The sequence below is a fragment of the Amblyomma mixtum genome, chromosome 6 (assembly GCF_055824585.1).
Source record: "Amblyomma mixtum isolate Tamu chromosome 6, ASM5582458v1, whole genome shotgun sequence".
Classification (NCBI taxonomy): domain Eukaryota; kingdom Metazoa; phylum Arthropoda; class Arachnida; order Ixodida; family Ixodidae; genus Amblyomma; species Amblyomma mixtum.
This window is the reverse complement of record NC_143017.1, coordinates 134,377,690-134,521,299: the sequence shown is the minus strand read 5'-3', so window position 1 is coordinate 134,521,299 and position 143,610 is coordinate 134,377,690. Positions and strand designations below refer to the sequence as shown.

General features: G+C 47.1%; 4 protein-coding genes and 1 long non-coding RNA gene across 9 annotated transcripts in view; 2 read left to right on the top strand and 3 right to left on the bottom strand.

Annotated features, from left to right (window-relative positions):
* Positions 1-13,201: 13,201 nt before the first annotated feature.
* Positions 13,202-42,406, bottom strand: LOC149340457 (glutathione S-transferase 1-like). Its single transcript, XM_089549235.1, has 6 exons — positions 42,306-42,406; positions 36,362-36,501; positions 28,515-28,607; positions 26,540-26,658; positions 21,333-21,437; positions 13,202-15,274 (listed from the first exon to the last, which is right to left on the bottom strand). Exons 2-6 carry the CDS (start codon positions 36,492-36,494, stop codon positions 15,113-15,115), a joined length of 612 nt encoding a protein of 203 aa, XP_089405361.1. The 5' UTR covers positions 36,495-36,501; positions 42,306-42,406; the 3' UTR covers positions 13,202-15,112.
* A 14,699-nt stretch (positions 42,407-57,105) lies between these two features.
* On the top strand, positions 57,106-81,716 carry LOC149340456 (uncharacterized). Of its 3 annotated transcripts, none has more exons than XM_089549233.1 (7): positions 57,106-59,004; positions 59,099-59,242; positions 60,412-60,585; positions 63,494-63,646; positions 66,369-66,563; positions 72,901-73,055; positions 77,014-80,820. In XM_089549233.1, the coding sequence occupies exons 1-7, from the start codon at positions 57,558-57,560 to the stop codon at positions 77,137-77,139; spliced, it is 2,394 nt and encodes a 797-aa protein (XP_089405359.1). In that variant the 5' UTR covers positions 57,106-57,557; the 3' UTR covers positions 77,140-80,820. The 3 variants fall into 3 exon arrangements, with proteins under 3 accessions (XP_089405359.1, XP_089405360.1, XP_089405358.1); XM_089549232.1 differs by lacking the exon at positions 77,014-80,820 and adding an exon at positions 80,827-81,716 and having other exon boundaries at positions 57,121-59,004; XM_089549234.1 differs by lacking the exons at positions 60,412-60,585; positions 77,014-80,820 and adding an exon at positions 80,827-81,716 and having other exon boundaries at positions 57,109-59,004.
* Positions 81,717-85,754: 4,038 nt separating this feature from the next.
* qvr (glycosylphosphatidylinositol-anchored protein quiver) lies at positions 85,755-118,034 on the bottom strand. The gene is made up of 4 exons (XM_089549236.1): positions 117,825-118,034; positions 110,567-110,617; positions 109,522-109,662; positions 85,755-99,931 (listed from the first exon to the last, which is right to left on the bottom strand). The coding sequence occupies exons 1-4, from the start codon at positions 117,877-117,879 to the stop codon at positions 99,624-99,626; spliced, it is 555 nt and encodes a 184-aa protein (XP_089405362.1). The 5' UTR covers positions 117,880-118,034; the 3' UTR covers positions 85,755-99,623.
* Positions 118,035-135,895: 17,861 nt separating this feature from the next.
* On the bottom strand, positions 135,896-137,098 carry LOC149340454 (uncharacterized). Its single transcript, XR_016283866.1, has 2 exons — positions 136,660-137,098; positions 135,896-136,041 (listed from the first exon to the last, which is right to left on the bottom strand). It is a non-coding gene; the product is annotated as an uncharacterized LOC149340454 (long non-coding RNA).
* Positions 137,099-141,530: 4,432 nt separating this feature from the next.
* Positions 141,531-143,610, top strand: part of LOC149340453 (uncharacterized) — a 19,604-nt gene continuing 17,524 nt past the window's right edge. For 2 of the 3 annotated variants that reach the window (XM_089549230.1, XM_089549229.1), the window contains exons 1-5: positions 141,531-141,912; positions 141,992-142,053; positions 142,144-142,246; positions 142,351-142,505; positions 143,480-143,610. The exon at positions 143,480-143,610 is cut by the window's right edge and continues 240 nt beyond it. In XM_089549230.1, the coding sequence (XP_089405356.1) occupies positions 142,003-142,053; positions 142,144-142,246; positions 142,351-142,505; positions 143,480-143,610 (440 nt within the window). In that variant the 5' untranslated portion in view covers positions 141,531-141,912; positions 141,992-142,002. The remainder of the gene's footprint in view (positions 141,913-141,991; positions 142,054-142,143; positions 142,247-142,350; positions 142,506-143,479) is intronic. The other variant, XM_089549228.1, reaches the window with a different exon arrangement.

The window sequence follows — 143,610 nt, the reverse complement described above, 5'->3', positions numbered from 1 at the left end:
TGTCCGAGTGCGCAGATAGTTGAGTCGACTCGCCGAAATAAGCTAGGTAGTTGGTCACTTGGTTAAGGGAAACCCCCAAGGTGCAGCAGATTTGTAACAAGGGAGTAATTACTCATTGACATACACCCAAGCGCAGCCGTACGGCTACAAAAGAAAGCTATACAGCTTCCACAGAAACTTCGTAGTTAAAGAAAAATTCGTCCTGGTACGGGATTCTAACCTGGGACCACCACTTCACCGGAGTAGTTGCTCTACTGATGTCATAGTTGGGTCCTGAGCAGTTATGTTAGTAAATTGGTAAATTGGTTTTTGACGAAAAGAAATGAAGCAGTATCTGCCTCACATATATCGGTGGACACCTGAACCGCGCCGTATAAGAGAAGTGATGAAGGTGGGAGTGAAAGAAGAAACAGAGAAAAAGTTATCTTCCGTTTGCTTGTTTTCGCAGAATGATGTATTTTGACATCGCGTTAGAATACCATGAGTGCGGTTTGTTTAACAAGTATAGAAGCCCAAGAGACTTTATCTGTTTTATTTATGTGGTTTGTATACTTATCCAAATATATTATAACTGTTTTTTTTTTGTGAGTCTTTCCCAGTCGCCATTGATACTGACTGCTAGAGGCCGACAGCTCTTGAAGAGTGCTCAAAACGCGTTCAGCAAGCGGCTGTGTATCCCATCGTTGCCGCGTGCCGTTGGCAGCTACACAACGACGCGTGTGCGTCCTTTCGGCTCTGTAGAGATCGTTCGAATTCCGATTGCTCCGTGGTCACGACGCGCAACTGGCACACATCTACTGTCCCCATGCGCTCGGTTATAAGTGTGTGTATTTCTTTTCCCGAGCGAAACTCGTTCGAACGAAAACCACAGCGTATGCGGAGGCTTTCACTCGGAGACGCGATGCTCCAGAAACCGGCCATTGTGCGGTGGTCGGTCGGGAGGGGGATTGACGCATCACGCGGGAGCCCAAAGAAACAAATATAGCAGTCACGATCCGAATGACCCACAGCGGGTCAGCGAGACGTCACGCATTCCGCGTTTACACAAGGCCTGGACGCGCAACTATGCGGCGGCGGGGCGGATGCTTGGAGTGTTCTCAGTCCACGGCCGCAGCGTGCATGCGTCGGTACTACACGGGCGTTTCAACGACGCCGTTGCGCCCAATGGTGGCATACTCTTCGGCCATCAACGCAGATGCTATCTCAGCGACTCGCGCCGAGACTGCACACATGTAATGTAGCGCACATATAATGGTCGCTTTCACCAGAATCGGGCAGCCTTGCGGGAGCCGTACCTCCACTGGGCTAATCAGAAGGCGCGCGTGAAAACCGTGAAAGGGACTTGTCACTAACCAATGCTAGTCATTCACGCATCATGTAGTGGTACAATAGTCACTGCGCCAATCACTGACCATGCTTATGTGCGAGACAGCCGTGCGAATTCTGCGACGCCGGCTGTGCCTTGCGCAACGCTGCATGTCATAGACACACAATGGCTGGAAGCAGTCAAAGAGGCACTGTGCTGGGGAGAGGATGCAGCGGAAAAGGACGCTCGCAATGATTTGAAAAGGGAAACGAAGCTATGTGCTTAGTTTTGGGGTAGTCGTCAAGGGGTTTATTTTGTTTTTCTTTTTGCCGTACGGCTTAATTGCCACAGGCCACAGAAAGATGACACGACAAGGGATGTTTGAAGTCTTGCAAGTAAAACATTAGTTCGAGTGTGGGGTCTTCGGGAGGCAAGGCTATCTCGGAACAATGGCTCTCACTTCCGCTTGTGGTTGACCGACGAAGCCTATACTCGTGGTCTATGTCTTTGTTTGCTTCAAGCGGGACTGCATGATATAGTCGTCAGCTCTCTTCCCTAAGTGAAGATCTGCTCTTAGACAGCTTCGACTCATGTAACGTCAAACAACACAGCGCCGTGATGGCTGTTTTCGCGAATGTTTGAGGAACCAAGGCCTCTGAAGCCTCCAATAGAGTCCTGGACGAAGGATTCAACCCGTTGTGACCTACACCATTGTAACTCTATGCCGACAATAGAACCTTTATCCTGCACCTCCTCCTCCTTGAGCAATGTTGAATACGTGTAGAAACTTTAAACATTCTCGCAGGCAGCGAAAAATCATCGGCGTACCTCTAGCGAACCACAGTGGGGTACGAAAGCGGATTATGCTGAATCTTTCCACAGGTCTCATTAATGACCCGTATACAGTTGCAGAAAGAACATTAAGGCTCCGTAAGAGTTACCGCATAGCTGCTGAGGCATGTAGAACAACTTACAAGATAAGACATAACGAATAAAGGGACATGCGGCTACAGCGTTGTGCTGTATACCTAAATCCCTCACACAAATTTGGGTACTCTCGGGTTTGTGGTTTCATACTTCGGTGACATTTAATGCCACTGTTTCCACAGTATGACAGTGCTGAACAATGGATGTTATGGCGGTTTATGCAGTTGCATGTGTTTGGCAGCACAAGGGCACCATGGCACGAGATGGGTTCTCGGTAGTCTCAGGCGTTTCATGTGTAAGCGTTTCATGAAACCTGTCGGTTATAAGTGGACAACAAAGACTTGAGTGGAAGAATGTAGGCTGCTCTTAGCCAGCCGTTAGGGAAGAAGAACCGGTTGAGCAGGCTGACGCACGACCGTAATGCACACGTCTGGAGATTGGCGGTGTACGCAGTTTTCAGTGCTGCTCAAGACTGTGTGTGCTTGCAATGCGATTATGGCTTCTAAAATTAGCGGACTTTGATGTTGCGTAACAAACTCTCCTTTTTCCTTTCTTCAAAGGTGTTTTGGAAGGAAGCTGAAATGTTGGTGAATGATAAAAAAAGTTATAATGTGAGTGCTTGACTAGATTCTATCTGAGACTTGCATAGCTGGATCACAAGAAAACAAAAGCGAGCTTCGGACTGTGTCCAATAACGCTGCCTCGATTTAGGATGAACTGCACATAGGCTCACTGACTGCAACCGCAGCGGACATCTGCGATCTATTCAATGTAATATCTTAGAGGTGTACCGTTATCATCAGAAAATCCTCCACAGGTGTCTTCGGCTGAGGAAGAGTGAAACCCTATTCGGGGCCACACTTGGAGTAAAAAGTAGTATACCTACGTTGAGGTACATCGAGCAAATATTTGTGGTACATCGCTGGCCATTTCTGTGATGATAGTTATCGAAATTGGGGTGGAAAAGAAGAGGGTTGTGATAGAGAATTTTTATACATCATCTTTGCATCACGTATACACAGCAGAACCCCGAAATGATGAAGGAGTATTTTCCTTTGCACTCGAAGAAACTGCGCAGCTTTTCTTATAACAGCAGCACGAAAGCTGGAACTATGGGCTGAACGTGACGAGCCAAAAATGTGATTCCAAAAGCGTTAATAACGCTAGCTGTCTCACATTTCGAAGCCCCTCTGCGTGGTCTACAGCCGCAGCTAGCTGAGGCAAAAATTTTATTTATTTACAATACCTATAGCATCCTAATAGGCGTTATTGTAGGGGAGGGGGGGGGGGGGGGGGCGATGTAGGAAGAAAAAAAAAACGATAGTAGAACGATGATAATAGAACGGTTTTATATCGCCAAGCATGGCTAACACCGTAAAAGGCTCGAAATGCATTCCTTTTTAGTTACGGCACGGACACAGGACGCGACTTGGACATGTATGGATCTTCTCCACTCACGAAGTGAAGACCTCCAGCCTTCTCCACGTCGTGCATAGCGCTGCTATGTGCTGGCTTTTGTTGCTGCTGTTCGAAGAAAGTAGTACGCAAGATAATGATATAAGTGAAGATAGAGATGGATGCATATATATAGAGAAAAGAAATTCACTGGACGAGTGCAAAGGTGAACCGCGTTCTAAGACCCGCAAGGGTCCAGAAACGACAATGACCTTTTGACATGCTCACTGACCTTACCATACCTGCCTTACCAGACGAGTTTTCGTCGAAACCTTGAGTACGTGCCCACTTATACAAAAGAAGGGGTTCTGCACACTGGCATCAAAGCTTCGCTGGGGTTGCTTCGGTGCGAAGAAAACAGCGGGTATCATTACTGACTGCTTCCTGCCTGTCTCTCTCATCTCTCTGGTTCTCACGCCGAGACGACCACACACGCACACGCAGGCGGCATCACTTTCTCCCTCAGCTGTGTGTACACCGACGGCGCGCGTGCATAACTGGAGCGAACGAAGGCCGCCCTGTGGCGATCCGCGGGATGGGAAGAGCGCATCGCGGGCGGCAGAAGAACGGGTCATTTAGCGACCCGTTCGGCCGTGCTCCGGGGACGCGCAGCGATGTGTGTACGCGCGGCTGTTACGAAAGCAAACGGTCCGGCGGTGGGCCGATCTATTGTCTCGGCGAACAAGCGGTCATTCGTCGCTTTCTCCCGGGGCCTTCGCCGTCGCGTCTCTTTTTTGCGCGCTGCTCCGGGCGTCCGCGCTCGAGCGTGAAGTCCTTCGCGTCGCGCCAGTGGTCAGGTATGCGTCGCAGCCCGAGACGCACGAGCATACCTCGTTGCGTCTGCTCTTTTTCTTGTTGTTGTTCCCACGCACGGCCGCAACCACAGTCGAAGAAACGGCAGGGAAGACGGTAATAGAACGGTGATGACCTAACAAGGATGTTTTACCTCCAGAGGGCGTTCTTCATACATATATCTATTGACTGAGAGTCGTAACAGATTGCTAGGCGTTAATGGCGGCACGCTACGTTTCAACTAGAATGCAGTTCCGAGGCTCCCGTAGCATCGTTATAACTTCCCCCTTCGCGCCCACCTGAAGTGTATCTGAAACTGTGCTTTGTTAATGACTGTGCAAGTGGCAAAAGTCTCCGTTGCACAACCATGCACTCTGTAGGATGTTGGGAGAATGGAAGCGGCCGGAGCTTGTCTACCGCTTGGCACTCAATTATAATAACACCAGGCAGTCACACTGAAGTGCGGGGCTCCCAAACTGCAATCGAGTAGAAGTGAACGCGTTATATGTTCACGAGCACTACGTTCCTTTCTTTAAAAAGAGTGCAGTGCGTCGCTCGCATTCTGGGTAATTTAAAGAAAAAAACGTATATAAAGCTGTTTGGATGGGCGGTCGTCGTATAAGGGCAGTTAACACGCCTGAGAAACAAAATGCACAGAAATGATCCTTTAAAATGAAAGAAGCGCTACAAATGCCTCTGCGAAAAAAGTGGTCCACAAACGCAGCATTTCGAGTTGTCATGAAAAATTTAACCCTTCTCTTATGTGCAGTGTTCGGCGAACAGTACGTGTTGTGACACCCTGCTGTTCATTTATCGTAACTTCTTAAAAGAAAGCAGTTTTAGTGACTAAATCTTTCACTACAAGACTGTACAGTGTACAGGGGCGTAGCCGAGGTGGAAGGGACGGGTGTTTCGGTGTCAAACCTCCCGAAATTTTATGAGCGCTGCGCGTACCCCCCATCTTCTTTAGGCCTTTTTTTTGCCCATGCGGTTTACACACCGCACCGATATGTTAAAATGTAGGAATAAAAATAAGAAGAGTGTCGGTTTGTTGACAAAAATTATTCCTGTTCTAAAAACCAGATGGCTCCACTAAGCTATCTTTATTTTTTATTTTACCAGCGGCGTATAACACTATCTGAAAAATATTTATGATTACACCACTGACAGTGCCTACCTATTGAAAGGTCAATGTTTCACACCCTGAGGCCCCTTCTGCTTCGTTCACCAAACAGGTCGCAGACCCGTGGCGTCCCAGCGAGGTCACATCGAATTAATCGAGCCTAGAGGTCGCTTCATTCCTAACCGCCTCGCACGCATCATGCATCCACGGCCGAAGTTCGTAAAGGAGCCATAGCAGTACACAATGCAAAGAGCGCACGGAGCCAGGAAAGCCCAGACGCAGCCCGTTAATGGGGCCAATTAGGGCCTTGACCCGCCCGCACTCACCGCTCCTACCGGACGACAAAGCGTCCCGAAATACCCTCTGCGCCGGCTCACCATGAGAGTTCCTGCACGTACACGTATGCGGGCACCCACAGGCTCGCTACAATAACAACACCGCGCAGCGCCGACAGTACACGCGAGTCCCTACCATCCATTCGCCCTGCATTTGCGTGGAGAGGAGCCAGAAAGACGAAAACAATGAGATGGCAGAGAAAGAACCCGGCGGTCGTTTTAAAACGACCGCCGGGTTGAGCAGATGAGAGAGCCGGCGACAATGGGACATGCTGCATCGCGGTATAATGGACGATCGCTCTGTATACGTACGGCTTACTGGCTCGCGCTCTCACGGAGATGAAGGGGGAACGACGTGTGCTTGCTGGAGCGCTTTCGCGGTCCTCACTACCGCTATCTCTTCTTCTCGTGTGGCGAGGAAATGCGTCCTGTAGAAAAATAAACCGAACCTAAGTGGCCCCTCCCATCTTAGGGGCAATTTGCATGCGAAACGGGGAAGAACTGTGCCATCGAGCACGGCGGAGTGCACGCTCATGTGGGACAAGCGATGGTGGTCGGCTGGCCGTGGAATCAGCTGACCGTGTACAGCTTTTGTTTTCTAACCTTTGTACACTCCCCTCCTCCCAACGCACATCTCCTCATCACCCGACATGGCTCGGATTACCCGGGACGTGCTTTCATATACAGGGAAAGAGTGCGACAAAATGACAAAACGTTGCCCCCAGCTGCTGTCCGCAGCATTGTGGTCTGAAAAGCAGGTACGTGTGTAAGAAAGCAGTATGTGTGGCGTGTACGCTTTCTTTTGTTTTGGACACGCCGGCGTAGTACCGAGCGGGCTGGTGTCGTTGACACCGCCAGTAATGCGCCCACAGTGATTACTTGCTTACTTTCTTTTATGGGCCGTTTCTATAAACGCACGTCGTAGCTGGAGGCTTTAGGGATGAGTTTCGACTATGTGGGCTTCTGTAATGTGAACCGAAACTTCACTGGGCTGCACCGACTTTTCTCTCCCTCTGTTTCCATTTTGGCTCCATAGAAATGGTGCCACGCGTCGATCTTTTTGCTAACGGCTGAGCTGCCAAAGAAAGTCCACCAAAGAGAGTCCGATCGTTGCTTTTCGCCTGCCGCAATGACTAGACGGAGTGGTGGGGTAAATAAGTTTAGCAATTTCTTCCCAGTGCGTACAAACCAGTCAGTTCATTCGTGTGAGGTCTACAGTCTCGGATACTGTGTTGCCCACACACACAGCATTTCGCGGTAGCGACACTTTCAAGAGCTCGCGCAACTTCAGAGCAGTAGAACAGTGTAGCAGGAAGTTGACCGCTGTAATTTAAGTCGGTACTTACAGCCATTCGTAGTCGAAACTCTGGTGTGGAGTACGCAAAGTTTCACTCGACAGCCTTAACGTAATGCGTCCACGCAGAACAACAATGTGCCCACGAGACTGCGTGTCTTTTCAGACTGACCATGCAACGCCGTGCGCTGGGTTGGGTGACGAGAAAATTTGAGCACCCTTAGTGCGAAATTATTCCATGATGCAGTGGGGAAGCTTCCACAGTAACGTCTCAGCTGATGAGGTCACTGCGAAGTAAACTGTTGAAGCTCGCAAGTTGTTCGGATAAAGACCTTGGCCTGTTTAGGGGTTCCAGTGTGCCGCTGCGCGACCTCTTCGAAGTTTGTAACAGTTACGGTCTGACAAATGACGACAACGAGCAGCCATTGCTGACATTCCCTTTTATATTTACGTCAGCAATATGAAAGGGCACAAGAGCACTAAAATTGCGCCGATCCAAAGCAATAATCAAGTCAATTCATGGCTGTTTTCCAGTTAGGGGCTACGCAGACCATTGGTTCTTTTCTAGGACATAATGCGCCACAAATATGAATTCTTCCCTTTTTTTCTTGATCCTCGTTGGACTATTCACATGCACTTGCAGCAAATAAGGACACGGAGGAAGCCAGTGCATGTGCTGGAAAAGTTTCAGGCTGGAAGCGTTGTAAGCACGGTGCGCTGAAGCATTTGTATGCCTAAGTGGCTTCTATGATCTTCCTAGAGAATGTCTTCGTTGGTTCGTTGGCATTTGAGGCCAAAATTTCGATGCAAGTACTCGCTATTCAACTTCGTATTCTTACGCACAGTCGAGTGGCATCCCCTGGTGATGTCTTTTGCCATGGTTGAAACAAACTCGGACTCAAAATGCGGCACTTATTTTTATGCTCTCTCGATGGAGGAAGGTTCACGAACCTCTGCAGTAGGTCCTTAGTGCATGGCTCCTTGCATCTGCAATGGCTCCTCTCGTTACCCTCTTAATATTTGAGTAAGGGGTCACAAGCAGACGAGGCAACGACGGTGAGGTTATCCACAGCCATAAAGCAGAACAATTGCACATTCGTTGGCTAGGCATGGAGAATACGCGTAACTGCGTGTGTGTTTAACGTGCAACCTTTGGCTCCGAAGGAGAGTCGTGAGTCTCCGCGAGCAGGAAAGTCGCTTCCTCAACATGGGTCACGTGAGGCTGGTTTCTGTTCAACAGTGCGGTCGTCCGGACAGGCGCATGTAGCAGCACCGTCTGCCTCGCTTCGTTGCTCTCGTTTTAGAACTAGGCACACAAAGCGTACAAAGCTCGGCTAGCAAAGTTTCCAAGCTGACGCACATACTCTTCAGCAAAGGAGGCTACAGCGAATTCCTCGCCATTTTTGGGTTAAATCATTTCTAACTGGTATGTGTGGACGGAAACGGAAAACAGATTTCGGGCGCTTATAATCTAAACGTTCACAAATTGGGAATCCGCTTGCTAATGTGCGGCGCGTCATACCTTAGGTCTATGGAAAATTGGTTGAGAATGGGAGCTAAAAGCATTTCATGCTTAATACTGCGTATAGGTGTTTGCGTTTAGACTCGTCCTGATTGGCCCCGATAATAGAGCAGAGAAGGCTGCATATTGAGAGTTTGCACGAGTACGTCCGTTTTCTTTCGCCTTTCACCGGGAATGTCATCTGTACCGTTCTTCTCTCGCCGAGGACAGGGGAGGGGTGGCTTATTAAACGGTCTCTTCCAGGCTTCTACACTAAGGTCTGCGCTGAGCGTCGCCCCTCCGCCGTTGTGTCATCTCGGTCAAGCCCGATTGCAGATTGCCCTCCGCTGTGCTTCATGGAAGCCTCTAAAGTGTCCGAGCAGCGGCTGCTTGTCTTTGGCGAGCACACATGTGCTTACAACAAACATTACGAACACCAATCCGTCGGTTTGGAGGGCCTGGGGCCACTAATAAGACCGTCGAGCCCGACATTATGCACCAATTATTTTTACACAGCGCTGGCTGTCATCAGATCTTCCCTCAATTTACAGCCGTTGGCGTCGGCGCCCATGAGCCCACAGCTGGGGACCCTGCGGTGACAATTCGCCTTCCACATACGAGCGCAGCAACCAACCACTTAAAAGGCGTACACTCTACTGGAGACATCTGGAGGCGTATTACAACTGTAATGTCTCCAACGCTGGATAATTCGCGTTACAAATTTGTAACCATCCTTTAATCTTTTTAAACTTTTATTCCCTGCCAAAAAAAAAAATAGATGTTAAAGGCAATAAGCGTCGTGGTTCTTCGAAATAAAACTTCTCGCTCAGGGGTACTGCTTCCCCTTCCAGCTCCTCTTGGATATATCTGCTTACAGATTGTACATGCGATGCATGCGCTAATTTTCGGCTAATTTCCGGTTTTATATCACATTCGATCGCGGTTGCTGGCGTAATTTTCGTACTGAGAAGCTTGCTAGGCTAGTCTGTTCGCTGTACAGTTTGTTCAGTTAAATTTGTCTGGTCTTCGTGTCATTCTTAATGGCGATAATAAAATATTTAATCGGGTTAAATGAGTTGTTCGGTTCTAACTGAAAGATCGCCTTTCGCCTGTTCCCAAAGTAATAAGAAAAAACCAGATCAATGTTGGTAAAAGTGAACTAGCGTTGAAGTGCTGGAAGGGCTGCAGACGTTTCACGGTCAACGTGACACGTGCTATCTACTCACGGTGGACATGGTGAACGGATACTTACGCTTGAGTTACGACGACGGTGTCGGCGTCTAGAGGGATTCAGGGTCATCTTTTTTAGAGCGTTTGGTTTTATACAGCGTGGTGACAAGAGTCAACAGGTACAACAACTGAGTCAACAAATACAGTCATTGCATTGCCTTTCTAGTCAGCTGGTATTTATTCAGAAGGTGGGGTATACATGCTTACTCGTGGTTCAATGCTTTTTATAGACCTTCTTAGCTTGACTGCACAGAACTTTTTTTTTTCATGAACCCGCATCCCGTACACTTTTTTTCTACGACTGCGCATAATCCAGCTTCAGTACACAGGCGCGCACGTCCCGCCATTTCCATTGTTGGGACATCCGCGATTCTGTGCGACTGTGCCCGACAAGTTCGTGCTGGGCATGAGAGTGAATCCATGGCCTCAGTTTCATGCACTACCTGAGAGATGCGTCAACCATCCCGCACTGCGTCCTCCTTTCCTGGATATCCCCGGACGTAGGTCGTTGAGTTCGCTGGTGTTGGCGCTGCCACCAGTTGTTGGCGAAGATGGGTCGGTTCGGAGTCGTTGCCAGCTCGCTGCTGCTGCTGCTCGCTTGACGGAACCGTGGTCAAGCTTCGACACCCGTTCCCACCACCACCAGGACAGGAGTGCCGCCAAGTCAAAGAGTTAAGGTGATGGGAGGAAGATTACAAGAGGGTTTATTTACATCTTTTTACAAGCATAAGAGACTGAAGTGAGGCTGAAGTGAGGCTCTCTAAGGGAGGCTGTCCTGCCACACTCGTTGTCGACTTTTATACTGTTCGCCTTCCCTAAATTCCCTAGGTTGAGGACGCCCACGCCGGGGTGGGAGGGGCCCAGATCACAAACAACACAAACTTTTGCGCACAAACACACCACTGCACTTAGGGCCACGCCCCCGTCACATGTTGAGTCTGAGGGAAAGAAGGTTGTCGTCGAGGTAGCGTTGACTGCGGTAGGTGATGGCCCCCGGCCAGCCGAAGGTTTCTGCGGGTCACCGACATCTGTTAAACATCAAATGCCACCCGCCGCTCGAGGCCGGACGCGATGTCACGAAAAGGCCGAAAGTGGTTCCTCGTGCTTGAGTCGGAGATGATGCCCGCCAGCTTGTCGCGGTGATTGGCACGCCAAAGAGCAACAGGAGACGAGGCCCTTTGTTCCCTGGCACGGTCACGGCAAATGGGGAAGATAACGTTCGTCTCCCCGAGGCGACGGCGGCGGCGTTCTACACGTGCAGACCTTTCGGAAAGGGGGTCTGTTTTTGTCCTGCGCTCCAACCGGGCAAACTCCGTAATTGAAGTCAGCTGGCACCTGGGTCCTCTGCGTGCGTGCGGTCCATGGCGGCAGGCCCGAAAGTAATCACACTCAAGTTGCTTGCAGCCATACACAGTAGAAGCAGGCGTGCTGGCGACCACCCGGAGAGACATGTTGACGTCGATCTTAATACTGGCCATACTTCCGATCGGAGCCGAGTCACGGTGCTCTTCGCTGTCGAATATCTGGCCTCTGCTCCGGATAAGCTGATGTGCGTATTTATTCACACTGCTGAGTCACTTGTAGACGCGGGTTCGATCCCGGCCGCGGCGGCTAGAATTTCTTTGGAGGAGAAATTCTAGAGGCCCGTGTACTGTGCGATGTCAGTGCAGGTTAAAGAACCCCAGGTGGTCGAAATTTCCGGAGCCCTTCACTGCGGCGTCTCTCATAGCCTGAGTCGCTTTGGGACGTTGAACCCCATAAACCAACCAACCTGCTGAGTCACTTGTGAAAGTATACGATAACGGCAGAGCAAATCTTCGCCGAGTGGTCTGTATGTATGTGTACTGTCAACAGTGAAAAGTAAATGAACCGCGGAAGAGGATTTATAATTTTATTTGTTAGAGCCAGGCATAGCAGCAACCGTTTTCTTGATCGGTGGGCGCTAAGAACGGTAGACCTCGGATGGCGTGCTCGTCATTTTCCGACCACAGTGTTAAGCTTTACTGCAATAAAAGGCTTTGCACTACAATAAAAACCGTTTTCGCGGCCGATCTAGTATTCCGGCAGACCGTGCATACAATAGGGCGCAACGCAGTGCCCGTATGCCCGAAGATGTTCTTGTGTGTACGGGTGCTTTATCATAGACGCGTTGGCCGGGCTGATACTGATGACTTTATTTTTGCTGACGTTCGGCTTCCTAGATCTCGCATCTGCTCGAGGCGCTAGGTAATGGGCAGAGTCGAGTTGTGGTAAGCGTAGAGCCTTGGTGAATACTATTGAGGCCACAGGGTTTAGTTTTGAGTTATGCAGTCGAGTACTTACAGTACCTATCAAATTCAAAATGCCTGAAAGGGGGGGGGGGGGGGGGGGGGGGGGGCTGAGGCAAAAGCCTTCCTCTTCTCCGGAGATGAACTAGCTGAATTTTACTGGGTTGATATAGGTATTTTACTGCAGTTTCCTTAGGATGACACCTTAGGGGTCTCAAATGTTGGAGTAATTCGTCAGGTCTTGTTGGTCGCGCTGGCGAAGCCAGGAAGATTTTCCTTTTTTCTGATGGACAGCAGCTGCCCAACTTCACGGTTCAAAGGCAAACACTGTGTTCAGAAGAGTTTTGACCAAGGCAACTCGTGAGGAAAATGCGGGCCTCTATAGCGCCCTGCTTGGCTTGTTCACGCGTTTGGTCGATGTCCCATTTGACTCTGGCGCCTATGATCTGTGTGTGTTGTGCAAAGAGCGCTACAGCGCCATCTGGGTCAGCTGTACGGCGTAGTGAAAATACCATCGAAGAGTTTCAAGAAAGCTGGAATGCAAAGGTTGAACTTGGATAAACAGGAAGGGCTGAGATTCGTGTAGCAACGATGGAGCAACTTATTTTACCTTAGGAACACATGGCAACGCATATTAAATCCCAAAGAATTCATACCAGGCCAACATAAAGTCTAGTCTACTAAAGTTTTCACGTCTGTACTGCATACATCTTGCTTGTTGACTAAGCCTTGTCACACCACTCTTTCATGCGGCTTACATAGGCTTATCTTAAACTGCCTCAAAAAAGACGGCGAAAATCTTGAAGTTTTCGCTACCACTGATTAAAGCACATGTGATACGAATCAATGATGCCCCTTGGCTCCGGCTGTGCGCTTCGGCCAATAATCACTCCTCTGAATGGTGCGTTATGTAATATGCCTGTCCGGGCTGGCATGTACAAAACACTGAGAGAAGGCGTGCATGACGAGGATCAGGGCAGGATTTATTTTATTTAAAGGGAGAAATTTTACATAGGAAAACGACCATGCTGACCACATTTTGTCAATGAATAAAAACCAAGACATACATGGTTCAAGTGGAGCCGCCCCCACCTGCCCCTCCAAGAAGAACTCATAAATCCGCCCCTGACGAGCATAAATAATAACGTAAACAAAATCTGACACTTTGTTAGAAAAGCGAGCCTGCCAGTGGTGTGTAGTCGGCGTCGACGCCGCGTTCGCTATTTGCGTGGGCAAGTTCCGACACCTCGCTACAGTTAAGAACAGAAAAGACCTTCCGCCGCGATTCTGGACACAGAAACTCGTCCGAGAAATGACGTTCTACGACTATGAAGGCCGCCGGAGACAGTCACTAGGACCGCTGCGATATGGAAACTTTTTTTATGGAATAGTATAGAACGGGTGCTGCACAGACCCGAAGTGACAGATTTCAGGGTGACCGATGATCACATAGAGATACATCAGTTGTCAGCGTGGCTTGGAAAGTACGCATAGCTTATCGTGTTCTCGAACCTGTGGGACCACGAAACGGTGAAGAAGCGTCGGAAAGCAAATTGCGGTAACCCTTCTCTCATACAAGTGATGACTTCGCTGCGGCCACTGCTTTGAAATACCGGAGGGATAATGTACTGCTCAGTGTTAAACCGACGTTCACTGGCAAGCAGCAATTCACGTATTTGAAGAAAATGGGTTACGAGAAATCCTTCTGCGCCTAAGCGATGCATTGGGTCACGCTGCTTCAAAGACAACCCCACCGACGTGGGCGGTTCCCAGTGCTCCTGGGTCATCGGTATTAGTAGGATATTGCGAGTTAAACTGCGAAGGTCCGTCGTGAATGGCAAAGGTTTCTCAGTGCTCAGTGCATAACTTGCGCTCATAAGCCAACCTATATATTTACCTCTTGGTACACGCAGTCGCTGGCGTCGCTGTTCTTTGAACAATGTAAGAAAGCCCCGTGCGAGTACTTTGGAAAGCTCTGATATGTGGAATACAAACACCTGTTGTAGGCGACAAGTGCCTCAAAAATACCACTGGCACACGCATGCTCATTTGGTCCCTCCACGGCCCGCAGCATGTTTCAAGCGCTTCTTCGTGCCTATCTTGTATAACTTCCATCTGCCTTTGTCTGTCTTCAGTGTATACCACTGGTTCAGCAGTAGTCGCTAAAAACACACGTCTACGTCGCACTATCCAGGGATTTCTCTAATGTCAAAAGCATCTACAACCGGAAGGAAAGCGCAAGACTTGTTCTGCTTTGTTGACTAAATTGGCTAAGTTATGCAGTATGATGCTGCAAAAATTGATTGCTTTTCTAGTCCCAAAGTTCTGTAAGTTTTCGGAGTATGCAAAAGGCAATGCATTGCATTCAGTGGATCGCCGTCCTACAAGCATGAGCTCTAAACCCTAGTACAAAAGTGCCCCGTAAGAACTTCACTGCATCGAATGCGATCGAACACCGTCGTATGACAAGGACTTCCGGACTTGAGAGTTGCATCCCATAAGCTCCGCATACGACAGCTGCAGTGGCCAGCGTGCACGAAACCGCTTATTTGGTCAGTTTTGTTTTTTAGACGAACATGAACCCCCGTATTCATTAAACGTTCAACCGTCATGTTTCATGAACAACACCACAGTCAAGGTACTGATGGACATAGCATGCTCACACTGTCACTTCATCACCTCGCAACACTATTCGCAGGACCATCAATGATGTTTAGACAACTATACAACCAGCACAGCGCGATTGTACAGGCTGGTACTGGTTGCTTGAAAGTTTTCTTTTTGATCATTACAAAGTGACAAATTACACCTGTCCGCCTGCCTCTTCTTCCGAGTCTGTTTCTGTATACGCCATCACGTAGTGCAGCTGCCCACCACTGTCTCTAGGCCACCGCCTGCTGCTGGTCGAGGAAGGCCCGCACCACGGGCAGGGCGCTGACACGCTCGTAGTGCGCCTTCAGCTGCGCGTGGCTGTCCAGGGCCCCGTGGAAGCGCTGAAGCAGCTGCACGCACGAGAACGTCACCGCCAGGTCTGCCCACGTCAGCTGCGCAGGGTAGATGGCACGGCCGGTATTAGTTCAATTCAGTTAAAACCGTTTATTTTTCAGAGCGGTTACAAATACAACTCTAAATGGTCCCGTGGACGAAAAGTTGCTCTCAGCAAATTGAAGACGGCCCAGGGGCCATAGTACTGGACAACAGTCAATGCAGCGCAGGTTGTCAACATAGGAAATCAATAAAAACTATGCACTCTTCAAAATTGAAAGAATATGTACCAAAATATTCGCATCAAAAACTCACATCCATCTGAGAAAACCATAAAAAAAAGAAAGTTTTTTAATACGGAAGTACACAATGACAGGACAACTGAACTCATTTAACAATTAATAATTTTACCAAGGCAGGACACACTAATACGAGTTTTCAGTACATTAGAGAAACGAAGCACACAAACAAGCTTCTAGTAGTACGAACGGCTGAACTGAAGCCGAATCTAAATACATAGTGCTTGCGACATGCGTGTCATTCATTAACCTGCACGTCTTGTATTCGTAGTAATTGAATTGATGGACATACTTTAAACTAAATACAAAGCTGGCGGTGTCCATTACAGTTCGCAGTAAATTGTGTCTAGCAGCGAATTCCAAGTATTCTTTTACGAGCTATGTCAGAAACAACTTTTTTTTTTGTCTCGCACTCGCAGTGGCGTCTGAATGTTGCGCAGCCCAGGCGGAAGGAGGCTAGGAAGGGCACGTCTTTAGAATGAGTTATGATACCTTTATTACATCCAGCATTGACTGCTAACCCTCACGATGGCGCGTGCTCTTAGAGAGCAAGGGGAATGTGTAGAGAGGGGAAATGTGAAGGTTGATCTGAACTTGATAGAGTAGTCTATATGGTTCTCCAACATGCAAAGCTAAGCTGAAGAAAAATCATGCTTGGGACAAGTTGCAAAACAGAGCAGATGTACCAGCATACATTGAGTTCCTATGCAGACGCGAGAAGGTGCGAAAGCCAAGCAGGAAGAAGTTAAATGAGTATGGGAGGATACGTAGAGTTTACCGCTCCAAGGCTGCGCGTTCACTATGAGAGCCGCCGTAGCGGAAGGCCGCGTATTAATTTCAACCAGTGGAGCTTGCACGAGCGTGTTTGCGTTTTTGAGTTTGTCCCCATCTAAATGCGGCGTCCCCGGAGTCAACAGCCGAACGCCACAGCCACTGAGGTACAGAGGAAAAAGGACGTGCAATATTTTTACCGCCGGCTATACCACTCTAAACATAGGAGAACAGCATGCCTTTCGCATTGCTTTTTGATGCTGCTATACTACACTAGCTGTCATGGTAGGCTATACAGTAACGAAACTCCCGCTCTATCTGATATGATTCCTAAACGCGCACAGCTCTGGTTGGCGGCGATTTTTATTACTGGGGGCGTGGGTAGGTGAGGAGCTGCCGCGATAAGAAGCATGAGGAGGTTGTTCTCCGCCCAGTGCCTGCGGTTTGCAGAAGTAGGCCGGGTCAAAAGAGCGCCGACGCGCCGATGGCTGCTAAATATGGAGGGGGCGGGGTACGACCGTGTCCCACGCCACTCACGCGTCCTTCAGGCGTGAAGGAAGGCCGAGGAAGGGCGCGCTCTAACGCGCGCGCCGTAGTACTCGCACAACACAGACCCGGACGTGTGGGGAGAGGGGGGTCAAGAGCGCGCGCGCTTTTTCGGACAAACGCTGTCAGACAGCCCGCATGCAGAAGCCGCGGGCGCGCTGCTTGTCACGGTTCGCGCGCTTTCTCTCCACTTGCTGCACCGCCGCTTCTCTTACTCTTTCACGCAGCCCGCAGGCTGTGTGTGCAAATTCATCCTCATCGCGAATCAGCTATACCGGTCCGTACGTATGCGCGGGCAGCGCCAACTCAGAATCGCCGTGATCAAGACTGACGGGTAATCCAAGTGGGCAGTCTTGACGCCTATACTCTGAATAGCGATCGCGTCATTCTGGTTTTGACTGCTTGTGTGGGGAACGGTGTTAACAGCCGCCATACCTGACAAGGTGTATAAGCAGCTGTCACGACAGGAATGTATAAGGGTGCTGGGCGCCGAATACGGATAGGATCGCAACCCGTTTCCATGTTTGTACAGCTGCCGAGAAGTCAGAGGTGAGAACGTGCATCGTGCCAGCATACTCGGCTCTGTTCGACTGCGGCGATTCTTTTAGGGTTGCCGTCAACAAAGACGGTGCATATGCGGACGTACAAAGAGGCCAGTGTGAACGCCGGCATGAGAACGGCCAACAAAATCCACAGAAACACAGCGGCCAGTCGTTCTTTTTTGTAGCTTGGCCTATGCTTTTTCTCTACTTTTCAACTGTTGTGCGTTTGTGTAGCTCTAGATCACTTCATTTGTTTCGTTACAGTTATATTTTCTGTGGCCTTTAAGTTAGTACAATGAATAAACAAACGAATACTCCAGCAGTGCACTCTGGACTTGCCTCTCTTTGCCTTGACCAATATTTAACAAATGCCTATTGGCGCACCGTACCAGTGCGGAGACGCGCTACAATGCACTGCTATACACGTCTAGAAAAGAAGGCAATGCATTGTGTTGTAATGTAAACGCCCCGCATTCGCGCGTTAAAGTGTTGTTCCGGCGCGAACGGAAAGAAGCCGAGACCCGACACGGAGGCTCAGTGACTTCGGTGTTCGACTGCTGATCCTAAGGCCGCGGGATGGAATCACGGCCGCGGCGGCCGCATTTCGACGGCGGCAAAATGCAAAGACGCCCTGCGCTTACGACGTCAGCCCACCTTAAAAAACCCCGGGTACGTATACGAATTAATGCAAAACCCTCCACTATACGGCGTCTCTCGTTACCCACATGTCGTTCAGGTAAGTTAAATCCCGCATTCCACAAAACATAAAGCTGAGCACAATCCGCTGCAGTGCCTGCGTTCAGATAATGCCCGTGAATGTATGCGTCAGCAGTATTGTAGATAATACACGCACTCGAAATTTCATTCAGGCATTTCGTGACTATACGGTGTAGTCACAAGGCCAAAGCTTGCTCCATTTACTGCAGTCCCCGTCCACAGAGTACTTGAATGTTACTTCACAAAGGGAATGCGTATTTCAGTTAATGTAGCCCGCACTCATTTGAAGAAGTGCGAGAGCGGGTTTCCAACAGTTTACTTCAAGGGTCGATTTTTGCTGTTTCGTGTCGTTCGCCATGAGAGTAAAAATTGTTCTTGTGTGAATTTCGACGAAGTGCGACGATTTTGCAGCTTTGGTGTCAATAATAGATTACCGAATGCGCGTCAGCGAAATTCTATGTATCCTAAGCCGAAGTGACGGGCGATAGCGGTGAGCTGTACACCGGCTAGTTGTGGCTGTGGGTTCAGCCTGCAACGGTAGTTTCAAACGCGTTGCATTATTCAACTTTGTGTGTATCACAGGCTTGTTCTGTCAATTCTTCGCACAACCACTGCACAGATTTTCTTTTTTTCGTGACGAATGGAGCGCAGACGAAGCTCGTCAGGCACGTCAGACAAGTGCTCTGTTATTCGTCGGCGTCCGTTCCTGTCTGCGAGTACGGCATGGGCGTAGGGTGCATTTATGCAAATAAGTGGCATAAAGGATGCATTTCTGCCTCGACCAGCATGACATCCTTCCCCCTCTATCTTCTCCCGGGTTACGTCACCGGCAGCAGCCACCAGTGACAGGAGCAAACGAAACGAAACCGAAATGAAACGTTAGGAGGCGGCTTCCGAATACCTGCGAATGCAAATCGTTTAAAACAGCATTTTCTTTGCCGTTCTGCGTAACCTCCTAACTGGGCTGTCGGGAAGAGCCTGACAGTGTATATAACAGGGGCACAAACTGAGAGTGAAGTGCAAACACGTGGCCGTCGACCATATTCTCTGCTGAGACGATTTCTTTCTGCTGTGCGTTCACTGCTCGCAGGGAGATGAACCTTCGCTTAGGCTCAATTAAGAAATGCTAGATGTCATTTCTTCTGCATTTCTTACTGTTAAAGCCCTATAGCCGCTCGCTTTTTCAGTGCGGTGGCATTTGTTCACAATTTTAAAGGTCGTGCTCGCGAGAAGGATGCTAAGAACGCCAACCACGTGCTGAAAAAAAAAAAAAACGGTGTCTGATTGCTTCTATATCTGCGCACAAAGCAATATATATCTTCTACAATTATAAAAAAAAAAGGTAAACAAAGCAACCACGCGCATTTCATGCTAATGGGGACGAAACGCTGCGTAGGAAGCAGTTCTAGATGTTCTCAGCATGATATTGATGTTTCAGGAGAAAGGGCAGGACGCTCAAGGAGTTGTCTCAGTCTGAATTAGTGGCGGGAAAAAAGCCGGACTTCGTTCCGCAACATCGAAGCCTTAAGATGTGTCTTTCTCCGCCTGTCTCATTGGCTGTCCTCCTAGCGTAACGTGTTACGTAACTTCCTCAGAGTGTTGCGTCGCATCGCACTCTCTACATTTGGTCAGAGCGAGAGCGAAAACGACAGTCGCACGTGCGTGCGACTGCCACGTCTCTCGCTCTCTGCCTCTCTCTCTCTCTCTCTCTCTCTCAGTATCTCTCCTCTTTCAGTCCTTCTATCCCCCTCCCCATGTGCAGGTTAGCTTATCGCACACTATGCGTTGCTAACCCTCTGCAATTTATTTATTCTCTCTCTCCGTGATCACATAAGCAAGGCCGTCCTGTTTGCTTAGTCGGTTCCTCAGAGCAGTTATAAGAACTGTGGTATATGTAGCATCTAGAGTGGCAGACGCTGCAGTGGATAACTATACGGTTTTCTGCAGGGATCGGAAGTCTCCGCTCAGCCTTATAAGCAGCGCCTTGGAAATAAGCTCATTTTAACATATGGCTCGAGAACTAAACCATCTCTTGCCCCTTTCTTTTCTCCTTTCAGGCGGTGTTGTTCGTGATAAATAACCTTAAAATATTTAAGTTGCGATGGAACAATGTCATGCTGGCTGCCCGCATTCTCAAGTCGCGCCTTTTCGCTGTCGACAGAGGGTTCACCAGTAATGCTGTTAAAAGCACCGATTGAAATGTCTTGAGACCGATACTGCATAGGTCTTAAGTCTCTTTTTCGACCTACCGCACAAGATCACGCGCACGCACGCACACACACGCAAACACACGCACGCACGCGCACGCACACGCGCAAGACAGACCGCTGTCATTCAGACAGAATTCTTGCACATGTTACACTCCTTCCACCGTAGCTAGAGGTGGACTAAAACAACTTGGTATAAGCAAAATAAAACTCAGATTGTGAAGGGTGTATATTTATTTAATCGTACTTGTACGAATACACAAAACTGGAAAGCTAACGACTTCTCGCCTCCTCCGTGGGGAGCAATTAAGTTGTGATGGCTGTGCCCCTCCCCCTTCCTTTTCTTTCTTTTAACGAACTTCCTTACGCCATGAGACAGGCAGTACAAAGCCCGTTAGGATAACAGCGTTGCTTCTGTACATGAAAGCCCATTAAACCACTAAGAAATCGTGGCCGCCGTGGTGGCTCAGTGGTTATGGTGCTCGGCTGCTGTCCCGAAGGACGCGGGTTCGATCCCGGCCGCGGCGGTTTCATTTCGATGAGAGCGAAATGCTAGAGGCCCGTGTTCTGTGCGATGTCAGTGCCCATTATAATGAACCCCAGGTGGTCGAAATTATCCGCAACCTACCACTATGGCGTCCCTCATAGCCTCTGCCAGTTTGGGACGTTAAACCCCATAGGCCAAACCAAACCAGTGGCCATCAGGTGAAGACAGAAGCTTTCGATTTCCAGTTGAGCTCACTACCACAGTGTTAATACCTTATCACCTTATCGCCTTGTGAAACGCCTTATCGCTGTAAAGCACCCTATCTTTGTAAAAACACTGTTGTGAATGAGCCTGCCAGCGCGCTGTTTCATTGTTTCCGAATAACGTGACAACGGGCCCACTTCCCTTATGTAATACCCCCGATACAAGGGGGCCTTTAAGGTAAATAAACTGAACTGAACTTCAGCAACAAATAAAAAGGCGACGCGTGGTGGAGTGGAGGCGCCTGCGGTCACTCTGTCCTTACTGTTGGGATGCAGCCTTCGTACCTGGTTGCCGACGAAGTACTCCGTGCCGTTCTTCTTCAAGAGGTTCTCGAAGTACCGCAAGTATCTCGGGACCTTCTCCCGCAGGTCCTTCGCTTCAGCTAGTTTCTGAAAGAGAACGTGAACGAGCTTAAGTTAGTGGTTTTTCTTCACACTTTTAATCATTGAACAGGAACCTTTAGGTTTGGGAAAGCTCTCCGAGGGCAAATAAGTGCTGCGCAAAACCGTTACCTGCAGTTATTTATGATGTGCCCTGTTCATCCTGTCTAACCTGTCGCGGAAAAGCCTGAAGTACGGTTCGTGGCTTTTTGGACGTTCCGCTTGTTCTAAACAAAGTCCAAATATTTACCGAAATCCTTGATGTAGTGTGTGGCACCGCTATTGAAGGATTGTAATTCTTTACTTCTCATAGGGTACCGCAATAGCTTTCGCATTTTCGTTGAATTCCATAGCTGAAGTATGTCTTCACCAATGCAATTTCGCATTATCTTCAGGGCATGATCAGGCGCTTTCGTAGACTTTCGGACTCCAAAATGCACTGTGATTTACTTATTTATTTAGTTAGTTAGTTAGTTATAGTTAGTTAGTTAGTTAGTTTGTTTGTTTGTTATAGCTAGTTTTAGTTAGTTAGTTAGTTAGTTAGTTAGTTAGTTAGTTAGTTAGTTAGTTAGTTAGTTAGTTAGTTAGTTAGTTAGTTAGTTAGTTAGTTAGTTAGTTAGTTAGTTAGTTAGTTAGTTAGTTAGTTAGTTAGTTAGTTAGTTAGTTAGTTAGTTAGTTAGTTAGTTAGTTATCACTGCACCCACATCGCCAGGCATGTAATTACAGAGAGGAAATGGGGGAGGGGGGGCAACGAAAAATAAATTTCAGCATAAACAGTACAACACAATCACACTTAGGTAACAATAAATATCGAACAATTCAGCAGAATTTCAAGTAGCAGCTTAAATAATCAAATCCGTGTGGTATACAAACCATCCCCCCCCCCCCCCCCCCCCGGAAAAAGAAACAAACTACAAGCATACAACAAAAATGAGTTGAAAGATGGGTTAGATGTTCTGTATACTACCTCCCGGGGCAGCCCCTTCTGCTCGTTTATGGTCCTTGGAAAGAATGATATGCGTCGACGCTAACCGACGGACCGCCGGAACATTATAAGGATACTTAATTCCCTACACCAGAGGCGATTTTGTGGTTTTCATTTTTTTTTTTTTATCGGATAGGTCGCGACCACCATGGGACAAAGGGGTCCTTTTGGTCTCCTGTAAATGTCCTTTTCTGGCGTTACTCATGGCGAGCATACTATCCGAGCAAATTTTTAAAGTTCGCACATCACCTGACTCTGCTGCCTTCCCGCCTCTTACCTTGCCTTTTTTCTCCTTTCGTATGCACTTTTTTATACATTTCGTATACAATTCGTATACAGGCGCAATTAGCGCCGCAATGACTGCGCCGTAACGACTGGTACAACTGTGAGCTATTACTGGCTCCTCTAATCGGTTCAAGGACACTGGACGCGCATCGTTCAAGAGGCTCCTCATAAAAACACTTCCTGGCGAGTGGCCTTGCAGCGATCTTGCATGCTTCGATTTTTAATTAAGAAGGCGCGGCAGCTGCAGCGAGCTTCCTCCTATGCTGGTGTGCCTAACGGTTCATTTATTTACTGCGAACTAGCCTCTGATCGCTGTCGGCGGAGTGGGGGTGGCAGGCAATGCCATTAATTACTCCGAACCTCTGCTGTTGACATACGATCGTGGGGCGGCGCCGTTTGTTGCAGTTAGTAAGCGTACGTCCAAAGGCTGCCACGGTTCATTTAGTCCTGCTTGAATTTCAAAGTGGTAAGGACAAAGCAGGGCACACGCTAGTAATGAGAGTGAAAGGGCTGCACTTCGCTAAAGGCTCGGCTTGTGTGCACCCTGTCTTCAGCCCGTTACTCCTGCTTGAAAAGCGCTCCAGTATCAGAAGGATGAAGAAAAAAATCGCACGGACGCCTAATTACCTTAAGTGTGCGCAATGCGATAGTGTGAAAACCTGTCGATGCCTTTACCGGAAGTGCCGCCACTTCCGCTCTGGTGACGTCACTTCTATCCTGCCAATGGGAATTACCGACTCTGGTGACGTCACTTCTCTCCAGCAAATGGGCGAGTTTTATGACCGGCACATTTTTTTCCCCTGATTAGGCTTTTAATAATTAATAAGAGCTGGCGAATTACTGATGCGCATTAACGAAATAAAGAACGCAGGTGCGACAGCTCGTGTTTGCCGGTCACACCATGCACATATAGCACAAGCTACAACAAAAGTCTAAACATCAACACATAGTTGAGCATGCTACCGAAATAACTGTGCTATGTCTGAGGGGATCGCGAAATTGTTCGATATGTCCATTATTCATCATCATCATCATCATCATCATCATCATCATCAGCTTGACTACGCCCACTGCAGGGCATGTTTCACTGCCACGAAGAGGGGATACAAGAGCGAAAGGCAGAAGAAGATGGATGGCAAGAAATACGAAGGGTAGGGAAAAGAGAATAATGAAGAAAGGAAGACAGGGAGGTTAGAGTGAAAAGTAAAATTATGGCCATGCAGTTCGGAAGCGAGGCGTTTAAAGCGTTCAAGCTGACACGGTTTAAAGTTGTTTCTCAAAGAGTCCAATGTCATGAAAGTGGAAAAGCAATAGCTTTTGAAGCTTGTTGCTGTTTCAAACCGCATCCAAAATGTTTCAGGCCAGGCGAAGATCTCAATGCGGCCCTGCTAACAAGTTTTCTCGTATATTTATAAACGCAATGAATTTTAATAAGATCGACTGCATTGTTTACATCAAGCCGCAATTTTCACATTAGGGCTCGGTGGCTTGCCCTGTCCGACGCAGATAACTCTGCACATGCTGCTTTCAAAACGGAGCCTATGGTAATTCACAACTGGTGAAGCAGTATCTGCGGAAGTATTAAATTCATCCTCGGGCCATTCGATCATAGGAAACCAAATTCATCTCCGAGGTTATTATTACTTTCGTCGTAGTATTTACTTGTCATTTCATAAACAACATTCCCTTCAAATTCCAGCTGTGAAGACTTTTTCGGGTGGGTTCATCTACGTTATATTAACTTAAAATGCCGCAGTGTCCTGGTGCCACTGAAAGCTTACTCATTTATAAGCTACTCTGGTCAAAGGAATGTTTTAGTGCCAAATATGTACGGGCTACATGTAGGCAAAGGGTTGCTGATTGGAATTCCCGCTCATAACTGCAAGATTTCGTAGAGCTGTTTTGAAGCTCGGAAATACCCCTAGCATGAGCAGCGCCTCCTTTGATCCCGTGCAGCTCTGCCGACATAGAGGACGACATCCGCTCAGTGCGGCCGAGGAGCATTGGCATGGAAGGGAACACATAAAGGACATAAGGTGCATAATAATGACTGCATGAGCAAGTCTACTCAAAGGAGCAGTGATCGGTGAAAAAAAATAAAATAAACGGTAACTGCTAAATAGCTTCAACCGGTAGGGCAAGGACCACTTATAGCCTTGTCACATGACCAACCTTAACTGCAATTCCCCAACGTAACTGCACTTACCTTAAACCGAACTGTTGCTAGACGTTTTCAGACACAGCAAAGATGGCGATCACGCGGTCGTGACGTAAACATACTTGTTCAACAAGTTTAAAACCTTATAAATATTAAAAACAACCATTTTCGGCCGGGAAATAAACAACACTTGCTTAAAAATATTTATTTTGTTTGAAGTATACTATGCTTTTCTTTAGCTTTAGCGAAAATTAGGGTCAGCATTTCAACAATAGTCGTTGCTAGCGTCATAGCCCTGTTTGCAGCTGCAATTAGCCGGAGTAGCAGACATGCAGTTAAAATCATGTTGTTTTTCTAACTGATTCAAAATATCTGCAGTCTGATATGTTGTCCATATTTAACGTGCTGCGTGCGTTACGTGCTGGCTAACGTGATGCAAAAAATACTTGTAAATAGTGTAACGTAGAAAAATATAAAAGTAAACTTAAACCGCCTCAGATTTCTTCTAACAAATCAGTACAATAGACAGTACAACACTGGTAAGGGTGATATAGTGAAAAAGACAGCACAAAGACTCAGAGTGATACTGAAAAAAAGAAAACGAATAAGGGACTTGCTAAACGTACGATTTTAAAAGGTCAGCAGCCACTGTAACGCATTAAGGCTTGTGGGAATCGGAAATTTTGAAGTGAACTGTGAAATTTTGATCTTATATTATGTTAAAGGCATTTCGACGGAACGCCACCCTGTAACTGAAGGAGACCGACGCCGCGACCTTTATATAACACCTGCGGTACTCTACCAAGCTTAGCTACGGCGTTACTTAACCTCCACTTTCTTTCCTAGGCATCTATTGGCACGAACATGCAGACTGCAGCGAATATCATTTAAATAATGCGCTTGTCAAGCACACGAAAGAAGACGCATGACATGCAATGGTTATGCATTCGTGTTTGTCGGTGGCAAGTCGTTCTTTTTTGCCTATAATTTCAATTTATCTAGTTACAGTATGCAATTATCATTTCGTAGCTCGCTCTTCTCTTCGTTTTCTCAAACGGAATGGTTTCTAAAGGCTACAGTTCGGTATAGTTTCGTATTTTCATCCCATAATTTGCTATCATTCTCAGCAGCTACGTATGGGCCCTGGCATGCAACCACAGACTTAGCGCCTTAGCATACAAAGCATACTACGTATCTCTACACCATTGTTCGACAAGAGTGCATTCCTATTTGCTGCAGTCATTACAGCCCGACAGTGCACAAGTTACTCGAGGTTGCATACATTCTCATTAGAATTGCAGAAGAAGAAAGTTGAACGACAGAAGAAACTGACCGTGTCCTTACTACGCGCATGTGCACGTGTTGTGATAATTTATGTGCATGAAACGAGGTTCCACATAATAATCTTCAGAGTAGAGTCGAAACGGTGTTCGAGATACGCGTGTGTAGAACACTGTTCTACATATAACTTGCTCATTTTAACTAGAACGTTGTTCCACATAGTCTATTTTTTTTCTTTCATTTAAAGCACTACTTACATAAATGAACCATTTTTAAAAGGTCCCGCCAAGATTTTGTTACTAAGCGCAAATTCGATCGTGTTGCGTATTGCTGTTCCCCAACTCGCCGTTATAAACGCCTCCATCTCCTTCCCCTTTTCGCCCCCACATCCGTTCCACTTACGTCTTCCTCGGGCGCTAGTCTCTGTGGCTTGGCGTGACGCACGCTGGCGAAGAGGGACGCGATGCCCGTCACAATGGTCGCACACTTCGTGGCCTCCCGGGCGTCCTTGCCCTCCAGACCTGCAAAAAAGGGAGCATCTGTGACGTTTTTCGGTGCCAGAAGCGTGGGGTGACGTTGTGCTTGCCGTATACCCGGCTGTTAGACGCATAACCTCGGCGCTGAACTAAGTTCAGCGACTCTCAAGCACCCAAACTAGACGCAGTTTTTAAAGCCGGACCCTTGTATCGTTTTCCTCTCAGCTTTGAAGTCTGACGTCGAAGCTTTAAGTATTGGTTACTCGTGCTGTACCGAATCCGGATGCGGCGTACAGTGTCGAAAACCCATCGAAACAGAAATCTGACGATAAACAACAAATTAGTAATTACCGACCGATCTCCCTAATTTCCACTTGCTGCAACCTTCTTGAGCACATTATTCACAAGCACATTTTTCACTTCTTAACTTGTCATAATCTACTGTCACACTATCAGCACGGTTTTCGATCTGGTTTGCCCACTGTCAGTCAGCTCATTGAATTTACTCACCACATCGCTTCCGCTTTAAATAACCGTGATCAAATCGATGCAATATTTATAGATTATTCCAAAGCATTTGACATGGTCTGCCATAATAAGCTTCTTCGTAAACTACGCACCATATTGAACGGCAATAATTTACTGAACTGGATAACCGACTACTTATACTTAAGATCCCAGTTCGTCACTTTCAACCATGCACAGTCATCTTCAGTCACTGTAACTTCAGGTGTGCCCCAAGGATCGGTGCTTGGGCCTCTACTCTTCATAATTTTTATTAATGATGTAGCTAATGTTACTAACGACACCGCAGTGAAGTTACGCCTATATGCCGATGACTGCGTGCTTTACCGCAACGTTGCTAACGCCGATGATAAACAGGAACTAAACAAAGTGTTTTCATTGTTCTGTGAATGGAGTAACGCATGGCAAATGAAAATTAATTTCCCTAAAACAGTTGCAATGACCTTTGGTAACAAAAAGAATCCGCTGCATTTCTCTTACAGTAATAACGGTAACTGCTTGACCCATGTCAGCGAATTCGGATACCTGGGCGTTATATTTTCGCACAAGTTGAAATGGAGTGCTCACATAAACAACATATCTGGGAAAGCACTTCGCAAACTTGGCTATCTCAAACGAACCTTAAAAAATGTCACGAAGGAATGTAAATTAACTGCTTAAAAATCACTAGTTCGACCCATCCTAGAGTACGCCTCAATTGTCTGGTCCCCTCATTACGCGCGCGAAATTGACCGTTTAGAATCAGTTCAAAAAAAGCAATACGATTCATCTTCGGCCGGTACGATCGCAAAGTTTTCACCCTCTTCCCATATGCACAGTTTATCTTTACAAACGTTAGAACCTAGGCGCACACGTGAACGCATCATTTTGCTGCACAAGATCGTTCACACGTCATCTGGCATTCAGGCACCCTTTACATTTGTGTCCTCAAGCGCACGTGCAACCCGACAGAACCACCCATTAAACATTGTTCCTTTCAAACCACAAATAGATTGTTTTAAATTTTCTTTTTTCCCTCTAACTGTTGAAATTTGGAATGGATTGGACGGCTCACTTCGCTTATTGCCAAGTGAAGAGTTTGTTGTTCAGTTGCCTGACAATTTGACCTGTTGATCTGCTTTTAATACTTCTGTGTTATCTATTTCTACGCTACCCATGTTATTTGCTTTTACTAATGTATGTACCCACTCCTGCTATGTCTCTCCTCCAAGACAGCAGTATTTCTAAATAAAATAAATTGAAAAACACGGCTTCGTGCTCTTTTCGTGTCACTGTCTCTGCCACTGTTACCGCAGGATTAACGTAGCTTCGACGGCGTGCAGTGCAGCGTACAGGCGTCGCGCTGCAGTCGGAAAGCTCACACGCTCAGCACTCACCGTACTGTCTGGCGATGTAGACGCAGATGGCGTAGTCCGAGCCCAGCACCTCTCCGTCCGCGTACAGCACGGGCAGCGAACCGAAAGGAGCAGCTGTGAAGCGGATGAGAATAGCGCCGTTTATTTTCGAGGACCAGGAAAACACAGCAAAAGCGCGGGGTGAGAAAAGAGAAAGGAAGAGACACTATGACCCAATAGCTTCGATATGGAGTGCCGTATACGACACGAGGTGGCGCGTTAGTCGATGATCTTTCACGCACAACAAGCGACTGCTCACCGGGACACATTCCGACTCTTTCTCTGCTCCCTCTCTCCACACTTACCAAGCTCACCCCCCCCCCCCCCACCCCTCCAGCGCTTCCTGTGCTCGTTTTTCATACATACCATACCGTACCGCACCATATCATATCATACCATACCGTAACGTACCATACCGTACCACGCCATACCATACCGCATCATAACGTACATACTATACCATACCATATACAATATAACGTACCATACCATATATACCACCATATATACCATACTATATCGTACCGTACCACAACATACCAAGATACGTTGCTGCATGGCTGAGGATAACCACACCCTGAAAATCTGGACAAGCGCATTTTTCAACGGGAACTTGAGAAGTTAGTAGTTTTCTACGAATTATTGTCAAAAACACACCCCGTTGGTTTTCTGCGGCAGTGGTAACTACTTGGTGCGAGCGCAGAACAAACTCTAAAAGGAAAATTTTTTCTACGCATGGGAACAATGAGACCATTCCGATCAGTATGTTCATAGCAGTATCTTACATTATTCCACAGCTGCCTCACGACAAAAGCGTTATGTCCAAGAAAGCTCGCCTTGTGCATGCCGGATGCGCTTTGAGACAAAGCACGAAAGCAGTGGTTCTGCATTATATATATATATATATATATATATATATATATATATATATATATATATATATATATATATATAAGCAGTCAAGTACTTTATGATTTCGCAACCTATATATATATATATATATAGGTTGCGAAATCATAAAGTACTTGACTGCTTACAAGAGTATATAGCGAAGTATACGCTTCGTTAAAGGAAACATATTTATTCGACTCGACGTTTCGATCGGAAGACCGATCTTCTTCAGGAGTGATTTTACATTGTTAATGCATCCCCTTTTATAGGGGTGGGCACAGAACAGGTAAGTGGGAAACACAAAGCACATAGCAGAAAAATACTCATAAAAAATTATTAGAGGCAGTGCGACCCACACACACAAAAAAGAGAGAGAGTGCGAGGAACAGGTACTCAGGAAATACAACGTCCAGATGCGGCCTGTGCATCTGCAACACTTTATCACACACTGTCGCAATCACACTTTCACATATTTATCTTATAATTCTATATATATATATATATATATATATATATATATATATATATATATATATATATATATATATATATATATATATATATATATATATATATATATATATATATATATATAGAATTATAAGGCTCTGTCACGTCAGTAAAAAGCGTCCGCGCGATTGCGTTGTTCTCTGAAGATAAATATGTGAAAGTGTGATTGCGACAGTGTGTGATAAAGTGTTGCCGTGGGAAAAAATTGGTTGATGAGGTGTTATTAGTTAATTAATTAAACGCGAAAAATACACTTAGACGTCAAAATGGCCACAGACGTCGATATAGCACATGTAAGTAAGGACAGCCACGGACGTCGATACAGTAGGCGGACGTTTTGCTGTCGCATTGCTCCAATGCTGGTCGCCGCAGGGATCTCAAAGTTCTTTTTTTTTACTTTCATCGTATTAGTTTAGTCACTGCAGGGCAAGCTGTCAGAAACTTATAGGAAGTTCTTAGCAGCAAGGCGGCGTGCGGAGCCCCTGCTGCTGCGATATCGGGGCGAGCGAAGCTCCACCGGGGCAGCGAGGCATTTGTGGAACGCTGAAAGCAGCGCAGCGTGAAACGCGCTCGCGGAGCGAGTTTGGAGCAAATCAATTTCCTGCTCTGCGCGCCGTCCACGGTGCGCTGCTGCTGAGAACAGCCCCTGCAGCGGCCCGCAAGTTTACAGGTAGGTAGAAAGGGAGGCAAAGAGAGAGAGAGCTGCCCGGAACGCCTCATTTCAGTCGCGGTTCAATACGAGCAACGTCATTTGGCACGGAGGAAATTCGTGTTATGCCGACGCCAGTGTTGTGGCCCAGTTCGCACGTAATAAGCGTTATAGATTACGTGTCATACGACAGCGCAGTAACGTTGCTGCTGTTGTTCTCCTCTGTTCAAATGCTCTTGCTGCAATCTTTGTTGTCGTTGCAGTTCAACACTAGATTCAATTAAACAGCCGCCGTGGTGGCTCAGTGATTATGGCGCTCGGCTGCTGACCCGAAAGACGCGGGTTCGATCCTGGCCGCGGTGGTCAAATTTCGATGGAGACGAAATTTAGAGACCCATTTACTGTGCGATGTCAGTGCATGTGAAAGAACCCCAGGCGGTCAAAATTTCCGGAGCTTTTCACTACGGCGTCCCTCATAGCCTGCGTCGCTTTGGGACGTTAAACCCGCATAAACCAAACCAGATTAGATGAAGCAAAATTGATTATGGCGTCCGTGCTCGCTGCAAGAGCTACGGCTAGGGATATTATACCAATTTCAACATAGGAAATAAAAGCCTGCGACAGTTTCACTGCTCCCTATTTCTGAAAGTGCAGAATGTATGCAAGTCAACCGCCATTTCTGGAATGGCGACGAAGAGCCACTCGATTTAATGATTCTCACGCGATGAAGCCCGCGCTGCAAACTGTGTTTTGTGAGAAAAGATATGGTGGGAATAGCACTTCATGCTGGTTGCTTAGAGTAAACAGGCTTTAAAACCTTTCGACCCCCTCGGAGCAAAGTTTTCATTTTTGAAACAATGGAAAGATTCGATTCTCGTTCCGACCCCGCCCCCCTAACCTACCCCGCAACGAAAGCTGGAATAATTCCAGAAAGGAAGCTCAGCAACTATTATCGATACGCGCTCCTAGGCGTATTGTACGCTTCCATAACGTGATGAAAGACGGAGGCAAGCCAGCAATTCTGTATGCCTTATTTTTATTGATTAATACCTCATATGCCCCTGTCGGGTTCCATGAGAGGTTAAAAACGAATACTTTCTACCAGCCAGAAAAGACCCTTACGCAAGAGTAATTCTTGATTAAATTCATCATCTATATGACTTACTTAGGACATTGATTTTTTTTAATTTTTATACATGTACATTGATTACCTGTCCTGGCTTGGCGCATGCGGGGCTTTTATTCGGTGGTCTGTTTTCAACAAAATTACTTTTGTTAGTCCAGCCCGCGTCCTGTGCTGTCCTCTCTTATGTGTGTCTTTTTTTTTTTTTTTGGCTGCTAGAAACTCTTTTGAACAGGCATTACTAGCAGGCCCACCATTCAGCCTTGCTACGTAAGGGGTAGGTGTAGTTCCGTGAAGTCTCGTCATAGCAAGCTGTCAACGCAGCTCTGATGAGAAATCTTGCAAGAAAAATATCTGGGCCTAACCATGCAGGACGAAGTACACATGGAAGCATGAACGGCCGTCCCATTGTGCTTCTTCTACCCTTCGTCTTGTCTGCTTAAGCCTAGTTTTCTTCGTGTACCGTGCTCTACTTAACCTACGAATACACGCTCGTCAGAGATCTCCTTGTCTCTCAACAAATAGTTGCCATTTCGCACCATCTCTGTTTCCTCGTTGGTTGTGGAGCGCTGCGCCCGTCGTGCGCCTGTCGTGTACTGTTGGTTCACAGCCCAACATTGATAGTGATAAAAGGAAGAGAATATCGTGCTCAAGAGACTTGGCTACCATGTAATGCAAATTCAGTCCATTATTCAGCTAATAAGGTTGACGTCCATCGTTTATTTCCGACGGCTGGCTGCATGCGCGGAAGATAACGCGCCTTCCTGCCTCAGCAGAACATCAAGACGATGAACTGGTTTCGGTAGCGCCGAGGTATATCGGCCACACGAAGTAACGATAAGCCACTTTTTCTGGAAGCGCAATCAGAGCAATAAAAGACGTCATTCTAGTCCAGATTCCTCCTACTCAGCTACTTACCGCATTTTTATTCGCCGACTACAGACTCGGCAATCAGCCTCGTTGCCTGCCACAAGAGCATATGAAAAGCCCGCGTACAGCACACGCGTTGTATTTGTATTATCATTGTTTTTACTTGTTTGTAAAGTTAAATGTACTAACGCAGCGCGCACTAACACAGCGACCAAAGAGAAAGGGTTAGCTTCAGTGCAGACGGTGAAATAAAACACCAGCTGTTGCGTACTCATCCCACAATATTTCACTTTGCAGCACCCGAATAGGTTCATAGCGCTTTCTTATTTAGAGTATGCATGTATCCAGTGCGCAGCTTGGCTTATTTCATTTCACATAAGGTTAATGTTATGCGTACATAGTTTCATTTTAGTCCATTTTAGCCCTTTGCAAGTCACTTGTTGGTCGTCATCGCATGGACACTACTTTGCAGGGCATCTGAAACGGTTGTGATGGACGCCGCATTCGCCCACTGTGGAGTTTGCTGGCATTCCGAAAGATGACAGTGAGTGAGTTTTTGTTCATCAACCCGAGGTTCCGTCAGACTTAATAAATTAATTTGCTGTTATCTACTCTCGATTACATTTTATTGGTACAAGGGCAGATTAGTCAAAGATGGTCGTGACTGACATACCTGGTCTGCTAGAGGTAGGGGTCAAAGCCAAGCACCAGGCCAGGGGCATTCTTAATTGCACCCATCGTGGTACCGATGGTTGCCGAGCGGCCTGGTACGCGGGAGGTCCCGGAAGCATGCCGAGCGGATTACCAAGCCTCTAGGCCACCGCTGTGAGAGAAGGTAGGTGGGCTCGGCTCTCGATTCGGACGCTCCAGATGCAAAATCAGCAAAACTAGGCATTTTCAATATTTTTGCACACGACAGTTCCTTTTACTTCCGAGGTAGTCAGCCCAGCGCAACTGAAGTCATATCATGTATTCACATATTATACGGGTGCACGATATGACCACAGCTGCGCTGTGGTGATGACAATAAATATAAGCCAGATAGAGGCATCAGTGAATCAAATGATCGATCGATCGCTTTTTGAATAAATGAATGAATGAGTCAGTCAGTCAGTTCGTCAGTCAGTCGTCAGTCAGTCGTCAGTCAGTCGTCAGTCAGTTCGTCAGTCAGTCAGTCAGTCAGTCAGTCAGTTCGTCAGTCAGTCAGTCAGTCAGTCGGTTCGTCAGTCAGTCAGTTCGTCAGTCAGTCAGTTCGTCAGTCAGTCAGTTCGTCAGTCAGTCAGATCGTCAGTCAGTCGTCAGTTCGTCAGTCAGTCGTCAGTCGTTAGTCAGTAGTCAGTCAGTCGTCAGTCAGTCGTCAGTCAGTCGTCAGTCAGTCGTCAGTCAGTCAGTCAGTCGTCAGTCAGTCGTCAGTCAGTCGTCAGTCAGTCAGTTCGTCAGTCAGTCAGTTCGTCAGTCAGTCAGTCAGTCAGTCAGTCAATAAAATAGAATTACTGATCGTGATCTTGCGTGCAGAAACAAAGAAACTTGTCCACATCTTCCGGCAGCAGAAAGTGAATCCTTGCCAGCTGCACTGAACGTACGGCAGCTCGCATTGCGCTGATGTGGCTGGAAAGCAAATTACCTTCCCCGCAACTGGCGCTACGTTAAAACGGAGGGAGCCCTGCTTACACGGTCTCTGCAACTGTGCGGGCCAGAATTGCGGACTTGCAACGCACCAAAAGCACTGCGGGTCTGCAGTTTTCGTCTTTCCGTTTGCTGGGGTCTGCAAACGAAAGTAATTAACTGCGCTCGGTATGCAGAATTTCGGGATCACGAGCTTGGATTATCCGGCTCCAGTGACTTTCACCTCACATGACCGTAATGAAAGTGTTAGGTGATTAACCGGATCGATAAGTTTAGATCGATTCTTGTCCCATACTTACGCGTAGCATAAAATATGGTCAGAGCACAGGGGCAGATTTACGAGGGTGCCAACACCCTTCACTCCGGATGCAAAATTTTATTTAGGAAAACTAAACTTGCCCACACTGTTGTGCTACAAGAAATGCCGAAGAAGTGTGCTTTATGTCACGGTCTGTATGAATAAACACATGGATTTAATAACCTCAAAGGCCTCGAAAAAACTACGATATCTCCTAGGGCACGAAGTTAAATAAATTATTAACCCGGCCATTACCAGAATATGCATTTCCCGCATGAAATCCTTTACATGCAATGTAGTGTTAACAAAATCGAAACAATCCAAAAGAAAGCGATTCGTTTTATATGCTGCCGATACGATAAGAGTGTTTCGCTTTCCGCGGCGCTTTCGTCTCTAGATTTATAACCGCTCTCAACTCGTCGACGCACTTAATAATTAGAGTTAATTTGTTCTATAATTAACGCATTTTGCTAGTTTCTGCAGATAATTACCTAATTATTTCTAAACCATCTGCAGCAAGAAGTAACCATTAGCTAAACAACGCCCCTTCCTTAGTCCGCACAAACACTTTTTAAATTCTTAATCTGGCTCTGCTCGTTCGCTCCCTGTGGATTGAGTTTTTAGCCACTATTGAAAATTGTGGGCTCTTTTATCATTTTGCTTGTATTGTTGCCCATTATTTTGCATTGTACTATTCATTTTTGTTTCTATCATTGCTGTATACTTCGTCTCTGCAACTGATACTTTTCACGCCCACTCCTGCGATAACCCTATAAAGGAAGGACTGAATTATGTGCAAAAAATAAATAAGTGGGAAGGGCTTCCCCAAAAGCGGCGCTCTAAGAAGAGCGTGTACTGCCCAAGCAGTGGGAACGTCGCAAAAAACTGATGAACTTCCACTCTTTTGTCACTATAGTGGTTTAAAATATTGCATAATGTGAAAGGCTAGTATATATATTAGACAAAATATGCCTACTGCATATTATGACAATTTCTGAATGTCACAGAATGATAATATACGCTAAAAATTAGTCGCATGCAAAAACTCAATATAAAAATACAAAGCTATTCCATCAACTGCCACTGCATAAATGCAACCACATAAACTTTAGACTCTTTTGCCTTTGCAGTTAGCCTTCGCGGCGTGTAATCTTCCAGCAGGCCTAGCTCTTGAACCTTCGGCGGCTAGAAATTTGACCTTGCTTTGAAAAATATTTTAGTAAAGGCCATTGCTGCAATAATGACAGAAAGTGATATGCATATGCGAGTACAAAAGGGAAATAATCTCCACATTTCTTTTAAGGTCTTTATCGAAAGTGACACGAAGGGATTTGAAGTAGTAAAAAAGGACCACCGCCCTTTCGGGGAGAAATTTTCTATGAATAATAGCTTACCCCCCCCCCCCCCCCCCACTTTTTTTTTGCGAATAAAGTTCAGTAAACGCCAGTGCATATAGGGCGACCCCATCCAACCGCCTCCTCTAAGGCTTTCAATTCACAACTCTCAGAACAACCAGTATTTACTGAAACCTGTGGTGCACGAATGCCAGCAGGCCATAACCCACTTCCTGGTCACGGTGAACTCCGCTTTTCAGCCCTCTACTGCAAACTTCGCAGTAGTTCGCAAACTTCGCATTAATGCAGTTGTGCAGTCCTAACGGGGGTATACAGACAACGAAAGTGATTTCCTTCAGCGCGTTCTTCGCGCTCTGTGGCCCGCCTCCACCGCCTCCCGGGCGGAGACGCCAGAGCGTGCCGGTTGTGAGCGGGCCAGCAGCTCATTTACAGAAACGCTTGCGTGAGCGGGTAGAGCGGATTACACAAAGCGCGCGGCATGCAGAGGCAGTCGTTCGATTCGTTTACCGGCTTCTGCCTCGGCCGCCTTGGACTTCTCGTAGGTGACGTACTCGAAGTCGACTCCCGCGTAGGTGAACAGCAGCGCCGCCAAGCGGCCGGACGAAGGAACCTTGTAGTCGACCAGCCTGTACTGCGGCATGGCTGGCCTGCGACGTAAGTGTACGCACGCGAACAGGGCTTATATACTTTGCATAAACCAGTTAGTTCTGGCACATTTATGTACGACACAGAGGTGAGCCACCCTTACAGGTGTTACCAGCTCCTTTTGCCTAAAAAAAGTAGCAACTGCGTCTTCAGATCACAGCTTTTGAATACCACCTGCTACATCCCGCTCTGTTGTTTTTAACACATGCAGACGCCGCTTGTATTGTAGCAGCAAAGCATCCATTTCATGACCATATGAGATCCACAAAGCTTGAACAAAAGCAGTGGAACTTCATAAGGCATTTTATATTCGTGGATACCACGATATCCTTACTCTATTCGGAATGTAGCAGTGATGTACAGCAACAGGAGCATGCCCATTAAGGGAGTGGGGCGTGGCTGATGTCTGTCACACAGCGATGGACCTTTCATTTGAAACGCAAGGTCGCATATTCCAAGGAAAAACTGGCTCTTTCTTTAACGATGCTCAAGGCCCCAGGTTATTCCAGACTAACCAAGAAATACAGCGTACTTTTCAAGGTGTCTTGCACTGTTAAAACGTTAATACCGTCTGGGCACCAATTACACAAAGTGCTTATGGCGCGAGAAAAGCCTTTAGCGAAATGTGTTCCCTCGAGGTAGACGTATATTGTGTAGAATACCTTATTTTGCGCTGTCTGAAGTAAAATTTTCATCGCCAAAGACGATAAGACAGGCTGTGTGCTTTATATCGAAGGTTTCTTTGAAAGTAGTGTAAGGTGGATAACCGCCACATAACAATAACGCTCGCCGCTAGATCTCATATCATGCGCGCGTTTAGAGAATTTTTTTTAGAAATCCGAGAACTTCGAGAGCTACGAGACCTTTGCGCTTAGTTCAAGCTGTGTTGACAGCCTGCAGTGTGCTTAACCTAAGATGTTCTGCAATTTTGAAAAATAGGTTTTTTGAGTTAGAAGAGCGCTTTTTTCGTGTATCAGTGGTGTAGCGCTTCAAAAAACAGCTATGACGTGCTAGCTGTAACTGGTAGGCTGGTTGACTAATACTGAATAATTAACTTTCTCACTATTACTGTTAGTTTCCTTCTTTATTCAAAGGCGCGTAGCCTGCCATAAGTAACAGCCATATCAGTTTTTTTTCTAATTTCGAAAACGCCGTTACTTTCGGCTCTGGGGCCCAACAAATTATGGCTATTTGGACGAGTTACGTGCACTGGAGGGGTTTCTTTGTCTGCAAGCTTCTCGAAAGTGCATGTATTTTGGCGCTACGTAGGCAAAATTTGTTGGGCCACAGCGCCGAGGTAACTGTGTTTTCGAAATTAGAAAACATTGATATGGCCATTACTTATGGTGGGCTACACGTCTCTGAATGAATCAGAGAACTAACAGTAATAGTGAGAAAATTAACTACTCAGTTTTAGTTACCCAGCCTACTAGTTGGCACGTCTTAGCTGTATATGCTGCACCACTGAAAATGCTTTGCCGAAAAAAAGCGCTCTTCTCACTCAAAAAATATATTCTTAACAATTGCAGGCCATTTTAAATGAAACATCTTGTATAGTGTCGATGTTTTATAACATGCCGGACATTCACAGCACCAAGAAAATAGCAGCATGCCCTGTGTTTACAGTGTGGTAAGTGCAGTGGTAAATTTCGGTAGCATATTTTTTTTGGTGTCAGATAAGCGCATCAGCTTGTGAACTGTGGTTTAGCTAGTATTAATAGCACTGCACTTTCTCTCAGAGACCTTTAATGAACCTAGTTTCCTACTGATTTCATTTTCTTTCTCCTATCTGTGTATACTTGCGAGCTAAAATAAGCCGCCTTCTCATACCTCACATCACCTTTCCCCGTTTCGAGAAGCATTTCAGCCCTTTTCCCTTTGATTGCTCCTCTCATAAAAGGTAAAAAAAAGAACATATATGAAGGAGAGAGGGAGCCCGGACCATCAACGCTTTGCCAGGCTTAACGCCAATTCAAGAGCCCAGAAGTGGCAAAGCTGCTATTGATTTTCCTTGCTCATTCTACAAATTAGGAACTAAATTAGTCCCTAAACTAGAAGAAAACCACTGACAGTTCGGTTATCTAGACCGCTGTTGAAGTTTAAAACAAATGGACGGCTCATCCAAGTATCATTTTCGGCACTGTAACGGCCCACAATTTTTTGTTAGCCCCGAACTATGCAAAGGAGCTACTTCCAGAGCAGCTGGCTAACGATGTTTTCGTCAAGTGTCCACTCGGAAACCAAACGAAGAAGTTATCAAACAAAGTAACGGCACGCCGTTCATTAACCAATGGTGCAGCACTGATCAAAGACCCTACTGTTTGCGCATATTTCTGCTACTAATCATCGTCCAGCTCAAGTGGGAATCTGATGGAAACAGTCTGCCCAGTATCCTTACAAGGATGAACGCAAGTTGGGGGTGGCTGTTATAACGATATTTAATTATGCTATAACATTAATTCATCATAATTGCAATAATAATATTAGGCTGCGCTATCTCTTCGCAACATAAATCTTGCCGAGCACTGCGACAGTACAAGTATGCTCACAGAATGCGGTTCATTTAAACCACCTTGAGACGAACTGAAACATTAAAGGAAAAACACTGCATTGTGCGGTGGTACGGGGATCGGTTGTAAGAGGGAAAAAATATTTTGTGCCATTAAGCCTGTCAAACATATTCCATTCTCGGGGGAATTTTTAAACACTGGTATGGCGTGGAGGGTTAATTGGAGAGACATGGGAGAGGAATTTGCCCTGCAATGGGCAGGCTGATGATGATGGCGTGGAGAAAAATGAAATACCGAGTGCTATTCGCAGGTGATCGACACCACGATCAGGACAGCGACATGCAACAGGTGTGGAGCGGCATATGATTCCGATATACGAGGTCTGTTAGAAAAGTATCCGACCTTTGACCGTTGAAAAAAAATTTGCATAACTGGAGCGTTGCAAACCTAGTCATCTTTAAAGTAGTCTACTTGGGACTCCACACACTTCTCCCAGCGGTGCTGCCATTGTGGGAAGTATTCCGAAAAGGCCCTTTTCGGAATGGAGTTTAGCTCAGCTGTCGTTGCAGCCATAATGTTCTTCCTTGTCTGAAATCGCGCTCCTTACAATGGCCTTTTGATTTTGGGAACCAGCCAGAAATCGCAGGGGCCATATCAGGACAGTAAGGAGTCTGTTGAACTACAGGAGTCTGGTTTTTCACCAAAAAATCTGATTCGAGTGCGAGGAATGTGCAGGAGCATTGGCGCGATGGGTGCGCCAATTTCCTGTTGACCTCAGCTCCGGGTTCTTGCGCCGCACAGCATCACGTAGGCAACGGAGGACATCCCTGTAGTACTCTTTGGTCATTGTTTGACCCTGTAGAGTGCGTACTCGTGGTCTGTCACACAGAGGGTGTCAAAGAAAGCAGTCAGCATCACTTTCACATTGCTGCGCAATTGGCGGGCCTTCTTAAGTCTTGGTGACGTGGAATGCTTCCACTCTGACGACTGGGATCTGGTTTCCGGGTCGTACCTGTACACCCAAGACTCGTCACTAGTGATTATGATGTTCATGAAGTCGGGGTCACTGTTTGCGGAATCCAGCATGTCCTGTGAGACTTCAACACGAAGCTGCTTTTGCTCCACCGTGAGCAGCTTCGGCACGAATTTCGCCGCAACTCTCTCCATGGCCAAATCTTCGGTGATAATGGAATATGCGGAGAAATTGCTCATGTCCACCTCTTCCTCAATTTCTCGGATAGTCACGCGACAGTCCCGCATCACCATAGCGTTCAGTTCGGCAATGACCTGGTCATTTTGGCATGTTGATGGCCGATTGGAGCGTGGCTCGTTCTCCACCGATGTGCGGCCATCTTTAAAACAATTGTAACACTGCTTAAACTGTGTGCTGCTCATAGCATCTTCACCGAAAGCCGTCTGAATATTTCGAATGGTTTCCACTCGGCTGTCGCCAAGTTTATGGCAAAATTTGTTGCAGTAGCGCTGCTCCTTTCACTCCGCCATTTTCCTTGCAATAAAAAACCGACGAGAGCACTGCACACTGCCTCACTCAAACGCTGCTTCCCAACGACTGACGCTATCGGCAGGCGGTAAAAAATTCATGCACGCGCATGAAGGTTCAAGGTCGCCTGATGCAAGCGCGCTTGTCTCATATCCATCAGGTGTTCGCAAAAAAAAATAAAGTCGGATACTTTTCTAACAGACCTCGTATACGTGAAGAGGTAATTTATTACAGCAAATTACACCGTTAAATGTCCGAAACGTGCTCAGACGCTGCATTTTTCGCAGTAAATTTGCTGGTGCACGCTATTCAGATTTTAATTTACATGAGTAGATAATTGAAAAAAAATGCACACTGGATTAGGATGCGGGGTAGGGGGCCATAGTTTTTCGTTGGCGAAAGCCAAACACTGATGCTGCACATATGCAGCCCATAACAAAGTTTGAACCTGCTGATTATTGCTTACCTCTTGACATCCGTTCAGATGCTGCTACCGCAGATAACAAGTGGATCATATGCTACTGGGAAGCAGCCTTTATGTTGGCCTATATTTAGAGTGCACGAACGTATTCGGTATCTTGCGCCATTTTAAGATACCTCAAGGTCTGAATCTCCGTCTCTAAACGAAAAATAAAAATTAACTTACTTCTCAGCCGAGTTAGCGGGATTGTTCAATCGGTTACAGCGAGCAGGGCCAAACTTGCAGGGCTGTGAATTTCTGCGCTTCAGCGTCGATGGGCTGTATGTCCTTGCTGGAGGTCATTCCTTACAAACAAGAAGTCACATGTGTGCCATTGCATTTCGTAGTTGCGCCGCGCCTTACCGGGTGGTTGCTTGTTTCTTCGCCCGCTGACAATAAATAAGTCGACGCCCGAACTTCTCGACGTATCTCATCGGGAATACCTAGCACACTGAAGATTGAATATTGCAAAAATCTGGCATTTTGCAAGAGCTGAAACTGTCCCCAAGCATATGCTGTCTGCCCGTAGCCCCTCAACAATTTTCTCGAGGAATTTGTGCCGACACATCATCCGCGATCATATTCGCAGCTTACAAAGAACGACCCTCGACCATCGCACATTACATAACTCCCCGAAACCCATCTGGGCCACCATTAAAATTTACAGCGTTGTTACTATCCCCTAACCGATTGTACTCCTCTTATTATAACACAGTACATCCACTTCTGGTACCTTCATGTGTCCTAAATTCAATGCATCTCACTGCTGTGAATCTAAATGGTTATCTAACACACGTGTAGCTCCGGAGTGGTGGTACGCGATTAGTGCATACTAGTCTGGAAACGAAGCTCTGACACGTTCAAAAACTAGACATTACTGTGTCAAAGAATTTGTTTTACGATTCGCGGATTTTTAAGGGCGAAACACACTAACGAGCCATTTCTCCAGGACGAGACGAATCGCTTCTTACTCCTTTTGATGAGAACTTCTCGATTTATCCGTTTCAGCCGGTCAACATGCATAAGCCGCTAAGAACGCCACGCTAACCCCTGAATCAAGGCCAGCACGAAGGCCCGCTTACATCGACAACGGCGACTGGCCTTCTCCTAATGCACTCCTCATGCTGGGTACTCGAAACAGCAAAACTGCCGCACGTGCCCTCGAGAGAAGTGAACAAAACTCTCGCACGCATGCACTGGTTCAGAGTTATCGACTATGCAACGCTGTGCTATCCCCAAGAGCTGCAGCACAGCGCGAGTATACAGGTATGCCAACGACGACCAGCGTGCTTCTATAGAAACCCACTTCGCCACGCGCCGAAATCGCGTTCTTACCTGGATGTTGAGAAAGCCAGGGGATGCCGCAAGCCGTCGATGAGGCGAAGCCCGACTGCCGGCGCGAGGGAGGATGCGGAGCGGTCGAAGAAGCGGCTTGCCTCGCCTCGGCGCGGATGCGAGGCGAGGGCGAGAGTGAGTGAGAGAGAGAGAGTGTGTGTGTGTGCGCGCGAGGGAACCGCCAGGTGCTGCGCGATAGCCGTGGCTCTCCAGGTTTCTTGCTTCCTGGCTTTCGTGAAAAGTCTCCAAGCGCAAGTGCATGCGATGGGCCTCGTACAACGCGCGGATTTGGATTAGTTAAGCAAGCCAAGTCTAGCTGTTATTACCGATACATTGTTGCTACGCGGCTCCAGAAGGTGCGAGCAATTCTAATCAGGCGGGTTTAATTTTTTCCATGAGAAAAGCCAGCTAAAGAAAATTGCCTAACTACAATAGTTAAGTGGCATTGTAAGCATTTTTCTTGTCTTCTTCCACTGGGATCCAGTAACAACATTACATCGTTGCCCGTCGTGTTCACATCTACGATGCATCACTCGGCACGTGCTGAGAGATTCGGGGTATGCAAACTGGAAAGTAGTTTAGAAAGAAGGCGTTGCATGTAAGGTACTGTTCGTTTAATTGTACCACAGGCCACGGTTCGCACCGTGCATTGCTCGAGTGTCTCCGTACCCTGCACCACAAGCAGCGACCCCGTAACTCATGCTGGAGCACAGAGCGTAGCCAGGAACGCGGTTTTCGCATGCGCTTGAGCTCTCCCTCTCAATCGATATCGCGGCACGGCGCTCGGAATTGCCACCTCCGCGGAGTCCACGGGAGCGGAGGACTCGCCTACGCGAGGAGAGAGCTAGACACCCCGCCGTGAGAAAAGCTGGACGCCCCCCTCTGCTTTTTTTATCCACCCGCCTTATTCCATTGTCTGGAGCAAAAATCGATTAAGAAAACGGCGCACAGACACAATCTTCTGTAGGCAGCAGTTGCCTCCTCTTATAATGTCGTCGGCTCCCCGGCTGTGCTGACCAAAATAACGTCACTTGTAGCGCTCGTTTTTTTTTTTTTTTTCGTCGTATGTGAAGACTCTATCGCACGCCTGACCTTTAAGCACCACATACGTCACTCTTCTTCCGTCCAGATCTCCCACTACTTTTTTTCTCTGTTTCCGTAGCGCCACTTTGTCTCAGTGCGTAGTAACCTTTCAAAAACAGCTCCCTTTACACCCCCTTTCCATACTTTTTTCTCAAGCAAAAAGTTTAGGAAGCAGAGGAAGGCGAAGGAAGAAAAAAAGAGAAGTTATCTTTTTTTAACCGTAGCCTCAATTCCAGAAATTAAACGGTGCACGAAGCAATTTGCGCACTCAGGCCCATAGGGTACATATATTAACTGCAAGAAAACGCTGAGAGGAATTTTTTTTTCCCCACTAATGACGTGCTGCACAAACTTTTGAACGAGGATCCATAATAAGCGGTTTCTCAACTGTGCTGAAGAAAAAGTATTTCTCTGCATATTATTTTTATTCTTCAATGAAACGCCCTCTCTCTGTCTCTCCTCCACCGTTAAATACTTCGAGCAGTCACTTGCTCACTTCAGAGAGTAGTCAGAACGAAGGAGCTGAATACAGTCCGTTTTGCTGTTTGAATGAGAATAGAGGGAGAAAACGTATCTCAGTAAAAAAAAAAATGGCAGTGGTTTAGCTCTGGTTAAACCTGGAGGATTGCGAAAGCAACGAGGAGAGAGAGAGAGGGGCGATGGAGAGCACGCGGCAGACTGCGCATGCGCAACTGGCGAGCGCGGCGGCGGCGCGCCAGCTGTGCGCCGTGTGACGTCACTGTTCCTCGCGCATGCGCAGTATGCCCTTGCCTCAGCTCCGCGAAATTGCTCGGCGACTCGCGTAGTGTTGCTTTCGCAACAAAAAGAAAGAACTGTCCAATTCACTCCCTCTGCATATATCTCCTCTTGCTGCCGGACGCACAAAGTTCAGGCGAGCCGCCAGCGATGATGAAGAAGGTAAGTGGTGAGGATCATAGTGGATGATTCACTGTCTACTGGGTCTCAAGATGCGCATTTTTCCTATCCGAACTCCGTTTAATTTAGGCAAGTGGAATTAAGAACTTCTGAATTACATCCCTGGACAATAGTCCATGGTAGAGAGAGGGTGTGGTAGATGGTCCTTGGCGATCACAAAATGAACAAGGGAGGGGAAAACCTAAGGTTGCTTGAGCCAACGTTTCGACAAGGGGACTTGTCTTCGTCTGGGCAAAGCGTTCATCATTGGCAGGGATTAAATAGGCCCTTCGCTCCGAGGAGGAAGGCCCCGGGTGGGGGAAGGAAAGTGGTGTGAGAGGGGATGCGTGTCAGGAAGGGGCTCGCTCGCTCCCCCTCCCGAGCCGACTGAAAGAATGTCAAGCCGTGAACAAAACATGGTTGGGGGGCGCTGAAAGGATGAATTAAACCGCGAAGAAAAGTTCGGGGAACACGAAGCTATGAAGAAAAGAGACCTCGAGAGCCCCGCGGTCCTCCGATTGTTGTCAACCGGACCCCGCTCGCTTCCGACGCGCGCGCTAGCGCCCGTGCGCAGGCGCCGATATCTGACATGCACAGATATCTGCGCCCCGCTCGCGCCTGCTCGCGCGTAGCGCCTCGCGCATGCGCAGACAGGCTCCAGCGTACGCCCGTGCGCGTAGGCGCTCCGCCCGTACGCCTCGGAGGTGTCCATCGAGGTGGGGCTTAATCCAACACGAAATCGCGCCGCCACGTGGTTCTACGCTTGTAGCAAAAAACGCCTCGCGCTGCGCGTCCACTGACGTCATGGCCGGCGTCCACCAATCGGCGTGCAGGCACGTGTCATTTTGGTTTTTCGGTTTGCCAACAGATGGCTCTGCTCTCCGCGCATCTCGGCGGTACCTTTTTGGGGAACTTTGCTCTTTCCTCGGAGGAGCTGGCTTTACTGGTGAGCACGCTCAAAGAGCCACGTGCCACGCATCGTGTTCGTTCGCGCGTAGTGTTCGGCCAACATGCACCAGACAATGAAGATAGTTTTTATTTTAGTGTCCTGTAAATTAAAGGGCATATTATATGTGCGGTAACAAGGTAACAGATAATTCACCTCGTTGGCTGTTGTGTGGTCTGGCAACCCGAAAAAACGCGGCGCGACAGCGCCGCTCCATTTTTCTCGTGCGGGTGCTCGCGCGTCGGCGGCAACGCGGCCGTTCGCCGCGCGTCGCGTTTTTCGCTCGCGAAAAACGCTCCATGCGGTTTCACATTCACTGCAACTCGAAATGGTCGTGACGTCACAGGGCGCGAATTTCAAAATGGGGCCAATTGTACTTGGCTAGTAACCATGCGGCCAATTAAAGAGATCGTATAGTAATGCTCCAAGTAAGTTGGACTGAGTTTAGTTAATTGCTTAATTTACCAATTCGCCTAATTAACCTTTTTAATCAGACCATATAAAGGAATAAAACCGAGTAGGAAATTGGTCCAGTTGGGGAATCGAACCAGGGTTTCCGGAGTGCGAGAGGAGCACGTTATAACCACTCCGCCATGCCAGCTCGATGGTTTGGAATGAACAAAGGCGCGTCTAGTGAATACGGTGTCTTCGTTCACTGCCATCTTCCTCCCTTCCCGTTACGGCGAGGTTCAGGTGTCCATCGAGATATGCGACACAGATACATTTCGACGAGCAAGGTAAATTGGTTTTTGAGGAAAGGAAATGGCGCAGTATCTGTGTCACATATCTCGGCGGACACCTAAACCGCGCCGTAAGTGAAGGGAGGAAGGTGGGAGTGAAAGAAGAAAGAGAGAGAGGTGCCGTAGTGGAGGTCTCCGGAATAATTTCGACCACCTGGAGATCTTTAACGTGCACTGACATCGCACAGTACACAGGCGCCTCTTGCGTTTCGCCTCCATCGAAACGCGGCCGCCGCGGTTGGGTTCGAACCCGGGTACTCCGGCTTAGACGAGCGCCTTACCACTGAGCCACCGCGGCGGGTGCCGACGAGCAAGGTGTAGAGCTGAACGGGCGATGGCGTTCTGTGGACTCCCTGGCAGCATTGCAAGACGCTGTCGCGTTCCACTCTTAGAGGCGAAGCTTAACATCTTAACCACACATCAGTGACACAAGCAGCAACACCGCGCTTAAGGCTTTCGCCTCAGCGCACTTTAGGTCAACAAAGTGCCCCTCTGATTTTTTTTTTAATGCTTAGCACCGTTTCAACAGTTAAGGACTGCTGGAACCACGGGTAGAACTCACGCGCTACCACTTGCTCTGCGCGTGCCGCCCAATTAGCACACATTCCAGCAAGTAATACAGCGAAGCGCAAAAGGCCAGAACCAGTGCCAGAGCCTCATGTTCGCAAAATACGAAACGTAAACGCGACGCCTGTGGGCAGTCGAGAACGTACAGTCAGGCACAGGTTACAAACTTCAAGGTGGCTGATAAACGCGTGTTGCGTTGCACGACACTGCTGGCCTGTGGGCCCGCGAACTCCGGGAAACTGTTTGTGCCGCGAGCGTCCCGGTCTCCCCTCGGCGCCGCAGGGTGCCGGCCTCGTCGTGGACGCGGGGCTCATTTTCAGCCGAAGACGCACTCCTCTCGAACTTGACATGTTTATGAGGGTCGCGAAGCGCGGCTGTCCCCTCTCCTCTCGCATCGGAACTCGGGGTGGTCTGCATTCGGCCCCCAGGGACGCTTCTTCCAAGAACCGCGGCTTGGTCACGTGACCACGGCGTTCGAGAACTCGACCGTCAGCGGACAAAGGGAGTCTTCCTCCAGCAGCGGAAGAGAGCAGCTGCTCGGGGAGCCAGTCTGTATTTTCCAAGGGCCTGGGGTCCTCTTTTCTTTTGGGTCAAATTCTTTAATAAAGACCCAATTCCTAGCCTTCACCGTGTCAACAGCCCGTACCTCGCAACAAACTGGTGGCAGCGGTGGGATAAGGACAAGGCTGGTGGACAACTGCTGACGAGAGAGCGCCTTCGAGGATCCGGGATCTACGGAGCTCCGCTACGTGGCTCAGGGAGTCACCTTCGTCGCAGTGCAGCGTGAAGGCCAGGCGTGAAGACAACCGCTGAAAGGCAACCTCAACGATCCGGGATCGTCGGACTTGGCAGTTCCTGACTTCGGAAGTCACGGGTGGCCATCAAGGGCTCCTGGTTGGGTGAGTGCTGAAGCGACTACGTATTGCCAGATGATTTAGAACAGGGTTCTATCTGAGGAATCGACTGCATTTATTCACCACTGGGTGTGTGATTAGTTTGCAAATTTTGTAGTCGGCTCTCGCCAACCATGGACATAAAGAAACTGAGCAAAGACGAATTGCTGCTGTTGGCAGCTGAACTTGGTTTAGAGGTAAACCAAGGTATGAGGAAACCAGAGATTCGCCATGCAATTGAAGAGGTGGAGTTTGAAGATGACGAGATAACGGATGCTTGGGAAAAGATACGCCGAGTGGAGAAAGAGAAGGCTGACGAGCGAGAAAGGCAGAAAGAGCAAGAAAAGAAACAGGCGGAGTTGGAAGCGGAGAGAGAGAACAAAAAGATTGAGCTCGAAATCGAGAAGGCAAGGCTCGAGCGGGCAAGGTTAGAACGGGGTGAAAGTGCCGTCACACCTCAGGGAGGTAATGTTAAGATGACGAACTTGCTTCAGCCGTTCAAAGTAGGCGATGACATTGCTCTCTACCTCGTCAATTTCGAGAGGATGTGCGAGAGGCAGTCCATTAGCCGCGACATATGGCCAGAAAAGTTGATGGCGTTGCTCCCAGGAGAACCTTCACAGGTTGTGGCTCGCTTGAGTTCTAGTGAAGCGGGTAACTATGATCTGGTGAAATCAAGCCTGCTCGCGAAGTACATGATCTCAACAGAAGAGTTCAGGAGGAGATTTCGGACATCCAGAAAAAAGCAGAATGAAAGTTTTCTGGAATTTGTCTGCACTTTAAACGATAACCTGACGCAGTGGGTAAAAGGCTCAAAGGCAGGGGACGATTTCAAAAAGCTGAAGGATTTGGTTTGTCTGGAGCAGTTCTATGACACCTTGCCAGAAAACATCCGCTTGTGGGTCAGGGACCGGCAAGATGGACTGTCCGTGAAAAAAGCAGCGCAGCTTGCGGACGAGTACGTGGCAAGCCGCAGCTTTAGGCAGCCTAAGGTGGGTCAGGACTTCAGGAACGGATACCAGGGCCAGAAAGTTTATTCCCGAGAGCAGCAGAGAGCTTGCGGAGAAGCGGAGAACAAAGAACGCGGTTCTCAGCGCCCTGATACCTCACGTAAGGTTAAGGAGTTTGCGAGTAAAGAGAGTGGTGCTAATTATTCAGAGCTAGAAAAAAGGATGCCTTTGACTTGCTTTATTTGTAAACAGCCAGGCCATTTTGCTCGAAACTGCCCGAAAGAAAGGCCAGTGTTGGCCTCGTTGAGTAACCACCCAAGAAACTATGACCTTTTGCAACCATACACTAGAGATTACATCGTAAATGGGCAGAAATGCAGAGTACTGAGGGATTCGGCAGCCACCATGGATGTTGTGCATCCTAAATATGTCACCAAGGAAGACTATGTGTCGGAGTGCGCATGGATTCGTCAGGCAGTCAGTGAAGACTCTGTGTGTCTGCCGATGGCTAAGGTTGAAATTGAAGGTCCATTTGGCACACTAAGCACGGTAGCAGCTGTATCGAAGGGTCTACCCGAAGGCTACCCTTACCTCTTTTCGAACAGTTCGGAACAACTTCTGAATGAAAGGGGTCGTGCTTTCGCTGACGCCGAAGCCCAAGTAATGGCTCTAACTCGGGCTAAAGCGCGACAACTTTCGCAGAAGCTTATCTACCAAGATCAGGAGACAGCAACTGATGCCAGTGAACTAATTAATGCCGAAGTTGGGGAGAAGGAGGAAAGGTGCCATGTTGAAATGGCTGCACCTAAGGAAAACGAGGCTGGCGTATCGCACAAGGCGCGGAGCAGCCAGCGCTCTAGAAAAATAGAAAGCGAGCTAAAGACTTCGTTTGTCGCTCCTACTTCACACAGCCTTGATAAGCTGCTTAAGGTCAACAAAGAGAGGCTGAGGTCGGAACAGAAAAGCGACCCGACTCTTCAGGTATTCAGAAACGACATGACAGAAGGCGTGTCATCACAGAACATTTCCTTCCGGGAGGAAAGCGGAGTTCTGTACCGTCACTACGAAGATAAGCGAGGAAAGAAATTTGACCAGCTATTAGTACCTGCTCGATATCGCAGGGAATTGCTACACCTCTGTCACGACAATTCATGGGCGGGACACCTTGGCGTAAACAAAACGAAAGCAAGGTTGCTTCAGGAATTTTACTGGCCAGGTTGTTTCAGGGATGTTCAGGATTTTGTCCGAACCTGTGAGATTTGTCAGAAAGTGGGAAAATCCACGGACAAGTGGAAGGCTCCAATGGTAAACGTACCTATAATTTCCGAGCCTTTCCACCGAGTTGTTGTTGACATTGTGGGGCCGTTACCAAAAACTAAATCAGGGCACAAGTATCTGTTGACGTTGTTGTGTCCCGCGACTAAATTCCCAGAGGCCATACCACTAAAGGAAGAAACTTCTGTTGAGGTGGTTGATGGTCTGTTAGCTGTATTTTCGCGTGTAGGATTCCCTGCGGAAATGCAAACTGACCAGGGAACGACTTTCACTAGTGCACTGACCACTACCTTTCTGGAAAAATGTGGGATACGAATCCTACACAGCTCTGTTTATCATCCACAGAGTAATAGCGTGGAAAGGTGGCATGCAGTGCTCAAGAAAGTATTGAGAGCTATGTGCTCAGAGAGGAAATTGGACTGGGACTGCTGTATTCCGGGCGCGCTTTTCGCCTTGCGCACAGTGCCACATGAAGGGACTGGATTTGCTCCAGCAGAGCTGGTATACGGGAGGAATCTGCGCGGTCCGGTAAGACTAGTTCGTGAGCTCTGGGAGGACGAACGTGTGGACAGAAGCGTAGTTGAGTATGTGTTCGAACTACTGCAGAGATTAAGTGAGACGAAAGAGATTGTTAGGTCAAACTTGGAGAGAGCACAGAAGGTGGCGAAACGCTACTATGACAGGAATGCCAGGAAGAGATCGTTCAAAGCTGGCGACAAAGTAATGATACTGCGCCCTAACAGGCTGCATAAGTTGGAGGTGCAATGGGAGGGACCCGTTGAAGTACTGGAACGCATCTCTGAAGTTAACTACTTGGTCAAACTGCCTGGTAGGAGACGCGAAGAACGGGTCTATCATGTTAACCTAATGAAGCCATTCCTACAAAGGAAGGAGATAGTCAGCATCGCCATAAACGTGGCGCAAGACATTCCGGTAGAAATTCCTTCTCTTCAAGAGGAAGCAGCTTCCCGAATTGAGGAGATCCTCGCGTACACCGTCGACAAATCTGAGTTTAGTCGTGAGCAGGTGGAGGATATTAAGGGCCTGATTACCGAATTTTCGGACTGCTTCCAGAAAAGACCCGGAAAAACCCACTTAATAACCCATGACATTGAGCTGACATCAGAGGTCCCTTTCAAGTCTAAGCCATACCGAGCGTCTCCCAGACAAATGGAAATCATGAAGAAAGAGATAAACAGAATGCTGGAACTCGGAGTCGTTAAGGAGGGAAGCAGCGATTATTGCTCCCCGTGTTTGCTTGTCGAGGTTCCCGGAAAGGATCCACGACCATGTGTGGATTACCGGAGATTGAATGCTGTAACAAAAGACCAAATCTACCCGTTGCCCAATATTGAGGAAAGAGTGGAACTGGTAAGCGGGGCTACGTTTATTTCTACTTTTGATTTGGTGAGAGGTTACTGGCAGGTGCCATTAACTGAACGGGCCAGTCGCTATGCGGCGTTCATCACACCTTTCGGAGTTTTTCTGCCGATTACTATGAGTTTTGGCCTGAAAAACGCACCATTCTGTTTTTCTAGATTAATGGACCGGGTGCTTGAAGGTCTCAGTGACTTCGCATTGCCCTATCTGGATGATGTGGCTGTATTCTCGAAGGACTGGATGTCTCACGTAGAACACCTTAGAACAGTTTTCGAGAGGTTTAGGGCCGCAGGATTGACGCTAAAGGCGAAAAAGTGCCAGATAGGTAGAGCCAAAGTGACATACCTGGGGCACGAAATCGGGCGGGGAAAGCGTGAGCCCCTGAAAACTAAAGTGGCGGCTATCAGAGATTTCCCCATGCCGACAACCAAGAAGGACGTGCGGTCTTTTCTCGGTATGACTGGTTACTACCAGCACTACATTCCGAATTACTCGGAGGTGGCAAGTCCGCTCACAGACAGCCTACGGAAGCAGGAGGCTGATGTGGTCAGCTGGACACGCGCCAAGCAGGAGGCCTTCCAAAATTTGAAGGAAGCTTTGTCATCGCGACCTGTGCTGGTTTCACCAGATTTTTCACGAGAATTCGTTCTCCAGTGCGATGCTAGCAACCGTGGCCTAGGTGTCGTGCTTTCTCAGATAAACGAAAAGAAAGAAGAACATCCCGTGCTGTACCTCAGTCGTAAATTGACGCCGCGAGAGGAATCATACAGCACCTCTGAGAAAGAGTGCCTGTGCATAGTATGGGCCATTCAAAAGCTGTCTTGCTACATCCAAGGTACAAAATTCTCGGTCGAGACCGACCATTGCCCTTTGTCATGGCTGAAACAAATGTCGAGCAAGAATGGCAGACTCCTGAGATGGAGCCTCATCTTGCAAGAGTTCAACTTCGACGTAAAATACAAAAAGGGAAGTGAGAACCGAATTGCGGACGGTCTGAGTAGAGGGTTCTAAGCTACGGGAATATGAGACGGCGTTAAAGCATCGTCTTAGACCTCTGCGTTGCTTTTGTTGTTGTGTGCTTTGCCATGTGTTGTCGAGAGCCGAATACTTGTTCAGCAGGAACAGGCAGGGAGAGTTTTCTGGAAAACGGCGTCTGGCAGTCGTTAGTCGCTTGGGCACCGTCAGCCAGGGGTTTCCGTGAACGTATGTGAGTGTGAGTGTGTGTGTGTGTGCAAAATGAGCGCATACATTTGCCCTGTTGCCGTCCGGAGCGCCTTCTCTCGACCCTGCATCTGGGGACGCAGCCTCGGCGAAGGACTTCATCGGGGGGAGGAGTTTGTTGCGTTGCACGACACTGCTGGCCTGTGGGCCCGCGAACTCCGGGAAACTGTTTGTGCCGCGAGCGTCCCGGTCTCCCCTCGGCGCCGCAGGGTGCCGGCCTCGTCGTGGACGCGGGGCTCATTTTCAGCCGAAGACGCACTCCTCTCGAACTTGACATGTTTATGAGGGTCGCGAAGCGCGGCTGTCCCCTCTCCTCTCGCATCGGAACTCGGGGTGGTCTGCATTCGGCCCCCAGGGACGCTTCTTCCAAGAACCGCGGCTTGGTCACGTGACCACGGCGTTCGAGAACTCGACCGTCAGCGGACAAAGGGAGTCTTCCTCCAGCAGCGGAAGAGAGCAGCTGCTCGGGGAGCCAGTCTGTATTTTCCAAGGGCCTGGGGCCCTCTTTTCTTTTGGGTCAAATTCTTTAATAAAGACCCAATTCCTAGCCTTCACCGTGTCAACAGCCCGTACCTCGCAACACGCGGTGATGTCTGGCAACAAAATCAGTGAAATAAATGCAGTAAGAAAAATGCATGGACATAATACTCCGAGAGGTAAATTAAAATCTAAGTGAACGACATGTTGCAGCGCTCCTGAAGGTAGCGACGATGAGCGGCGAGTTATTTCGGTTATTTGTCGGTCCCTGGCATGCTCCCTGGTGTTTACATCTGCTAACTTACTGCCGCCGGTTCACTGCAGTGCACCACTGCGGGCAGAGATAAATGTTAAAGTGGAGTTTCTATATCAGCGAGCACTGCTGTTTTCATCTGCGCAGCTATGAGGGAAGGAAAGTTTTCTTCATGTGCGTGCGGGAGTAGCGAGATGACCATGCTGTTGACGTATGGCGACGTTTGCTCGCATCATGGAGGAAGGAAAAAAAAATTTCCTTCCTCCAAGGCTCGCATCATGGATGGATGGATGGATGGATGGATGGATGGATGGATGGATGGATGGATGGATGGATGGATGGACGGACGGACGGACGGACGGACGGACGGACGGACGGACGGACGGACGGACGCACGCACGCACGCACGCACGCACGCACGCACGCACGCACGCACGCACGCACGCACGGACGGACGGACGGACGGACGGACGGACGGACGGACGGACGGACGGACGGACGGATGGATGGATGGATGGATGGATGGATGGATGGATGGATGGATGGATGGATGGATGGATGGATGGATGGATGGATGGGAGCGCCCTCTTTGAAACGGGGTGGTGGCAATTGCCACCATGCTCAGCTTTTCTGTCTTTATTATTTTTTTTGTTTACTGTGTTGGCATTTCTCATTAAGAATCGCCATCATCTTTACCTAGAGTTTCCTACAATTCTAACTTTATGCCTGCAATGCACTGCAATGCACGAAGCTCCTGGCGTCGGCGCGAACGAAAGTTCGCACTGTCACAGAAGTTTGTCAACACACGTGCACACTCACCGCAAAATAACCGCTCGCTATCCTACCAGATGAATTCGCGTCCACCTGGGAATAAAATAGCCATGATAATGCGTTATGCTTGAACTGGTGCTTTAATGCGAGCATTAAAACGACAACAGCACACGGTCACGGTTCGGCTTTCCAACCCACTTTTGAGTGCCGATTATTGCGATCATCAGCGCCAGACTTCAAGCGAAGCTGAGGACGCGGTAGGAGTAAGCTGGCGCTCATTGAAAGCACCTACACTTGGTCAAAGATGAGCTGTGAAAACAACGCAGCAGCTGAAGCTTGCCTGTTGAAAATCCATTCGCAAGAAGAAAGCGCGCATAGAAAACGATCCATCAGCTCGACGAGCGATATAGAGCTGGGGAGCCATAAGTGGCTGAAAAGCAACTCATTTGACCTGAAAAACTTTGACCAAGGCCACGTGCTTTCTATGCCTTCAATACATATGAACTGCACGTGGCGATCAGTCTGTTTCGCAATAGAAAGCTGAAAAAAAGATCGCGGGAGAAAAACGCAACAAGAAATTGGCGCATATGAAATCATGCCCTTGTTTACAGAACAGTGAAGAAATTTCATTAAAAAATGCCATGCATACTATATTTATATGGGAATGCAGAGTGTTATGGCAGTGGCTTAGAAACCCAAATTATTTTTCCTCTGCACAGAAGAAAAACTCTTCTGGTTACTTTTCCCACACTTTCACTCCCTTTAGAAATTCCTCGCGCGTTTCCGTGCTCCTGTCCCATGATGTTCATGTATTTCCTTCCATTTTATTTGATGCTTTTTTACTTCAGTTATTCGCATCCAGTGTTAGCCTGCATTCGCTGCTTTTCTGGAACTTTGGCGCTTTTTTGGCTACTTTTGACACTTCGGCGACACGTTGGCTACTTTTTGGCTACTTTTGCGATTTTTGTGGCGCTTTTTTGAGTTTAGGAGTCCCAGGGTTGCCAGGTTTGACTACTTTGCGCCAAATTGGCTACTTTTAGGACCGCTTGGCATGGAGGAAGAAAAACCTCCATGCCGCTTGGCGACACAAATTTCAACTTGGCTACTTTTTGGCTACTTTTGAAATCGAAGTTAGGACTGTAATTGACCTCTTTTTCTTCCAATGGTCCATGCATCTTTGCTTGTCAGAATGCCATACGTGAACACCATTATTCTGCGGTGCCAGTCTCTTTGTTGAAATTTTGTCTGTAATCATGTCCCAGACTTAAAATACTTCTCGCTCCTGAGTTCTCCCAGGCGAGATTCCACCTCCGCTATGCAATGCTGTTATGTAGGTTTCCTTAGAACCAGCAAGATGAAATGTCCCATCTCCATTCACTCAATGCGCTTCAGCTAAATAAGGATGTGAATTGCTACTTAGCTGATATACCTTGTTTCCTCAGTTGGATACTGGTTCAAAGCGCTTGATCGGCCACACATGCTAGCCCCACATCCAATTGGATGGCGCTGAGAATTACAGTCTTGGTTAAAATTTTTCAGGGCAAATACGGTTTCCTTTTAGCCGATTACTGGGGAACGGGGAAGAGCAAAAGGCTTTGAAACGCGATGACTAAGTCTCTTTGTATCATCCAGCGATATCCCGAGAGCCATGAGTTTCCCAGTATACGGCTGAAAAGGAATCCACGTGACCTGAAAAAATTTGACCAAGGCTATGCTTTCTATGCCTTTAGAACATATGAAGGGCATGTGGCGATCAGTCTATTTTTGCAATATAAAGCTGAAAAAAGATCACAGGAGAGAAACGAAACAAGAAATAGGCACATCAAATCAAACCCTTGTTTATGGAGCAGTGAAGAAATTTCATGCAAAAATCAATGCCAGGCATGCCATATATATATATGGCATGCCTCGATAATCTCAGAATGATTTAACCTGCGTGTGCATGCAAATCTCGAAACCACATGCACTGCGCCCAACTTTATCAAAGTGCTCTCACCATGTCATACTTGTTTGGCGCCACATTTAATCAGAAGTTTTTCTTTTTCTCTTTTCTCTTCCTGTGTGTGCGTTAACATTTTCTGTGTTACATTTTCTTTAAACATTTCTAGAGCTAATTTTTTTCTGCTCTTCCCTTCTTTTGTTTTGTTCCCCCCAAATTCATCTTTGCCTTCCCATTACGCGCTCGGGCAAGCTCAGTATTTTACCCGACGGACGCTGTTTTTTCACGGGAAGCTCACTGCGGGACACGGTTTTGGACCGCCTAGTATATTTATGGGAAAAGGGGCGCCAGATTGTCTGGTAGAAAGGCCCGACAGCAGAGCAAAGCGACGAAATGAAGCAAAAATACACAGAGGGCACAGTCGCAAGTTGCCGTTGCAGCGGTTAACAAGTGTGTGTTGGCCGTCTCTCGAACGCGTCCCTTGCAAGCGTCTCAGGATACCTGATACGGGCCGCCCGCTCGGACCCGGCGGCGTCTTGAGGGGGTGTGCGCGTATTTGGAGAGGGGCGCGGGGGGGGGGGGGGGGGGGGGGGTAGCGGCTTCCGTGTGCGCCGAGAGCCGGGTCTAACGCTCTTTTGCCCCTTCTATCGCTGTGCTGCTCAGGCTCGTTCTTTGCTACTACTTTACCATTTCCACCTCCCCGTTTGTTTTTTCTGGTTGTTGTTCAGCCGCGGCCCGTTTGAGACTTGTCGTGCTGCCTATTATACGGTCCCCTGCCCTCATTCTCAAGTTTGTTTAGAGGGCGGAGATTATACCTCCTCGCTTGTTCTGTGTCCTTATATTGACGAAACGGATTCATTGTAAGCCTGCCCTGACGAAGGGAATACCATTCCCGAAACTGTTGGCAAAATAAACGTTAAAAGAACAGTCGCGTTTGTCGTAATACTGTACCTAAACTAGTAAACTGGGCCATTGGAACCCCTACTGAATATATATATATATATATATATATATATATATATATATATATATATATATATATATATATATATATATATATGCATACATACATACATACATACATACATACATACATACATACATACATACATACATACATACATACATTTGGGAATTAAAATTGCCATGGCTGTGGCTTAGGAACACCAATTATTTCTCCTCTGAAAAGAAGAAAAACTTTTCTGAATACTTTTCCAACACACTCTTTCCCTTCAGAAATTCCTCGCGCGTTGCCGTGCTTCTGTCCCTTGGTGTTCATGTATTTCCTTTCATTTGATTTGCTATGCTTTTGTAATTTAGAGTTATTCGCATTCACAATTACCCTGCGTCCTACAAGAATTATATATTTCTTGCGCCCTTTATGCTTCTGGTGACGCTTTTCTGCAACCTTGGCGCTATTTTTGGCTACTTTTGACACTTCGGCAGCTGGTTGGCTACTTTTTTGGCTACTTTTCAGCTTTTTGTGGCTCCTTTTAAAATTTAGGACCTGGCAACCCTGTTTAGGACCCTTCCAGACGCCGTATTACGGCTTCGCCGCCTTCCTCTTTTTTTCAGCGTGGTTCGTCGTCCCCATCGTCGTCCTTTGGAGGTTTGCGCTAACCAGGCGAGTCGTAACAAACGCTGTGACTTTCTTTTGGTGACTTTGTCCAGCGCTCTAAAAGCCATTGCACGTTGTGCAATTTCACAGCCGGCCCTCGCGTCTTTCAGTAGGCGCCATGTTCGAACGCTGTGTGAGTGCTCGGTTCCTTGGCATTCGGTCATTGTTGTAGCGGCTTCCGAATATCTATTGTTCTCACCCTAAACAACTTGAAACATATTGCGATGGATGAGTGGGAGGAAACTGCTTGTCACTTTGATAACCTGCTGGGGATGCTTGCCATCATGAAGGAGGACGCTGTCCACAAGCTCGGAAAGGAAGTAAAGAAGTTGCACGAAGAACTTTTGAATGAAATAGAGCGTGTTTACGACATCAAAGTCTCTGGATTCAGTGGACTGAAGGAGCTTATATTGGGAAAAGGTCATGTGATAGACCCTCAAAGATTCTTTCGATCAGCCATGGTGCGTTCCCTGCTCACTCTTTGGTACCAGCCAAGCAGTGCGTTCACGAGTGCGTGCTTTGGCTCTGTTGTTGCCTGTGAGGCATCAGCAGACAAGCTGACGTTTGTTGAAGACTATCATATGAAGGTGTACGAGGAGGGAAGCCGCATTGTGATATACTATATGTGCGAATCGGAGCATGACCCATTGCTCATTAAGTTAATCAAAGTTTCAGTTAGAGACGAAGGAGGCAAAAACGTGAATGTGTCAAATCATGATCTCATGAATGGTGTGTACATGATTACATTTGCTGCCAATGTGCCTGGTATCTATGAAATCTGTGTGGCTCTTTCAAACCATCATATAACTGGGAGTCCATTCAACGTACTTGTTCAGGGTGGAGAGCCAACTGTGCCAAAAGCATCACTGATGATGAATGAGCTTGGATCGGGTGATCCCCATGTGCGGTATGGGAGGTTAGCAGTCAATGGCATAAATCCTACCAGCACTAGTATTGTTGCTAGCTTTGACAAACCTACGCAAGCCCTGGTGAAGGGATGTTCTGTACCAAGTGGCTGTTCCGAAAAGCACCGTGCACACATCTCCATGCTGGAAACTGACAGCCATGGGAAAAAGGCAAATTGCAACAGCACGTTCCTTCGTAGCATGCAGCAGCTCATCGCTCAGCCAAAACAGCTGTCAGAGCCTCCCAGTTTTGCTGAAAGTGTGACAAAGGCAGCACCTTGCAATGCACTTGCAGAGCATGACAGTGGTGCTGCTTGTCCGCAGTCATCTGCACCCAAACATGGTAATATGCAGATCGACAGTTGTGCTGGCCATGCACTGACAACTGCTGCCAAGCACGGCAGCTTAAATGTCAAAACTGGTGCAGGTGCAGCTCAGCTGCAGAAATCTACACAAAGACATGACACTTGGAGCGTTAAGGTCGACAGTTATGCTGCCGCTCTACGGGTGCCTGCATCCAAGCATAATGACTCAAGTGTTAAAGTCGACAACTGTGCGGCTCAGCCGAAGACATCATCAGTCAAACATAGCACCATGGACATTAAAGGAGGCACTGGAAAGGAATTGGTGCATTCTGATTCTGTGCGGCTGGACGGCTTAAAGTCTGTAGAGCTGGCTTCAATGCGTGCTGTCACGAGTGTTGAAGGCATGCCTGCTGGTTCAGCAAAACAAGGTTGCAGGCCTGCAGACATTCCCGCAGCAGCTGGTGAGTTAGAAAAGTCTCCTTGAAATTGGCTAAGTGGGATAGGCTCACCAGCTTGTACTGAATGTGAAACTTGTTCTATTAAAAATTTCTGTAGATGGTGCAAGAAGTACTGATGTTCCTCCAAGGCCAGCCTGTGTTGTGAAACCGGTTGGTTCCATATTGTCCAGGAGCCGGTCTTCCTCTTGCACAGCCCCATCTGTGATTGCATCCCATACAAGTGCAAGAGCTGACCGCCCAGGTGAGCAGTGTCACCAAGGACAACTCCTTGTGTTTTTTGAGCGAAAGGCATTATATCATTGCATGAGCCATGTAGCGCAGCATTCTACCATGGAATCTACAGCGTCATCTGTAAGGCCTTACTTACATTACATAATTTACCTTGATTGAATTCAATGGCTACCATCTGCTATGTTTCGCAGCAGTGGACAGAATAAAATCTCCTCCATGTTTAGTTGAGATGTGGGAGAGGACAGGTGCGAGGGGGAAGAAAGAAAGAAAGAGGGTTGGTAAGGGTGGGATTAACCGAAATGGCTAAACCAAAGCTACTAAAGCTTTCGCTGACTAATGTGCTAAGCCAGTAAGCTTAGCTCTACAAGATTTTTCATACGTCTTTCATGCTGCCGCTTGAACAGGTCTTCAATGTCTTACTGTGTCAACAATGTCATCTTGCTGTATCTGTGAAATACTCTGCATTATGTTGTTTTCTGTTAGTGAGCATTGAAGTGTCATTAGAGGCAACCCCACTGGGTCTAAGTTCTTAGTAAAATCCTGTAGGCTGGTCTATTGGTAACCTTGTCAATTGTTTGTTTGGAATGAAAAGCATGCTTGCTGAAAAATTGCGAGTTGAAGTGTTGAAGTGACAGTGACATGAGGTGTAACAGGTTTGCTTCGATTATATTTCGACATTTAGTTGTCTTTGTTGCATTAATGCAAAAGTTACCTTGATATTCAGTGTGTATTCTTTTGTTTTCTTTTCTGTGCAACAAACGTTTTGCCTTATAGTACCTCAGCGTTATTGTGGAAACAGCTGGCTTGTTTCCTTCCTTGTTTCCTTGTTTCCAGCTTCCTTGTTTTCGGGTCAATTTTTAGTGTTTTAAGCAGCAGACATGTTTTCACTACTTGCACGACTGTTGTATTGCAGCTCTACGTGTAGAATCTGTACCGTTGTACCTTTAATGCAGAAGAGACAGGCAGTGGTTATTTATGCATTGTGCCTGTGGTTTCCGATCCGTTTCCTCCCACATCAGTGACACTCTGCATTCATGCATCCTTTTTCTTTTTCTTACACCAGGTAAAAGTAGTTGTGGTGTGAAAAATGTGGGGTTGGGCAACCTCATGATGCTTGCATTTGTAATGGCTCTGTTCATTTACGCATCATTTCCCCACTGGCTATGCTTGTTATCTCAGGTTCGATCTCTGGCAGAGTTGTTCTCGAGTTGGACTCCTACAAGAAGTGCAAGTTTTCCTATCCCATTGGGATCACCGCCACTTCGCAAGGCAACATCATTGTTTGTGACACAGGGCACGATAGAGTTGTTACCTTCGATCCCGAAGGAAGGCCGCTGCATGAAGCCAACTTTTGTGAGTGAAGCTGCTTTCTTCGTTTTGTGCTAGGTGAAATATAGGCGTGAGGTAAGACACAGTAAAAGGTCACTGCAATCAAACTTTAGCCTTTTCTTTTTTTCTTTTTTAATATAATAAGGTAGAACCTGCTCAGGATAGTCATTTTGTCTGGGGCAGTTTGGCATGGCTGTCATTGAAGGTACAGGGTTGTCCATTCCTAGCTTGAACATGCAAGATGTATGGCTGTGCTCTTTGTATGGCCAGTGTGCGTCCGACTCAGCTACGCATTGAAGCTAAGGGACCTAGAGCTAGTGCTTCTCATTGTCTGCCACTTTGCTTTGTTGCACACATGCAACAGCAACAGTAGTGCTCGGAAGAGCGCAACCATGCTGCTTTCGTGTTCAAGCTAGAAGCAGGTGACCCTATGCATCTTGTAGAATATGCAGTGTTATGTTGCAATGTCAATGAATCTGTCTTCAAATGCGCTGAATTTCGGCATCGGCATCTAAATTGGTGGGTTAGCGTTTCTGTGGGTCATTCGTACGATTTGCTGTTGCAGTAATGTTGTAAGCTGTTCTTGTCTAGATAGCAACTATTTTTACGTTGAAAGTTGACTGTTTTTCTTTTCTGGAAAAAAATCTCCAGGGGACACTTAAGGTCCACCTTAACGGTATGATGCGATATCTTTAATGCGTTTATGCCATATATGCGGGATTGGTCATTCTAAACTGGTATTCTTATGTCCCTGGGAGTCCTCATACCACTCCTGGCGCAGTGGTGCAGTGGTTAAGCGATGCGCCACTGCCCTGCGATGGCAGGTGCTGCCACCGGCGGGGCTTATGTGACCGAGGTTGGTATTCCCGAGCAACCTCTCGTTATCAGTCATTAATTGAACTGCCGCCTGCCACGGTGGGCAGTTTGCTTACAATCTGATGGTCAGATTGCAATCGCACGACAAGGTCACGTGACCTAGGTGGCACCACTTGCTACCTATGTTGTGTGACCACTTGCCACCTAGGTTGCTTCTCTGGGGATTCTTCATGGACTTTTCGCTCACGGGCAATGACACAGTCTTTTCTGCAACACAAGTTCTTCAACACTATTGCATTAAAGATATCTACAGGGAGTTCTGTTCTTCTCCTCACTGTAGTACACTTGAGCGCTGTGTGGCTTCAAATTGGCGTAGGTGAGAAGCTTACAGTTGTCAGCACATGTAGAGTGGAGTTTAGTTATGCAAAGTTTACCAATAAACCCGGGCAGTCCTGCTTGTTGAGGTGGACAGTCATGCATACTGCATGACGCGATTTGAGCTTCATCGTGTAAACATGTGGCGGTGCTAAACCATAGAATTTAATCAGGCCAAAGCGTACTGTCAGCCAGTTGCAAGCTGATGATTCTTCATGTGGTGTGTGTTCTGTATCGTAGTTGCCACTGTTGTGCCTTTGGACTGCTTCTTCTATCAACACTGCAGCCCTTCTTTAGATGTTATTGCTGCCTGCACATGAGTGGATTGGTAGATTTGAAGTAAGACCCACTCAAGGTCAAGCATGCAGTGCAGCTTTGATGTCCTTTCAAGATAGTCTCCCCACATGAAAGTGATGGTGGCTGGCAAAGACACCAGAATGCTTACGAAAAGTGCACCTTACAGGTAAAATGCATGAAACACCTATGTGCTGTATGTCGCTGGTGCACTTTGAAGAACCCTAGGTTATTCAAATTAATCCAGAGCTTTCCACTATGGCTTCTCTCTCTCTCTCTCTCTCTTTCACTCCCTCCTTCATGCCTTCCGTCACTGCGGGGTTGAGGTATTCACCAAAAAGTAAGCAGTTATTGGGGCGTTCATTTCCTCATAGCTGATTATTATTATTATTATTATTATTATTATTATTATTATTATTATTATTATTATTATTATTATTAGATGAAAGCTGGCTGTGCTGTGCAGTGAGCTAAACGTGTTGGCAAAACGGGCATTGAGTTTGGTGGCGAACATGTTAGAAACGTTTAGAGCATGCACATAACATCACATGGTATTTTCAGAGAAATATTTGTCTTTAATATAGACAGCATATTGAAGCACCCATGTTTGAAAACTGTGATCAGAACTGTGTATGGTAGCGTTTGTCGGCAGGAAGCCTCCCATAGTTTCTGTTATTTTCTCACTAGGACCGTTTTATGATCATCAGCTTTCAACGAATCCTTAGTTGGGCATAAATAGAAAAAAAAATTTTGTTGAGCTTAATGGGCACATTGACACCACAGCAAATTGTCAGATGTCACTGCTTTTTCTGCTGAGTAAATTGCTACTCTCTTTTTGATTTCCTAGTAAACATGCATGCATAGATATTTGACACCTGGGCAAGGAGCAGCAGTAAAGTTGCTTAAAGTACTGTAGAGGGAAAGTTGGTTAATTGGTAATTTTGGAGTAACTGAAATACTGTAATGAGCAAAAAGATGGACAAGAACAAACAGCATAAACGTCTGTTTGTGTTCTCATTCTTCAGCATTTCGCAGTAATTGTAATGCCCAATTGTCTGAGATTGTATTATGCTACCTTCTTCACTTATCAAGGGACGGTTGCTACGCACAGAATTAAACTGGATTGTGTAGATATGCGATCAGGCTTCAGGGCAATAGTCAAATTTCAGTGCAGCAAACACTGTCACAGCAGTCTATATTTAATTCTCTATCAGCTAGCCATGTAATGTTATGTAATTAATTTCCCCCACAGTGTACACGGTGACTCAGTGGTTATGGTGCTTGGCTGCTAACACGAAAGGTGCGGGTTCGATCGCGCTGGTGGCAATCGAATTTCGATGAACGCGAAATTCTAGAGGTCTGTTTACTGTGCGAGTGTTTGCCTGAACTGCAGAAGACTGGGCTCCTGTTTGGCTCAGACCACTGCTATTACTCATTGTTTTTTCAGGCGGCTCAAAGGAGGCGTTCTGTCGTCCTTCAGCGGTCGTAGCCATGGAGGATGGGAAGTATGCTGTGAAAGATGACTGCTGCATCTACATCTTCTCCAAACACGGTCAATTCATCCACACTTTGGGGAAGGGGAGCCTGCGTAGGCCATATGGTGAGTTATTTTATGAACTGTGTGTGGTTTCTCTGCAGTGCTCTAGTACGACCACCATAGCTGCTGCTGTGCCTTCCGGCGACGTTTAAAGCTAGCAGTGGGTGCCGTAATTGCAGCCAAAGGCCTGACGACGTTTATGTGGCAGGTGAATCACATTGCGGAAGGGAAAAGGAAAAGAATATAGAAGGGATGGACGCATACTTGTCAGCAGATGAACCATTGAAATGCATGGTATGCGTGCATACATACACAGGCACTTGAAGCAGAAGTAAACTAGCCAGGAGGGCCGCCGCGGTGGCTCAGTGGTTATGGCGCTCGGCTGCTGACCCGAAAGACGCGAGTTCGATCTCGGTCGCGGCGGTCGAATTTTGATGGAGGCGAAATTCTAGTGGCCCGTGTACTGTGCGATGTCAGTGCACATTAAAAAACCCCAGGTGGTCAAAATTTCCAGAGCCCTCCACTACAGCGTCCCTCATAGTCCGAGTTGCTTTGGGACGTTAAACTGCCGTAAAACATAAACTAGCCAGTAAATGCTGCTCAGTGCTTCATTATCATTGGCTGCAGTGCCAAGCCCAAGGCGCTTATTGGCGTTGAAAGTGATTAGTCCTGATTAACTCAAGGCAGAGTCATCACTACTGGTTACTTTTATTGAAATCCATGTGAAGACTAATGAGCAACAACTAGAGCTTTGGAAATGTGGTCACGAGAGGATAGCTTTTCACATAGCCCATGCTTATTTGGCTGCCTGGCTTTGGTAAAAAGGCAACGAAAATTAAATGCAGCTGCTTTTGACCGTGTCTGTAGTTGAAAACTGACATGAGACAGGATATGTTTCAGACTTCAACATGCATTAGTAAGCATTATAGGGACACTCAGGATGACTCCCTCCTTAAAGAACCCCAGGTAGTCGACATTTCCCAAGCCTTTCATTACGGCGCCCCTCATAGCCTGAGTCTTTATTGGATGGCAAGCCCCCATAAACCAAACCAATTATTGTTCTCAGTAAAAATCGGTTCTGTGGCTTTTTCCAGCTACGGTGAGTTGGTGATGTTTGTCTGGCAGCAAAAGACGCATTAATCGGCGAGAAAATTAGATTTCAAAATCTTCCCACTAGTCGATTCCGAGTTAGCGAGATCATTGCCACAAGGGGTGAGTCGCCACCATTTTAAAGGAAATAGGGAGGTAGCGTAGCCGTTGGTGTCCTTGCCCAGAAATCGGGTGTTGACTGCAACATTTTACTTGCAAAATCGGTCTGTGACGGTGGCACCTGAATTAAATTTTTTGGTTTCTTCTTGTTTATAAAAGCTCTGTTTTCGGTGCGAGTGGTCACTATGTCATCAGATGTGCACAGTGCATTTTCCCCATGTGGACCTCAATGTCCAATGCATTGGTGTTGTCGGCGTCTAAGCATTAGGGGTGTCACAGTCTCCTCAAATCTAAACAGTCGAAGGTCATCGGCGTGAGCACACTGCTCATTGCTAAAAATACAACTGGGTACAGACCAGCACTTGCATGCTTTCCTAGAGTTTTCATTACCAATGTGTCATCGCCAGGCTCCAAGCCTTAAACCAAAATGCTGCCACTTTTGCCATACTCTGTCCAAGTTGCTCGGTTTGGCCTTTACCTTTTCTTTGTCCTGTATATTCCAAATTGTTTGTCATTGTTTTCTCTTATGAGGTGCTTGTGGCTTGACTGCATTCAAGGCTTCTGCGATAGAAACTGATGGGCTTTGATCCCTCTCGGCGTGTTAGGCAAGGCAGGAATGCTTATAACCACTTATTTGATTATAGGCAGATTGATACATATTTGCACTGCTTGACCTGTGATATGAACAAAACCTCAGCCACCAGACATGGCTTTTTGACATTTTCTTTCACATCATCTAAGGTGGCCTTCATGCAATGCCAACGGAACCTTTTTACAGTTATCCTCCAGTGCTCTCATGCAGTTTTCCCATGTTGCACCATATTGATCTACAGGTTGTTCTATGGCAAACAAAATATTGCACTAGCAGATCCTTTGTTATGCTTGAAGACAAGCCATTTTGCATCTGAAGAAGCACCTTAGATAGCATCCTGACCTTTATGTTGTGACCACAAGTTTGTGGGTAGTACAAGCCTGGCTTTGGTCCTCAGTGGCAATGTACATAAATGCCAGTGTGCTGAAATTTTAGTGCACATTAAAGAACGACCGACTGATCAGGATGTATTCGAAGTCTTTTATTACAGTATGCCTCATAGTCCACTGTGTTACTCACTTAAAGGCACACTCTAGACTGCTTCACTTTTTTTCCGTAGTTAAAATTACTGTCTGGCTGTTTAGGGCTGTTTTGGTGTTTGTTTGGTTGCAAAAGAGGCATTTATTGGAGGCAAAATTGAATTGAAAGATGGAGCATCTTCTCCATGCCACTGGGTTCAAACTCGTAACATGCTGTCCATAAAAGGCTCTGTGATCACTATTTGGAAGTGAATGGTGGTGTGGCGTAGCCTCAGAGATATGCGTAAACAATAAAAAAAAATGGGTCTTGACGTCACCACAGTTTCTTTGTAATGACTGCTGGTGGTGGCGATATGTTTTTCACTTTTTTTCTTGCTAGTGAAAGTAGCCTCTTTGTCATGAGAGTAAGGTAATCTGTCAATGCAGGCCAATTTAAATTTGTCTTCAGTATTCCATTAACTGTCCCTGTGCTTACTTTGTTTATTTGTAATTCCTTACATCACAGGTTTGGCCCTTTGTGGAAAAGAGAACCTACTGACCCTCTCCCTTGGTGAATCCGTGCCAACGCTGAGGTGCTTCAGTGCATCTGGGAACTTTGAGCGATGTGTCGCGTATGGTCCACTGGCACGGGGAGTGCCTGCCGGCTCCAAGTGCCGCTTCATGGATGTGCACAAGGACGCTGTCTTCGTTGCTGACCTCGGTGAGTTTGAGTAGCACAGGTGCCAGCACACCTTACCACCATTTAAAGGAGGTGTCTCTTGTAATCACCGCCAGAAATAGTTAGGTCCGGGGAGTGTGGGAGGAGTTCTTTTTGCGGGAGGAAGCTGTGGGAAGATGAAGCTGAAACTGGGCTCTTTGTGTGGCGGCAACTACTTCTCAAGTATCACTGCATCCGTGCCTGCAGATTACTTCTGTTTCACTTGCGCACTCTCATCTGTGGGCATCATGCATTATTTGTTGTCAACTTATCAGCAACACATGCACCCGAAACACTGTCCACGAATTAGACTACCGGGCATAAGCCATATTTACATGAATGTGACAGTAGTGCATTCCATTTCCTAGCATATCACTTTGAGCTAATGCGCTGCTGTTTACATGTACCACATCAGGTCCAGTGGACGGCGACCCCTTGCCTACCCCTTGCTCAGTGCACGTGGCAGAGGGGTCCAGCCACCCCCGTCTTGGGTGCAGTCTACTTTATTACCTGTCTTGGGGGAGGGTATTGTATAGCCACGACAGGGAGGAGGAGAGGCACCTCCAAACCTGTTTCCATTCATCGCGGAAGTTGACTTGCCATTCTCGATCTACCCTTGTCTGGCATATTGATGACGCGCTGTCATCGCTTTCATGGAAACACGGCTATAGGTAGGAGGGCATGCCAAGGGCACCCAGCATGCCTGATGCTGCCTGCAGACCAACACATAGCCACACCCCGCTCTGTACGTCCACATCTACACCGACCGCTACACCAGTGTTTGTAAGCTTTGCAGGGAACGTACAAAGCTTACCCACAATCTGTGGGCATGTATGCCCACAGATTGTGAATATCCATAGCATGGAGCAGTGGAGGCACTGATGCACATTTCTAGCCCTGCCTTTCATTCAGCGGTAGTAGCCAGGGCCACGGAGGTTTCCCTACTTTAATTGCTTTCAATAAAGTCTCCATGAATCGGACAATCAACTTACCCTTCTGTTGTGCTTTGTGTGTCAATGTGCCAAGTGACTTCTGCTGCACTGACATCATTGTGATGCTCATATGGTTTCATGTTCATGAGGAAAACCGCAGAATTTGTGCACAGGGGTCAAGGAAGGGTTGGAAAAGTGCACTAGAAGGAGTGCTTGACTTGTGAACGATGGGTTTAAAAATTATTGCTCGACTTGATTAGCTGCGGGTAGTTTTGATGTCATTTTTATGCGCAGGTTGGAAGCTAGCTTTTAGGTATGAAGGTGTTTTAGGAAATAGTATGTGCCCTGAGCACGTACAGTTAGCCCACTTATAACGAACCTGACAGTCGTGCGGATTCCGTTTGTTATATCCAGTGTTAACAGTAAGTGTTAACAGTGTTAACAGTAAGTCTGTATGACAGCCAAAAATATTAGGTCCGCGAAAAGTGGCGTTTATTTCTTAAAAAACTGCGTTGTGCACGTCTGCTTGTTCATGGCAGACCCTGCCGCAGCGCTTTCCAGGCTCTCCAGGCTGGTCATGTTCTCGCTGAGACCCATGCTGCTGATAATCAACTAATCATCTTTTTCGGCGGGATGTAGCTAATTGTGTTTGAAGCGTCTACAGCAGCTGGTGGCAGATCAGCTACATAAATCAGATTCCTTGTGGTAGGGAAGTGCTCGTACTACTTGACATTCAATGGCTTCATCAGAGCACGCGGCTCTGCGATGTGGTGGTCCGCAGGAACACAGTCATTGGAGGAAACATCGGGACAGCTATGCATCAACGACGCATTGCCACAAATCTGCGCGCGTCTGATCTTGTGTGTTTTCTAGTGCTTCAGCTATCGTTCCTAGGCCTATGCAGCGACAGAAGTAGCGCAGAGCTCGTGGCACAGAACGTACAGCTGCACCGTCCATTGTCTGACTCTGCCTGCATGTGGTAGCAGCGTAAAATATGAGAGCCGACTGGGCAGGCGACGCATAACCACGTGACTAGCATGACCAGCAGGGCATTCAAAGTCCTCAAATCGTTGCGGTTAGTTTATCCATGACCATGGGCAGTAGCTTTGCTTTTGGCAATGCCTGCCTGATGCCCCTGTGCTCCTTCCACTAGGGATGCTTCGCCCTGTTGGCAAACGCGCAGGCAATGATTGCCTTTGCAGACCATTGGCGCACACTTGGCCGGTGCTTGCTGTTTCAGTGCCACCTTTTCATTGCTTTTTTTGGGGGGGCTCACGTGTTCTTTCTGGGGCGGTGTCGCAAGGGCCGAGAGCTGCACTTGCTGGAAGCGCGACCTCTTGAACTTCGGGGGGAGAGTTTGCGGCACCTCCTCATTGCTATAATTGAGTGGTGCAGCCAGAGTTGTTCATTGCATTGGAAATGAATTGCTGTTTCTCTACTGCATATTTTGACAGTAGATCCACACTTGTTCGTGATAAGCTAATGTTTGTTATGTCTGCGGCCGTTATCTCGACTGTATGGAGGTCTGTCCATAGTCTGGCATTTATGTGCAGTTTGCAGATTGTATTCGAACTTTGTGTTCACTTGCTTATGAACCCCTCATATTTCTCTGTCTCTTGCTAAACTGCAAAAATTTGCAGGAAACCTGAAGTGTACGAAGTGAGGTGAAGACTAGCAAGGACAATGGGCGAGAACTACTGGTAGAGTTTGCTGGATTGAATGATTTCAGACTCATGAATTCTGTGAATTCTTCTGTATTAACAAGGACAAGGAGATAGCATAGGAGAGCCTGAACGCAGAAACTAAAAATAATAAGACAAGGTGCCAGGTAGGAAAAGTTTAGGGGTTGACTCTGGTTCTAGCTTGCACATGTGTACACTGCATGTTTCAGCTGAAACTTTACTATGAGCAGAAAAACAATGGCGTTAACTGGTTTGTACATCTGTATACGAGTTTAATGGGATACAAAGAACTGGAAAAAATTTTTATTCCAACTTTTAACTCTACAACGAATGGCAGTGATGTAAAAGCATTTACACTGTATGTTCTGGTGCACCTTTGTATAAGCCCATTTTTCCAGGCTTTCTGTGAAGAAGTTGGTATATAAGACGCTCCTCAGTTTACCCAGTTAGGGTAGTGAAACTTGATTGTACATGCTTGCACGGTTATTATGAAATGCTCCGTGCCTGTGAGAATACTCTTTACGCGGCGTGAAATGATCGAAATAAAGAGGCAACACTGATGTCCCAAATAAACTCTCACATGGGCTCAGCCACAACACTTTATTTTTATTCAAAGCCTTCAAAAGCTTCCACTTCAGACGTGCTATCTAAAAGTTAGCTGATCTCTGGCAGCAGCACTGCTGAAACATCCTCTTCACTCTCTGAATCACTGCTGTGATTGTTGTCGTGCTTGGGCGCCGATGAAGCTAGCAGGCCAGTCATACGGAGGCCTGCAGTTGTCGTTTCCACTGTAACTGCTCTCCACACCTCATGGACCTACTTCGCAACTTTGCAAAACGAAACACACTTGATGCGTCCAGTTGCAGTATGGCTGCGATTGGTCATTCATGCCTCCCAAATGCGGCGCAGAACAGCTTTAAAGCTGCTGTTTAACTGCATGATCATGATCGTGCAGTGCTACAGCGGCATGATCAATAGTGACACTTTCTTTTTTTTTTTCCGTATGGCTCTTTTTGTGACTGCTATAGTACAATACTTCCAACCACCCATTCTAAATGGTGCAACAAGACTGAACATCAACCCACACTATTAATGCACTCACAAAAAAAAAAAAAAACATATACGACACACTGTTGTACAAGATGCAGTAGCAAAATTTTTTTTAAAAAGCTACGTCTTATACTATATATATTATAGAATTGTTGCTCCTTGGTTAATATTAGTGGCAACAGCACTGCAACTCTAAAACATGATGGTAGTGATGAACAGATGTTAATAGCTATGCAAACAGTATCTACTTGAAGCTTTGGAGGGCCCATGAAAAATTAACCCTTTGTAGGTCAGTGGTAAACATGATTACCACTTTCTCTCCAAGTTTCCTTGCTCGCAAACAAATAATGGTTCATCCAGCCAGTAAGTTTTAGTGTTCTGCCATCTATAGAGTTCTTAAACAGCACAGCATGTTTTTGTTTTTCGCTAACAGGTGTCATAGATGTGCTTTTTGTTTTCGCAAGCGCATGTGTTCAATTCGGCTCAATTTCTCAGTGATTTCGCCTAAAAAAATAAGGTTGGAATAAGGTAAATTCCTGACGCCGACTGATAGTTTAAATTGATTCGTTTATAAAACAATCCTTAGTGATGCAGTGTCATTTATAGAGAAGTTTGATTGGGCTTTGAGGGTGTAATGTTTTTGACAAAACTGTTATCGCGTTAGATTTTGCCTGACAGGACTCCGCGTAAGCAGCTTGCTTGCGGTGTTAGCCTTAGTAATGCAGGGGTGCAAATGGATGTGTAGGTTTTCGAGCATGATATAGGTAATGCACACATTTCAGGGTGGTACTTTTCAGAAGAATGGATAGCTGGGCGAGTTTGTAATAATTCATCGTGGGGGGTACAGCATGAACAAGACCAAGGACGAGGCAAGAAGACTACATAGACAAGTGCTGTCTGTGTAGTCTTCTTGCTTCATCCTTCGTCTTGTTCACGCTGTACCCCCCACGATGGTACTTTAAACTAGAAAAGGCTGTAGACATCTTGTTTGAATTATGGGACAACTCGGAGCTTAGAAAAGATGGCAGTGAACGCACTAGTGATGAGGAATTCACTACGGAGTATCCACCAGCAGATGAAAGTGAGGCAAGCAACAGTAAGCCCTTTTGTAGCACTGCTACCCCGAAGCTCATGGATTCATAACAGAAAAAATCCTCCTAAAAAAGACACATTTGCTAGCCTTGAGTGGTGCTGTTTATGAGGACGACATCGTTCATCATCGTAAACCTAGGAAGGCAGTGACATGCTTGGAAAAATGTGTTCACTTGTAAATAAATTGCAAAAATGTTTCGCAGCGCACCATACTTCTTCCGTCCATCACTCCACAGATGAAAATATTAAAGATCAGCATCCTTAACGATTGCAACACCAATATTCTATAGGTGGTGGTCAACCACGCAAAGGCAGGCTACTGTGGTCATGAATGACAAAAAGGATCGATATTAGTGTTCAAAAGTTTTTTCTTAAAAGTGTATTGAAAGCCACAATACCTTTATAATGTTAACCCTGAACTCTTACTAGATGCCGTGCTCTTGGTGAACATAGTGTCAGTGGAGGTCGGTACTTGAAACATTGCATAGTTATAACTTAACAAAGCTCATCATGTTTTGCAGCGGACTTTACATGTCGCCATTTGAATTTTACTAGCTGTGAGCAGTAGGCACCGGGAGTCTCGGAGAGAGATCATGTACTGAGGAACTGTCTCTAAGCTGGAAAGCACTATATAGTACTAGTAAAACATATTTCCTTGAGATCATCTTGAGGCGCCTCCAAATGTATGCTGCCCAATGCCAAAACCAGTGTTGAAAGTTGTCATGTGGCCAGGGTCACAACACCATAGACAGAGGCGAACAAAGGAGCTTGCTGCACTAAATGGCACAAGCCGCTAATAAACATGAAGGTTAATGAAGGACCACCAAGCAACGTCTACAGAAATGTGCTGGAAGCTTAGTAGCAGTACCAGCTGCTATAGGCAAAGACTTTATGCTCCAAATATGGCTTACCATGGAATCTAGCCCTGGTAAAGAACCAGTCTAACTGCCAAAGGCTGACTGCTGAGTCAATAGGTGATTGACTGTGATATTTTTCATTGATTATGAACACGTACGATAGAATGTGTATGTGTAGTTTTATTATCTGGAGACATTCAGAAAGCAGCCTAGTTTCCTAGTTTTTAGTTGTAAAAATATTTGTTTAAAAACCTTCTGCAATCTAGGAACCACTAAATGACGAAATGCTAAAAATGCAAGCCACCGCAGTGGCTCAGGGGTTATGGTGCTCGTCTACTGACCCGAAAGACGCGGGTTCGATCTCGGCCGCGGTGATCATATTTCGATGGAGGCGAAATACTTGAGGCCCGCCGTGTACTGTACGATGTCGGTGCACGTTGAAATTATCCGGAGCCTTCCACTATGGCACCGCTCATAGCCGGAGTTGCTTTGGGATGCTAAACCCTATAAACCAAATGCTAGAAATTCAGATCTTTCATATTACATTTTTGTGATCTCAGCATTGCATTTTTTTGTGATGTGTACAGGAGTTGGGAAGAAAAGCTTGGGCCCCGGGTTGGCTCGAGGAGATAAGAATAAAGCCAGCTCTGGAGTGCAGTGGACGGCTTGGCACAGGTCCTGTCTCAGTCTCCACTCTACAAGCCCTTTACTGTGTGCACTGATGCAGGGCTAAGCCGTGTGTACAAGACTGACATGAAGGGGCAGGTGATATCAACTTTCGGCACCAAGGGAAAAGAGCGAGGCCACATGCTGGAGCCGTCGGGTGTGAGTGGCACGGAGCACTTGCTCTTCATTGGCGATAGCAAGAACAATCGAATCCAGGTGAGCTCTGAATCAGTGTGCTGCCAAGGTCCACAGAAAGTGATATGGAAACTGTGTGAAGGTTGTACTCGGGGCGTATTCCCCTTTGTCCGTGAATGACTTCATCAGATTGTGCAGGTGATGGTTTGCCGACAACGGTGGGGTCTAACGTCCCACTGCCAACTCTTGTGGTGACAATACAGGCCGTGTACGGCTCTTTGTTTTTGGGTTTAACTTGATTACCCAAAAATGTATCATGAAGGAAGTGTAGTTTGCAATCGTGCAATGTTAGAGGCACCATACAGAAACTGATGGATGTCTTGTACTTGCTATTTTGGAGGCACGTTTTCAATTGATTTCTGATGATGTTAAATACCCTTTTTAAAAAATACTTGTTATCCACGTTGCAGCTTAATCGAAGAATAAGTTCAAAAAGTATGTTTTAGAAGTGAGAGGGCCTGAGCATAGGTATTATTGTCATTATTGTGTTAAGCACTGCCCATGCTATCAACATTCTGTTCCAAGCATATTGTGCATTTGAAATGGCCACTGTAGTGTCAAATAAATTTTCTTGCAGAGTGCAAACATTATCATCCTTATGTGCAGTCATGGAGTACTGCACATGAGGGTTGTAATGTACACAACAAAAATAATTGTATCAAGTAGGAAGAACAAAAGAAATAACTAGTTTGGTAAACAGTTTTTAGGACAAGCTAACACATCTGAATTTTGAAATTGATGAGCAAAAAATTATAATATTATGTACAGCATAAAAACGACCGCTAATAGTCTAGAGAGGGTGGAGGTGGAGGATGCAGTTGTGGGCTGTATTCTTGAATAATCCGGTTCACTACTGAATTGTAACTGAAAAAACGGAGTAGAATCTTGATGGTAAGATCACGGCTGATACAAATTTTGCTATCATGCAAGCTTGTAAATTCTGTCTTTCTCACAAGTGGCGCCCTCTGTGGAGTGGCAAAAATTCATCTGCTACGGGTTGAAAACAGACGCACTTGGGAGACAATCCGGTTGTGCGAGAAGCCAAATTCCCATACCCGATGACATTCTTACTTTTTTTGTTTAGGCCACATATAGATAGCAATTTACAATTAGCTTAACGAGTTGCAGTGTAAAATACTGCAACCTTTTGCTCTCGACATAGTACATCAGGATGACATGCCTTTAGAGAAAAACGAAGAATGTAACCGGGTATGGGAACTCTCTTGCTATCAATTCATGTAAATAAGAGCAACAAAATGCAATGAGAAAGTTCATTAAAGCTGCGTAAGAAATTACCTAATCACATTCTAGACTTTGTAAGATCTAAGGCCACCAGCTCAATTATGATTACCTACATATTTGGAACCAGAAGAGAAAAACACATCTGTGTGCAGAATTTCATGAGATTCTAGCCATAAATAGAAAAATTAGTTTTAAGACCCTCGTCCCCCCTTAAGTGCTGCCCTCGCATCACTGACTCTGCGATTGTCAGTCCTGCAGTAGCACCACTGGCACTGAACAGTGTCATGCGACTGTAGAGACATCTTGTCAGTGGCGAATAGATTTGCATGAAATGGGTTTCCTTGCTCAGCGCACAGAGTTTGTTCGTTTTCTTCTAGTATTATGTAAATAAAATTCGGGTGATATGAATATTTTTCTTGCTACCCAAGGAGTTTAGTATCATCAAGATTCTACACCCCGAAATCCGAAAATAAAGAAAACCGACAAGCTTAGTATCCTGTGTAGACGCTCTTTTGGCTTTATGTACAAAGTACTGGTACGTATCTGAAGCACACACTAAACCTTGTGTCATGCCTGTCAAGGCTGGCTTCTGAGTTCGTCCATGCTGAGCAATGCTGTAGCTAGCCCAGCTATGCGCTTTTTAGCTCTCAATTTTACACGATAGCAGAAGGAGCTTGTTCTGCTGAAAACCTGGTGTCAGCCTTCATCCTGTGTCAGTCGGAAAAATCCCAGAATATAGAAAAATTAGAATATAGAAGTAAATCATTAAAGGAAAAATTGGAGGACGCTTAAGGAGGGACCCTGGTCTTGAAAAAAAATTTTTATTAATCTAGATGTAGTAATGAAATTTTCAGCCCACATGTATTTTTGTATGCTGATTTTAGATATGTCATTTAATTTTGTGTAAAACAGTTCCTTGAGCACTTGTGCAATTTTTATGCAAGTCTTTTGGAGAGAGCATATAAGAAAATTTGCTGCAGGAAACTCGCTGAAATGCATGCCATTGGGCTCTCTGGACACCAAGGAATGCAATAAGGGTAAAATTATCATCCTGGCTGTCATAGAACTTGAGTTACAGGGTACTAAAGCTGCCACTTCACAAACAGGAGTACACACTTTTCTTCTCATTTCTGAAGCGACAACTTCAAAACTCTATAACTCAAGTTCTATGATAGCCAGGATGATAATTTTACCCTTATTGCATTCCTTGGTGTCAAGAGAATCCAATGGCATGCATTTGAGCGAGTTTCCTGCAGCAAATTTTCTGCAAAACTTTTCCCAAAATACTTGCATAAAAATTGCACAAGTGCTCAAGGAATTGTTTTACACGAAATTAAATGACATATCCAGAATCAGTGCACAAAACTACATGTGGCCTGGAAATTTCATAACTGTGACTTCATTAATAAAAATATTTTTTCAAAGACCAGGGTCCCCCCTTAAATTTGGAGTGGAATGCGACAGCGTGTTGCAGTGCTGCCAGAAGCGATGCCTTGCCCATTGGAAACACCTTTGAATGCAACGCATTGTTGAGGAAAGGAAATAGCAGTAATTGTCTCACATCTCTCATATCTAAGGGAAGGGAGGAGGGGAAGGGAAGGGAGGAAGATGGGAGTGAAAGAAGAGAAAGAGAATTTGAGGAAAGAAAATGGTGCAGTAACTGTCTCGCATATCTCGGTGGACACCCACAGCCTCTGATTACAGGTCATCGATTCAAGCTCTTAACTAGTAAGTTTATGCTGCACACTGAATCGTATGACACCATCCAGAACATTGTTCAGCAAATGGTTGACGTGATGAGATTTTTTTTACGCAGCCCGCGAATGTGGGTGCCGATTATGCCGATGACTTTTCGATGAAACAAGCTATATATGCTGTCGCGTAAAATTATTTCCGACGTGCAGGGCCGATTATGCTGACGATTTTTCGACTGAACAAGCTGTATACGCTGTCGCGAGAAATTATTTCCGACATGCAGTGCCGATTAGGCCGATGACGTTTCGACTGAACAAGCTGTATACATTGTCACGTAAAATAGCCGCCATTGGGATCTAACCCAGGCACTCTGCGTGCCAGGTGGGCACGCAACGCATAGGCCACGAAGGGTCATTGGTTAAGATGTGTCAGAGATGCACCTAGTGGAAGCGTTGTGGTGTGTAAGACTTAGTAAAGTGGGTTGTAATAGTAAAGAAATAAACAAGCAAACAAATATAAATATGCTAATTAGGCATCATAAATGGCAAATTACAACAATTGCATCATAAATTGTATGTGCATTTTCGCCATGTCCATTATCGAAGTTTCCACATTAATTGGTGTAAATACAGTAAAACCCCGTTGATTCGGACTTCAAGGGATTTTAAAACTTGTCCGAAATATCCGAATGTTGAATTAGCCGCCGCGGTGGCTCAGTGGCTATGGTGCTCGGCTGCTGACCCAAAAGACGCGGGTTCGATCCCGGCCGCGGCGGCTAGAATTTCTTTGGAGGAGAAATTCTAGAGGCCCGTGTACTGTGCGATGTCAGTGCACGTTAAAGAACCCCAGGTGGTCGAAATTTCCGGAGCCCTTCACTACGGCGTCTCTCATAGCCTTAGTCGCTTTGGGACGTTAAACCCCACAAAACCACAACCACAAACCGAATGTTGAATTATCAAATGGTTCCCCAAAATTGCTAAAAACCGTTCGCATGAAAGTGAAATTTTTTTTATGGGAACCTGGGCAATTGTCTCCTTTTAAGATGAAAACTGCACAACAGCGATTTCTCAGTTCCATCAAATCGGGCATGCTATCGGGAGTGGCGGAAGCAGAACTGCTCCATAATGGCAAGGTTCTCTGCGGCTTCTTTCAGTATGCAAAACGGTAACGCTGGAGCTTTTTTGCATGTGGTGTCACATGTGAGGAGGCTTCACTGCACAAACAGCGAACAGCACGTGACGAACGCATAGTTGGGGCATGCTCGAAGAATGGAAATGCCACGTGGGTGGAAGTGAGGGAAGCACGTATTGGCACCGGAGCAACAAGATGCCTTCGAAAAAAAAAGATCAACAAGGCAATCGTCATACCAAACTGATGTTCGGCTTGGCTGGCTTGTAGATATGCGCAGCCAATAGCCGCCGATGCCGCGGGCTGGCGACGACTACCAACGAAGCTCCGAAAATCAAACTGTGGCCAGACTTTCTCAGCCTCTCGATTGGAAGCTGCCAACCGTCAAAACACCTGTATCTGTGCGCAGATCAGAGGGGCGCGGGAGAAAATGTAATACCTAGGCCTGTAGATGAAAATCTGGGCAATCTCCTGTCGAGCATGTCATATCTTGACATGACGCCCCTTCAGGGGGTCGTCCGAATTGGCCGATGTTCCGCGAGATCCAAATAAACGAGCTTCCGCCATAGACTTGCATGGCCGTTTGGCGGACTCCGACGGCAGTCCGAATTTCCTAACAGGGGCCGAATAAACGAGGTCCTACTGTTGTAGCACTGCTCCTGGTTCGTTTTCGGAATGAAGAGTGGTTTCCGGCCCGTTGCTGGTTTCCGGATGATGACAGTAGTGATGCTTTTCTCCAAAACTGACTTCAGCGCCATTCCGTCTTCAGGCCAACTTAACCAGTGCACGCTCGATTTCACTCCTAATTAGCGATTGTATGGTGCCATTGACTTAGTACATTTTTTACGGGAGGGAGCAGGCAGGCTCAATCATCTGAATTTCCAAATTAACGGGGACTGAATTAATGAGACTTGACTGTACATTGAAAAAGTTTGGTCTCCAGAAATATTGTCGATGATTCAAGTCATCCTTATTAACGGGGGTCATATTAATGGGGCACAACTGTATTTGCAGAGTTGATTACATGGATGGCATGGTCAGTTAGTTTTCCGAGAAATATGGCTACTTGAGTGCTTGTAAGAATCGACGGAAGAAATTGCACAGTTAGTAATAAATTTATATAGGATGACAGTGAAAGGAAGTTAGTGAAGTATTTGAAATATGAAGAGACATAAGCCACATGTTACACCAATGTTGCACTCGTAAAAGGTCTTTTTGTAGGGGGACAGCTTGTGATGAATTTGTTATGGGGCGATATATGACACTCATCAGCAAATAGCCGGATGTTAGCAGGGGTACGAAGTAGCAGATCATTTCATATACAGTGGTGGGAATTGCATCAATTGTGCCTACCTGTGCCATTGCATTAAATCTGCTACATGCTGCTACATGTCCTTTGGTTAAATTGTGCCAAGGTACTTTTACAGCAACCAAAAGTCATGGTGAAAGCGACACGGCAGCTTCTACTGCCTAATGTGTACAGACATGACTTTTGTCCAGTCGATATCATGTCTTCAAAGGTCACCAATGCAGCCCAATCTGCCAGTTTTACTTTGCCGCCCACCCTTAGTACTGGTCTGCACGCATTTTGTACCTCTGTCTCAACAGCGCTGCAACACTGCCCAAAACAAACGTGGCAAACGTGCATGAAAAGGCTAAATATCTGTCCTCGTAGATTTATCTGGCTATCGTGCAGCACCGTCATGCATCCATAGGGTCAGGGCATAACTGCGAGTGAGGTTTTGTATGTGTTTACAGCTGACAGCTCGATTTCGTAGACTTCGCACTCATTGTAACAGTGCCGTCAATAGTATCTGAGCTTCTGTTTTGTTTGTACAGCCGAGCCATGCTAATTCTAACTTTCAGGATAGAAATTTGATTCTATTGAAATGAAGTTTCAATTAAATTGAGCCATTTCCGTTATTGGGGTAGTATTCTCCGTAGGTTGGCGTAAAGTGATCACACTGTGCAGTGTGATCTCGAGCTTGCCTTGTTGCTGGACATCTTTCGTCGCGCGAGTTTGAATTATTGTACAATGCAAGGAAATCATCTGAACAGAGTTTCTTCCTTGACGAAGCAGCATAGGGTTCAGGAGGCACATGGCAACACTGAGACCATAGAGTGAAGGAAAATTGCGTTGCTCCTCGAGGCAAGGGCCACTCATACGCGATGAAACACATTGCCATGCGATGTGCAGTCATGTTGGACTGGAAGAAAAACATGATGCATTTTTGCGCTATGCTGTGTTACTAGCAAAGTTCAGTGGGAGAATGTCATCTCAGATTCTAGTGTGTTGGACTGCAGCCTCTTCAGGACCTATTCTGTCCTTGTGAGGAGGTGAAGAACTGACATTGATGCCATGCGACGTTGCTCATATCATCACCACTGATGTCACCGCCACGTGTTACTATCCCATGTAGTCACCGGTGCATTGGTCGCATCACCACCACCATTTGCTCAAACGCTGTATAAACTCCCACCTCCATATTCTTGGGGCTCCATCTGTTCCTAACTCTGTGGACTACCATGTACTTTCCGCAGCACCATACTCTTTTCAGCATAGAAGATGCCATGGCAGCTCCTCATGTGCATGAGGTTGTGTGTGTGTAGGAACTCCTTCCATAACCCGCTTTCTGTCATGGCGCAGTATCTGCATGAGGTTGTGTGTGTAGGAACTCCTTTCATAAGCTGCTTTCTGTCATGGCGCAGTAGTTTGACCATTCAGTTGCTGAACACGAGGACACAGGATTAAATCTCTGGTGCAGTGCCTGTATTTTCATGAAGGTGAAATTCAAAACACATTGGCGTGCTGTATGATGTCATCACATGCTAAAGACCTTCAGGTGGTCGAAATTAATCGGGGCCCCTCTACTACAATGCCTTCTCTTTCTTTCCTTCCTTACAAGCCCCCCCTTCATCCTTTTCCTCATGGTGCATCCACCGAAAAGTGAGGCAGTTACTGTTCCTTTCCTGTACTGCAAACAAACTTAATTTTACATGCATGGCATGAGTTCAGCATGGTCTGAGTGAGGTAGCGTAATCAGTGGGGTAAGATGAGCTTGTGCCCACTAAGGTGGCTATGAATTTCAACACGATAGCGTTAAGGCGCTCGCGTCACAGAAAATCCGGCGGTGTCGTTGGCGTCATTGACCATGAGCGAAAAATTTACAAAAAAAATTCCTCGGCCCACCTGCCCTACTGAGGCAGGTGGGCCACCTAGGTCACATGACCTGCCCACCAGATCGTGAGCAAAGTGCCCACCACCGCAGGTGCAGTCCTCTGGTGTTCTGACTGTACTTCATAGTTAAGTCTCTAGAATGCTTCCTTCTTTTTCTCGAGTTCTTGTAATGGTCCTAACACTGCTTTGTGGTGCCTTTAGTCTTTTATTCTCTGAAAGCTTCTGTGATCCTTCAGTTAATGCTTTACCTTCTCCTCGAACACTTCTAGCTACTAAGTGCAGTAATCAAATCCTTCTCCACCGCCCCAGTCAGCTCCTTTACCTCCTTGACTGTTAGCTTCTCATAACTGCTCACATCCCTATCCCATAAACCAAACCAAACCAAACCAAACCCTCTTGTAAACCAAACCAAACCCTCTTGTATCTTTTTTCCTTGGACTCTCACCTGACTTTGGATTTATGCTCCTGAGTTGCACTAATTGCTTAAAGTGTGACCATCATAAGTTTTTCTAAGGTTTTCATTCATAATTATAATTCTTTTTTTCACAGGCGTTTGATTCGGAAGGAAAGTTCATTGCAGTGGTCAAGATGGCTTCAGGGTTAGTAAGACCTTCAGGAGTGTACGTGTCACCAACAGACCAACTCTGTGTCCTCAATTATTTGCAAGGTGTGGCTGGAATCTACAAACTCACCTATCTTGATTCCGATTCTTAAGAAGAATCCTGCTGTCTTTTCCTCCTTGGTTGCATTAGCAACTGGTTGAGCCTTGTTTTTTTGCTGCCTAGCAACGGCACGAAATATTGAATTGCAGTGGCATAAATCTGCCTGTGTACCCCATTGTTTAAGATCTTCACTGCCAGCTGCAGTGCAGCCTAGAAGATAGGTTACTATTGCTTGATGTACCTGACATAGCTTGCCTTGTTATGATTATATGTGTATCTAGCTTTTTTGACTGTTTTGACTATGTGACAATTTTGGTTTGTCTTTTCATGCTTGAAAAGTACTGTGATAAGTTCTCTGACCTTTTATAAGGTAAATAACTAATGCTTGATGTACCTGACATAGTGTGCATTGTTATGATGATATAAGCATCCAGCTTTTTTGACTGTTTGACAGTTTTGGTAATGTGACAATTTTGGTTTATCTTTTCATGCTTGAAAAGTACTGTGATAATTTTTCCGACGTTTTATTATGACAGTTTGTGTTCATCTGTCCATGCTTCAAAAATACTGTGATTTTTTGTGCATCAGGTGGATGCAACTTAATTTTGTTGTTTACTTGTTTATCTTCATTGTTTTTATTTGATTACCTAGTCAATACTTTGGAACCATCGCAACTTCTCGTCATTGGAACTCGAATTAGTCTAGTCAACCATTGTAATGATATATATGTTGTGGATTTTTGCTTTTGTGGAAGAATAAACCCTGTTTGTAGTGCGACCTGGTTGTTTTCGTTTTTTTTTTTTTTTTACTGAGTTAGCAAAAGTCCACTTTTGCGAGACAACTTGAAGGCCATCTAATTACTATTAGCTGTGGCAATGCGACAGCATGAGAACCTTGTTGTGAGCTACCATGCACGACTACACATACCATACAAGTGGAGAGGGAATTTCCCTCTCTGCACTTTGCCACCTGCCAACCGTGGCAGGTCGCAGCTGGCTCTTTTGCATACCAGGTGTGGATGGTGGCTTTTTCCACCTGACAGGTATCAAATGTATCACACCACTGGTTCTTTATCCCATTGAGGATCATATGCTATCGCATAAAATGCTGCTGTCTGAGTGTACCTGTGATGCCTCCACCTTTCCAGCGACCCAGGTGGATTGGGGCACCTTCTGGAAGGTGCCTCTTCTGGGGGCACCCTGTGATAAAAGCGCACCTCCTACCTACCAGACACCACCCACCACCTACCTCTGCACTCTGAAAGGCTTGACGCACCAGAAGGCCACTGTAAAATCAAATTCAAAGATGCTGTACGAAGGCATTCACTGCAAAAGCAAAATGTGCAACCAAAGCTGCTAACGTAGGTTTGTCGCATCACATGATGTGAACTGTTGCCTGCACATTTTTTTTTAGAAACAACAGTCGTTGGACTAATAGACAAGGAGAAACTGCACAAAAGAACTGCTTGTAAATCAAAGCAGGTGTGTTGTATGCTCAGTTATTCTCACAGTGTAGCCATTTACTGTATACTTCTTACGAGTATTTCGTATGGCACTGTTGTGCATGCATTCTTTAGAATAGCACCTGGGCAAAGGTTCTATGGATTTGTTATATGGGGCTGGTAAATTTCATATTGGTATTGGTTTGTTGCTGTTGTTAAAGGGACGCGATAGGGGATCACTATGTCTAGCTGGATTGAGAGGTGAGTGTCCCAAGACTGCAGATGCCATTTTTGCCAAGTGAAAACTTGGGGAAGTGAGAAAATTTCTTTGAAATGAAAAACTAGTGCTGTCTCTTGACAGCAGCGGTAACTGCATATTCATGCCTGGTTTAGTGAATGCGCCATACCGAGATTCCTTTATTGCTACAAGAGCACGAAGCACCGCTCTCTTCGCAAGCCATTCATTCGGCCTGAGTGAAGCCGCCATGTGCCATGACTTCAGGAGGGCAAGGGAACCGTTAGTTCTGAGGGAAGAAAAGGAAGGAAGAAGTGAAAGAAAACCGTAATTTCATTTTTGTTACTTTCTCTGGCCAAGAACTGGGGAAGATAAGTCATAAAGACAATGGCCCACTTTCTGTGAGGGTGTGCATTTTAGAGGAAATTGGTCAATTCATATGAAAATTTTTTCAGCACTGCAGTCACTTTTTAGCACAGAAAAGGCACGAAGTGTGCCAATAGAGTGAGACTTGTACTTTCTTTGCGGCATTTGAAGGTATCTTGACCAAAAACGTAACCCGGCTGCGGTGCTGAGCAACATGGCAGTACGTTTCAAAATCAGTTTTTAGACGTGAGAGGTGGAACGGGAATAAACTTTTCCGCTGCTGCCCTGCAGGTCTGGTCCACCCAGCTGTCGCTGGTCTTTCGGGGCTGGGCCTCCTGGGCGACCTCCAATTGGATAGAGAGGGGGGGGGGGGGGTGCATTGAGGGCTATTTGTAGTTTCTGAGGAAAGGAAATGGCACAGTAACTCTCATTTCTCGGTGGACACCTGAGCCATGCCATGAGGGAAAGGATAAAGGTGGGAGTGAAAGAGGAAATAAAGAGGTGGCAGTGAGGAAAAGGATGAAAGGCATGCCAAGATACCAGTGGCTCAGTGATTAGAGCGCTCGGCTACTGAGCCGGGGTTCCCGGGTTCGAACCCGGTGATGGTGGTGAAAAATTACCGAAGACACTGGAAATTCTAAAGTGTGCTTGGCGAAAGCCTTGCGGAAAGCCTCACTCACTCGACTGCAACGGGACGTATAGGGAAGCGCACCTGAAGTTTGCTGCCACTGCACCAGCGCCACTTCTCCCCTGCCGGTCATTTTGGCGTTTCTGTCCAGGCACGTCGCCGGCGGAGCGCATTGAGCAGCAGCCTGTCGACTGGTACGCGCGTGCTGTTCGCGCCGCTGGCACTCTCTCTTTCATTGTGAGCACGTGCCGTCCTGCTCGCGGGCGCACAAAAGAGGTCTTGCCGCTCGCTGTGAGTCATGGCTGGAATTCCGCGACGTTCTAAGAGTGGAGAAACTTGTTGTGTCAGGGGCTGTCACAATTGTTCTGAACATCAACGGCCAAGGACTGCCCGTGGAATACTACAGATTTCCTGGACATGTCCTACATTCTTCGAAAAAAAAAATTAATATTGGAAAATTGTAGCGTACAGTAATGGAAATATTGAAGGTAATGGTCCACCCTTTCTATATGTAGAAAAATCTTAAAAATTTTTCATCGCTCGTATCGAGCAGTTGACAATAGGAAAACAATACAAAAAAAAAATGCATGCCTATCGATGGGAGATTGCTACAGTGAAATCTTCAAGTATATGAAAAAATATGCGTTCATACACTCTTTCCTATTCAAAAATATTTTTGTCCGGAATTGTCGGGTATGAAATGGATGAGAACGAGAAACGGTATGCCTCGATAACTGCTGTGGGCAGGGTTATAGTGCCTAGAGGCACTATAGCAGGGTGAAGTAAGCTATTTTCTGTTTCTAAACACGTTTGGTATGTTGCACGCGTAATATTATTCCTGAGCAGTTTTTGCTGTAACTCACTAAGCATGCAGAGTTTAGTAAATCTCGCGCTAACGAAACTCATCTTTCTGACATTTTTTATTTTGGAGACTGACAACAGCTAGCGTGAGGTACGGACACACTGGCGGCAAAACGCGCGCGGCACGCCGCCGGCGGCAAGCCGCTTGCCGCGAAACCTGCCGCGGCGGCGGGTTGATCTGCCGCGCAGCTAGCGCAGCGAATGGGTCGAGGAGCCATTTTCGGCGGCGTGCCGCGGAGCGGGGAGACCAATGAGGGGCGCCCGGCTTTGTCACGTGGGAAGCGTCTGTGTCACCACCTCTTGGCTCCTACAGAAGTTACATGCCAGCGGCGGTGCCGCGCGCGCTCCTGCAGAATCGCGAACCTCGACCGGTTTGTCCCGAAGGGAGCTTTGCGCGGCGGCGACTCTGCCGCCGAGTGTGGCCGTCCCTTTCGCGGCGGGGGTGGCGCCGCCAGCGGCATGCCGCGCGCTTTGCCGCTAGTGTGTGCGGGCGGCCGAGACGCCCGAGGAATGAGATGAACGTCTCGCGAAGAGACGCCGCCAAGCGACTGAATGACAAAGACGGCGTGTCGCTACCAAAATGTCAGTAGACGAAACTTCTTTCGCTGCGTATATCTTGGCCTAGCTGAGCTGAGCCACTGCCAATTTTTTTCTTCCACAGCCAGAAACAACCCTCGATTTTTAATGCCCATCAGCCATAGCAACACTGTAGCAAAGCAACATATATGCCCAAGATGGCGACAGACGTGCTTTTTTCAGTAGTCGAATATATATAACTAATACAACTCATGAGCGAAGCGGCGGATGCCCTTAAAAGGTGGCCGTTCGGCCAATGGCATCGACCGATTCTCATGACGTCGTTGTTATTACCCTTGGACCTGCCGGCGCGACATCGCCGCAGGGGGGAGGGGGCAAATGAAAATGGATCATTAGCTTGGACATATTAAAATCGGTCGACGCCATTGGCTGGAGTGCGCAGTACGTCTCTACTATACTAAAATGCGAACAAACTGGAATTGAAATATCCAGTCAGCAGTTTGTATGCGTTTCTCACCTATTGTGCCCGTCGCTTCCAGGACGCATATCGATCGAGGATGAGTGTCGCAGTTCGCACTTTTTGCGTGTTCCGGAATTTGGCAAGTTCACCTCTGGCGCTGACAGTATATACATTCACAGCGGCGGTGACTTGCGTAGAGGACATGAGACGGCGACACTCTGTACATTAGCGTTCGGTTACGTGCAGACAGAGATAGAGGTCACCACAGAGCCACAACGGGGTAAAAGTACAGTTCATTTTCTTTTTATTTCGAAAAAGGCTTAACAAGTCTTAAGACAGAGCTGTAACAACCGCTCGCCGAACGAGAGAATGTATGAAAAGACGTTGAATTAATGAGTGAGTCACACGAGAAAACTTGCAAACTCTTTCCTACTCTGCGCTTTCGTCTATGAGAAGACTCCTATATAGTTTGAACTGTATATAGATAAACAAACGGCGAAAAACGTGCTCTCCTCTTTATTTTTTTTTTCACTCTTTCTCCCCTTCTTCTCAGCAGCAGACTTGCATCACTGTCGACACCTCATCGACAGCCGACACAGACTCACAGTGCGCGGTGCACACCGCAACCGGAAGCCGAGATTCATCGCGCTTATTAAGACCTAAGGAGAGAGGGGTAGAGGGCCACGGGATGCGGACTGGCCAAAAAAAAAGAAAGAGACCTTGTCACGCGACACATTCGCGGTTTCCTCTACACCCTCTTCTTTCGTTCCGGTGTGGCGAAAGAAACTAAAAAAAACGAAAAGCACGCGTGTGCTACACACATAACTGACATATCTTTGAGTCGTTGGAACAACATCGCTTTTTCTTCCGCTCTCTATTCATTTCCCAAGTCGCAGTGGATGCGAGCGCATCGCTTCAAGACGCACGGCACTTCTTATTGTGCGCGCTCGCTAAAAGAGCCGAAAACTGCTGCGTTTGCGTGAATGTCTACACGGCAGGTGAGATACATTGAAAAGAATAAGCAGTTCGCTTACACGGCTGCATCCGGGATGCGCTTGCACGAACCAAAAAAAAAAAAAAACTAAAGCGTTCCGAATGCGGATGAGGCCGGGCCTCCTTCACATCTTTTTCCAGACTCAACCGCGCTTTCCCGAAAAGCGCTCTTTCTTATACTGGAGGTTATGAGTGGAGCGCAGTCGGCGGCAAGTACAACATTCTCGGCAAAGGCGAGCGTTGAATTCACTGCGAGACAGGATGATAGAATGTTTTCGCCGTCGTGAATCCTCTTTTGTTTGTTTGTTTTTGCTACCCGTTGCTTTCCATGCATAACAAACTCCGGGTAGAACATTCTTCTCTCCGTTCTTGGACTGTGCATTGCAAGTTTCGACGAAAAGTTCTCTGCCTGCAATGAGGATGCAACGCGCCAGTCTACGTTTGCGGAAAGAAAAAAAAAACAGAAAAGTTTTCTTCTCCGTTACAAACGCACCGGCACTCGGTAGAAAACAACATCGGGGTGCATTAAAAACGACTCTGCTCGTTCAGTATAGAGACAAGAAAAGCACACACATGGCATGGAAAGGTGGAACGCAGTCAACACAGGTCCGCAAGCATACCTTGAAAAGAAAAGTAAACACATCGTGCCGTTTGAAATGCTTACGCGCTGAAAGCCACACAGACTGTCTATATCGTGTGTTCAGTCGCTCGTCCGTGTATGAACACTTGAAGACTTGCCACATCTTGCCCGCGTTATAAGAGTCACTGCGTCTGTACATAACTGATAAACAACCGATATCACATGATTCTGTGAACACTGCATACCACAAAGAAACGTGTTTGCTTATATTGCAGGTGAAGAGATTACTGCAATCTGCCGCCACGCGTTGCGTGGTTCAACCCAGGCGGCAGTTAGTTCTTGGAATTCGTTCACGTCTGCTTGCATGCTGTCGTCGAAATTATTCGCCCTGTGACATTATTGCTGTGTTTCCTTGAGATCTTGAGAGGACTTGGCAACGGCTGCAAGAATTACAGTCTGGTTGGTGCAGTTTACCTTCTACAGAGTGATTTTTTGCTGTTACCACGAAGAGCATGCAACTCGCACGCTTCAAGCTGCTCGGAAGATAAGATGCGCTTCATTCAAAGGTAATGCCGATGCAGTCTGCAAAACATTATCGGGCATGCGAATTAAATGTGTAACAGTGTTCGCGTGGTACATCCAAGAGGCAGAATATTCGATTTGAAAGACTATAGAACAAACATGCACTGTATAATCTGGTTCGCTCCTCGCACACGCACACGCACTCATGTTATTCCTACCTACAACCTATGACGAGTTCGCGGTTATTGAAGCTCTGGCAAACAGCGGGCCGAGAAAATGGTATGCAAAATTGGAAAAAACACAACCAAGTTTTGAAGGGCGGCGAAGCTCGCGTTTAATTCGCAATGGTTCCCTAAAGTCTAACCTTGTAATGAGCTTACACCTCGTCCCTATGGGATGCTACTTATCATTCTAGATAGAGTTAGCATGTCTTGTCGCCCCAAAGACTTTTGAGACAAGAGCTGCACTTAATCGCCTTTCCTCCTGAGGAATAAAAGCGACAACCGGGATTAGCAAAGCGAAGGCCTTGCCAGAGCACCTTTGAATGAGCTATGTGCTCTCAAATGCACTCGGAAAGGTGTAATAAAACTCAGGCAAAGAAAAAAAGGCGTAAACGCCACATTTTCATTTATCAGCTTGTCACAGTTTACTACTCCCTCTAAGGTAAAATCCGCACAACAATTTCTTGACACACTTCCTTTTCGGAATAATTGCTCATCAACTCATAACTTTGCGCCTCTGAAGAAGAGTTTCTAGAAAAGTTGCTCTAGTCGACTGAGGGTAACATTTACCTCAGAGGGAATAGCTTATGTGCAGCTGTTCCAGTAAAGGATAACACCTTTTAAACACCCCTTTCCTACATCATAATTCTGGAGTAGCTTCATGTCTAATTTTTTCTTTGTAACAAAAAAAGGAAAGTCAATGCGATGTTGGAGCACAGGCGGTAAGCTTTTGCGCTTCTAGGTTCGAAGAAATGTTAACTGTCAGCATCTCTAAACTACTTAGTGGCGCCTACGCCGTCTACAGTGGAGTATCTTGTAAAAAGAGATAGCGGTATATTTTTCCTTATAATATTAAAAAAGGTAAATCCGCTTGGACGAGTTGGAGGTTCTCGATCGAGACGCCGCCTTTCGCTGGCTTCACGTTGTTTTAAGGACGTTATTTTTCTTTCTTTTTCTTCTCTTCGTGCCACAATCAACACCACGTACGCCCCATCGCAGCTTGGACCACGGTAGCAACGAAGTGGCCACGATGAAACGACCGCTTGGAAGGACTGGTTTCGGCCCCTTATACATGTCTGAAGGGGGCATCCTATGGAAACGCTACACCGCAGAAGCTGAGGACAACGAAATAAAGTAATCGAAACTGAACCAGGGAGCGCGGGTTAGTGGCTTCGGAGGGAACACACCATTTGGGTCCTCACATCCTGCAAGATACAGCAGTGAAAAACCGTCTAAGAATTCGCCATCGACATAACAGCAAGGTCTTCTGCTAACCGCAGAAGAGGCTTTAACTAGTACTGACTAACCTAGCCGTTAACGCGCTAAGTATTTCTCCTCATAGCCGCTCAACCTCCTCTTCTGTATGTCAGTAAAGGACGTCAGTGAACCCCAAGGTAGATTTGTAGTAATTTGTAATATTTACGGTTAATCGCAGAAACTGAGCGTGTCATCATCAGTCGACTTCCGGTGACCGACACGTAATTGGTCGCTGAAACCATAGCCAGCCTGTAATGATCCACAAAAGTGTGGACATTTGACGTCGCAAAGATATCGACATTTGACGGCTCGTCTTTACATAGACACTACGATACAAACGATCCGATGTCGACAGTTGTGCACCACTAATCTTGCAGGCACTAAATCGGACGAAATGGGAAAAAGAGGCGAGGCATGAGCGAACAGGGAAACTCTTAACTAGGTATGCTTTGTTCATATATACTGTAGCAATGCTCATTAACAAGACTATTTCGAATGGTTTGGAGCTCACACAAACCTTTCATGCGAGCCCTCCGGTAAAAGACCGATGGGACTGTTTTGAATGCACTGCAAGTGTTATGCATACGGCTGTTACCGTGTGTAGCAGTCCGTAGATCTTAGTAGACCACTGATTATACATATGCCGTTACTGAGAGAAAAACGATACTATTTTTAGATTTCTACGGGAGCAGATAGCGTAGGAGTGCGTTACTTTTAGACCAAGTAATGTTATGTTTTCTACCCCGACCAACAGGCGGCTTATGGACTGCCAGGCTCGAAAAACAAAACAAAAACCCCTAAACCTAGGCAGCATAATAGACGTGAGGCAATATTGCTATAGTGTTCAAATTTCGTATCAGAACCCCAAAACCTAGGTGGCATAATACACGTGAGGTAATGTTGCTATAGTGCTCAAATTTCGTACAAGAACCCCTAAACCTTGGCAGCGTAATACACATGAGGCAATGTTGCTATAGTGTTCAAATTTCATACAAGAACCCTTAAACCTAGGCGGTGTAAAACACGTGTGGCAATGTTGCTGTAGTGTCCAGATTTCGTAGCAACATATATTTATGGGCTGGGCAGCTCTCACCAAGTTGCTCAGAGCCGAAGCGCAAGAATCTAGGTGCGTCAGCTGGAGAAAAAAATTGGCTGTCATTTTCGTGCCTTCCAAAGGCGTTCCAAATGCTCAGCGTTTATAGGGCCTTCGAGAAGTGTACACTTTTTAAGAGGGACACAAAGAGTGGCGGCAAATCCTACAGCCGCTCTAGCTTGTACACGGACGAGCCCACACGACAGACGTGACGCAGGTCTATGCATCCGGGGGCTCCTCCGAGTTTCAGAAAACACGACAAGAACACCGCCGCGTCGTCCGGGTCGCGTCCACCAGTTCCACTCCTTAATCCGGTGGCGCCGTGAAACTAAGCACAATTCTTCCAATCCGTCTTTCAGGAAGTGATGCAACAGACGTCAATAAATTGACCCCAGATGTAGCAGCGGCTGCTTCTGTGCGTATACATCAAGAAACGCACCCACTAGCGTTGCATTGAAAGAATGTAATCAAAAACGATAATGGCAGACACTAAAGGAGCGGAATGTCTCGCGGCTAACATAGACATCATCTCTGTCGACATCATGCCGGTGGACAGGCGTTACCGAGGAAGTGGTGAATGACTGGCCCTGTAAGTGCTAAGCACTTGGAAACGTCTTCGGAACCTCTTGTCGTAAATGACTCCATAAACCGAGGTGCGTCATATTACTTTTACGGTATCTGCTTATAAACAGTTCATGCTATAAAGAATTGCATTTCGGTCGAAGCCAAACGTTCGTGTTCGGGAGCGGAGCGCGTCCGAGACCTCCCTTTTTCTTTCGACAGTGATCGGCCGCTATTTCAGAGCTCTACTGTGTACCGCTGTCGTATACCGCTACTACAATGTTAAAAATCTATATTCAAAATTTTTAGCATAGCATGTAGCGCTACCACCACCGCATGCAGCCACTAAAGCCTCTGAAATTGACAGTAAAGGTGCAGGCCATCTACGCATATGCTGTGGTGGCTGGCAGCGGCGGTATGCGGTTGACGCTATCCTAAATGCTTCTATTCGGGTAGCCCGTCAATATGAGCGTGGCCTTCACAAACACAAACGCACACAAGAAAAAAAAAAACAACGCTGGGCTGCCGCAGCAAATTTGACACTCTAGGTTCGTTCAGACTGAACAAAGTGTGTGTGGCATTTTAACCGCTTGCAGATTGGCCACACTGGGTCGGCAGAGTGACAGAGGACTTTCATCTCTAGTCTCCAATATTGGCAGAAATTGGGACGATCTACACACACCAGTGCAAGTTTCACTGCGTGGTGAGGGCTTATGTATGTTTTCAGGGCGTCTATACCACGCGCAAGAGACAGGTTTCGAAGCTGCCACAGCTATACGAAACGACTCTTTGTCGGGGTAAGACGGAGGTGGAGAGCCCCCATTGATGGAAACGCTTTCGACTTGAGCAGAGTTTGTACTATGTGAAGAGGGAATCAGAATATCAGCTGTCGCTGCTACAGTTGAACCTCGTTATAACGAAGTTGAAAGGGCCCGACGATTACTTTGTTACAACCGTAGCTTCGTTATAGGGCGTGTTGACCGAGCCTCCAAGGAGAATCGTAATTCCTTCGTTATGTCCATCATTTCGTTATAACGAGATTCGACTGTACTTATAGCGGTGTTAGGAGAGATAACACGCGTTGCAGAAACATTGGATAAAAGGAGGGAGAGGGATAATTAAGTGATGTAGAGGGCGGGGGGAAGGGGCTCCGTAATGTAATGTGATGACCGGAAGTCGTGTCTCTCTAGTGACTCCGAACAAGACGAACAAAGAGGGAACAGGAAGGCAAAAGTGATGATGAAGTGATGAAACGCGCGACCACGACACGTACTACAGCGGCCTCTCTCGCGTATCTATGATGAAAAAAAAAAGAAACGAGTGAATCAGTGACTATGATGACAATTTTCCACGAGGAAAGAACAATATGTACAGGTGCTGCGCACGTGTGTATGTATATTATATAATGTCGACCTTGATTCTTTACAGGAGAATGAGACGCCTACGTGTACGCTACTTGATTGACTATAAGGCATGGCCATAGCACCCTAATGTATGTACATCCGAAGAGAGACGCAAAGAGAAGAAAATAAAACAACAATACAAACAAAGGGTCACCGCCCCGTTCACAGGCAACTGCATATTGATAGCGGTATATTAATCATACCGCCCTGCTCGATCTACGCCAACACATAATCGCGCCGACTTTACAGTCGGCATAACTAGTCATTCCTATAGCTGAGTTTAGCGTTATAGACTCCTGCCAAAGCAGCTCACGGAGAAGTTGAATACAATCTGTGAGTGTTGCAAAGCTTACAGTGACGTCGTTATTACATTCGTTGGCAGGCTTTCATTCGACGCTTGCATGAATGTTTGACCACAGCTGCGATTTGCTGACAGCTGCATGTTCGTGTCCCCTTTTTATTGCTTCTGGTGGCGTTAACCTTCGATAATCAGCCTTGCTTGCGAAAGGTTAAGAGCCTTCAGAAAACGGCCATTTAACTGAATGCAAGCGAAAGTGCCGCCTGCCCTTTTATCTGCATGGAGTGTTTGTAGCTCGACCAGTTATCGCTACATATACGATCGCCAGCGCATCATATAAGATCGAGAAAGCGTCGTCAATTGTGGAATATATGGAATCGTTCCTAAAAGGAAAGTTTAAAAATACAGAACAGAAGGAAACGCTACGCAGACGCTGCTTGTATGAAGTAATAAGGGAGTAATTATTCCCTTATTACAAACCTACTCCACCTTGGGGGATTCCCCTAAAAAACATTTGATCAATGCTTGTATGAAGGTGGCGTGTGGAAATAAGCCTCATGCTATACTATTATTCACTTTTAGATGAGGCAATCGATACTGACGCCATTAATTTTCCTAGCAATAATCTCAGAAAAAGATATAGCGAGAGCAAGCGACATCCTGCTACTTTCTAAATCGATAGCATGTTTCTTTTTTGTTGTTGTCGTTTAATAATGAGAGGCATGCTGCGGTAAATTTCTACATGTCTACGCACGTGTCCTTTGATTGTATATATATTTTATAATTTGAGTGGAGCTCTACGCATTGAGTATATCCTACCGGCAGACCTGAGTGTGAGTTATTCTTTCATGCCAGAGCTTCGATCGCAAGCTATCAAAAAGACTGCGCCTTGCACGAACCTTGCTCGCAGATTTCAGTAAGTAAGTGTTATTCATGACCTAGAGGCCTACTAATAATTTCTCTAAATCCGATTGCCTAGTTTTCGAACTTCAAAGTTTCGAGAACCGTATACTGTTTCTTACAAGTCTAAATTAAAGGTAGCCATATAAGCGTTGAAGAGAGAGGGGCGTTAGCTTGAGAACTATTTCAACGTTAACTATTTCATATGCGTCCGTCTTTTTGGGTTTTTGTAATTTTTTCTTCTTTTTCTTTCCATACGGAGACACCTTACTCAGTCGAAATCGCCCTTGTATATACACATAGTCGGCACAGTTCGATGTACAGTCGCGAGCGAAAAATATTAGCACAGATCATTGGCGATCACAATTCGTATATCTCACCACGCGGCGCTGTAGTACGCAGACCTGCCTAACGGGCCATTTCCATGTTTGCAGCAGAGGGGGGGACGGCAGGAAGTAAGCTTTATCAAGCGTGCACCGCCCGAGCGTTGAAGTGCCGACCCTACATGACTGCGCTTGCGGCATTTATTTTGGCTCGGTTATCATGAGCAAAGATGGCTTCTTTTTATTACCGTTTTTTTTTATGTCCGCGATGGTTGGCAAAAGGAACTCGCGGGAACAATAGCTGATAGCGCTGCTTTTAGCCAGTAATTTTGCTGCCCGTGGCAGTCCGCTGAACCCCCCTAATACTGTAGAATGGGAACGGCCCGGCACTCTCGTTATCAGCCTCTTCGCCACCCGCAGCGCCACGCATTGTCATTCCGGCGCTCTGGTGTTCCGTCACGTGTGCTAATCTTTTTTACCCGCGACTGTACGACTAAGCTTTTTGAGCTAGCGATCTCACGTAGCCAGCTGAAGCGTTCTCGACCGTTGCCAGGGAACGCCCTAACATCTGCAACCAACCGCTGCTATCGGCGATGACTAGATAACACCGCTCAGTGGATTTCCTGGCCCAATTTAATCTGTGTAAGCAACTTCTTCATGGTGCACCGCCTCAACAAGCTGCTTGATATGTATTTAATAGCGACACACCAGAGATTCCCTTCGAGGATTTCTTTCTCGCTATGGTGTCTAGCAGACGGTAAGCTGCAATTCTATTCCACGAACATACGCTCGAGAGATATGCCGTGGAAGTGTTGACGGCCTATAATAATGTGCCTGTTAACATAGCTTGGAAGCACGTTTCTTTATTATTTTTTTCTCTCATTTAGGGTTGTTGCGTGAACTGGCTCTAGATGGCGCACCTCTCCATGCTGCTCGGTATTTGGTGTCGCTGGGTCAGTAAATAAGCTGCCTGAGCAGGATTCTCTGCATTCTTCATTTTCTTGTAAGCGTGTGTTATTGTGGAACACTTCGCCTCTAAAAAGACCGTGTAAAGTGTTCGCTATGCAGCGTTATATTAAACTCAAATCTGCCCAGCGTACAATACTCTGGTAGTCAGAAGGATGTATCGTCGTTCTCATAAAGCCGCAGTCATTAAAGCGAGTAGAACTTATGTCTGTAAATCTTAATGCCTGGTTCTGGAGCTAAATGAGTGCTTTCTTTATTGTTTTTCAAGTTAAGAAAAATTGAGATGTATGCACACTTGATTTACGCATAAAAAAATCAAGGGCTAAAGGCTCTCCATGCTTTCAAAGCGTACGACCAGACAAACTAGCCTTTTAATGTCGAGCAATGTTTCGCTATCACAAACATTGTTTAACTCGCCTAAGCAAATTCCACTGAAATGGAGCACCAAACTTCTCTATCCTGAGCACTTTTTCCTACCCTATGTTACGCCTTCGAGCTGTTCTATAAGCATATGTCGTCAGTTTGAGTCTGTTAAGCACACCTAAACGGCGTCCCTAATCCCAGCACCTGTGCCTTATAATTATTCTCTATACAACCTCAGATCTACAGAACTTGAGCAAAAATATCGAAGTATACATATATATTTTTTCACGTATTGCGAAGCAATCTGCTGGAAATAAATGTCACACAAACGTCGCAAGCAACTCGCGAAAATTTGTGCAGCAGTATTAAGACATGTTCACGAACGTCACCAGTGAGCTGTTCTCGATATCTCAGTAGCATTTGGTTTTTCTCGCGATTGCGTCCAATTTTTCCGCGTTTTTTTTTCTCGCTTGTCGTGAACGAAGTTTCTTACAGATCTTTGGCAGAAACGAAAATATACATTTTTTTTTTCATTATACGCGGTTAAATTCCTATTATTAGTGTAGGCTCTCCAGGGAGGCAAAGTTTACAAAATAATACTGCGGGCGTTGATATTGCGTAAAGTGATTCGAATCGTGCACCACTTGCGCTTTCAACCATTACGCTCTAAACACGAATACGCCGATGTGGGAGTAGAAAGGGAGTTAAGTTGTCCCCTAGTCCGCTCCCTTTGGAGTGCGCCAGAGCAGAGCTTAATCCCTTTTTACTCCTTTCTGTATGGAGTGTTATAGTTTCGGTATTCTTTTCTTGAATCCCCCGACGGCACGGTCTATTTCATATTGAAAGCTAAATGAGCAGCAGCCGACAGGTGGAATGACACCGCTTTTTCGATCAATGCTTTCAAATCCCTAGGCAGACGCAGGGAGTAGGCATGGAACCCATACAAAGGACCGATGCGGCTAATGCGCGTTCAGCGTAGCACACCTGTTATAATCGATCTCTCAACATGCAACAATCGGAGCGCCCAACTCCCAAGTCACACCATGCTAGCTAAATGACATTTTCGCGAAATGAGTTTGCAACAGCCCTCGTTTTCTAATGGTGCCCAATATTTCGCGAATAAAAGCACACGGAAGGTTACAAGTCCTACCGCGCTGCGTTCTACCACAAACGCCAGGTTCCACAAACAAGAGCGGAGGACAGATTTTGAAGCGCGTGTGGATCGCCTTCATGTGACGCATTTTGGACGTTTGTATTTCGGGAAACGTACCAGAGAGATAAGCGCGAAATGCGTCGACTGTAGATTATTTTTTTTATTATCAAGCTGAAAAAGTTGTTTCCGCCCAGTTGCCAATTCCGCGCACCCTGGACCCGATTCGGATTTGGAATTCGGCCATTTGTATTCAGAGCTGGCCACTCTGTTTAGAGAGTGGCAGGGAAGGAAGGATCTCCCCGCACTGAACCAAGGGCCTAATCCCGGTCTTTCATGGCGCGTGAGTGTGGTTGCAATTCCTTCGCAACGTCCTCATAAACATGTTTTGGTGCTTATGACCTGTTTCTCGCTCACCTGTTCTCTGTTCAACTCCTATACAAGGGGAAACACCTGCGAAGACAAATCACTCCTGAAAGAAAAAGATCGGTCCTCCTATCGAAACGTCGAGTCAAAAATGTTTCCTTTAACGAAGCGTGTGTGCGTGTATATATATATATATATATATATATATATATATATATATATATATATATATATATATATATATATATATATATATATATATCGCTACCATTCTTTTGTCTTAATCTCTTTACCCTAAAACTGTGATCAGCGATTTAACGCCCCCTTCATCTGATGTAACTTTATTCATGCAATTCTCCTGTCCATTATTTGTATTGTAATGTGGTATCTGAATGCATTGTATTTTTGTTGTATTACTGGCACGTCCATTCTTTGTTTTCCTCCCATAGTGCGCCTGTGCAAAGCCTCGCTTTTCCTGGGCGCTATAGGTAAGCCCTGATTGGTTAATTGATTGGTTATTATTATTATTATTATTATTATTATTATTATTATTATTATTATTATTATTATTATTATTATTATTATTATTATTAATAATGCCTTCCTACGAAGGGCCGAATTTCTTTTAACATTTGGTGGGTTCTGAATTGACAGCTCTAGCGTAGATAATTAGTAATGAAAAAAGAGTGAAAATTTATTATTGAAGGCCTAATTTCTTTAGGAGTTGAGGCAGCAAAGCTCCTAGACGCACTACAATTCGACCTTTGTTCCTCTGCTTTATGGGATGTTCTGTTTGGTTACTTTGTCTTCGCAAGTTTTAGCAGCACACTCAAGAACCATTCAGCGCAGGGAGATTGAGGGCACTTTCCAGCGACGGTGGAGCGAACTCATTTGACGCAAATGTCATTTCAGCGCTCAAAGCGCGACAAATGGCTAGAAAACCCGTTGAGAGGGTCGATGCACGATTTCACACACTGAGTATCGGAGCGAGGTAGCGGTATAGTTTGTCGAGAAAGAATTGCTGGAACGCTTCGATAATGTACCATCCGGAGTTGATAGTACACAGCGCCGTCTATATAGTAGCTAAGTGACGTATAGCTTTTTGGTGCGCCCGTCGGGTACGTTGCTTGCTGGAATGGATATAGGCGCACGTATTGTGGGCTAGTTATGTACAACAAAGCCCTCTTATGGTGTGTACTGATAACGGCTTTGCTAAGCGCTATACTCTGGAGTTAAGAGCGAGAACTATATGTAGCGGGCTACGTACGGCACTGGATAGGTGTAAGACGTACGCAGCGAGACAGCCTTTGAGAAGTGCGGCGCTTCCGGTTTTCCTAACTCGCGGGCGGGTGAGGGCCTTGGTAGTTCAGAGGTGGTATCGACGGCGCTACCGCGGCGTTTGTCCCCGTGGCAGTCAGATAACACTCAATCGCACTCCTGTAACGCTTTAAAGGAAGACAGAAAAACAAACATTTCTTTAGGCTTTGAGGCGGCAAAGCACCTTGACGCGCCATAATTCGACCTTTGTTTCTCTATTTTATGGGACGTTCTGTTTGATTACTTCGTCTCTGACACTTTTACCAGCTCACAAAAGCAGAAAATTTAGCTGCGAGCCAATAAAACAAAGCGTCATGATGACGTTTACACAACGAATATCCTCAGCGGGCGAGCCATTCCCCTTCCTGAACAAGACAAAAACCAATCAATAATCGAGGCCTTCTGGCGAGTTTCTGTTTCCGGTCAACAAAAGTGTATTGAGAGGGCCCATCTACTTATTGGATTATTTGCTCATTAGCATCCATCAGAGCGCCGGCGCACGGCTAAAAAACAAAACTATGCAGCTTTCTCATGATGCTAATTAGTAATTACCCTCAACTGAGATCTCCTTCTCCTTAAGGGGTTCCCCTAAATTCATTGCACTGTGGTCCATCCACCGTCGAAACAGAACGTCCTGCAAAATATCAGCCCGGAGTTTGCATATTTTTGTATGTCCTGTATCTTTGGAGACCCTAATGGTAGGAGCAAAAGTGACAGTAGACAGATAATTTGTTAATTAAAGGAGTAATTACGAAAGCATTGCCTAGAGATCCTTCTCCCTCTCCAAGGGTCCGAAATGGACGCTGAACTGAGTCCTCGAAGTTCGCCGCCATGCTAGCGACTCGCCAACTAATTCAATGCCGCGCTCCAAGAAACACGTGCAATACTCTGATAACAACAGCAACAACAACAAAATACAGGTTCCGTTACTTCCTCACGATACGCTTACGGCAATACTACTGCGCCCCCTGAAGTCGTTTGCTTGATGCCAGGACTAACGTCATCATACTTGAGGTGTCTTGAATTTTTCTTTCTTTTAAGTGTATAAGAACAAATAAATCGGTAAACTGTGCGTAAAAAAAAAAAACGCGCAGTGACACGCTCGAGTAACCACGAAAGCTTGAAGGGCTAACGCGGCATACCACCGCCGAAATTCAAACGGACTGCAGGCAGGTCTGTTTAAATCTGCAGAATACCAGTGACTGTTTTCGCTACAGAGGAGCTGGCTATGAGGGCTCTCAACGTGGAACACAAGTACGCCCTTTACGGTACGTGAAATCGATATTCCAGCCCGCGTATACGCCGTTACGTGACACACCACATATATATATGATGCGCGCGCATCTTTGAGCGAAACTTTCCCAAGTGCGCCGCGACCACGACGACCAACTCGTCACGTCAAGGCCCTCGGAGAAGCCCAGCAGGTGATGATGATGATGGCCATTGGAGGAGCAGCCTTCACTCCTGACTCCGGCTTGAGGCCGCGGCAGCCACGCGGTGACTTGCTTGAGAGAAACACACCATTCTGCGTTGTTGTCGCTGGACAGGCCGCCTCCCCGGACGCGATGTCTCACCACCGCAACACACCCTCCGCGCGATCGGAACGAACCAAGTTGCGCGGCGCGCACTGACGGCGGACCTTCGAAGAGGGGACGATGTCCCATGGGCGTCGTCTTCATCTAGTGGACGGTGCAGCAAGCCCCCTCCTCTCTTGTCTGCTCGCTGGAAGCATCGCGCCGGGGTTCGCTTGTGGTGTGTGTGTGTGTTAGTGTGTCCGTATCTGTGGCCGGTTTCTGGTGGTGAGAAGAGAATTCAGTTGCCTCCTATGCGGCGTTGACGGGACCTAGGAAGTCCTCAGTCTCGCCGCCGCTGGGGTTGGAGACAGGCGGCCGGGCATGGTCGCTTGCGCAGCCGTCGTCGTTGTCGTCATCATTATCATCATCATGAGCCGCTGCGCCAGTGCCAGCAGCAGCGGCAGGAACAGGAGCACTGCGCCGTTCGTGTAGGCGGTGGGCGGGGCGGCGTTGCAGGCGTCACTCTCACAGAAACACATGTGGCCGCCGCCGCCAGACTCGTACATGCACACGTGGTCCACTAGAAACATGTTGATCTGCAGCCGCTCCGTGCACGTGCGCCGCACCTCCTGGTCGTCTGCATGGGGCAAGGGAAGAAGAGGTCAGCGACGCGTGACCACTCGCTCTTAGAGTAAAATTTGAGCAAACTCGTCAAACTGGAGGGAGGGTCGAACTCATTGTGGGAGTGCCTTCTGGCTGCGATGCTACAGTTGTGAAGGGAGAAAGTGCTTTTTGGTCGCGATGTTTGTCTTAACGGATGAAGAGGACACCTCTTCAAGGATTAAGTGGTGGCTAAGAACCTAAGGCATCGCTACCAAAACACACTTCTACATTCTATCCGGGCTTTCATCCCTGACGTGCTGGTTTTATGACGTTGGTGTCGTGAAGTGCGCAGCTCCTAGATCTTCCCTACGCGGTCCGGCATAGCACTAAGAAGAAACGATGTCATGACGTCACGGACGTCGTAAAGCGTAGCTGAGCCGCCAAGGATGTCAAGACCACTTTAGAAAAGGTGAATGCACCAGTTGAAATGTCATTTAGCCTTCCTCAGACACTCTCGCCTGCTTCAACCTTCCCTCCATGAAAAGCACGAAACGCACCAGCAGAAAGCATTTATAAGCACGTGATCTGACGCAGTATATACATATATATAATGGCAAGAAGCGGGGGAGGGGGTGCAGATTGGAGTTGTTCACGCTCACCAAAACACCCAGAATACTCTGTATACTCAGCCTCGTCACTACGTGGCAAGCTGCTCGCTTATTACATATCGTTATTGTGGGGACAAATACAGCGTCCTAACTGCCACGACAATAAAGAATGCTGGCTTTTCAGTTTCTGGTAGCGTCACATCACTGCCTTGCAGTTTGTCTCTTAACATTCCTGCTATACGATTTCTGTTTTTCTTTGAATTCGTAGCATTAGCATGTCACGCTTTCTGCAGAACGAAAACGTCTCTGCGGTTCAGCCGACATGCATTTTGAATATGTAGCGTACCACTTTCTAATCCCCTCAGAAATAGCCGCTATTCAACTGGTGAACTATGAAAACTTGCTGTTCGCAAGTATAGTTGAAAGGTGAAACGTGAAAAGATTCGATTCGTGGCCAATCTTGCGCAGGAGTGCATGCTTTCATCCGTGTTCTTTCAGGATTGCATGGGGGCGAGTTCTGGATCCAAAATATTGCCTCCCGTCATGTGCAGGGTCAGTCAAAAGTTCCCAGGCCACAGGGTCTGTTTTTCTTCGGTATATCCTTGCACTTCAGATGCCGATAAGAGGTTATAACGATGCTTCTTTTACCTTATACAGATATTTTGAGTTCCGCGAATGCCGTAACTGCCTGACATTACTGTTCAGAAGCAGACCCTGTGGCTTGGGAACTTTTGACTGACCCTGTACACGGTAGTCTTCTCACTAAACCCCCTCTCCCAATGACCGAACAGAAGCCACGCTGCAGTCATGTTCGGAAAGAAGACATTCTTTATGTGTCTGCGCAAGCTAAATACGTCAACCTTATTCCGGGCTGTCGGCACGTTTGAGGCTCACCGCGCCGGGAGGAGAACCTAAAACACGTGTGTACACGCGTCTCTCTCTTTTGGCGCGATGCGTAAAACGCGGCACTAAAATAGGTCCAGCTGCACGTACGTAACCCTGAGCTCTGGCGTACGGCGAGGTGTGGGAGAGTGTCGGAGGAAAGGGTTGGGCCGGAGTTCCCACGTATGCCCCGCATAGAAGATTATTTTTCGGGACACGCGATAGGGACAGTGGCCTGGCGGAGCAGCGCTTAGCGACGTCGAGCGAGATCGACAGGGGTGACGACCGATGATGCTACGGTTCAAGAGGGGGAAGGCGCCAAACGTTCGCGCATCGCCAGCTTCTCCGAGAAGCCTGCGAGTACGCCAGGCCCCACATCAACACAGGGGCGCGAGAGAGAGCGCTTCCAGCGGAGAGGAGGTGTTTGTTTTTAGCCTCATCTTTCGCTGTAGCCCTTCGCCGCCGCTAAATGAAGGAGACCCAGGGCCAAAGTCGCAGATCTAGAGACGCGTGCCCTGCTATTTTTGTACGCCGCTGGCGTCGAGTCTCCTTGGGCGGCGGAGCGCTTCGTCGTCGTCGCCGCAGCCGCCGCCGCAGATGCATCACAGTCGTCATCCCAACGGCCACGACGAGAAACACTTTCCGGCGGGGAAGCGTTCGCTGCCTGTTCGCTTGTAGGACAGGTCGCGAGCGTTTAAAGCGCTGTTTTACGGCGTATTCGAATCGGCGGCCCGGAGCAGCTGTCCGAATCCGCGAAGGAACAAGATATCCGTCGCGGTCTAATCATAACTCAGGATCTGAATCCAAATCGCCCATTGAAACAACCTCTTCGGCTTCGCGGAGCAGGAAAACTTGCTCCAGGTTGCCAATCGGAATACGCCATTAATAATCGCAGATAGTAACCGCGACCCTGCTGCGCATGACTACACATGCCCCGGATAGTTTCTAAGTATGATGCACGAATACACAGAGTTAAACTCAAAAAGAAAACCAATAAAAGAAGGGGAGGGCGTGCTATGTGTGTGCGTGTGTGTGTGTGTGTGTGTGTGTGTGTGTGTGTGTGTGTGTGTGTGTGTGTGTGTGTGTGTGTGTGTGTGTGTGTGTGTGTGTGTGTGTGTGTGTGTGTGTGTTCGGGGATTGGGGGGGGGGGGGGGGCTGGAGACTCATGGTAGTGATGTATGCGCAAGTGCGCCATGGTCATGCGTGAGGTGTTTAACGGGTCACATGACCAGTTGCCGCTGGTCACGTGATGAGCACGTCATTTCGTGAGATGTTCGCTCAACAAGCCTTCAACAGCTGACGCTGCGAAAACAGATTTCTGAACCGTTTTTCAATTCGACGTGTGGGGGTGAGATTGCTACTGGACAGCTCCTTTCGCTTTGCGAGAGGGCCTAGTCTTCGCGCTTGACCTTTACATATATTCTCTCGGGCCCACAGGTGACCTAACACGGAAGTGACGACTGCGTGACGACAGCTGACCCGTCTTTCCTGTTACGACATCCGGTTCGAATCCGCGATTGTAATCGCATCAGTAAATTCAGCTGGAAAGTGAATATTACGAAACTTACGCTATAAATACTCACTATTGATATTATAAGGCTCAAGACATGCACGTATACCGGTATACCGGGCGTGCCAGTTGAAAGCAACGAGGATTTTTGAGAACAGGGAGAGTTCTCGGAGGCTCAAATCAGTTGAGTGCTGTTGAGAGTCGCATGACGCCTAGTCAGCAGTATATTTTTTTGTTCTGAAAATTAAATCAACAAGTAAAGACTAATTAGCAAAATTTCTTGTGTTGATGTTAGGAAAAAAAGTGTCATTGTGGAAGTTTTAGATCGCCTTTGAAAAACAGCTGGTTGAAATATTTGCATCAAGGTACCGTTTACGTATACAACTCTTTTACTGGCCTTAAATGAAAGCTCGCAAAGTACTAAAGTTTCTCCTTGTCAGTGATGCTGTTTCAGCGTTCAAAAGAAGCGCAATGGGGAATTAAACCCACTTTTCTCCAGAGCACTCTCCCCGACGAAGCTTTGCGGCTAGGGTGGGCGGCAGATATACGCCAGCAGCTGTCATGTGGTAGCTTTTATTAAAGGTCGGTACATAAAGCTGTGAAAATGTTGCCTTGGTGCAAACATTCCTGGCAGCTGAGGTTACCCGACCCTCCTTAAAGCTTTTACTAGTACCCATTTCTAAAAAAGTTTTCTTTGTCATCACGAGGTAGTACGAAGTTTTTAAGGCCTCTACACCACCGACAATTTTTCACATTTCCATAAAATTCTCCTGAAAATTTTTCTACACCTCGAGCTTGGCGCATGATGGCCTTAGTTGCCTATGTGCCATAAAACCCAACACAACACGCAAACATTCCAGTCAGCTGCTTTTCAAGACGATCTATAACTTCTGAACTTACATTTTTATTCCTGAAGTCAATATTTGTGAAGTTAGCTCGTTAGGCACTACTAATTATGTTTGGAGAACGAAAAAAAAATACTGCAGACTAGGCCGAGCGATTCTCAGCAACCATCAGCTGGCTTCGCTAGACTAAGACACTCGATCTATTTTATAAGCTTGGTTACCTTTAGCTGGAATAAATTGTCAGTTGTAAGTCAGCGCTCTTGTGTACGTCGTCTCTCCTCTGCGTCCTTGTCCTTTTCGCGCTGTTTCAAGAATGACCTTTTACGATGAATGCTTGTTCACCGTACCAAAACTGTCACGAAAAAGAGGCACAGAACGGTTGCCATTGAATAACGCGAGATTCAGCGACAGACGTTTGCGGTGGTGAATATATTTTTATTAATTATTATTCCTCTTTCTCTGCAGTATAGAGTGCGTGTTGTCATTACGCCGTCACCCGTGAAGTCACTGGGTTCGAATCATTCAGCGTGGTGCATTGTCATGGCGCTTTGCAGTGACGTCATGGGTGACGTCACTGATTGCTGGCCAATAAGCGTAGTGCAGTGTTACGCCAGCGCCGCAGAACCGAGAAACGTGCCCTTAACACATATCACTGTAAAACAGCTTACTATGCATAAGAACACTGCAATACGACGTTCTTTGCCCCTACAGCATCCCGCGTGTGTTTTCTCCATGAGTAAACAAAGCAAAAGCGTGAACAGTCGGGGGATTAACGCACCTGCTGAAATACGACCGGACCCAGCTAATATGCACAGCTTTGTTGCTGCTGGCCCGCTTATGGCATTCTACGATGGAGAAAGAGGTCGCGAATTGGATTCCCGTACGCAGTGGCTGAATTACCGGCAGTACATTTCGCCTGGGCCGTGGAAAGTCAGACTAGCCGTAGACATGTCGGAGCATATCAGCGGCCATTGAAAAAATGACTGATATTCGGCGCGCAACAGTATCTCTTCTAACCAAGCCCTCTGTGGCTTCTCCCGTTCGTTTAATATTTCGCCCTCAGGCCAGTGTGATGAAGCGCACTGCTTTAATTGTCACTATATGCGGTACGAAATAGCTGTGCAAGCTGGTCTCTTCCTTTTTCAACCTATGGTATCGCCGCCGCCCAGTTGCTATCATTTCGTTGTGAGCTGAACCTCAACCATGCAGGTAAGTAGCTTCGAGTTCTGCGCCAGACTGCCTCTCTGTCTATAGGCCAGCCTGCTGGGCTACCTGTAGTCGTACGGGGCACGTCGCATCTCCTCTGGACATTTCTGCAAATGCGCTCTGTGGGTGCCACCATATTGCCCGCTGGACTGTTGTGTGCATGCCCCTTTCGCATGCACAGTGAAAGTGTTAGCGCGAGTTTTCGGCCCCCGTTATCAATAGTCCACGGAGAACGCGCGTTGACATCTGCGTGGAAGCGTCTATCTATGCGAATCTTGGCCGCCGAGCCACCCTATTTTCGATCTAAATGAACCACGAACTGACCGAAGACTACGCCAACATCCCTCTCTATGTGTCTCAATACAAGCTTTTAGAGGAACGCGGCATGAAGAAGACTCCATCTAATTTTAGTTCTTAGTAAAGATCGATTCTCTTTCCGGCTATGTTCCCATTTTTTTCGGCGCCAAAAAAACGCTTATGCTGATGAAAAAATCCGGCCACTCGATTCAAATTTATGACGTCAAAAGCGGAAATACTCCGTGATCACCGCTCGGAAGTGAATAGCGGTGTAGCCTATCCTCGGGGATCCGAGCGCAAAGAACTGTCCTGATGTCACCATAGTTTGCTTGCGAAAATGGCCGGAGGTGGCGACACTTGTATCTCTTTTTTTTTTTTTTTACCTTTCCCTGCACATGAAAACTGTTTTCCACAAAAGTAGCCTGCTTTTCATTGGAACGAGGTAAAAAAAAATTCAGGGGGGCACATTGTTGACCTAAAGTGCGGTCAGGCGAAAGCCTTAAGCGCAGTGTTGCTGCTTGTGTCACTGATGTGTGGTTAATATGTTAAGCTTCGCCTCTGAGAGTGGAACGTGACAGCGTCTTGCAATGCTGCCAGGAGTCCACAGAACGCCATCGCTCATTCGGCTATACGCCTTGCTCGAGGGTAAATTGGTTTTTGAGGAAAGGAAATATATCTCTCTCGCATATCTCGATGGGCACCTAAACCTCGCCGTAAGTGAAGGGAGGAAGATGGAAGTGAACGAAGACGCCGTATTAGCCAGAAGCGCCTTTGTTCATTCCAAACCATCGAGCTGGAATGGCGGAGTGGTTAGCGTGCTTATCTCGCACTCCGGAGACCGTTGTTCGATTCCCCAACTCGAGCAATTTCCTACTCGGTTTTATTTATTTATGTGGTCTGACAATAAAGGTTAATTAGGCTAATTGGTCATTACTATTGTTCTAACGCCATCCATCATGTCCCGTCACTCACCTGTCAAGTGATGGAACTCTCTAGAATGTTCGACACAATGTATACGAAACGTCCAGAAACGTCTAACTATTAATGATGGTAATAATAGTTAAGCATGACTTGCACATTTCGTTATACTAGTTAATGTATGGTTAGTGGTAGTTAACGTGACCTTAACTAGTACACTGATTAATTAGTGTTAGTTAAGGTACAGGCGCAGTGCACAGTCCCACATGCCACTTCTTAACTACTACTAATTACCAATTAGTCATTTAGTCATTAAGTACAATGATATAATCATGAAATCCCTTTATATCATGTTCCGATGTCTTTCGATTGCGCCCGATTAAGTATCGATTGGCTATTGATTGGCATATGCCCATATAAGGCATGTATCCGAAACGCGGACACATTTGCTAATACGATTGCTAATAGCAGTCCTCAGTGCCCCTTAGAAAGTGACCCGCACGCGAAGTCTCGGTACGCTGCATGCAGCGACACCACGGGACGGCGAGGCTTCCCAACAACCGAACGGGGCGCCCCAGGGGTTGCGCTAAGTGTACACCCACCAAAAGTACGGAGAGCCCCGCAGTTATAACTAACGTGCGCGCACGTGCGGTTACCCCACCATCCCCTTCTGCTCCCTGCGAACGCAGCAGCAGAAGCGCGGGCGGCCGAGAGACCACCGAACGCGTGGCTGATTCGCTCGAGCGCGTACTTCTCAGAGCTGCGAGAACGGCTAGGGGGCGCACCGGGCCGCATTTACCGGGCCAGACTCGCTGCACTGGTCACGGCTGGCCGAGCGGCGGCGAGCGCTATAGGGCTCCACTCTGCAACAGCGGTCACAACCGCTGGCCCAGCCAGAGCGCCAGAGGCGTGGTCGCTCTCTGGACCAGGCCCCGAGCCCTAATGAGAAAAGAGAGCCGGCCAGGCGAGTGCTATCACGTTTCAGCACCCGCCGTGTGACTGCGCGAGTTAGGCGCGCCGCTCTTCTCTCACACCGGCTGTGTCTGATTTGTATGTGCGTGCCTTACTACGCGCGCGACGGCACGTACCCGGATGACGACGAGTACGATGCGACCTCGATCTGCCAGATGAGATATGGGGCCTCTGCGCTATGGTCGCGCCGTGTACTGAACGCCGCGCTGCGACGGGTGCTAGTTCCTATCGACGGAAATTGAAAACCGGAGCGGCGTTCTATTTGCTGGCGGCGTACGTTTCAAAGCCAGAGCGGGCTCTTCAGATGGCTGGGAAACTGGAAAATGATGTATAGATGTTTAGACATTTGCATCGAGTACCTGAAGGTGCCAGAAGACCTGCACACGACAGTCTTGCAAGCAATATGATAACGCCCAGGGTCTATTCTGCGGTCAGCAAAAGGACGGAACCTCGTCAGTTTCCTTTAGGCTACTTTTTCACCCAAACTGACACCCCTCTCTAGTTGTACTTCTTTAAGCTCGCGAGTACAGCTATGTAGAAAGCTCCTAGCTTTTATTTATCTTCCAGCGCAAATTGCTGTGGCATAGCCCGACCGTAGCTGTACCGTCCAAAATCAGCTGCAGGCGAACGGATGTGTAAAAGGGAAATGGGCGAACGGCACCCGCGAACTCGCTGCCGGAGGTATTGTAGAAATGAGCGTGGTTAGTGGTGCTTCTATCCGCCGCCATTGTTTCGACGAGGGCACTTCTCTGCCTCAATTATGGTCAAGTTGTGCGAGAGAGAGATGTCGGCCCCGGACTCATGTGCCACCATCATCATTCATTTCTATATATATTTCTTGCTCCCCATTGCCTTCTCTCCCTCAGTGTGGGCTACCCTACCCGGCTGCGACGCTTTTTGTTATGTGTCATTTGGAATGTGGAGGGAGATGACAGAACATATTCTCATATCCATATACAGCCAGACCTTCCATCCCCCATTAAACGAGGCCGCCACAGATACCTAAGGCGGTTTGGCATTTTTAAGCAGCCAAGAAGTCACCCATCAGAGTAAAGCAATGAATAAAACGAGATTCGCAAATTGGTTTGGCATGGTATGCGGTACCTGCAGTTTATCGTCCTTAATCTCAACGTAGCCTATAAGAGACTCCGTATGAGAGGGGCTCTGGAATAATTTCGCCCAACTGGTTTTTTTTTTCTTTGCGTGCACCGACACCGCACAGCCCACGCACACGGATGTGGTTTCATTTCACCTCCACCGAAATTCGGCCGCTGCGACAAGGATTCGATCCCGCTACCTTGGCCTTCGAAGCCGAACGACAAAACCACAGAGCCAATGCGGAGGGTCATCTGTGGATTGGTGGAAAAGAACGAGGCAGCAGTTTTGCCAGGGACAGCAGAAAACTTACTAGGCTGTCCTCCAGTGCATTCTCTTTTATAAAAAGAAGTGCTCTAGAGAAGAGCTTACTCTGTTTTTACTTTCATATAGCGTATTTCTTGTTTACAGTGCAGCATGCAGGGATCAGGTGATAGAGAAATGCGCAGAATATAACCAACCCCTGTATATAGCCTTCACTGATTACGAGTAAGCATTTGACTCAGTGGAAACGTCGGCAGTCATGCAGGCATTGCGGAATCAGGGTGTAGAAGAATGTCATGTGAAAATATTGGAAGCTGTCTATAACGATTGCACAGCTACCATAGTCCTCAATAAAGTCAGCAATAAAATTCCAATAAGGAAAAGTGTCAGGCAGGGAGACACGATCACGCCAATGCTATTCACCGCCTGTTTACAGGAGGTATTCCTGGGCCTTAAATGGGAACAGATGGGTATAAGAGTTAATGAAGAATACCTAAGTAATCTGCGATTCGCTCATGACATTGCTTTGCTACGATACAACAGCTGTATCTTACCGGTACTCACCAATGGCGCAGAAACGTGGAGGCTAACAAAGAGGGTTCAGCTTAATTTAAGGACAACGCAGCGAGCTACGGAAAGAAAAAAATGATAGGTGTAAAGTTAAGAGACCGGAAGCGCCCAGAGTAGGTGAGGGAACAAACACGGGTTAATGGCATCCTAGTCGAAATCAAGAGGAAGAAATGGGCTTGAGCAGGGCATGTAACGCGAAGGCAAGATAACCGCTGATCCTTAAGGGTAACGGACTAGACATCAAGAGAAGGCAAGCGTAGCAGGGTGTGCCAGAAAGTTAGGTGGGCCGATGAGATTAAGAAGTTTGCGGGGATACGGTGGCCGCAACCGGCAAATGACAGGGTTAACTGGACAGACATGGGAGAGCTTTGCCCTGCAGTGCTCTTAGTCAGGCTGATGATGATGATGATGATGACGACAGAGTGTACAAGTGTGTAGTAGTAGACGAAGCACGTACGTTTCCCGTGCCTCTTGACGATCTTTACGCAGCAGCCCTGGCACTCTCGCAGCGTGGGCAGGTTCTCCTCGCTGTGGTTGAATGGATCCCGGCAGCGAGGCTCCTGCTCCGAGTTGCAGTCGTAGCACTGGATGCGAGAGTCTGCGCGCACCGTATGGTTGGAAGAGAAATGCATGACGGTTATTACGAAACAACCGATATAACGAAAGTAACGACAAACATGTGACATTAATTTTTCGTCCCCCGCGAGTTGCAAGCTCTCTTTTCTGGATATATGTACCTGCCTGAAGATCTCACCACCAGCGCGTAAGTTGAGGGTAACCTTAAAAAAAAAAAAAATCACTGCACGCGCTGGGACTTCTTCAAAGTTTAGGTTGCCAACTAATGAGCGAGAGTAAAATAACAAATAGACAATAAATTTAGTTATTCCGTAAATTATTTACTTCAATAAAATTGGAAAAGAAAAAGCTTTCGACGCGGACGCTTCGCGCGAAACTTTCAATTTAATTACGAAAGCATTTACAGTCGCAGATGAAGAATTATCAGTCGTGAAATTAGCAGCTCCTGCGGCGTTTGCGATTTCAGCACCCCGCTGGAAACTGCAACCAGACAAGCGGTGCTAAAGCGGTGAAGCTGTCCGCAAAACTCAGCCTGTTAAAAACATCGTTCACGGCTGCGGCATTAAGTGGAACCGCTATTATCCGCGATTCAAGCGGTCTTATACTGGCCACTCGATCTGCTGCAGTACACACAATAACCCGAAAAACAACAACAAAAAACTTCGCGTAAACGCCCCCATGTTCCTCGAGTCGTCAAATTGCCCACTGACTTCCAGCCATGCTCGAACAAATCCGCACGCCGTCATCGACTGCTCAAGAGCGCACTCGGCTGCAGCCGCAACTTTTGCCGCGTCCCATTACAAGCTCGTGAGCGCCAACCTGATCGCTGCGGCCAAAACCCACTTACTTCCCGCTCGAGCAGCGGCGACACACGGTGCACAAGTGGGAGAGGGAATAAAGAAGAGAAATTGGAGGGAACAACTCACTCAGGCACTCTTCTTCGGCCAGGACGCAAGTAAACGTCGCGAAAAGCGAAGCTGAAACGAAAGGGAAGAACAATGGCGACACGAGAGTCAGGTGCAGTATTCCCCGGAGAGTCGTCGAGGAAGGCAGAAAAAGAAGAAAAAAAAGGGAGAGAGAAAGATGAGAGGGGAGGGAAATAAAAGGCGGGAAGCAATCCCATGTTGTAAGCGCTGCTTCGCAATAACCGTGCAGCGCTGTGAAAGTTACAAGTGGGATTCTGATAGTTCATACTCGAAGAGGATCGAAGATTTGTTCGAGTTATACGGAGTTCGAATTAACGGTAGTTTTTTTTTTTTTTAAACACACGGGACGTTGACGGGACCGAATTGTCAGTGCGAATAAACCGGCTCTTGGAATTAAGTGCATTTGAATTAAAGAGAACTCGCTGTATTTAGAGCTGGCTTCAGAATTAGCCACGGCCCTGAGTTCACGAAAAGTCCCACGAAACGTAGCACGAAATTTCATACTTAAGAAGATCAGTTCGAAATCTACGGTTGTTCGCGCAAGTTTCGTGCCCACTATATCCGCCTTTGTTCACTGCAGCTATCGCCTCGCTTGCTACCTCCACCGGAACACAGATGCCGGTAATTTAGGAACGCATCAATCTTAATTCCGAACCGATCTTACGATCTTGCTTACGATTTAGCTTCCATCAACGAACACCCTTGCGAATTTGCAGATCGAGATTCGAGACAATAGTTATGTTCTGCAAGCGCGGCTCGTGATTGGCCTGCCTGTCCTCTTTGGCTTATCGTGATTGGCGCGTTGTCACCTCATTGGCTGTCACGACTGGCCAGCAACAGCACTGCGTATTGAACCGGACCTTAGTTATGAGTGACAACAACGTTAACCTTCACAATGCTGCACGCTTATGCTGGGCTTAAGCGTTGAAAAGACAAGGCGAAAAGAGAAAAATTGAGTGGTGGTTTCAGACCACTCAAGCGAACAACCTACGCCCCTTCAACTGCTCCCTCTCTTTATTTCTTCTCTCTTGTTCTGCCTGACCGGATTAATTCTCAATGATAACAAAATAAAAGATGAGCAACAGATGTGGCTCGAGAGAGAGAGAGGGGGGGAAGGGGCGGAAGGGGCGGAAGGGAACAATTAAGAGCGCGAATCTTTATCGTGCTTCGCGAAGCGGCTACAGGCGCTCCAATTGAGGAAAAAATAAAAGTTTTACGTCCGATACCGAGCTGCGCGCTCAACTTAATTAATTAGTGCAGCCTTTCGTCGCCGCGCATAGCTTCGGATCAGTCAGCCGGCGCTGCTTATCAAAACCTGGCGACGTCGATGGAACGAAAATAATTGAAGAGCGAGGGAAAACGCCAGACCTATGTAGCTGAGGAAATTAAAAGCACAAGTGGAAAGAGCGACAGGGGATAAAAATGCGAGCGACTGCGTTTCGCCATTCCGTCCTTTTTTCTTTTTTTGTAAAGGACGCGGTAGTAAAAATTATGAGGCTTTAGCGGAAATTCCTCTAACAAAGTGACTACACCGCGGACATATGAGATACGAATGGGACAATACGAATGCGGGTGCACAACGAGGACATTTCGATTAGAAGGTTTTAGAAAATGGCGCGGTTAGTTTCCGTTTACGACTCCTAATGAGCCACTTTTCGTACGCTAGAATGACTAACCGTGCGATAATTTAACCTCCATCAACCGAAATCTTCGTGGCTTCCCCCCCCCCCCCCCCCCCCTTCCATTCTCATTTGCACCGCTCCACCGTGGCTCTCTGTCGCGCTCGGGATCAAAAAAAAATCCCATCTCTACCCTCCTCCGCCTTTTCTAATCCTGTTCTTTCTCGCCCTAATGAAGCGAGCCGTCACGGCCAAAATTTATGATCACAAAAGGGCACGTGAATATTCGTAAGGAATACAGCAAAGCTTGCCGTGTTAAGAGTAATGGGGTGTGAACGTCTGCTCTAAAAGACCTCCAAGCGGGTGAATTCCTGCACCAAGGGACAAACATGTCCGGATGAATAAGAGAAACGATTGCCTGAGGTTGGTGTATACGCATGTCAAACTCGGATGTGTGAACATTACAGTGGTTCTCACAGGATCTCGTGTGCTGCTGACTTACATTTTGTTCTTGCATTTCAATCTCCTACTGCCATATATCCTCATGCGAGGTGCAATACGTGAAAAAATAAATGAAATGAATGTTAATTCAGCTTTCTGTGGCGGCCGTGGTGCAGAAACTTTTGTTGCAAGGTGTACAATCATGAGCAGGAAGTTAACACAGCTCCCCATAAGCGCCCGACCATCCCTTACCGCCTTGAACCGCATTCGAGCCCTGTACTCGATGACGACAACGCAAATCAATGTTTCTCGTTTTGCATACGGCGCAATTTGCTTCCTAATGTCCCGTGGGAGAAACAACGACAGCTTTGTTATTGGTGGTTCCAAAATGCACCCTGCAAGAGAAGTAAGCGATGAAAAAAAGATGAAAGATTTTGTTGGGGGCGGCACGAAAACGAGAAATGAATTGACGTCATGCATCGCCTCCTACAATAATTCCTCCCTCATCCAACTGCCTTAATAATGACGGCCAACCCACGTGATCACAACAACAACAGGTGCACGCAGATGAGCAAGAAAGGAGGCAATCTCGCGGCACGCGAAGAGCAATAGAGCAATCTGCCAATGCGCGCGCGCGCAACCGCAGAGAGAGAGAGCTAAGCGAATACTGCGGAAAGCTATCCCACAGCCTCTTCTTCCCCCCTCCCCCAACTACCTCAAGGGCTTCGCCCGAAAGCCCATCTTGACGGGAGCGCGGGAGCCAATCTGGGCTGCTATTCCTGCGCTAGCGATGGCACGCAGGAGAAAGAGTGAAAGAAAGAGAGAGAAGAGCCGCGACGGCTGATCGGGCGCCCGAAATAGGCTCCCGACTACGAGCCTGCATGCGGGGCATTAATTTCTGCCGGGGACGATTACGCGAGAGTTTATAGGGCCCGCGTCGGCCGCACCTGTCTGGCTCGCGCGTGTGCCCGCTGCGTGCGCTGGCATCTAACGTGATAATCGCTGCACGTGGTCGCCCTATAGGGCTGCGCTAAGCGAAGAGGCGTTGGCAATGAAAAAAAAAAAAAGTGAAGTTCGAGACCAAAAAGTCCGCGCCGCTCCTCTTGATGTTCAAAGCATTTTTTGCTGCGCGTGTGTACGTTCGTCGGCAGAAGTGAAAGACCTCAGTCATTTGACTGGAACTGCACTTTGCCGCGAATAGCAGTAATGCGATGCTTGCTGCTGAACGTGTTTTTAGCGCGCAAATTACACCGCTAAAAAGCGAAGAGAAACATGAACTCTATTTTCTGTCGGAACGCTAATGAAATATGAATCTATAAGGAAGAAATTCGAGTGAGCCGACACTGAAGTGGATGCAGCGTGACTTTGTAGTGTATTGGAGAAAGTGCTACGTTAAAGAAGTAGAGGTCACATTTATGAACGTCTGTTTTAGAGCATTTGTCGCCCAGGCTTCGGAGGAAAAATATAAAAGAAATAAAATGTGAAGGCGCGTTCAGAATCAGTGCTTGCCTTTAGAACACTCTTCTTAAGGTCCGCGAAAGTAGTTAATTTCGGCATTACGGAAAACAAAGAGCAGAAAGGTGACGATGTGTACTAGAGGAACGCGAGTGCCGGTGGCTTAAGTGCAGTTATGTGTGTGCGCAAACTGAGTTTATTGGATTTCATTCATTCTCACTGACACAGTGTAACAGTCGAGACGAGATGAAATGGTTAAGAGAGAATGACGGGCTTATGCGTTCAACTTTTGAATACAGTAACCTAACTCACTGCAACCAAGCGAGGCACAATTGAGATCTGCAGGGTTTAATCGAGGTGCCAACTTGGTAATTCGTAAATTGAGAGCAAGACAAATGACGATCTGCAGCGTTCAGGCGAGACGCGAAACTGTAGTCGAAAAGTTGAAAGAAAAAAAAAAGACGACAAGTTATCGGCAGTTAACGGCAGTTACTGTCCTTCAGTTCTTCAAATGCCGTTTATTTCATTTTAACACCACGATTAAACTATTTCATTCCGCTTTTCGTCTTCCTTGGCTGAAGAGATCGGTAATGTTTCTAACGAGTGCTTGCAGTGACGACACGGTGCTCAGGAAGTGAGTACAAAACAAAAATACACGTTCCATAGGACACACAAAAAAAGGCAAGAAGAAAGGGCAAGAATTCACCGAGAAACGAGTATGCAAACAAGCAACCAAACAAGCTTCGACACCGTATACAAGGTGAAAGCGAACGTAAACAAACATCTTCGAAGAAACAAGGAAAGAAAGCATATGAAGAAATAGCGGCACAATAGAGCGATGGAGATATCATGCAAGCTTGTGAAAGGAAAGCGGAGGAAAGGAGGAGGGACCGGGGAGAGAAGAAAAGAGAGAAGAAGTGGCGAAGAAAGGGTTCATAGGAAAGGAAGAGAGACTCGACCGGGGGCGACAACCAGCGGCAGCGGCGGCGTTGTCGTCGGTCGAAGAGGCAAGGAGGATCTCGCCCCCTCTCTTCTGTCGCAGTGGAGGGCACGTGACTGAGTGCAGACCAGTCGATGATGCCGGCTCGCGCCAGCACCGCGCTCGCGGAAGATTGCAGCCGCCGCTGGCTTCTTCCCGAAGAGAGGAGGACACGAGGGAGGGAAAGGAGAAGAAGGAGGCGGTCTCGAAGATGCGCAAACCACACCGCGACACGCGTGGGAAAAGGAACGGGCGCTCTTGCATAGGAGTCTATGATAAAAGCCGAGAAGGCTCCACGCGGCCGCTAAGTGCAGCCGATCGAGATGGGGGTAATTGGCGATCCATGTAGCATGAAAAAGGAGAAAAAAAGTGACTATAACAGGAACAATAAAGGATTAGCATCTGGCAGGCACGTGGCATTGTGCTAATTCAATACTTTCATTTTATATTTCTTTCTTCGCGTATGATTCTTTGTTTGTTTTCTTTCTTCGACTGCCGTTCAACGTTGTTCTAGCAACAAAGCCAAGCCTTTTTTTTTTTGCCTATAGATATGTCACAAGTAGTACGGAAAATCTTTGAAAGAAAGCTGAAGCACTGCTATAAGTAACGTGCTGTTTTATTCAATTCACAAGGTTGCGTGCATCGACGGTCCTCCCTTTCATACGGTCTATATTTATCTCCCACGCGAATGAAGTGTTCTCAATGCAGTGTCGTTTCTAACATGTTTACAATAGTATAGGATTAATAAAACATACTCAAAAATCGAGAGAACACGGACGTGCCATTCTCGATATTCCAAAGCGCGTGCAACACCTGCTTTCTCGGGTTGTAAGAAGCGCCAATCCCTAGCTTGCACGGTTTATCGGTATCCGGAATAATGAACAAAAAAAAAACGTGTCAGCAACATTGACGCCACGGCTCACCAATTGCAGTAGCTGGGAAACGTGTTAGCACGGCGAAGAGCAGGCAAGTTGTACACAAGCACCGGTTATCGGTGAATCACGACTCCTCTTCTGCACCGTTCGCGGGGCAAGGTTACGTAAACAATACTTGAGCAACGCGCACTCATTGAAATCGGGCAGGAGGGGGTGTGGCGAAAAAAGAGGGGGGGGGGGGGGGGAGTTGCTTATGGTTGCTTGCTTTGAACGAACCAGTCAGGGGCCAAAAGATGGGATGAAACATTCGCTGTGTTTACTGCAAGGATAAAACCATAGCCTACAACTGCCTCCGTGATCTTCTGTACGCTGCTAGCGCCTTCCCATATACCGCAGCTAAGAACGAACGTTCAAAGCACTGCTGTCCCCGTTCCGCCCGAGTAGGAATTCGCGCGCCGGTGAATGTGAAGAAAACGAGGCGCCAATAGCGCGGGAAGTGAGAATTGGTAAGGGAGAAGGGAAGCCAGCGAGAAGCCTGTCCGAGGTGTACCGCAATGTACCGAGGTGTACCGAGGTGTACCGTGAGAACGCAGCCTATGTTCACAGAGTGATCAAATGCTTTTGCGACGCCAAAATCCCGCGCACAGCGGTATCTGTAACACGGCAGAAACACGCAGAGGACGAACTGCGAGTGGTATAGAAAAGGGCTAGCTCTTTGAACGCACCGGCGAACGACACCTCCAGCGAACAGTATAGGTGTGCGAGGGTTGTGTCAAAGATGACAAACTTCGCGATAACGTCCACATCGAATGAGCCAGCAGAAAGCCCTTACCTGAGAGCCACCCGTTAGCTGTGCGGTCACCTCGAACGAACGGTACGCAAGGAAAGCGCGCGAACTGGTTTGCGACAAATAGATCTGTCGCACCCTTTGGCGTCGCACCTCTGTACTGCTGCTCCGCTGGAGGAGGTGAAAAGAAGGTACGTGTATCGCTCGACCTAGGCTCGCACGACCTGCCCGTTCGCGACCCGTCAGAAGGTCACGACAAAGACAAGCCTTGGCGCCTCGAAAGCGGTCCGTGTTGGCCCCCGAAACACCGCTGACCCGCGACCGAATGCGTCGCATCAAGCACGCTGGCTCCGGGAAAGTGAGCGGCGCTCGATGGGGGTTTGCTACACAGCGCGCTTTTCCTCTCTCGCAATGCTGCCCCGCATACTCGCTACAGTGGGTGGCGAATCCCGAACGAACCGGTGCCCCGAAAATCGTCCTCACTCACGCTTCTGTGAGTGGCACGGCGTCTTTTTTTTTTTTTTTCTCCAACCGTTTTCTAGGTCGGGACCCGCCCGCCGAGCGTTTGAACCAGTAAAACGAATGCCGCAGAAGAAATCACTGCTATACGGTACTGAGCTTCCGAAACCGGTGATCGCTACTTCCGAAACCTCTATTCCTCTAGCATTGACCAGCTTATAGAGCGATGACTCGCGTGTAAAGAAACAACAGTCCAAGGAAATAGACAATAATAAAAGCGGTGCAACTAGGGCAAGTTCTGTAGGCAATCGCGTTTCGGCAAGGTGCGAAGCGTAACTTTCGGCTCTGTGATTGTACTGCTTGAGACGCCTCGCTCGAAACTGTTCCCGCTGTCTGCAGCGCGCTACTGCTGCCGCAAAGGCGTCGATTTCGTCTTCGGGGCTTGTAGCATGGAAGTGGTAAGACAGCGCTTCACCCGACTACGAACGACGGTGCTTTCGCGCTGGTAGCCAGCAGCCCCATAGAGCGCGCGCGCCACCGTCGACGCCTTGAGAGCCGCGGCTGAGGACGTCGGTGCTCCTCCGAGCAAGCAGCCGCGGTCGCCGCAGTGTTGTTCGGGGGCGGGCGAGAAAGCGTCACTGACCTGCGGCCCAGGTAATCCATGCGGGTGACGCGATGCGCCTGGGGCGCGCTGCCATCCGCCGCCGTGTTGCAGCTGGGCCGGGGGGCTCGTGCCCTGGGCTCGCCGAAAGGGCTGCCTCGGGATCGGGCGGCCGCCGGCCTTGGCGCTGCTCCTCGCTGCTTGCTTGCTTGCTGCTGCTGCTGCGAGCTTCTTCCCCTGTGCCTTTCGCGCAGCGGCGCCTCGTCACGTGACCCGACCGAAGCGACGCGCACCGCCGGCCTCGGGTCGGCGCAGAGCCGTACCGGCGGAGTCTCAGGATACAGAGAGGCGTTGGTGTGCGCGCTATTACCGGCGGCTTGCAGGGGGTTGACGCTAGCCTGAAGCAGTGTGCTTACGGCCGTGACTTCGCGTTCGCCAGTTGGCCCTCGTCCTTACGAGTGTGATGGGAAAAAGTTCGAAACTTTCTAAGAAACTCACAATCACGTAGTGTTAACTAAACCCCGCAGGGTAAAGGACAATCCTAGTAAATTGGGAAATAAAGAGAAAAGCGTCGAAGGTACGGTGATACACTTGCTGGTGTCAGGAATACACCGTTGACTGACGACAGCAAAAATTTTGCGCCCGTGTGAACTGAGGCACTAAAAAAGGAGGACGGGGGAATGCGCAGTGTTTCGGAAGAGAAATATTCTCACAGACTTTATGAGGCTCAGTCAGCCACCCATATTTTCTCTTTGGTCGTAAACGGCAATGACACTTCACCTTTAGTGTAGTAGCTTTGCAAAGAAAACCACTTTAGAGCAAAGTCAACCCTCGCGCGGTAAAAGCTGTTTTCGTCGCTTCCAGTGAGATAGAGATATCGATATCTAAACAAAAATCAGATATATTTCGCTACTGCCATGTAAGTTATTTTCGCTTTTGCGATATATTTGTGATATGGCACCTTGGTTGCACGTGTATTATGTTTGTCGATTCTTTCCTCGTTTTGCTGGCATGCATTCAGTGACTACTTGGTCACGTCTCCCGCAGCGCAGACCGCCGGTCGTAGTGTTATTAAATGAAATGTGGACTCCATGGACGTTTCTGGGCTCAAAGTGCGAACGCAAAAGCTAAGTACGTTTTTTTTCTAGCGGACGACTACGCGAAAATTCCCCAGCTATCATACCCAACAATTCCGGACAAAAGCATTTTTGAGCGGGAAACCGTTTATAAACGCAATTTTTTCACATAGTATGAGATTTCACTATAACAATCAATATATCCGAAGATCGCCCGATGGCAGTCTTCTATTTTTTTTTTCTGCTAAAGTTTTTCGTATCGTCAAAAGCGTTCCCCATTGGCTTTCTAGCGCAGTCTTAACTGTTCGTTGCGATCGATGGAAACACTTTAAAGGAAAGATTTTGCTACATATCACAAGAATGAACCATTACCTTCAATATTTCTATAGCAGTGTCTTACAATTTTCAAATTTTCAAAATTTTTGTCCGATAATGTTGGGCATGGGAACCGCTGCATCCCTCGTTCACTTATAGGTTCTTTTCTGTGTAACGTTCGTATAACTGGTTCACATAATGCTGCGTTGATTCAGCGCTTAGCGTCCTCTCTTGGCACCGCGCATTCACTAAATTCATAAGAACACCCCTATTTGGAATTATGAAAATGATAATTATTGCTTTCAGTCGCACCACGGAGTCGAACCGTGCCTGCTTGCAGCGATGATGGAGGGATAAGTTTTCTGTTACCAAGAGGCTTCTTAGCGATGCTCGCCTGACGGGATGGTTTATATCTTGCTTGTTGCCGCTTTTACGGTCGCGAAGACGCCGGTTGGGGTCACCTGCAGCTGACTTCGCTCCCATTTGCAGGGCATGGATAGAAGGAAACAAGCCATTTGAATGGATCAGCGACAAAACAACGAACCCTGCTCGATTAGACAGAGAAACTGCGAATGGCTGTGGAAGGCCATATAGGGGAGGCCAGTAAAGACGAAAAAACAAAGCTACGACTAGACGAAGTTGAGAAAGACTGAAGGAGACATCGACAAGTGGGGCGCGGACACGCTGAAGCTCGTTGAATTGAGATGCCCTCAAACTGAGCACTCTTGCTGACTGAACCAGGCGTTCTAGGAAGGCAAAGGGAGATCGAGAGAACGGCTTGGAACGAATCTGCAGTTGCGCAAAAGTATTTGAGACGAATAAAACACAAAACCTAAACACGGGCTCGAAATCACTCTGCATTCGAGACGCCATTAGCGCAATGCTTAAGCGCATCTCAGGGTTAGTTTCCAAGTCAATGAGCACAGTAGATGAGATGCCTGACGACAGGAAATTGGACTTCAGCAACGTTAACGGAAACGAACAAAAAATGAGCTTAGCGCATAAATTAAACCACCCTGATGTTAGGTAAAGAAAGTTACATGCCCTCAATCGCATAAAAAGTACAACAAAGAACAAATTGCTCGTTAAATCCTTTCCTCCAATATAAACAAAAAAGAAGTGCTTTTGGAAGAGGCAGAGTGGGAATGTGGTAGATGGAAGCGCACAAGAGGTACAATCACGAAAAAATATTCCTCTGGCGCGATCGCTGGCGACATGAATACTTAAAAAAGGATCGTTTACAATGGACTGGCTATAGTCACTACTTGGTGCTCAACAGGATGAAGAAAATAATGTATCGCTATACTGTCGCCATCCCCTGCAGAAGGAAACAAGTGAGCAAGTAGAAACGAGCGACAGCACTTAGCAGAAAAAAAAATTCACAGGGACACCTTATTGAGAATACTGCAAGCGCTCAGGCCAGCCCAAAAACCAGGGTCTGGCCCGGCCTGCGGGTCGGGCCGGAAAATGTGCTGTTTCGCCGGGCCCGGGCTGGACCCCGGCTTCAAGTTCCGGGTCTGGGCTGGGCTCGGGCTCGTACATAGGAGGGTTGTGTACGGCTTTTGATTCGTTATTACAGTTCGTTATTGCAGGTGAAGTATACTTTGGGCGTTTTAGCAGCGACGCGGATGAAATATGGCCATGCTGCTGGCTGAGGAAAAAATCACTCAGCCCTTATCCCAAAACCCCTTCCCAGTTTGCGGAATAAAGTTTTATACTACTACTACTTATCTGTTTATTTTTATTGTCTGCTATAGTTTCATTTTCCTGACCCGAAAAGGATTACAAGCAATGTTGTGTGCGTGCGTGCGTGTGTGCGTGCGTGCGTGTGTGTGTGTGTGTGTGTGTGTGTGTGTGTGTGTGTGTGTGTGTGTGTGTGTGTGTGTGTGTGTGTGTGTGTGTGTGTGTGTGCGTGCGTGCGTGCGTGCGTGCGCGTTTATCAGTAGTAGTAGTGGTTTATCAACAAAACCACTACTACTACTTTTTGTCGCTGTGTCGAGCGATGTAAGCGAAGAAGTTTATTTCAAGATACCCCTAAAGGCCCTCTTAACGAGGGTATTACATGGGGGGGGGGGTAAAAATTACAAATTGTATACATAAAAGGAACATTTAACATGAGTAACAGGGCAAAAAAAGAAGCAAGAATAGAGCAATAACTGGTAGTCAGCAACAATCGAAATGTGGCGGAACAACAAGACGCAAAAAAACAAAAAGAAACAAAAACATCGGAATAAACAGAACGAAAAGCGAAACTCAAACACATTAAGTTAAAAAGAAAAAAAATGGCAGTGGTTTAGCTCTGGTTAAACCTGGAGGATTGCGAAAGCAACGAGGAGAGAAAGAGAGAGTGAGAGGTGATGGAGAGCGCGCGGCAGCGACGGCAGCGGCGGCGGCCCCGGCACGCTAGCTATGCGCCACTACTGCGCATGCGCAACTGGCGAGCGCGGCGGCGGCACCTCTGAGTCACCCGCAAGCGACGGCGGCAACACGCCAGCTGTGCGCCGTGTGACGTCACTGCTCCTCGCGCATGCGCAGCGTGGCCTTTCGTCAGCTCCGCGAAATGGCTCGGCGACTCGCGTAGTGTTGCTTTCGCAACAAAAGTGCAAAATCCAGCAGCGGGCTACATTACAGCGGCGTTCTTAGTAGAACATTGTAACGCCTGACACACACAGTGCGTTCGCCTACTAAAGTACACAGCATCGCTGGCTTGGGCTCTTTCAGCTATAAGCGAGCACACGCCGTCGGATCTACCGGAATGCTTGTTTGGTTTGGTTTGGTTTGGTTTGGTTTGGTTTGGTTTGGTTTTTGGTTTTGTGGGGTTTAACGTCCCAAAGCGACTAAGGCTATGAGAGACGCGTTTTGGTTTGGTTTATTGGGTTTAACGTCCCAAAGCGACTAAGGCTATGAGAGACGCCGTAGGGGAGGGCTCCGGAAATTTCGACCACCTGGGGTTCTTTAACGTGCACTGACATCGCACAGTACACGGGGCTCTAGAATTTCTCCTCCAAAGAAATTCAACCGCCGCGGCCGGGATCGAACCCGCGTCTTTTGGGTCAGCAGCCGAGCACCATAACCACTGAGCCACCACGGCGGCATACCGGAAGGCGTTCAGAATCTGCTTGGTTTTGTGTTACCGCTCACGACTGTACACTTGTTGTCTGATGACAACAATAGGAGAAGGGCCTTCATTCGACTGCTTGGCGAGCAGCCTTCTGCTCCAAGACAGAGTTTTTTTGCCTTCGCAACTCGACAACGCACCTCTACGCTACGAAAGATACCACTAGAGAAGAGCATATATAATGGTTCAGGACTATTTGGGCCTTCATACACATACTGCACAATACCCCGCCGCGGTGGCTCAATTATAACGGTGCTCGGCTGCTGACCCGAAAGACGCGGATTCGATCCCGGCCGCGGCGGACGAATTTCGATGACGGCGAAATTCTGAAGGCTCGTGTGCTGTGCGTTGTCAGTGCATGCTAAAGAACCCCAGGTGGTCGAAAATTCCGGAGCCCTTCACTACGGCGTCTCTCATACCCTGAGTTGCTTTGGGACGTTAAACCCTAATAAACCAATAAACCAACCAACATACTGAACAATAAACTAGGACATTTGTTTTTTGTCTCTATACAAACGCGACCAGGCCGGCCATGAATTCAACCCGCTAAATCATCCTCAACAAAAAAAAAATCAAATGGAATTTCTGCGGCTTCGAGGATGTTTTAATATTTAGACATCGCGGACCGTAAAAATAACTGATCTAGAGGTAATGTAAAGTTTATTGCGCGTGTATGCAGCCTTTTTCATTTTGCTCTACAACTTCACGGCTGTTCACAAACGAGATCACTCTTCACAAAGCCGAGCGGGCGAACCCACCTTATCTCTTCTTTTTGTGTTTGCGTAAACATTTTTTTTTTTCAGGGAGGTTGCCAGAAGTACAGGCGGTTGATGGTTAATCGAATTTCGCGGCTCCCTCACTTACTGTAAACAGAAAAGAGTTACAAGAGAGTAAGCTGTCTTCTAGCGCACTCGCTTTTTGCTCCCATGTAGGCGTATTTGTATTTAGAGTCTCTGGACATCTAGACACATGAAGCTAACACAATTTTTTCGCGTACTTGATGCATTATCTGTGTAGTGCATGAGCAGACAAAATGAATACTTACACATAACTACAAGTTGTGGTTGTCCATTGCAGATTAGGAGTACTGACGTTCAATAGCCTCGGTCGCTTTGGGGCATTAGACCCATAAACCATAAACCAATAAAAAAAAAACGCCGTCTTAAACATTATCGTGGCCATTACAAGAAACTCAGAGTTTCTTCAAAATAAACACTTCTACATTGAGTCCTTGATTAGAACGGCATACCGGCCATCGCACGCTCCAGTGGATCCCTTAAAATAAATGTCAAATGTTGGCGCACTGAAGTGCAGAATTATATAGCTGCCAAGTTCATCCCAGTGCAGTTACATACATACATACATACATACATGCATGCATGCATGCATGCATACATACATACATACATACATACATACATACATACATACATACATACATACATACACGCACGCACGCACGCACGCACATACATACATACATACATACATACATACATACATACATACATACATACATACATACATACATACATACATACATACATACATACATACATACATACATACATACATACATACATACATACATACATACATACATACATACATACATACATACATACATACATACATACATACATACATACATACATACATACATACATACATACATACATACATACATACATACATACATACATACATACATACATACATACATACATACAAGTTTTATTCTCCACAAAGAAGTGGAAGGAGGCGGAGAGAACAGCCGTACATTTGCGGCTTGAAAAATCCTCCGCCCCCTTAGAGTGTATACAGCAGCAGAGTGGGGCAATAAACAGTCGCATTTTTGTTGCAAAGAGAAAAAAAAACACAAAAAACAGCACTATATCGCATCACAAAATAAAATAAGCCTAAATAAGAGTTTCAATAAAGCACTGGTATTGGACGACTGGGAAAACATTTTTTTTCCTTTTTTCCCCTTTTTTTTTAACGTAAACAATGCAATGTAATTGAACATAAGGATAGACCTGTGCATTCATTCACAAAAAAAAAAGTATGAGTAGCAAAATATTTGTACATATTTGGAAGAGACATATTGGATACATCAGCGGCTTCTTTTTCTGCAGCATTCAATAATCGCGGAAGATTATACCGGAGTGTTTGTTGTCCATAGGCAGTGCGACATTTTGGAATTTTCCATCGTTCTGGAGTTCCGGTGCTGTAGGTGGGATAATTGGGTCTTAATTCTGCCATTTCAGTAAAAACTGTACTCTTTCGTTGGACGCTTAAACGGTACTGCCTGCATAATTTGTATTCGTATATATTTCTTACTTTTAATAAATTAAGCGAAGCAAAGATATGTGAAGAAGGTGCTGTGTATTCAACGTTTTCAATTATTCGTACTATTTTTTTCTGTAGCCTTTCAAGCTTCAACAGATTAGTTTTTGTTGTTGTTCCCCAGACTAAATGAGAGTAGTTTAGGTGGGAGACAAAGAGAGCGTTACAGACCATTAGTTTCACTTTTTTTGGAAGAGTATAGCGGTTGCGATTTAAAATTCCAGTTATGCAGCTCAGTTTGCTGATTATACTATTTACATGATCATTCCATTGTAAGGTTGAATTAAAATATACCCCTAACACCTTGACAGTATCTACCACATCAATGGCTGCGGATCTAAACATTACGGTTCCTTGTGACGAAATTTGTTTACTTTTTGGTCGAAAAATTACCACCTTTGTTTTTACCACCGAAAAATTATCACCTTGTTGTTGGTGGGCACTGGATAGGTACAACCATGTTGACTGTATTGTTCCGAAATGCACGTCATATGTTTACCGCAAGCCATGTTGTTTACACGGGGTCGCGCAACATGACGGATAACTAATAAGTTGTAGCCCAAGACACAAGGCTGAGAACGACGGACATGTCGCTACCTGCATACCATTTCGCCCTATTGAAAATAAAAGCGGTAAACGCGCTGTCTACACCAAGGAAACCTCCCTGTCACTGGGTCACCTTCACGCATTGTGTATCCGAGCATGAGACAGAGAGTTCGACTACCACAAGCGATGACCGCGTTCTTTGTCGTCGCAAAATGCGAAAATTCGGGAGAGACCCCGGCTGGAGTCGTCACTCGTAAGCCCAGTATATGTTGGCCCATTCCTTTCGTCGAACTAATCCTCTTCAGGCGATCACTAAGCGCGTTCCGGCGGTTTTGAAACCGGCCTCCGCATTTCCGCCCTTATACGAGGAAGCGCTGGTAAGCACGTCAGCGCTGTCGTGGCATCATAACATCGAACTCGGCTTTTCTTCTTCTGCTTCTTCTCCACATGGAAACCGTTCCTCTTCCACTTTCTTCGGATGTCATGCAGTGATGAAATACATAGCAATGCATGTGAGGGTAACAGCGTTGTGCAAGTGTAACGCCGAGAGCTTGGAGGCGGAAAGGACCAAACCGCCGAACGGGGTTGCGCAGGCGCTGGCGGCTATGCATGCTGCGTAACAGCGGTTGCGTAGATGTGACGCAAGCGTTGGTAAACATCTGAAGCGGCGAGAATTATTTTTCAAACTGCGGCGAAAGGCGTTTCTGCGCGTGCAGTTTTTAATAGAATTCTTCTTGGTCACAGTTTATTTTTGACGATAAAATCTGTTGCGCTTTTGCCTCAGAGTGGCTGAAACTGAGCGGCAACGTTTCACTGAACTCAGTGTTTTTTTTTAAGTGCGTTTCTAAAATGGTATCGCTAATTCACTACTCGTACAAAGGAAATTATGCTTTGCAACTAATAGGATTACCACGAGGCACAAATGATTCTTGAAGGATATCCTATATACACATATATACACTACTGATACAGCAGATAGAAAGAAGAAACATAACAAAATGTCATATGCCGTCATGCCTACCGTCACGGCTACCTTTTCTTTCTTTTTTTCTTTCTTCCATTTTCCTTCTCTCCTCCGTACTCTGTTCGTCGTTTAGTGTGGCACAACCTTTCTTCTGCGATTCAGAAGAACGCATGAGCGGCGAACAGAGAGCGAAGGAGAGAAGAAAGAAAGAAAGAAAGAAAGCAGGAAAGAAAGAAAGAAAGAAAGCAGGAAAGAAAGAAAGAAAGAAAGAAAGAAAGAAAGAAAGAAAGAAAGAAAGAAAGAAAGAAAGAAAGAAAGAAAGAAAGAAAGAAAGAAAGAAAGAAAGAAAGAAAGAAAGAAAGAAAGAAAGAAAGAAAGAAAGAAAGAAAGAAAGAAAGAAAGAAAGAAAGAAAGAAAGAAAGATGATCCCTACCTGCATAAGGTCTCGCACAATCTAAGGAAGGTAGGGCAACGTTCTGGGGTAAAAGTTGTATTCGCGGCCCCTAAAAAGCTTTTGAGTGCGAGCAGAAAGAGCTGCCCTACCCGAATGCGGAAACCTCAGTGCAGAATAAGCACAGAAATGCCTACGTGCCTTGCAGGAAGGGAGTGGTATACAAAATTCCACTTTCATGTGGTCGGCACTACGTAGGGCAAACAGGTCGGTGTTTGAATGTACGCCTCCTAGAGCACAACTATAGACGGTTTGCAGCGCGCAGTTCTTCCATTTGAAACCAGATGGCGAAACAGGTGCGCTCAGAACACGGCGCCATTACGGGCCTCGTAAGACGCCGGCGTGTATGCCTCGACGCAGCACTGGAAATGTCGCGGGTGGCTGCCGAATGTGTTCTTCCTACAAAGATGTGAAAAGGCAGAGAAAATACGTGCTGTGTTGTGGATTGCAAGAATTGCGACAGACAGTTAAAGGTTCGGGATGCGATAGTTTGAGAGCTTCACCGAATCAAACTGCACTAGGACGTACTGCCCCTGTCCGCGCCCGTTTGCCATACACCCTTTCCGAACGGGCGAACGCAACCAACATGTTCGCCAGCTCTAGATAGGTAATATAGAAAGAAAGGTTTCGATCTTGGAAAATCTGCGAGGGTAAGTGCACAACATAGCCGCATTATCAAGCTGTTCCGCCTCTGAAACAGTCACTTCATGCTTTCATTTCCTGTGCAATGTGCTGAAACCCCATTGGTAGCAAGTTAAGATGTGCAGCCATTCATAAAAGGAGCGCCCGAGGCCGAATTAGGAAAGAAAAAAAAGACAACTTACGCTCCTACATACCGCTACTGCATATTGTGCAGTGCATAACCGTGCTAGCAGACAACGCTTACCGTCCGTCCGTGTATTGCACGCTGTCTTGGTGCTACTGTTGAACTTCGCTACAAGTATAACGCGGTTTTCGTGGACCACAATCGGAATAAAGCATTTGCGTTACGGCTGCTGTGCTCGGTGGTTGTCACTTCCTCGTGGTCCATGCGAGACGGTGACTAAAAGTGACTCCGGATGATTACTTGAACCAACGAGACCTCGAGCATTTTCACCTCCGCATATCGAGCATGGAGCGTACCACAATTTTATATGTAATGCTGACATAATTGTGAACTTCGTGTAACATGAATACATTGTCATGGGCGCGTTATAACAATTATATCGCGGAATCCTTGGAAACGATTTCATGCCAGCTTGTGAAGGCTGCGTGATGCATGGTACTGCTTACATGATTAGGTAACATTTGTGTGTCTATTTTTGTTGTCTTCCTCTGTTTAGCAAACCAGCAGAAAATATTTTAGGTTCCCTAAGCCCCTTCAACAGGTTCTAAACAAATGCGTATGATGTGCATGTGAGCGTTTTAGACCTGTGTCTGCAAGCATGTACACAATACGGGGGTAATCTGTGCTGCCGCAGGAGCATTAAACCTTGCCGTTTTAGATAATAACAATAAAAAAACATTAAGCAAAGTCTTCAGCGGATGCAAAGACAAGCATTCAGGCTATCCACCCATGGCCTCGAACAGGCGGAGAGCTCCGCGACATAAAGCCCTATCATTTTTTCACGCCAAAAGTGATCAGATGAGGGCTCTCACATGTCCTTCGAAGCTTTTAACCAACCACAGTGTCATCTCCCTCTTTTTTACAACCGTATCAGCCGAAACACTGCCTGTTGGGACCAAAACATCAGACGCAGCAGCCGTCGCGACGAGGCGCGTGCCCAGCAGTCAGGAGGCGTATAATGGCGGCGTGATCACGTGATCAAAGATGGCAGCCCCCATGATACGGCTCTTAAGGGGACAATGAGGAGAGCTCAATTAATATTTTTTTTAAAGCAAAATCCGATAGTTCGGCATTTCATGGCTTTGTTGCCACTTGGCCGGCAGCGAAAGATGCATTTATTTCTAAGAAATTTGGATTCGAAGTTGAAAAAGTTTTTCCCGCCGCTCTGATTCAAACTTGGAGTAAAGTTTCGCTTGTCCACCAAAAGCGAATAGGTTCTTTTCCTCTTCTTTCCCTTGCACCAGGGGGCCCCGTCGGAGACGGCTTTTGAATGCCTTGAAGGCTGAAGGTCTAGCTAGACAATACTCGGCAACAACTGAGAATTTGCAGGGGATATAACTTGAAGCTTTATGTACAATAGTTCACATATATATACATACAATGTTGAGCAGTGAGCACAACAGCAACATGGAACTGGCTAACATTTAGAGGAGGCCCCTACTCGGCATAGCCGAAGATGCGTTACATCTATCTCCGTAGCCCAGAACCCCTTTCCCGGGCTCCGGGACCTAGTTTTAAAGACACATGGGCCCGACCCACATTCATCAGCATCCAATCGTGTCAAACTCTTAACACGATTGGTTATTAGCCGTGTGGCCCGCCCTCCAACTTCCTTAAGGCACATAACTCTCTCTCAAATGTACATATTGTAAAAAAGGCATCATTTTCACTTAAAACATAGTACATTCCGAGAATTCACACACATACGGATTGGCCCCCTGAGTTACGCGCCCCGCCCCACACTTCCACTGTATTACACAAACTCTCCCCCCTATGAAATACACTGCAAAACACATAAAAACCACATGTCAAAACACTTCCACGGGTATGTCTGTCTCCCCAGTACCCGTGACCTTGATGATTCCCGGAACTAGGGCAATTATCGGCCCCAACCCAGCTGCGACCGTCGCAAACACCACCCGGGAGCGCAGATCCACTTTCCGATACGAGTCGGATCACAATGGACTTCCGACCCCACCAGCCGTCCTCCAGGGTCCGGGCTGCGACATAAGTCAAGTGGCCGCCACTGTCCGCAATTAAGCAGGTGGCTGTGCTCGTTCTGTCCGGTGGTGTCTTCTGCGCGCTCCCGTTTCTTGAGACCGAGTTCTCGAGCCTCGGGGCTATACCGGACGCCAGCCAGCTGCACCGTCGCCCACAGCTCCCATTCATCCGGACGCGCCTGGCCCCGCTTCGTCCAGCAGTGTTCTCTTTTCAAAAGAAAAGCGGTCGAACCTCCGAAAGAAGCGTTCGAATCTTAATTGGGCCGCAAGTGGTGTTTGTCAAGCCGCGGGAGAGAAGCGGCCCCGGCGAGAAACACGCGTCCTTCCCCGAAAGGGGACAATGGGAGGCTTGGGTGAGCCGGCCGCTCCCTCTCTGGCTGCTGCCCGCTTTGCGCCCTCCTCGCAGCCCCCCCCCCCCCCCCCCCCCCCCCCGCCGGTGGCTCTCCGGGGTCTGCAGCGGCGACACAGGGGACAGAAGGACGGGCGCTCCTAATAAGACCGCGCGCATCCACAGACCTCCTTGGGGCCCGCTCAAAGGCGAAGCTCACCTCCCTTAGCCGCGAAGAAAGGAGGGTGGAGGGGGAATAAACACACATGGCGCATGCTAGCCCTCTACACTTGGGATTCTCTTATGACGACACAGGACTAAGTGACGTGAAACATGACGTGCACATGACGTAACGCAGACTCCGTGATTCCTGGTGGCCAGCAGTGCGGCCTAGCAGCAGCCGAAAAGAAAGCTACCGCCGGCCGCACGTTGAAGGCATCTATCGGCTATTGCGGCCGTCGCTACCGCCGCTTCGTTTACGTTTGCACCGGCGTTTTGCCAGCGTTACGATAGATCCCGCTCTCGAAGTCGTCAACGAAGTTCTCACAAATAGACACCTTTAGCATACCGCGTACCTTGTTACCGTTAGCGGAATACCGGGAGCCCGCCTACCGCCGGTTAGCAGGCACTGATTGGTCCCGATGCTGCAGGCGCGCTCGTAGCTGCTGGGTACGTGGCGCCATCTGGCGACGTCAAGGAGATTTGCGCATGCATTGGCTGCACCTCGGTTATGGCATACCTCGGTGATTTGTGGATTCTTGTGTCCTAGTGTGGTTCTAGCAACAATGTTTTGTCATATGACGTCATCACGCTTGTACTTGCGAGTTTGGCCTGTGGCGGCGATACCTGTATTTTGGTTCTTGCTCTTTTCTACGTTACAAGAGCTTTGTTGTCAGTATGAGCGGCGTTTTTGTAATCAGGAGCTGGTATTCTGTCGATACAAGCCAACTTCAGTTTCTCCTCAGTGTCCCTTTAAAGCGTCTATAAAGTTGTAAATATCACGACAGACGTCCATCTGGCGGCCATTGCAAAAAATGTGACGCAGTACCATTTTGTCATCCCCTGTTCGATAAGACAATCATTTTGTATCGGCACCATAACGACTTGACTAGAGGAATCAAGGAAGCGTGTGAAATAGCACGGGCAGGAGATCAATGCGTCAGCAGACCGTCTGTGGCATTATCGAAGAAAGAGTTCGATTTCATGGTATGACGGCATGTGGCATTTTGTTATGTTTCTTCTTTCTATCTGCTGTGTCATAGTGTAATATGCTCCGGATCTGCAGTAAATTCGCTGTGTTGAAACTTAGCGCTTGTCCCGTCTCGTCTTTGTCCTGCGTTCTTTCCGCGCTATGATTACTGTGTAACAATGAATTACCAACCTGCCCAAGCCTATTCTGTCCTGCAAATAACTTTGCAGAAATCTCTTGTGTTAACCTGCTTCCCAAAATGAGTCCGTTGCTGTAAGGGCCCCATGGGTACAACAATAGCCCAACGACTTTCACCGCTGAACAAGGGACTAATCTCAACGAACCTTATCCTGCGCCGGCTGTGGCCACGCACCACGTCTCCACATCAGCCCAGCTGACTCGCTGCCACCCAGTGCAACCATTAAGCTGCACTCAAACGATAATACATTGTTCTCGTGAACCAGGTGTCACGTGACGTCCCACTTCCGCTCAGTGAGACCCGCGCCGGCTCGCGACGTTGACGAAAGATGGTGAGCATCTTTAATTCGCTTACCGGTATACCTGCAAATGTGAAGGCCAGAGGAGTGGCTATAAGCGGATTAGGCATGTGCGCGGCCTTTCTCTGTAGACAGGACCAGGCGCGGAGTCCGTTCATTTGCTATCCACACTACATGCACTGCCCGCGTACATGTACTCTTGTTAATTACAACCGGAATATCATTATTCGCGCTTTTTTTTTTCGAATCGCTATGCTCTTTGCCTGTCTCTTGAGGTTAATCCTGTAGTTCTTCTTTCCGCGATGATGATGGGGATATTTACTTATTAGCGATATCCACCGATTTAAGTGTTGTCCTTCTAATGGATACATGATATGTAGTTAGCGCCAGAAACGAGGACCAAGGCGGGAGAAAGACACAACACGAGCGCTAATTCTTTTGTCTTTCTCCCACCTTGGTCCTCGTTTTTGGCGCTAACTACATCATGAATAAGGTTCAACTCGTCCAACTTTCCACCTTACCTCTATAATGGAGACCAGGGTTTTCAGCATCATCAAAATTAACATCGGGTGACGTGCAATCCAAAACAGGGCAAAACTTGTGACGGCTCTGCGCTTCTGTCTAGCAAAAAACGGTGACAAATAGCCTCTCATTCTGCTTGCCAGAGAGGCGCGAGCCGCCTTCTCGCGTCAGTGATTTCTAAGCCCATGCGGTTGCCGATATTGTGGCAGCTCGAATGTGACGTCGCCCAGGAGCGGTGCGCTGCCGCTTACCGAGGCAAAAACTAATGCTAAATAATCGGTTTTAATTAAATAGTCACGCCGCGCCTCTAGCATTCTATTTTCATGATCACTGCGCTTATAGGGATCTCTCAAGATAAAAACATCGACACGTAAAAACATAGTGTCACTCTAAACCCCTTTGAGCAAGGATGAAAATGGGAACAGGACAGAACCTCGGAGAAAAAAATTCACAGGCACAGCTAATTCCATAATTCGTTGGCAATGTGACAGCATTCGCAGCTGTTGATGATTTTACCGGAAGTAGCGTAACTCATGGCCTGGTGACGTTATGTGTCTCAGGCCAATCAGCCAATGGGAATGCTCCGGTCTCGTGACATCACTTCCAGCCAATCAACGATTTTAGCTTCCTACAACACCTTTTCTTCTAATGTTATCGCATTAAAAGACAGAATATATGGCTTAATTATTATTACATGACGGAAGCCACCGAAACAAAGAAGCACAGTGGATGCCTTTTTTATTAGTTTTTTCTATTTGTAATTTTTCATCAATGGGAGGATAATAAAATCAGAAGAAAAACAACCACATGCCGCTGGTAGTTTCCTTCACTACCAGCGGCATGGCTTCTTATTAGGGTACCATAATTACACTGCTTGCGTATGCACATTTCTTCTGGAGGCAGAAGACGTCAGGATGATGCCGCGGCTTACCGTTTGACCGCTGATTATGGTGAGAATGCCTCCCAGGACAGTAGTGAACATGGCAATGGCTGTGAGCCGCCGCGGTGGCTCAGCGGTTATGGTGCTCGGCTGCTGACCCAAAAGACGCGGGTTCGATCCCGGCCGCAGCGGCTAGAATTTCTTTGGAGGAGAATTTCTAGAGGCCCGTGTACTGTGCGATGTCAGTGCACGTAAAAGAACCCCAGGTGGTCGAAATTTCCGGAGCCCTCCACTACGGCGTCTCTCATAGCCTTAGTCGCTTTGGGACGTTAAACCCCATAAACCAAACCAAACCAATGGCTGTGAAAATGACCGTGATAAATTTTGGTGGCAATCATGCTAACGCTGCCGAGTGAGCTGTGTCCAGTATATTCGCGCTGTTAAGCCCATGATGTCCTTCCAATTTCAGTAGATTAAAACGCGGACTCTCGTCCGGTGTAGCCACGGCAGCGGCGACAGAAAGCCTCCCCTGAAAGCAGCCAGCGCAGCTCTGCCACTGCACCCTCATCTACATGACGAAGGTATTTGCCAAGGCCAGCCGTAATTGACTTTCCCGAGGGGACCCGGGGGTCAGCTGGGTCCAGTTATCATGTTCGACAGCGGCATATCCGTCTTCAAAGGAGAAGTGGACGGCGAGCTGTTTCCCTACCCCGCGTGGCCTTGCACATAGCCTTGGTCATGCACTGATGAGGAACAACTGCAACCACATGTAGACTGTGGGAACGCCACTCGCGGACCTTCCGGCGTCTGCGTGACGTAGATGGCATCCACCTCTCAATATCAACGCGTGACGTGGGCATGTCCCCTAATGAAAGAGTGTGTGATGCGTACCAAAGTAAACTTCTAAGGTGAAAGCCTTTAATACCTCAAGCTGTCATGCTTAAATTTCATAACAATCAGACGTTTCTAGACGTTTCATATACATTGTGTCGAACATTCTAGAGAGTTCCATCACTTGACAAGCGAGTGACAGGACATGATGGATGGAATTAGAACAATGTTAAAGACCAGTTAGCCTAATTAACCTTTCTAGTCAGACCACATAGATAAGATGCCCAGGCTTAGCTTGGTTAAGCCAAGAATGCGTTGCATATTGCGAGGTCTTTTTGAGCGGGGTATTGCTTGGCGGCACTCGATTTTCTCAGCAGCTTTTCCTCCGTGACGTATGGATGGATGGATGGATGGATAGGAGCGCCCCCTTTGAAACGGGGCGGTGGCAACCGCCACCATGCTCAGCCGTTCCTTTTTTTCCTTTTTTTCTTTTTTGTTTTTTTTTTCTTTTTTTCTGTTTACTGTGTTTGCAATTCTCACCAAGAATCGCCATCATATTTACCTACGGTTTTTCCTCCGGCGGCCGTGACGTTACGTCACGTCACGTGGTTTGGTGGCTGCCCGGCCGCGCCCGAGGGCTGAACTGAGTGATTGCAATATGCTACGCATAAAAACAAAACCGAGTAGAAAATTGGTCGAGCTGGGGAATCGAACCAGGGTCTCTGGAGTGCGAGACAGACGAGCACGCTAACCACTCCGCCATGCCAGCTCGATGGTTTGGAATGAACAAAGGCGCGTCTGGCTAATACGGCGTCTTCGTTCACTCCCATCTTCCTCCCTTCCCTTACGGCGAGGTTCAGATGTCCACCGAGATATGCGAGACAGATAATTTCCTTTCCTCAAAAACCAGTTTACCATTGAGCAAGGCGTAGAGCCGAACGGGAGATGGCGTTCTGTGGACTCCCTGGCAGCGTTGCAAGACGTAGTCGCTTTCCACTCTTAGAGACGAAGCTTAACATCTCATCATCATCAAAACGTTTATTTCCACCGAAATGAGACTCCTTTTTGGACCCCCCGGCACGCAGGCCTAAGGGAGCCCTACTTAGGAGCCTCGCAAACTAAGGTCTGGTGAAGACACATTGTCTCTTCTTAACCACGCATCAGTGACACAAGCAGCAACACTGCGCTTAAGCCTCACCGCACTTCGCTTTATTGAGTCTGCCACACACAAGACGATACCCGTCTGTGAGGCCCTCGGTATGCGCACTGGTATGGTGTACTAGAAGATGGGCTGGCTCGGAAAGCGAGACCTCGAGACAATTTGTGAGCTGCTTCATTTCCAGCCAAGGATGCGTGTGCAGGTGTCCAGCCTGTATGAATTTTGCGGTCGTCCGTATGCGGTCTGCAGGATTCCGTTTATCAAGGGGGAGACACTCCCTCTGGCAAAGTTCGTCACTGCAATCTTGGAGTCACTGACTATGGTTGACGTCCGGGACCCGTGCCCGCTAGTGCGAACGCGATGGCGGCTTCTTCCGCTATTTAAGAACTGCTCGACGTGATCGAGGCGCCGGCTCGGAGATGTGTTTCAGCAACGGTGTAAGAACATCCATGTTTCGGCGCTAGCTGCCGCTATCATCATTCTCCCCTTCCCGCAATCAGCTGCGTCCACGTAGGCCATGTCTTCTAACAGATATTTTTTTTAACTAAAAAAATTACCGACGATTACGTTACTTCCTAATGCGAAATTTGAGCGCAGCAAATAAGCTGTTTCACCTTTTCGATAGTGAGTCAACCCCAGCTGCGGAGTTGGTTTCAGGGACAACGCCGCCGATGCCGACACAAACAATATGATACCCTCGCTTCCGCAGCGCTAAGAACCAGGTCTAGCCGTGGGAAGGTGGTCACGTATTCGTCGACGTGCCGGGGCCTACGTGAAATAACCGGCGCGTCGGCAACTGAAGAGCACCCTATCCGCCCCCAAGCAACCACCGATATCCTTCGGACGGCCGACAGAGGTCTATTTCGGATGTTCTGTACGTCCGCTGAACATCCGCAAACAGCCGGTAGACGTCCGTCGGCCGTCCGAAAGGTGGCCAAAGGTATACGGTTCGCCCGCCGACGGACGTCCAGTTGAGTACGTCCATTGGCGGATCTTTCTCGAATATTCGCATATATGGTGCATGCGTGCTTTTTTCACTCCGCGCAATGCAATAAAACCAAAAACAATTTGATGCATAGCACGCATATTTTATTGTGGTTGATGATACATCAGCAGAGCAATGGGTTACATTGGGAAAATTTCTTAATTGTGACTCTTCAAATGAGGCAAGCTTGGGACACACATCCGTGATCTTCCCACCCACAGGATTTCTGAAATAAAAAAGAACGCGGCAAACATCAGTCATGTGAAACAAATGGCACAATGCAGTAGCCCAAGTAAAAACATTGGAACCAATTAATAGAAGTGTTTAATGCTGCAAGTATAACAGACAATGCACTTTAACAAACACCTCAATAAGTATAAGGCAATAACAGCTCACTTTTCCACACCATATTTGACAATGTATCTGTTCTTTATTTATTTTCATGGGCTTTAGGGCACTAACTTGCGCAGCATTGTACGCGACTGTGCACAGAAAGCCGCAAAGCTTCCGTTGCGAACCACTGCGACCTCACGTGCTTCCTATGGTCTGCCTTTCGCGCGTTGTCACTCTTTATATAGGCACAGTGAACATAGCGACGCCTTAAAAAATTAACAAGATGCGAAAACACTCCGTCCCGCAACTTTGAAGAGGAGTGGGAATTAGTCGCGCGAGTTGAGGGCTCCCGCAGCTGTGTGAAGTAGGCTCCCGAAAGTGTGAGAACAGCACACACTTGGGGAAGTCATCTCCTCGCGCTTACTGCTCCCACTGTCCTGTGAACGAATGTTATATGAGCATGCTGCATTGTCCTAGAAGCAAAGTTCCAAGAAGTGTACTGGATACATACCTTCGTAGGCAATCACATGTGCACTAAGCCTTCTTTACACCAAGGTCGACGCAGTACGGGATTCCGGCGTTCCAGAAGAGCTTCAGGCGCTTCCCGTATCTTTCGAATTGCTTAAGTTACATACAACTTTCGTCCACAGACCGAACAAAGCCACATTTTATAATAACAGAGCTATAAAGATCTGCGCAACAACACTACGCGACATATCAACAACAGCGCTACGGAGCCGTACTGATGGATTGGATTGGTCTGACCGCGAACTGACATCTATGATTATGGTGATAGCAGAATGCACGGGAGTTTTGATGCTTACGAATGGTTTCAATGGCAAGTTTAGCTAGCAAAACAGTGGACATGTCGCGCAACTCCTCTAATTTGGAGAAGTTTTATAAATATAAAACTAGTCATTGAGTTCTTGCAAAATTCTGCAACACCTGCTTCTCCTCTTATAGTAGGATACAACTTAAAAAAACAGCAGTTGCTAACACTGGGCCGCGGTCCACGACGTCTTGTATTACTCCGCTGGCCAATCGCAACTGTAAACGAAATCAGCTTTTTAATGTTTGACTATATCAAACAATTTGTGAATCAAAATTATAGAGGTCATAATTTTTTTCTTGTCATAAGCTTCTTGTTAACGTAACAAGAAGCGTTTAAGCAGCGGACTACTTTTTTGTCGTGGAGGAATTCTGTGCGCGAAGGCTGAATATGGGCGGAGCTTCACTGCAGACTTAAAGGCCTACTTGACTGAAATTTTTCAAACCGTAAAAAGGTTGTTTTTTCATAGTACACCCCCGTATTATGCTACCCACAAAATATTACGCTCCAGTTTCCAGCAGTTACGGTGAAAAAGGCACGCAAAAATCGGAGTTTTCAATACCGAAACTGGAAAAACGGGCGCCATTGCCGCCCGCCGGAAGTGACGCATGTTTGAGACTACTCCGGACGGGTTCGGAGCGTCTGCTCGTTGCGGCTCGAGCAAAGCGCTGGTAGCGGTAGCGCGTGCAGCACTTTGTGCGATAAATACTGGTTATATGCGAAAACACACATCTTGAAACGGATGAAACGCCCTACGGATGAAAGTTTTAAACGTGTTTTATTTGCTGTAGTAGACGAAAACTCCTGGCTCAACCTCAGTGAAGATGATCGCGCCGCAATGCTTGTGAGCGCTGTTTGCCTGGCAGTATTCGATTACAGCTTGTGCAAAGATCGGATATAGCGGAGGAAGGAAGCATATTCAAATGGAGGCCAAGTAGAAGTGCTTGTATTATAAAGTCGGCTTTTTCGAGCGGCCACGCGCGTGCCAACAGCACATGTGCGCTCTGCTGTGCGTGCAATATGGTTGTTGTCTTGATAAAAAAAAATGACCTGCCTTCTCCTTTTCCTTCTCATTTCTCTCCCCCGTCGAAAGGTATTCCTGCCTGTGCACAGAAATTTGGAACAGGTGCTGTGAACGCCAGTTAAATCAATAAAAACAGATGGATGTGTAAAAAGAGAGCTGAAGAGAATTAAGTGCTGCGTTAAGCGAAAGAATATGCCAGAAGCAAAATTTGTGTTGCAAAATAAATATATATTTTTCTCTTCGAGGACCGTGGCATTAGTGCGGTGCCGATGGTGGGCTGGTTCATCTTTGCGCGCCTCGGTCGGGCAAGCCACTGCGCGTTGCGAAATACATGTCGATTCAAATGAACAAAAACTTATGCGTTGCGTTCATTACAGTATTTACCTAGAACCACTTAAGGCCCGTGTACTGCAGGGGCGGAAAGGTTTTTCTAATCTTTTCAAAGCACACAGCTGGGCAGAACGACGTGGTTGCCGAACCCCAGTCGACCGTATACACCCACCGCGCAAATTACCGTACGTGTTTCTAACCAAACATATAAATTTGATATTTATGTGTTATGGTATTTATATGTTATGGATCACCAACTAGCCCGCACCCTTACCCTACTGAATAAAATCAAAATTCTTTGAAAAGATTATCATTCAAATAACATGCGTGCAGTTCTCTGGGGTCTTGGAGACGCGTCTCGAATGGTAACGCTGAAGCTTCCTGTAATCGACCTCGACGTTTTCAGTAACGCTTGTGTGGCCTTCCAGGATTCTCAGCCCGGCCTGCAAATCTTCGAGGCAGCAGATACACTCGGCGCACGACGGCATTATTGCTCATTGGGCAGAGCTGTACTTGCAATAAACGCGTGTGCATGTGTTGATTCCTATTCAGACGAAGCAGACCTCTCTTAGACTTCTGCCTGGTGTAAACAACGTGCCGTCAAAAGGGCGTTGCTCGATGAGCAAAGCCGTCCACTTTAACTTCTGGACCGGCTTAGCTAGCTTGTGACAAGCGGTGCCCCCTCCTCCCGATTAGAGACCCCTCGAAGCCTTCGGTTCGTGGCATGCTTTGCCGATCGGGCAAGAAAGACGTAGGTGCTCTGGTGCATGATGTAGACCGGGACAGGTCTATTGACAAAGCCCAACCCACAAAAGGGGTTAGCGCGAGGTAGAAGCGTCAGCCACCCACCATTATCTTTTTTGAAGAAGAGAGGGTAATTGACGTTAAAACCTGAGCTCCAGACAGCTGACACCAGCTTTTGAGATCGGGGGTGAAGGGCAGTGGCCGAGAGGTATACATGGTGCTTTCCGCATTCCTCGTATTCCCTTCCGCGGCCATGCACTTCGTCTACATGATGCCAGCAGTTTATTTTTCTCGGATACCATCGAGCTTCGCGGTGAAAACAGCCAGAAACGCGCCAGAAGAAGAGCTTACAAGGGGCACGCACTCACTTCAGAACGCCTGAAACTGGCGAGCCGGCGATGCCGGTGTCTCAAATGTGCGTCATTTCCGGTCAGGTTTGTTAGTTGTTCAGCACACCGCTAGGGGTCTGCGTCGTCTGCTACAGAGGTTTTTGAACGCTTCTAACTAAAATTCTAGACGCTCCACAGCCCTAATATTAAATATAAATATTGTTAATAACATGCACACTATATCGAGCGCAAAATTAGCCGAAGTAAAGTTTCGGTCAAGTAGGCCTTTAAGTTGTATCCGACTATAGATAAATTTAGCTCGTTGGCGGCTCTTGCACTGCAGGTAGGAGTGGAATATATCGTACCAATTTACAAACGTCTTCGCGTCAAACCCTCCAACTGATGCAAATAAAACAGTATACATACACGAAAGACTCGAATTTTCTGTGAAATAAAAAACGTCCATACTCATGGCCTGGGAAAATACTCGACCTTACATCCTTCGGACGTCCACCTCGTCTCTCATGCGGATATACAAAAGTGGACACTGTCCGTACGTCCAGCGGATGTACGAATACGGATATCCGAAATCGGATTGTGTTCGTACGTTCGATGGACGTCCGATCTCGGCAAAGGACGTTCGGATCTAGCTCGTACGTCCGACGGATATCTGTGGTTGCTTGGGCCACACAAGAACAGGGGGGGGGGACCCTTTCCTCCTCTTTCTGCATGGCGGCGACGGTGTTCTATGCAGTCACGTTATCTTGACTCTCTAGCGGCGTCAGCGGCATCCAGCGGTATCAGTCGGTCGCTGCTAGCGCTGGGGGGATGAAAGGGGGGCGGAGCTGGTTACGAGGCCGACGACAACGCCGACGACGACGCGAAACCCAGGAACGGACGCCAAAGAGCTGCGCTCTAAAAAATTGCTTACGATTACGTCACTTCCTAATGCGAAATTTGCTGTTCCAGCTTTTTTGTTGATTGAGGCAAATAATTCGACGGCGGCGATTGTAAACTTCTGCTTCGGCGGCACGCACCTCTGGATTCTGGCAGCGACGGCGGTGGTCCTCTGCTCTGGCAGCTCGTTTATCAGCAGCGGCAAACGAAGGACTTCTACCGGTTGGCTCAGAAAGAACTGGCAAAGAAGTGGCAAACGGCAGTGGCTATGCGTTTCGGCTCGGGTGGTGCATATATCGGTGTCCGCCACCACCGATCCGGCGCTCTGATTGCCACCGCACCGGGGTGGCATTGGAGGAGGAGCGAAGAGAGCAATTAAGTTATCCGGAGGTCGCGAGAGATGGTGCCAGGAGCGCGCGCAACTGGAGTACAGCGCTGCCCCGGCTGCGGAGCTGGTTACGAGGGACAACGGCGACGCCGCGGAACGCAGGAACGGCCGCCAAAGAGCTGCGCTCTAAAAATGTCGAGTGTCTCGGACTCGACGAATTTATCTTTGTGAGGCCACATAAGGCATGAAGCCGCGGAGGAAATATAGGAGCGCTTCGGACGAGCTCACCTTCAAAGGAGTCACTGGGCTCGAACCGAGGAGGCTCTAACTATGGCCTACACCGTACTGTAGTTGGTCGACATGTGTCGCAGCACAAGGGACACAACGCCAAGGGGGCTGTAATTTATTTATTTATTTATTTTTATTTGCAAATACTGTTGACCGTGGGGCCGTTACAGTGGTGGGGCGTGACACTTGAAAAGTAACATGTTTCGTCGATTCTATAAAAATACAAAGGTCATCTCATCTATACAATCATATTTCTTGCAGCGTAATGTTTTACTTTTTATACAGAAGCAGTGTTAGTAAATATTCACTTGAAAAACAGTTATTTCACACAGAAAAGGAAAAATAAAAACATTTCTACATTCCCGGCCTTCACCTTAGGCGAGTTGATTAGGCGTATGGCACTGAAAAAAAATTAACTTCAATATGCAGACATCAGCAATTAAGGCTAAAGTTATTTAATATTATGTATTCCGATCTTTTTTAGCAACTTTTTCTAAACTGGCTTCGCAACATTGCCATCATTATCAGTATTATTGCCATCGTCATCACCGCAAACAGTTTAGCAGCGCTTGGTACGGTGAATAAGAAAACTAGGTTTGTGGTTGGTGGTGCTTTTTTTCTGCCACAAAACATGGCAGGTGTCACTACATTTATGGGTGACCTGTGGCTCTGAATCTGGAGCTACCAGCGCATCATTTGTTAGATGAATAAGCGAGCTGTCTCGAAGGTTCTTAATGATTTGTCACGTGTCTTCATGCGTTAGGAGTGCGTTTGATAATACAGTGGTCTCCGGAAAGTTCTGATGTGGTTTTACATCGTCAACGTTTCTGCTATGTTCCGTGTCTCGGCCAGTGCTGAGCTTCGAGAAAAGGGATGCTCGCCGTCAGAATTTCGTGATTTTTCTTGCTGGCCTATTAGTGCAGCACTTCAGACGTTGATGCCTGCGCAGAGCATGTGTTCGTCGTTTGAATGATTATTCGTCATTTGTGTAGACTGTTAGTATCCCCTTGTTATCCTCGCTACTGCTTGCGAAAACATCTGCATGTTGAGCTTACAGAAAGTGTTGTCTTGTAGCACGAGAACAAATGGGTGAAGCGGAGAAGCCGTTCGCCTGCGACGTTTCGGGCTGTGGAATCGTAAGTGATCGCTGACACCCATCATAAAAACGCGCTTGGCTTGCAATAGTGGGCGTGACATGGTTCCTTTCATCTGCTTTTCTTTGTCAGAAATTTGTCTGTGAAGACAAGTTGACAAGCCACAAAAGACGGCACAAAATGATGCTGTCATTAAACTTCACAAACACGGGTGCAGGCCCGAGAAACTGCATTGGTATGTGTGCACAGCTTCTGTTGAATACTTATTTTCAGCTGCATATGGTAAATGAGCTTCAAGGAGTTCCTTGCTTACACACATGGAGTTTTGTTTCCTTGCAGAGCAAACACCTACACCAACAAGATTCATGGACATTCTTGAAGAAGCAGGCCTCTTCCAAGAGCTTCAACCTGAATTCATCACCCCTGAGGCTGTTCATGTCAATCCATTTGAGGCTGACTTCCGCAGAGCATCAAACGGGGAGATTGTCTCAAAGGTATACTGCGACTCACTTGCAATAGGCGACCTGTGGTTACAGAGATATTGAAATGGTGAAAGTTGTCCCAATGCACCTTACCTCTAATTGCAAAGATTCAGCACTGATGTCAGAAATGCGAACAGCACGGCACCTGGGTACTCTACTGTTCGCATATCTTTTTATCGCAACAGTACTAGCCAGCAGACTTGCTTGATCTTTGAAATGCCATTTGTTTACATACTCTGACTGCTTCCACAGGCGTTCTCATCAATTTGTTACATGGTCAGGCCGCTGTTGGAATAAATTAAGTCACATTTTAACCTTCTTGTGCACACTGCTTTGTGGAATGTGCATGTGTGTGGCAGCAGAGGTCTTAATAGCATAAAGCCCCACTCTGAATCACTTTCTCGCATGTATTCCATGCATTCACAGCTGCTATATAGCTGGAATCATATGTAAGAATGATGTCCATTTCTGTCCTGTATAAAATCAACACTCTCAGCTGCTTTGTTGCTGTTAGGTGCTGAATGCCAAAAAAAAGAAATTAAGTGTTTGGCATAGCCTGTCGCTTTTTGTTTAACTGGTTTCATTTTCTTGTTAGGCAAGAGCGGCCGGATTACGTAACGATCAGATCGCAAATCTGTCACAAACTGATCATTTACCCCGCTCCTGTCGGTTGATATGTCCGCCAGTCCATGCCGACATATAGGAGCGGGGCTTTTTGACCATTTTGTGACTGTTCGGAGATTGTGATCGTTCTGCAATTTGGCCTCAGCAATGCAAAAGCAAACACGTTCACTGTTTAAGTACTGTGCAATGGAATCTGCTTACTATTCTGTTCCTTGCATGAAACATTTCGGGCACCCCTCTGTTCAACACAAAGGGTAGCAAGAACAGTGGCATGCCTTTCAGAGAGCTTTATTTGTAGTTAAGAGCTTGCCTGATGGCATAGCAAAGCCTCCTATCTGTTGACATCATTGCCACTGTTGCAGGAGCCAAGCAATGTCCCTAGCACAAGTGAACCGCTCAACACGCCATGCATTATGCCAGTCACGGCAGATCCTAGCGCATTGCGGGGTCAGCTCACCCCGGCTTCAGCCATGGTTTCCGAGTTTGGGCCTGC

Bases quoted from the DNA above. Each gene is read 5' to 3' on its own strand.
- LOC149340457 (XM_089549235.1), bottom strand. From the start codon at position 36,494: ATGCCGCAGTACAGGCTGGTCGACTACAAGGTTCCTTCGTCCGGCCGC. The intron at 28,608-36,361 runs GTAAACGAATCG...TCCGCTTCACAG, and splicing joins GGCGGCCGAGGCAGAAGCCG to CTGCTCCTTTCGGTTCGCTG. The intron at 26,659-28,514 runs GTGAGTGCTGAG...CCTTTTTTGCAG, and splicing joins CTACATCGCCAGACAGTACG to GTCTGGAGGGCAAGGACGCC.
- LOC149340456 (XM_089549232.1), top strand. From the start codon at position 57,558: ATGGATGAGTGGGAGGAAACTGCTTGTCACTTTGATAACCTGCTGGGG. The intron at 59,005-59,098 runs GTGAGTTAGAAA...AAATTTCTGTAG, and splicing joins AGACATTCCCGCAGCAGCTG to ATGGTGCAAGAAGTACTGAT. The intron at 59,243-60,411 runs GTGAGCAGTGTC...TTGTTATCTCAG, and splicing joins TGCAAGAGCTGACCGCCCAG to GTTCGATCTCTGGCAGAGTT.
- qvr (XM_089549236.1), bottom strand. From the start codon at position 117,879: ATGGCAGCGCGCCCCAGGCGCATCGCGTCACCCGCATGGATTACCTGG. The intron at 110,618-117,824 runs GTCAGTGACGCT...CTTTCGTTTCAG, and splicing joins ATGGATTACCTGGGCCGCAG to CTTCGCTTTTCGCGACGTTT. The intron at 99,932-109,521 runs GTACGTGCTTCG...TGCCCCATGCAG, and splicing joins CGTCAAGAGGCACGGGAAAC to ACGACCAGGAGGTGCGGCGC.